The sequence below is a fragment of the Helianthus annuus genome, chromosome 4 (genome assembly GCF_002127325.2).
Source record: "Helianthus annuus cultivar XRQ/B chromosome 4, HanXRQr2.0-SUNRISE, whole genome shotgun sequence".
Taxonomy (NCBI): domain Eukaryota; kingdom Viridiplantae; phylum Streptophyta; class Magnoliopsida; order Asterales; family Asteraceae; genus Helianthus; species Helianthus annuus.
In genome coordinates, this window is record NC_035436.2 from 5075000 (window position 1) to 5219178 (window position 144179).

General features: G+C 35.6%; 6 protein-coding genes, 2 long non-coding RNA genes and 1 other non-coding gene across 12 annotated transcripts; 5 read left to right on the forward strand and 4 right to left on the reverse strand.

Moving 5' to 3' along the window:
- Nucleotides 1-8570: 8570 nt before the first annotated feature.
- On the reverse strand, nt 8571-9032 carry LOC110932784 (transcription factor GTE7). The gene is made up of 2 exons (XM_022176040.1): nt 8817-9032; nt 8571-8744 (listed from the first exon to the last, which is right to left on the reverse strand). The coding sequence occupies exons 1-2, from the start codon at nt 9030-9032 to the stop codon at nt 8571-8573; spliced, it is 390 nt and encodes a 129-aa protein (XP_022031732.1).
- A 26416-nt stretch (nt 9033-35448) lies between these two features.
- LOC110935595 lies at nt 35449-39854 on the reverse strand. 2 transcript variants are annotated; one of them, XR_004891946.1, is made up of 3 exons: nt 39620-39854; nt 36324-37654; nt 35449-35811 (listed from the first exon to the last, which is right to left on the reverse strand). It is a non-coding gene; the product is annotated as an uncharacterized LOC110935595 (long non-coding RNA). The 2 variants fall into 2 exon arrangements; XR_002589219.2 differs by having other exon boundaries at nt 35449-35821.
- A 2488-nt stretch (nt 39855-42342) lies between these two features.
- On the forward strand, nt 42343-55696 carry LOC110935594 (peroxisome biogenesis protein 2). The gene is made up of 8 exons (XM_022177965.2): nt 42343-42700; nt 45284-45397; nt 49708-49861; nt 50446-50582; nt 51625-51725; nt 52426-52543; nt 53680-53846; nt 55405-55696. Exons 1-8 carry the CDS (start codon nt 42560-42562, stop codon nt 55514-55516), a joined length of 1044 nt encoding a protein of 347 aa, XP_022033657.1. The 5' UTR covers nt 42343-42559; the 3' UTR covers nt 55517-55696.
- A 6270-nt stretch (nt 55697-61966) lies between these two features.
- LOC110932783 (protein NRT1/ PTR FAMILY 1.2) lies at nt 61967-67564 on the forward strand. Its single transcript, XM_022176039.2, has 4 exons — nt 61967-62081; nt 62964-63181; nt 64161-64711; nt 66403-67564. Exons 1-4 carry the CDS (start codon nt 61988-61990, stop codon nt 67280-67282), a joined length of 1743 nt encoding a protein of 580 aa, XP_022031731.1. The 5' UTR covers nt 61967-61987; the 3' UTR covers nt 67283-67564.
- A 7309-nt stretch (nt 67565-74873) lies between these two features.
- Nucleotides 74874-75705, forward strand: LOC110934311. Its single transcript, XR_002588225.2, has 3 exons — nt 74874-74975; nt 75358-75389; nt 75467-75705. It is a non-coding gene; the product is annotated as an uncharacterized LOC110934311 (long non-coding RNA).
- A 5682-nt stretch (nt 75706-81387) lies between these two features.
- On the forward strand, nt 81388-85644 carry LOC110935593 (protein NRT1/ PTR FAMILY 1.2). Its single transcript, XM_022177964.2, has 4 exons — nt 81388-81545; nt 81668-81885; nt 83547-84097; nt 84595-85644. Exons 1-4 carry the CDS (start codon nt 81449-81451, stop codon nt 85478-85480), a joined length of 1752 nt encoding a protein of 583 aa, XP_022033656.1. The 5' UTR covers nt 81388-81448; the 3' UTR covers nt 85481-85644.
- Nucleotides 85645-86016: 372 nt separating this feature from the next.
- On the reverse strand, nt 86017-107284 carry LOC110935592 (golgin candidate 5). 3 transcript variants are annotated; one of them, XM_022177963.2, is made up of 21 exons: nt 106992-107284; nt 105989-106099; nt 105590-105831; nt 103438-104393; nt 102199-102270; nt 101391-101465; nt 100504-100618; nt 100344-100405; nt 100173-100220; nt 98801-99085; nt 97836-97895; nt 97351-97434; nt 97210-97275; nt 95714-95812; nt 95118-95336; nt 94244-94358; nt 92469-92686; nt 91146-91205; nt 87759-87872; nt 86417-86491; nt 86017-86312 (listed from the first exon to the last, which is right to left on the reverse strand). In XM_022177963.2, exons 3-21 carry the CDS (start codon nt 105756-105758, stop codon nt 86277-86279), a joined length of 2928 nt encoding a protein of 975 aa, XP_022033655.1. In that variant the 5' UTR covers nt 105759-105831; nt 105989-106099; nt 106992-107284; the 3' UTR covers nt 86017-86276. The 3 variants fall into 3 exon arrangements, with proteins under 3 accessions (XP_022033655.1, XP_035845575.1, XP_035845576.1); XM_035989682.1 differs by having other exon boundaries at nt 86077-86312; nt 105989-106042; XM_035989683.1 differs by having other exon boundaries at nt 86077-86312; nt 103438-104387.
- Nucleotides 107285-113707: 6423 nt separating this feature from the next.
- LOC110935591 (protein CURVATURE THYLAKOID 1C, chloroplastic) lies at nt 113708-120335 on the reverse strand. Its single transcript, XM_022177962.2, has 7 exons — nt 120235-120335; nt 120040-120155; nt 118280-118380; nt 115562-115648; nt 115395-115457; nt 115258-115295; nt 113708-113939 (listed from the first exon to the last, which is right to left on the reverse strand). The coding sequence occupies exons 1-7, from the start codon at nt 120294-120296 to the stop codon at nt 113885-113887; spliced, it is 522 nt and encodes a 173-aa protein (XP_022033654.1). The 5' UTR covers nt 120297-120335; the 3' UTR covers nt 113708-113884.
- A 1423-nt stretch (nt 120336-121758) lies between these two features.
- On the forward strand, nt 121759-121831 carry TRNAA-UGC. Its single transcript has one exon. It is a non-coding gene; the product is annotated as a tRNA-Ala (tRNA).
- Nucleotides 121832-144179: the final 22348 nt, after the last annotated feature.

Consider the following 144179-nt stretch of genomic DNA (forward strand, 5'->3'; position numbering starts at 1 on the left):
TATTTTCCTACAGTTCGTACCTGTGGCGAGACGAAGGGAAGATCATCAGTGGCGGACCCAGGAATTTTTCCATGGGGGTGCGGAACATTTTTAAAAATTTTAGGCCCCTAGTTATATGAGTAAAAAAATTGGTTCGTATCGGGTCGGGTCCGGTCATGTAAAACAAACGAACATCAAACTAAATTTATATAATAATAAAAAACATGTAAACTTTGTTACAAACATAATTAAAACGTCGACGCCCTACGGGTTTTCATTTTTTGAAATCTATCCAAAATATCACTTAAAACTAAATTTTTAAACAATTCTTTCTCTATATAACATAAGTTCATCGCTCCATAACATAATGTTTCAATTTTAATTTTCAACTATCCAAGCCTAGAAATCATAACGTTAGTTGTAATCACCCTAAAAATATATAAACAACATAATCACTCTAAAAATCATCTAAAAAACCATAAACAACGTCAAAACACACAAAATTTCAAACCTATTTAACAATTTTATTACCTTTTTTCTCCTATAATATCAACCAAAATCATAAAAATACAAAGAAACTTACCCGTGGGTGTTCGGATTCCGGTTAGATTTGGTGTCAAACGACGGTGGTATGGTGGCTGATTACGGTGGTCGCCGGCTGCTGGACTGTTGTCGCTGGGTGGTGTTGTTCGTTGGCAGTGCAGGGACGCAAGAGAGGGAGAGAGCGGGAGAGAATTTCTAAAGGTTTTGGGCTTTAATTATTTTATTATAGTTTGAAATATTGTTGGGTTTAGTTAATGGGCTAAGACTTAGTGGGCTAGTTAGTTAGGAATTATAAGTGGGTAAATATATGAGTATTTTGGTTTAGTTAGTTAGGTATTAAAAGTTATATAATTTAGGTAGTATTTTTTTTTTTAAATAAGAGTTTACCAAAAAATTAAAATATAAATTGATAACACTTTTTACCTAAGGGGTGCGTTCAAGGGTGCGGTCGAAAAATCCAAGGGGTGCGGACGAAAAATTCCAAGGGGTGCGGACGGGATTTTCGACGGAATTTAACACTAATTTTTTTTTCCCTGGGGGTGCGCCCGCCCACCTTGAAGTGGGCTTGGGTCCGCCCCTGAAGATCATATTGAAAGAGAAACTGTAAATCGGATTGGGATAGTGGGAATAACCACTCGATGGAGAAAGGGATTAGGATTAACCATTTAATGGAGAAGAGGCCTGCCCAGCAATGGAGAATGATGTTGGAGAATAACGAACCTAGCTTGCTGCTATCAGAATTGAGAACGAAGATTAGGATTATGAAGTATAAAAATAAAGTGATTTAATGAATTGGTTTCCATCAAAACGACGTAGTTTTGGGTGGTTTCACATATAAGGTTAGATATGAAACAGCCACATATTCACTTTTCCCATTATATTAACCCGAGTTTGTATCTTCATTTTTGAAATGATTATCGTCACATACAATACAAAATGACACTCACGGGTTTGTGAGTTTGGGTTTACTGTAAAAGTGTTTGGGTCAAATCCGTATACAGATTTAGTTAAACGGGTGGGGTTCGGCTTTCTTTTTTTTTAAAGACGTGTTCTATATTGCAAGTCTTAACTTAAAACTGAGATAAAGTATACATTTGCATCTTTTGGTTCTACTTTATAAATTTAAGTGTGCGTATATAAAAACAAAACATAAGTTTTGGGTTAGATTGAATGTGTTTGTATCAACCCGTAAATATGTATATTGTGTTTCGGTTCATGTTAGAGGTTTAACATTATATTAGGGTTGGTCTTGGTCTCTTTAGTCTTTTTGGTCTACGTTGGGTGTGTTTGGTCATGACAGAATCTAGTGAATTTGACCCAATATTTTTTGTTGGCTAGATGATATTTTAAGTGAAGAAATTATTTTAAAGAATATAACGATTATTAGAGAAACTAATCAAAAGTAGAGGTGATTTTTATCTATACTATGCACATGGTTGCAAAAGTCGCTAGGCGCTCCCTAGTCGGTCGACCGGGGAGTTGAGAGTACTCGGCATAGGCGGAGAGTACTCGGGGAGTACTCGGACATGTTAAATTATAAAGAAGTTAGTTTTCGGAACTTAAATATATGTCTAATAACATAAATTTACTAATACTTATAACAAAATACGTGAAAATGATATTCATTATTTAATATGATAGTCATATAATTTATGTTTTATTATTTTTTAAGTCAAAACTGGCCCGAATTGACCTACTAGATCCGATTTTGGCCGAGTTTGACCGCGTTTGATCGATTCCGAGTAATTAGGCGGAGTTAGAGAAAGTCGCCTCGGCAGCCTACCTTGTAGCGACTACTCGGGGAGTACTCGGCCTTGGAACCCTTGTTTTACAAGCACCGATATAGAGAATCCCACATTAAAAGTTAACCTAAACTTAATAAGAAAAAATGAGTTGTTACATTGTAATTCAAAAGTAACATGAACATGCCTTGAAAGTTGAAACCCTATTAAGTTGGCCAGCTAAACTTATCGAGGAATATGTATTGCAAGGAATATACCCTGATGGTTCTGGTCCCTGTGGTTTGGTGAAATTTCACCCATAGTCCTTACCTTTCTAAAATTACACCTATAGTCCTCGTCTTTTGCACACTTGTTTTTCGGATAGTCCCTAACGTGGATGGGGTTAGTTTTGTTAGTTAAGTAGTGAATGACTAATTTCTACAGTTCTACAAATAATTGTGAACTTCCATATAACTTTAGCGGTTCTTAAGTCTCGCCAGATGAAAAAACATATCAAGAATCAGCTTAATTGCATGAGTGGTGAAAAATAGGCCAAATGACATATTTGTTGAATTTCTAGATGTTTTTGTTTGATTTTGAACCCTGGGAATGGGAGTTTTGGTTAAAGAAGAGATGGTGTTGACGGTGGAGAGAGAGAGAAGAGAGTGGTGGTTAAAGGTCGACCATGACGGTGGCATGGTGGAGAGGTGGTATGGTGGAGAGGTGCAACCGTAAACACAGAAAGGGGTGGATTTGATTTTATTTTTTAGGTAAATTATACTTTTTGTCTTTTATGTTTGTATCTGGATGCCCTTTAACTTCATTAATTGAAGCCACAGTTCTTTATATGTAAAACCTATTACACCCTCCGTCCTTTGACACTAACCTAATTAAAATTTCAAATTAAGCCTAGTCATTTGCACCTCATATGAGGGCATTTATGTCTTTTCCCACCTTGTTTCTTCCCCCTTATGAAATCCCCTCTCTCAAACTCTGACTCCCTCAACACTCTCTCTCTCTCTCTCTCTCTCTATATATATATATATATATATATATATATAGGCTAGGAGTTGGCTAGAAAGTCCAAATTTCCTAAAAAGTGTAAAAAGTCATAAAACACCAAATTGTCAACCATAAAACACACCAAAAACCCACAAATAACAAAATGAAGATTAATAAAACATCATATATGTGGGTTGTGTTTTGTGTTTTGGATGATAAGGCTCTGATTATCGAATAACAAATATTATTGTTTTATGTTGATTAGCATGTTGTGTTTTATATTCATAATTCTACGATTGTGTGTTTTAAGTTTTTATGAACTATTATGGTTTGAATATGGTGTTTTAGTAATTTTCACTCTGTTATTTGTGGGTTTTAGGTGTGTTTTATGGCTGAAATTAGAGTGTTTTATGACTTTTTACACTTTTTAGGAAATTTGGACTTTCTAGCCGAACCCCACCCTATATATATATAGGGTAGGGTTCATGCGAGAACCACCTTTATTGCGAGAACCAATGTGAACATGGGGCAATTTTGTAAATATCCAAACAATTATTAAAACACGCACCTGATGTCGGACTTCAATCATATATTCAATTATAATCAATATAGCCTTTCACGTCCAAACTATCCACAGGCTCTACACATTCTCTCAATCTCTCCACTCCATCTATCTGCATTTCATTCTGATTACATACGAATCTCTCAACATTTCACCATCACCAGTTCGTCGATTACAATCGATTCACCGTATCGAAGCATTTGGATTGACATTCTATCGGAGATTTGAGATTTTACAAGCATATATTTCAGATTTTGTCATACAATCGAGGTTAGTTCCCAAAATTTTGAACAAAATTAGTCGTGTAAACTTTGTTACGAACATAATCACAGATCGTACTTGTTTTCTTACATTCATAATTAGGGCAACGGGATTGTAAACACTGTGGATTTATAATCCGTTCGCAATTAGGGCAACATGATTACAATAATAGTCAATATGACAGTATATTAAGGGATAACCATCGGAATCGCAATACAATCGCCGGAATATGTGGTGTATCATTGATAATGTGCATTGTAACATAGATATTGTGCAATGTAACATATATACTTTGTGCATTATAACATTTATATTGTCATCTAAATCGAGCATGTTTGCAAGTTTATACAAATCATTTGTGCTTTTTTTTATATGATATATATTACATCGTTTGCATATTGTTGATACGGAATTCGTGTTGCATTGTGTGATATATTGGTATGCACATGTGCATATGTTGACATCATAAGTTTATCACAGAATATGTTTTTAAGGTAATGTTTGGTATTATATATGCACATGTGCATAAATTGTAATAATAAGTCAATATGCACATGTGCATAGTTTGCATTAACATGTGAATAGTGTATTTTAGTTTTATTTTGATGTAACGTATGGTTATGCACATATGCATTTCATGTTAAATTATGTTAATAAGATGTTGTTGTGTGATATATGCATATATACATATATGCACATGTGCATAGATTTACAAAATATGTTATTATGCACAGGCGCATAATTTGTGATATTATGTTATTGATATATTTAACAGCTATTAAGGTATTTAACATTTTTGAACATGTTAATTGTAGATCATCAATTGAAAAAAAAATCGGATTTTTTTTTTTTTTTTGAAGAAAGTCACATATGTATTAAAATTAAGAGATGAAGGATAGTCAAAAATGCTAGACGCAGACACGGACATAGACGCAGGCGCAATGAAAGAGAATACGAATAATAAACAAAAAGGTTATATTATGTTGATTATTTATAATTCTTATTTGATTGATCAGTAATTAAATATGTTTTTATGCACATGTGCTTCATTGTATTAATGTTTTTTTGCTGATAGTATACTGTGTATAAACATGTTAAGTTTATAAATGAAGATGTGAAAAAAGCGAGGAAGGATGTGCACAAGGACATTAATAGGAGGATTAGCAAACGGAAACAAGAGGAAACAACAAATGAAGGTTTTGTTGAAGTTCGCACGACAAATAATAGAAGGTTATCAACATTAAAAGCCAATAGTGACAAGGATGTCAATAAGGCAGATAGCACTGTTGTTGATGGTATGTGTTATTTAATTTTTTTTTTTAAATAAACTTTAAGATGCACATGTGCATTAGTATGTAAGAACATCTCATAACATGTGTTATTGCATTTGCACATGTGCATAGTGCGTGGATAAACATGTTCAATGAAAGAAGGGATATCATCAAAAAGAGTTAAGAAACTAGCAAAAAGATCAACATCACAAATAGTTGAAACAATCGCATAAAAAACAGAGAGTAAAGAAATTGTTAGAGGGACAGAATGTAAAAAAAATTGTTAGAGCTGTCAACTGGAGATATATACGGACACGTTTGTTGCCACATCAAATGTTGATGGAGTTGGACGCAATGTCTAAAAAACAGAAGGTTGTAGTTAAAACAAATGGGGTTTGGTAGTATTTTGAATTTTAAAACGGTCAGCTTACCATCAAATTTGTCATATTTTGTGGTGGATAAGTTTAGAGGGAAAGAGATGGTCATTAAATTGGATGTTGGTAACATAAAGGTGGACGAGGATGTAATTAGTGGGTTGTTGGGGTTAAAGAACAGTGGGGTTGTTTTGAACTGTCAACGGAAAGAGAAAATGAAAGGAAAAAAAGGACGAAACAAAGAAAGACAAAAAATGTGCATAGTTATGTACATCTGCAAACTTTGACAGAATGGGTTATTAAGGTCATTCATGCTGATGTACATGTGCATAATTATGCAACATGCACATGTGCATAATTTCCAGAATATGTTAATAAGGTCGTTTATGTTGACGCACATGTGCATAATGTATATAGTGATAATAAACTTAAAGTTAATGCACATATTCATTGATAATTTATGTTTATTGATCCTACTTTTTATTTTATTTTATTTTATTTTGTTTATTATTGTAGATCAACAATGGAAAAAAATTGAAGAAAGCATCTTTTTTTGAAACCAAGGGATGAAAGGTCAATTAAAATGCCGGATGAAATGGAATATGATTACACGACGGTTAAACAAAAAGGTAAAAAGGTTGATTAATGTTTGATGATCCAGATGGGAGTTTATGCACATGTGCATCCCTTTATTAAATTCATGTTAAATGATATCACTTATGTAAACACATTAAATATATCGTGCAGGTGCGCGCAGGTGCGCAAGAAGAAACAAACAAAAAAAAAAGGCGGGCAATTAAGCGAACTCGTGATGAAACCCCCAAAAAAGGAGGCTACGTGTTGAAACGTAAAAAAGGGAGGTGACGGAGTGCGTGCGGTAAAGAACAAGAAGTTGGCAAGATCAACGGTAACGGCGACGGTTGATACTGATGACCATATGGTTGTATTCAGATTCAACATAGGGTATCCAATATAGCATGCCATTAGGTGTAGAATGTACAATATTTGTAATTGTTCCTGTAGTGTAGAATGTACAACACTTGTAATTATTTGTAATTGTTCATGTATACATAAAAAGTAAAACATATAACATTCTAATTAATAAGGTATATGGCGTGTGTACGCACGTGTTCAACATTTATTCGGTGATGATTACGGGGCGTTGGTAATGTGATGCACATGTGCATAACGTTATGTACTGATGGTTACAATTTATTTGTGATGATCATGGATTGTTATCAATATAATGCACATGTGCATGATTATGTAATATATGAAAATAAAAGTAATGAATGTAAAAAATAACAGTTATTGTTTAATGTTTATTAGTGATGATTATTGGATGTTAATAATGTGATGCACATGTGCATAATTATGTATTGTTGGTTAACAGTTTATTTTTTTGATGATTACATATGGTTGTCAACATAATGCACATGTGCAGGATTACATGATGTATGAAAATATAAGTAACTTATGTAATAAACCAATTGTTTGTTTAATGTTTAATGATAAAAAAGAAAGAGTTAACTGCCATTTTCGTCCCTGTGGTTTGGTCACTTTGGCCATTTCAGTCCATTTTTCAAAAATGCGCCATTTTCCTCCCCGACGTTCTGGAAAGGTGCCATTTCAGTCCAAAAATCATAACCCAGTTAAGTCGGTTAGTAAACAAGGATTGATTGTGTAAATTTGTAACATAAAGGACTGATTGTGTAAATTTGTAACACCACCAACACTAGCCCTGCCACCACCACCACTCCGCTGCCACCACCGCCACCACCGCCACCACAGCCACTGCCACCACCACCACCACCGCCACCACAGCCACCACCGCCACCACAGCCACTGCCACTTCACCGCTGCACCGTCACCATAACCCACCACCACTTCATCGCTGCACCATCACCATAACCCACCACCACTTCACCGTTGCACCATCACCATAACCCACCACCACTTCACCGCTGCACCATCACCATAACCCACCACCACGTTCCATCGTCTCCTCACCGCTGCACCATCACCATAACCCACCACCACTTCACCGTAAACCACCGTTCACCTCTGTCATCACCTCCGTTCACCGCTGTAAAACCGACAACCTGCAACTCATCTTCATCAATCATCATCACAGTCGGAGAGAGAGAGAGAGAGAGATAACGACGAGAGAGAGAGAGAGAGAGAGAAGGAGTGGTGATGGTGCAGCGGCTGTGGTGGCTGTGGCGGCAGTGGCTGTGGTGGCGGTGGTGGCAGCGGAGTGGTGATGGTGCAGCGGCTGTGGTGGCGGTGGAGGCTGTGGTGGCGGTGGTGGTGGTGGTGGCAGTGGCTGTGGTGGCTGTGGTGGCAGCGGAGTGGTGGTGGTGGCAGGGCTAGTGGTGGTGGTGTTACAAATTTACACAATCAGTCCTTTATGTTACAAATTTACACAATCAGTCCTTATTTACTAACCGACTTAACTGGGTTATGATTTTTGGACTGAAATGGCACCTTTCCAGAACATCGGGGAGGAAAATGGCGCATTTTTGAAAAATGGACTGAAATGGCCAAAGTGACCAAACCACAGGGACGAAAATGGCAGTTAACTCAAAAAGAAAAGGGTTGATAATTAAACATGGATTATGGTGTAAAATTACAAATTAAAGCCTTGAAAAGAAACTTGGAAATCTTAGCTGAAAAAAAAAACAGAAAAAAACGATAGAAAGCAAATTAAAGCAATAGGGGATCATGTATCCATAGATTCATAACATCATTTCTTTCTACAACTCCTCTTTTTATTCTTCATGCCCTTCCCTTTTTTTTGTATTTTACTTCCTGAGTGTTACAACCTGCACTTTGATTTTCGACCACAACTAGATCGTCACCCGTTAGAGCTGCTGCTTGCATTCTCATTTCCATGGCCTGCAGCTTGACCCTGTCCACCACCATCATCTTTCTTAATCTCCACATGTGGGAAGCTGTTCTCCAGCGTCTCATCACCAATATCGACATCTTCTTCCCCTGCTTCCTTCTTGTTTTTCTTAATCCCCTCAACCTGAATTCAACACAACCATTCAAATAAAACAACAAGCAATTCTTCCAGTTTTCCAACAATTGAAAAGCTTACATCATCAATGTCGACCGTTGCGTTGTTTACTAAAAGTGCTTGCCTTTTCGTCTTGCTCACTAGTTTCTTACAGTTGGTGACAAACCGATCGAGCTCCCAGAGCGTTTCTGTGTCCAAAGCCTCTATGTCAAGCTCTATTTCATCACCCACTTGCGCCAACTGATCGTTCCTCTTACGTTCGATCTGCAACAACTGTGGCATCTTCTCTGGTGGCATACTTTGCAGCCATAACCCCAATTTCTGTTTCTATTCCATGTTCATATCCCTCTTGTTCGGATCCTTGGCTCTAGGCTTGGGCAGCTTCGGCACAGTTCCTCGTGTCGCAGTTGATGACGGTTTGATCTGTTCTGGTTCTGGTTCCGCAACCTGCATTGGCGATGGCGTCCGCATAGGCGGCTGAACAACAGGTGGGACGATCGGTTTAGATGTAGTCGAGTGATTTTTCTTGTTTAAAACAGGAGCAACCGGGTCACTAAATTTTGGCTTCTTGGATCTCTCAGGCGTCTGTATATCGTCCCACGAACTTCAATCGAATTCATATACAGCAGAAAACTCATTCACACGCTGATTAGTAGGCAATTTCGCCTGAATCGGTCTAAAAAGCATCTCGAAATAGGACAGCAGCTGATGAGCTATTCCATGAACCTCATCCGTCTTGGGGTTATAAAGCATCGCATTCTCAAACACCAACCGAACATCGGAGGCAAAATCAAGTGGACTAGACTACATATTCTTGGACAAATTCAACTTAACCAAACCCAAGTCCAGTAGTATAGGTTTATCTGTAAAAGTCGACTTATTTTCCGAGTGCCAACCCCACCCATATTGACCCGTCTTCATTCTGGTGTCTCTCAGCAGTGCTAAAAGTTGCATAAACTACACCCATGCCTCCCCGGTTGTCGGCTTGTTCTTCCATTTGCAATCCCACATAGTCAACTCCCCTATTTTTTGTAGTTGTCCGCCACCCAAGACCCTTTGTTTGCTGCCATTCTGTACATAATTGGATAGTTATCCATAAGATTCAATACCACTCGAGGAAGACGACTCGCCACTGCTTGAACTGCTCGATCCGCTAGAGCTGCTGCTTGCATTCTCATTTCCATGACCTGCAGCTTGACCCTGTCCACCACCATCATCTTTCTCAATCTCCACATGTGGGAAGCTGCTCTCCAGCATCTCATCGCCAATATCAACTCCCCTATTTTTCTGTAGTTGTCCGCCACCCAAGACCCTTTGTTTGCTGCAATTCTGTACATAATTGGATAGTTATCCATAAGGCACTTGTTCATAATCCATACATCAACAACATAGTCTAATTTTCAACATAATGCACATGTGCATATAATTTAATACAATATCATTTGCAATCAACATAATGCACATGTGCATATAATTTAATACAACATCATTTACAGTAAATATAATGCACATGTGCATATCATTTAATACAATATCATTTACAAAGTATATACATCATTTACAGTCAACATAATACCTTTTAGTCACAAATCGAATGAATTGCAACTCTTGATGTTATGTATTTATAGGTGTATTGTGTCTGTCAACTGTATTATCGGAAGATGGACCAACAATGTCACCAACAATGTCTGCATCAGATGTATGAGAAGGATTATCAGAGAATGTATGAGGAAGAACATCAGATGTAAATGGTGATGTAGAGGATGCTGTAAACACCGTTTCCGGCTGCCACCACTGTGAAATCCGGTGTGTTACATGATTGCCGTCGTAAACACCGTGCCTAATTTATTTGGCTAAATCCGATGTAAATTAAAGATTTATATATGAACCTTTTACCTGAGAAGATACCACTTGGCTAAAAATTCACCATCACTTCTGACCTGCAACTACCACCAAACACCAAACAAGAATGCCTAATTTATTTGGGATTCGAATAGAATAAAACCTGCTGGAGTATGCTATATGTAAAAATGAATTACTTACAGCAGCCATCGTCCTGTCATTGGAACTTGTTTCGATTCCAGAACAACCAAATAATCTTTCAAAACGAGATTCGAATCAAGGGCAAATCATAAATTGAAATCATAGCATAAACATCTGAATTGGATTCGAAAACTAAAACCTTTAGATGTCGTAGGTTCAACTCCAACACGAGATGAGTCAGACGAAGCCATGTGTAGCCGAAATCAGTATCCCAACGCCGTAATCAGTATCCCAATCGAATCCCCTGTAAGATCGCCGCCGTGAAACTCACCGCCGTAGATCTCCGTCGCCGATTAAGCAAAATCTCCAGCGAAACCCTAGATTGTGAATGAGGATGGTGAACAGGGGCTGAAATAAGAGGAGAGCGTGTTTTTTTATTAAATGTCATTTAATTACAAATTTGCCATGTGTTCACATTGGTTCTCGTGGTTCTCGCAATAATGGGTGGTTCCTAACGGATCTTTATATATATATATATATATATATATATATATATATATATATATATATATATATATATATATATATATATATATATATATATATATATATATATATATATATATATATATATATATATATATATATTCCGGTGTTCCACCACCAACGCCATTATATTGAACAATATGTTTATTTTTGAATAAAACAAAAAAAACTTAAAACCCAAAACATAAAAAAACCCTCTCAACTATCGATTTATACACTAGCACTCCCAACTTTCAACTTATTGACCGAGAACACTCGCAAACTAACTAAACCCTAACCCAGTTAGTTATTGCTGATGTGGCAATTGATGTGACCATTTTTTGTTGACGTGGCATATAACATGGCAGTTGATGTGAAATTTTTTATGACGTGGCAGCTGATGTGGCATTTTTAATGACGTGGTAGCTTATATGGCAACTGACGTGGCATTTTTATGTTGTGGCAGCTGACACTAGGTTAGTGTCTGTTAGTTAGGGAGTGTTATCGGCCAATAAGTTGAAAGTTGGGAGTGCTGGTGTACAAATCGAAAGTTTGAAGTATTATCGGGCAATTGATGAAAGTCGGGGTTATTTACATCCAACATCCCTACAACTTATAATTCAAAAACATTTAAAAAGATTTATAAAAGTATATAAATTAATTAAAAAATAATAAACGAGCTGGACCAAGCCGATCTCGAGTTTAAAAAGCTACTCACGAGCCAAGCTCAATTCACCTGTTTACCCCCCTAAATTCGACCATCCGGCTACTGGCTACTACTGGACGACTTTTGTGTTTTTTCCATTGTGTATTTAAGCAATCATTCTTCACAATTTTACTAACTTCTTTGGAGGTCTAAAAAATATAATACTAATTTTTAAGTGATCTAAAATCTCTATATTGGTCTAAAATGATAATACGTGATCTTTAACTTTCAATCTAATTATAGATGAGAAAAATGAAGACTAAAAAGAAGGTTTAATTCCTTTAAAAAATCCTTTAAAAAAAGAGGTTTAATAAGAAAAAAACTATAGAATGTTATAATATAACAAGAATTAACACAAGATTAGTGCTAAAACTTTAAGAGCTTTAGAAATATTATAAGAGAAAGAAGAAGAGAATTGTATAACTTATGAAAGTGTATACATGAGGTGTGTTTTCTCTTCTACCTTGAGCTAGTATTTATACTACAAAAAGATTAACTATTTGGTAGACAAGGTTAACTATTTGGTAGACAAGATTAACTATTTAGTAGACAAAGCTATCCCTAAGTTTGACAAAGAGTTCATCCACTTGCTTGGTAAATCTAGAGGTAAATATTGATCTTCATGGTAAATCTTTAATAATATTCATAACACTCCCCCTTGGATGACACTTTGCAAACTTCGGGGTCTTTAAGTACTGCCTCATTAAAAACCTTGCTAAAGAAAAACCCAGTGGGAAAAAACCTTAGGTAAGGGAAAAAGAGTGTAGTCTATAGCTCCCCCTCAAGTTTGCAATTTGTAAGGAATCACATTCTCCGTACATGACGCATGCCAATGTCATGAACATGTTTCCTGAAAGTTGTTGTAGGTAGTGCTTTTGTGAAAAGATCGGCTGAATTGTTGCTGGATTGGACATATCTCATCTCGACTTGATTGTCTTTAATAAAGTCCCGAGTATATGCAAAGAATCTTGGTGGTATATGTTTTGTTCAGTCACTTTTGATATATCCTTCTTTCATTTGAGAGACACACCCGGCATTATCTTCATGGATAGGAGTTGGACTTCGATCTTTCTCTAGCCCACAAGAAGTCACTATGTGTTGTGACATAGATCTTAGCCATACACATTCTCGAAAAGGGTAATGCACGGTACCCCTGACCGCGGAAGGGATAACCCCTCCCAGGCCGCCACCCGACAAGCCTGAGCCTGGCAGTAAATACCCTTGCCGAGCCGACCCTTTGAGGGTACTTTGTTCGCCCCAAGGTTCGAACCCGGTACCTCTTGGTAAGAGGTAGGTGTCGGTGGCCAACTGGGCTACCCCAGCTGGTTAGCCATACACATTCTCTTGAAGCTTCATGTAGTGTAATGACTTCAACATGATTTGAGGATGTTGCGACAAGTGTTTGTTTCTGAGAACGCCATGAAATCGCAATTCCTCCGTTCATAAATACATATCCAGTTTGAGATTTTGCATCTGCATAACCAACTAACCCTTCTTTTGAATCGTTGGGATAAAACAAGCCTAAATCCACAGTACCTCGAAGGTATCGAAAAATATGTTTAATCCCATTCCAGTGCCTTTTAGTAGGATCTGAACTAAATCTTGCCAACAAGTTCACTGCAAAAGAAATGTCAGGTCTCGTACAATTCATAAGATACATAAGTGCTCCAATTGCACTGAGGTATGGTACTTCTGGACCAAGAACTTCTTCGTTGTCCTCACAAGGACGAAATGGATCATTTTTTATATTAAGTGATCTAACGACCATTGGAGTGCTTAAAGGATTTGCCTTGCCCATATTGAAACGTTTCAACAGATTTTCGGTATAATTCGTTTGATGCACAAGTATTCCATTGCTCATATGTTCAATTTGTAAACCAAGACAATATTTGGTTTTTCAAGGTCTTTCATTTCAAGTTCTTTCTTTAAAAGAATAATTGCTTCGTGAATTTCTTTTTGCATCCCAATTATATTTATGTCATCAACATATACAACTATGATCACATATCCTGATGTTGTCTTCTTAATAAAGACACATTGACATATAAGTTTATTTGTATAACCTTTACTTGTCAAATAGTCGCTCAAACGATTGTACCACATCCTTCCAGATTGTTTCAACCCATATAAAGATCTTCGTAATTTGATCGAATACATTTCTTTAGGTTTTGAACTTAACGCTTCAGGGAGTTTAAATCCTTCAGGAACTTTCATATAGATGTCACTATCAAGTGATCCATACAAGTAAGCTGTAACGACATCCATAAGACACATTTCTAACTTTTTTAGAAACTGCTAAGCTGATTAAGTATCTAAAGGTTATTGCATCCATAACGGGAGAATATGTTTCTTCATAGTCAATCCCTGGCCTTTGTGAGAAACCTTGAGCTACAAGTCTCGCTTTATATCTTGTAACCTCATTTTTCTCATTTTGTTTTCTTACAAAAACCCATTTATACCCTACATGTTTTACAACCTTAGGTGTAACAACAATAGACCCAAAAACCTTTCGTTTGTTGAGTGAATCTAATTCAGCTTGCATAGCACCTTTCCATTTATCCCAATCATGTCTATTTTGACAATCATTGACAGATTTTGGTTCAAGATCATCATCTTCACCCATGATGTCACTTGCTATAGAATAAGAAAATATCTCATCAATATTTTCCATTTCATATCGGTTCCATATGATATGTGTATGACCATAGTTCATTGATATCTCTTTGTTAGTATCATCAACATCTTCCTCATGAGAGGTTTCGTTATTTACTGTTTTATCAAGATCATTCTCTTTATGGTCTAGCGATTAGCTGTAGACGTTTGATCAATGATTCAGCTAAGCCATTTTGTGTGTGTACATGAGTAATAGGGTGTTCGACAACAATTCCCATAGACATGCAATAATCATTAAAAGCATGTGATGTACATTCACGAGCATTATCAAGTCTCACCCTTTTAACAGTGTAATTAGGGAAATGTGCTTGTAGTTTAATAATTTGAGCAAGAAATTTTGCAAAGGCAATATTACGAGTTGATAATAAAGAGACATGAGACCATCTACTGGATGCGTCTATCAAGACCATGAAATATCTAGATGGTCCACATGGTGGATGAATTGGTCCACATATATCACCTTGAATTCTTTCAAGAAATATTGGTGATTCCTTGTCAACTTTTAAGGACGAAGGCCTTGTAATTAGTTTTCCAAGTGAACAAGAGGTACATAGAGGCATTTTATCTGATTGGGGGATCTTTTGATATTTCAATGGATGTCCATGTGTGTTTTCAATAATTCTTTTCATCATTGTAGATCCTGGATGGCCTAGTCTGTCATGCCATAAGTTAAATGTCTCAGGATCACAAAAACTTTCTTTTACTGCCATATGTGCTTGATGCACATTAATGTGTGTATAATGCAAACCAGAGTGGAGCATTGGCAGTTTTTCCAATATATGATCTTTGCTCATGATGTGTAAATATTTCTTATTATCAACAGTCCTTCACTGAGTATCATATCCGTTATGATATATGTTTTTGAAACTCAACAAGTTCCTCGTTGATTTTGGGGAAAATAAAGCATTCACTATTAAGAGCTTTGTACCATTTGGTAATATTAAATTAGCTTTTCCCACTCCTTCTATCAAGTTTGTAGGACCTGATATTGTATCAACGGTTCCTTTTGTTGGTTTCAACTCATAAAAATATTTCTTAGATTTAAGTATAGTGTGTGTGGCTCCACTATCAGCTATACATATCTCTGCATCATTTGTTTGCTCTTGTGCTCCAGTGGTATTCATTTTGATCTTGAAAATATAAAGAGAAATAATAATAAGTGTATAATAAAGGCATTATGAATTATATTTAATAAGAAGTTTATTTATTAGTTGAAAACGTTACATGAAAAGAAAGACCAATGAAACATAACAAAGATAGTTATAATAAAGGAAATTACATAATTGTTGCATATAATTATTATGGTTTAGCAACATTTGTTTCAGAGTTCCATGTCATTGGTATAGTCGGCGACATTCAGTTCGACGTTGATATCATTAAAATTATCCACATGGTTCACCTCCTTTTCTTTTGAGAGATGCTTGGTAAAGTTCACATAAATGTGAAGGTGTACGACAAGCCTTTGACCAATGGTTTGTACTTCCACATCTGAAACAAGAAGTGCCATTGTTTTCGGACCTACCAGCTTCATTCCTTTTGTTATACTGGTTGGAATTGGTATTTTGTGGAGTGTGGTAATTGGGGGTTCTTTGATTTCGACGACGACCGCGACCACGTCCACGACATGGGAATTACCTCAGAAATTATTATTTCCATTGAAGGAATGGTTGCGACCATTACCTTTACCAAAATGGCCACGACCACGGCCTCGTCCCCATTTTCTTCCAGAGTCTTTAGTATCAACATTAATAACAACATTTGCTTCTGGAATGGCTAATGATCCAGTGGGACGAGCTTGATGATTTTTCATTAGTAGCTCATTGTTTTTCTCTGCTACGAGGAGAAATGAATTTAGATCAGAATATCTTTGAAACCTTTGCAACCGATATTGTTGTTGCAAGTTTATATTTGATGCATGAAATGTGGAGAAAGTTTTTTCCAATATATCTTCCTCCGTAACAGTTTGCCCACAGAATCGGAGCGTTGAGCATATTCTGAACAAAGCAGAGGTGTATTCATTCACCTTTTTAAAATCTTGGAACCTGAGCTTGTTCCATTCATCTCTAGTAGTGGGAAGTAAAATTTCCCTCTGATGATCAAATCTGCTTTTTAAATCTTTCCACAAAACGTATGGATCCTCATAATTTGAATATTCAAATTGCAACATCTCATCAATGTGTTTATGGAGGAAGACATCTGCTTTTGCCTTGTCTTGGTCGCTACAATTATTCGACTCCGTTATTGTTTCCAAAACACCCATTGATTTGAGGTGTCGCTTAACATGTGCCGTCCACGGCATATAATTTTCTTCGGTGATATTAAGGGCCGGGAATTCAATTTTTGTGATGTTTGCCATTTTGTTGCTAAACATAAATAAGATAAATATTAAAATCTAAATACTCATTAAAAATGAGATAACATACATAGGTACAGCTATAAACAAATAAATGAATACAAAAGTACTAAAAGAATGAGGTGGAAGCTCATACATTAAGGTCAGCAACAATATTAATATTATGCCGGCCAATATTAAAACCGGGTGAATCATCTTCGAATTTTTTTTTCTTGAATAGCCTTGAGAAGAAAAACTGTTTGTTGCAGAAAAAATGAGATTGATAATTGGTAATTTATAGTGGTAAATTATAACCGTTTTGCAACGATTATATTACCGTTTTATAGCCGTTATATAACGGTTATATATATATATATATATATATGTATATGTATATATGTATTTATAATAAATGATGTATTACAGAAATGTTATTTTATAAGATATAAAATTAGGATGCATAATAAAAAGAATAAAAATGTTAGTATACATAAATAAACGTAAACTCTAAATGAAATGTGAGCGTGTGTGTATAAATAAAAGTTAGTTGCGATAAAAGTAACAGTTAGATGCATAATTAAATGTTAGATTGTTAGTAGTCCCGTAGTTACGACGATAAAAGTAAAGTTAGATGCATAATTAAATGTTAGATTGTTAGTAGTCCCATAGTTATGAAATATGTATATTAAAATGTTCTTTTGTACTTAATTTTTTCAAAGTAAATTATAAAGTTAATGAAGTGCTTACATTGCTTATGATGGATATCTTTGGCTTAAGGTCTTCTTTGATTAGGATATAAATGACTCGTGCTGATAACGTGTTATAATATAACAAGAATTAACACAAGATTAGTGCTAAAACTTTAAGAGCTTTAGAAATATTATAAGAGAAAGAAGAAGAGAATTGTATAACTTATGAAAGTGTATACATGTGGTGCGTTTTCTCTTCTACATTGAGCTAGTATTTATACTACAAAAAGATTAACTATTTGGTAGACAAGGTTAACTATTTGGTAGACAAGATTAACTATTTAGTAGACAAAGCTATCCCTAAGTTTGACAAAGAGTTCATCCACTTGCTTGGTAAATCTAGAGGTATATATTGATCTTCATGGTAAATCTTTAATAATATTCATAACATAGAAAAGTTTCTTTCATTGTCAGAGTGGAGTGGGTGTTTTGGGTCAACATTTATGAGGCCTTAGAAGCTGATTCATAGCATTTGCACAAAAATAAAAGATATGCACAAAAATAAAAGCTGGTTCATAGCATTTGCCTTAGAAGCTGGTTCATAGCATTTGCACAAAAATAAAAGATATGCACAGCACATGAAGACTTCACAATAGATATTTTGTTCGGCTAAGATTCTTGTTATTACTAATATTTCATAAACATGAGAATTGGTGCATTATTGACTAATATTTCATGTTATTACTAGAATTGGCAGTTTTAATCCATGTACTTGTGAATTTGTAAGATCCAGGTTTGTTTTATCACTAACGGGTTAAATGAGCAAAAATTAAAGATAGCATATAACGAAATGAATTGAAAGTTTCGTAAAGTGAGGTTTTAATGCATAAAACCTCCTAAACTATTTTTATTATATACTATGTAGTTAATATCGCGATATATCACCGATATCGGTCCACTAGTGAGATATCAGTGCAAACCTCCTAAAATATCAGTCCTTGACCGATATTCGATTTTTTACCACATTAATTACTTAGATTATATATATACTATTCTAAGTAAAGAAAAGGAAACATGAAACGTAGAAAATAGTAACTAAGTCGGATCACTAATTAAAGAAAATGATCAAAAGTGTCTAGCCCACACATGTACTTAAATCTGGCACATGTTCATAATTGAATCGATCAAATGTGAATTGATCAAAAGTGTATTATTGCGGTGTATTAATGCGGAGAAGTAAGATCGAAACATGAAACATAGACAATAATAACTAAGTCGATTTAGGACACGCATGTTGCGACGAACCTATCAAACAGGGAAAAGATAGACGACATATAAACGTCCTGTTAACTCGCAAAATTTAGAACAAACATAAAACAAAAATTTTGCGAAATATGAAAAGTATAAGGGACCAAAGTTGAAAGTAAAAAAAATTGTAAGGTTAAATTGGAAAAGATTAAAAACTTTTGGGTTAAAAGTAAAAGATCAAAATAGTTTTGGGTTGAAAGTGTAATATCACTTTTTTTTTTGAAAACCTCCCTAAGCATAGAGTACAACTTCTCTACGCACCAAAGTGTTGCTAATTTATAATAGGTAAATACAAGCGGACACAACAAAGTCCACAATTTCACACGTATTGTTTTTAACTTTTGTAGAGTGACTATATCACAGTTATATCACAATTATTCTCATAGAAGGTCAAATATGTTTAATATCAGGAGTGTGAATGGAAGGAATGGACCTGAAACGTATCTGTAGCAAACCATCAGTCAAGTTAGGGGCCTCAACTGGATTTACCTATAGATAACACATCATAAAGGCAAAACCACGACATTTTAAGCACATGAGAAGCTAATAATACAAAAGATTATGCATCTTAATCGTTACATGAGAAACTGGATTTACCTTAATCGTTACTGAAGAAATGAAAATTTCAAGAAAAAAACAGAATAGAAACATTACAGCAAACAAGATATACTAGGGAAAGGTTTTCTCTACCGAATTGAACCATGCTAAAATAATGAACTTCTCTTCATAAATAACCTTACAAAAATTGTTTGATTCTAAATATTTAGTTTCTCATTCAATAACAATATAAATATAAAAAAGAATATAATACAACATAGAACCTTTGACTCCTTAGCCACCGTTATGCAGTCAGTTTGTGTGAGACAATAAATTGTTCTGCTTTCATCTTCATGTTTGGAGTAGATGAAATCGCTAATTTCCTTCTGACATTTTTTTGATTTGGCATTAACAATAAACCTGCATATGAACGTAATTAGAACTTAAAAGGTTAACACATTGTAGAGTAAGAGTGACAAAATGGGTAGGTGGGGTAAGAGGTCAAGATGGGTAAGTTTAGTATGTTAAAATACCAACCCCACCCCACCCACTAAAACTTTTGTATTCTATAAACATCTAACGCACTAAATCTGACTAAAAAACTACATCAAAGGGAAAAAAATCCATTTCTTTTAATAAACAATTTAGGAGATTCTATGCACTTCAATGTAACAGACCTTTTTTACCCGCTTAACCCATTTGCTCAACTCAGTTGACATGTTTCCTTTTAATTAAATCTTATATTAACCCGTTTTATGTAGGGATGAGCTCGGTACCATCCGGTACCGGTACCGAAAATCCCCAAAGTGGGTACCAGTACCGAATATACCCGGTTCGGTAAATACCGGTACCGGACCGGACCGGTACCGGACCGGAACTGAAAATGCTAAAAGTCGGTATCGAATCGGTACCCAAAAAGTACCCGCTTCGATAAATTCGGTACCGGTTCGGTACCGGTACCAGGAACGATTTGCTCATCCTTAATTTTATGTAAATGGGTTGAAGTACCACCTTAACACCAACTTACCAATAATATATTACCTAGGATTCATACCTTAGGTTTTTGTGGTTAACCTTCTGCTTAAAAATAACACAATTAACCAGACGAAGAACATGGAAAACATCTACGTAAACGGCATCTGTAGCAGTTGCAGTTAAAGCTAGAATCGGTACTTGTGAAAAATTTTCCTTCAATACACCAAGATCCTCTACATAGCAGTAACCCTTAGCTTTTAAAAAAAAAACCTAATATATTTTAAAGTTTGGTGCAATGTGAATACAATAATGCAACTAAAAGCGTTACCCGAAAAGCTGCTCTGAAAGTACGCCCCCATTCGCTCACACAATGTGCTTCATCAATGACAATTTTATCTAATTTTACTTGTTTGAATGCCTTCGGAATGTTTTTTTTTTGTGTCTGTGCTCACAAACAAGTTAATTTGGTAGTTAAAAGTAGATTGTTCGTATTTCTTAAACTTGCTTACAATTGTTAGATTGTTCATATTCGTTATATGATTGTCAATAAGTATAATCGACTTAAAAGTAAAATGGCAGTAATAATAATTTAAAGAATTTGCAGGCATAAAAACCCATGAAAGATTTCAAGCACTCACTGTGTCAGTTTCTCTGGGGTGATGTATAACAGCATGTATTTCATATCTGGAATGTCTTTCATAATGTCATATTTCTTGAGGGTATGCATTCGAACTAAAGTCAACAGCAGGAAATTTTACCTAAATTGTAACCAGAAAGATAACATGGTATCTTTACATTTAGTTCCCAATACATATAATTAGAAAATGTTTACAGGAAGGAAATTCAAATGCATACCCTTTCAAGATGCGTAATTTGATCTTCAATAAGTGAAATAAGTGGTGAGATTACCAATGTTACGCCTTTTCCGATTGAAGCAGGTAGCTGCAATAAAAACAGCATTGTTTAAAACAAAGAATGCAAATTCCAGAAGTAAAAAAGATCAAATCATTATAGAAGCAAAAACTACCTGATAGGTTAGGCTTTTCCACCTCCACTAGGCATTATAGCAAAAACATCACGTCCACTCATTGTTGCATTAATCACCTCTCTTTGGTTTGTCTTAAAGAGTTGGTTATGAAACGTTTCGACGTTTTGACTCTGAGGTGAACCAAGGAACAATCACTCAAAACATAGCTATATGTTCATACAGAAGTGAGTAAAACTCCGAACAAAACATGGTTACTCGGTCTGGGGTAAGGTCCAATTTGGGCCCAACCGACTGTAAACCAAATATTCTTAGATTACGGTTCCATATAGGTGCCACATACCTCCAACTATTTAGTCCATGTAAAATCTCGATGTAACACCCCGTGTTTCGAAAGTCAACGTCAAAGTCAAGATTGAAGTCAAAGGAAGAAAAGATTGCTAATTGCGATCTGTCACTCCTTGCTCAACTCCTATTTTGACTTCTTTGACTTGTAGATAATCTATTTATTTTATCGCATTAGTTGTATTATGTGGAGTACTTGTTAATAATCGAGGTTTAATCGCTATTTGTCGCATGGTTTATTGCTTGTTCGCTTATCGCATCGCAATCGCATTCGCAACCCGAATTATGCGTTCTGGATATTGTCTTACGTGTGTGTGCTATGTATGTGTTACTTGTGCATGTTTACTTATGTTTATATTGTGGTGGTTAATCAAAACGCAATCGAAACTCTATCGTAATCGGATCGCAGCCGCTAAACACAAGTTAATTATAGTGATTGTATGTTAGATATAGTAGTTGGGATTAAATGTGTAACAAATGGATAATTCTATCGCATCACTCGCTCGAAACGCATCGCAAAACTCAACACACGAAACGAAATGTCGAAACTCTAAACGTCGGAGCCACTCGATCAAGTGACAACTCGATCGGATGGCCATCCGATTGGATTGCCACCCGATCGGACAACCACCCAATCGGACAACCACCCGATTGGTGACCCACTCGATCCATGCACACTTTCCTTTTTAGGAAACCCTATAAATACCAACCCGTCACATCATTTGTGATGTGACAGCTCTCACTCGACCCAGCCGCACTCTCAAGCTTCTTTCTCTCGATTTCTCGAGATTCTTGTAAGTTTTCAACCTAAATCTTGTACTTTCATGATCTACACGCACTCCTTCACCTTTCTATCTTTGGAATCTTAACTTTTAACCATGAAAATCACTGGATTTGAGGTGTTCTAGGGTGATGTCATCATGGGGTTCTTATGAACTTCATGTTTTGGCCTCAATCCACCAAGAACAACTTAGATCTGGACGATTTCCACATGAATAAACAAAGATCTTGCGTAGATCTGAACATACTCATGGTGAAAAGGATTGAAAGATGGTTTCTAACTTTCTTTCAACTCTTTTACACTCAATGCACTCAAAACCGATGAAAACCGGAGCTCGTTCTGATCTTCTACTCCTTTTTAGTGTTGTATCGGTTCAAGATCCGTGTTCTATCAACGAGAACACCGATCTCGGGTTAAACACGAACCATCGTCTCGAACAGCTGACCGACCGGACTAGGGTGATTCCTGCCCGATCGGATCACCTGGGTGTTGATGGGGTTTCTGTTGTTTGGCACGATGTCATACCTTCTCGAGAAAACCGCAAAACATTCAAAACAATCAAGTGTCAAGACGATCAGGCCGTCGGGACGGATTGATGTCTGATCGGATTGCCATCTGATCGGATTACCACCCGATCGGACAGCCGTCTGATCGGCTTGCACTTGGTTCCACACCTAAACTATGTTTCAACTTTTCAAAAGTTTTGAACGTCGAACGGATTGCCATCCGATCGGATTACCATCCGATCGAACGACCATCCAACCATGTGATGTTTTGAACTTCAACACTTAAACAATTTTCAACATGTTCAATGCATAGTCAGTTCCAAACGGATTGCCACCTGATCGGATTGCAATTCGATCGAGTGACAAACTGCTGTGAACTTGTTCTCACTAAGTGTCCAACCAATCGGATCGTTACTCGATCAAACGACCGTTCGATCGATCGACCTGAAGGGTAGAGATACTTCTATGTTTTCATAATGCTACAACAAAAACTTCAAAATACAAACCGTCATACACAAACACATCCTCACCAAACGAGATGCCAATCCAATCGAATGGTCATCCGATCGGATGACCATCCGAACGGATTGACATCTGATCGACTGGCCATCCGATCGGATTGCCATCCGATCGGATTACCACCCAACACTTGGTACTATTTCCCCGTTTTACGCGCCGCTTATCGTTTATGCTATCGTTAACTGTTCAGGCTAATCTCTCTCAGCGCTCCCTTCAATCCAAGGCTGTGTTTATTTGTTAAACACAGTCAGTGAGTATACTCGATCCCTTTTTGCTTTATGCACTTTTGGGTGTTACATACGTTACCTATATTCAAATCACATCTATCACACAACGCAATCACTATTTATACGCTAACCGCTATTGCATGTTATACGTGACTCGATGAATGCCTGTTTGTTATGTTTACACATTGATTGTTGTCTTCCTGCCATAGCAACGATAGTACTATAGTTTGGACTCAGCACCTGTCGTGGACAGTGGTTGTTAAGGATATTACTTCACGTGTTCGCAGTGGTGAACATGTGATGCGCACTCGTTACTCGCAGTCAAAACGCAGTCATTGGTCTTGATAGAATCTTTGTCAATAACTTACATGCTTCACATTATACGTTGTACATGCTGGTTATGCGTAAACGATTTCGAACTCTACTATGTTATATCAAACTTGTGTGCTTACCTTTACACTATGTGTATTGACCTTTACTTTAACGTATGTGACAGGTGCTTAGGATGTTTTGCTTCTATGTGGGAATCAAGTTAGGATGGAGTCTTAGAAACAAACAATTCAATGAAACCTGAGTTGTCGGAATGGATAATTTGTCTTTGAGAACAATGTCTGTAATAACTGTTTTTATTTTATATGTTTGTGGTATGGAACATGAACATTTAATATATTATAACTAATAGTTGTTATGGATTCTCCTGGACAATCTGTTTCGCTCAGTGCCATGCCCCGAGATTTCCGCCTTTGGTTGGGGTGTGACACTCGACTACTCCAATCTGAACTTTCAACAATAATGACTTCCTCATGCTTCAAGATGTATGGTACTCCCTCCACATCATTATTACTAGCCGAGGAAAATGATACTAATGGTGAATTCCATCTATTATTTTGGGGTGATCAATAGAATATTATGTTACCATATTACTCTTCCATGTCGGTGGTAGTGGTAGTATAAATATTTCTCATCCCGAAGGTTTTTCTTAAGTTCTTGAATTTGTTTGCTCAGCATTCTACTATGATTAAAGCAATCAAACAAATATCGGGTCTGGTAATCTTGTCAATTTGGATGCAACTAAAGATTTAAGCAAATAAGGAGATGGAGAGATACAAAATCTGTTAAGACTTCAAAAAAACTAGAGGTGACAGGATGCATAGGTTGGGTGAGTATGGTAATGGGTCGAAGTAGGTTCAAGTTTAAAGGGGTCATCTTTAATGGATTGCAGAAAAGAAAAATATTATTACAGCCATACCCAAATTTCAAAATAAAATGATTTAGAAGGTTACAAACTTAGAGTGACTTTCAACCCATTTGAGATCAAACACAATCCAAATCAACCCATTCATAGGTAAATGGGTAAAAAATACCACCTCTAAATTTCTATCAAACGTGTTGTTTATTAATTATTCATACTATGGTACTAAGAATGCCGAATTTCTCATTGATCAGGAATATAAAAACTGAAAATAAGACTTCATCTTCCTTTTCAAACCTCTCTCGTTCAAGCTTTTCTTTATTAATTTCATCCTCGGCGGCACATTCATTGATAGCAGATAATACCGCAATGTGCCTCTCCATCATTCGACTCACATGCGTAGCCGGCGGGTTAGACTGGGTTGTCCACCAAGTGGGCTAGGGGACTGCTGGTTGGGCCTGTTACAGCTCTGTGATGGCCAAGAGGCATTCGAGTTAGGCCGATTAGGCATATACCGATTCAGAGATCCACCCCTCGGTTTGACTGGCCACCCCCATGACCACCGCCACAGGATGGCTAAGAGCGTGATTATTTGATGATTATGGTGGTGAATCAAAAGTAGAAACCATGTCAGTAGGAGAAGCCAAGGATTCTCGAGCATGCTGTCATTGCAATTATGCCTGTAACATATTACATGTGTCCTTCCAAGACGGAAGTTGTTGATTAATGACGGCGGCAGTGGTGTTATACTCAAAAGGCAAATCGCAAACCAGTTGTAGAACAAGGCGTTGTTGAGTAACCGGATGTTCCACATCATTAAGTTGTCTCGCTAGTTATTTTAATCGTTGACAATAGGCATAAAGGGCAGCCGCCCGTAAAACCTTTTTTGTTGTGAAAGATCTCCTTAATCCATGTCCAAGCTTCTAGAGTAGCACAATTAGGTTCAAGGTACTACCAAGTCTTTAGAGAGGCTTCCGTAGATCAATTTTTTCATCAAAAATTTGTAAGATGGATCGGGTTTATTTTCAGCCATGGCGGTGAACAACGGTGAAGAAGCCGGGATTATGAAAGAAGCGAAAAGACATATAGCATTAGCAAATACGCAGTTCGCATCGTCAGTGGTTGATAAGGATTACTAATATAGAGCTGGAGCTAGGGTGTGTTCTAATACCATAAAATTGTTTGACCATGCTCGATTTTCTCATTCAATGACAATATAAATATACAAAAGTATACCACCGAATTAAAATATTCGGGAAAAGAAGATGAATACAAATATCTATCCTAATATATATAGTGTGTGTGAGGTTGATTGGGGAACACTAAAAAGTGAGGAACCGGGGAAAAGTGCATTTAACATGTAAAATATATCTTAAAAATTCAACTTAACATGTTAAAAATCAATACATATAACCAATACTTTCATTGTTCTGCCATCATTCATCTATACATAATATACGTTTTAAATATATATATATAAGTAATTTTAGTTGAGAAAAATGTTATACATCTTCTTTAAAAAAATAAACTTAAAAGAAATAATTATCGATAATCCACAACTTAATTAACTAACTTCAGACCAACCCCCCCCCCCCCATGTAACCACAAGAATTTTAGCCACTAGTCGTTTAAAAGATTGACCTTAACAAAGTTGATATTAGCCACTAATCGCTTAAAAGATTGACCTTAACAAAGTTGATAGGATTATATTAAAATAACTTAAACATGTTCTTACAATCTTAATAATTACAAAACCAAAGAAATAAAGTGGGTAGAATTAGAGTGTATTGTAGAGGGGAAAGAGGAGAATTAAGCAATTAAAAGTGAAAGACAAGCTTTGTATTTATATGCAGATGTTGGTACTGAGGCATGGGGCATGGTCTGCTCTTTGTGGGCCCCAATAGATCTTCAAAAGTCTAAAGGATATTTTTTTTGTCGTTTCTGGGATGAGGCCCAAGGCGTGCCTGGGACACGACCCATGATTGGTCTTTTTCGAAACAATTCTTTGGTTTTTCGTTTGGAATTGCTTTGTTTGTCTATTTCGGGTCTGTTTGGGTCTGTTTGTCCTGATAATAAAAAATAAACTAAATTAAGCCTATTTCAATTATATTTCCAAGAAAACTTTAAAAGGTGGGTTTATTTTTATGCGAAAAAACATGTATATTTTTACGCATGTCATCCTTCGTCATCTTGTTTTTTCCAATGTTTATGTTTGAATGTAGAGTCTATTTCCACAAGAAAACTTTAAAAAGTGGGTTTATTTTTATGCGAAAAAACATGTATATTTTTACGCATATCATACTTCGTCATCTTGTTTTTTCCGATGTTTATGTTTGAATGTAGTCGGGTTTTTTTGGTTATGGGTTGGGTTTTAGGTATGGATGGTGACATTTGTGTTTAGGGATGGGGTTGATATAACACTCACACCAATACCAGTACTGAAAATATCGGTACCGAATCTAAACAAAACTGGGTGTCGAATATCGTACCGAATATATTGGTACAGGATAGTACATGTACTGGTATTTGTACCAGAATTTCGGTATGGTACCCGCTTTAGTACTACTTTGTTTCTTCCTATTTTTTGAGCATTCGTATGAGTACCAAATAGGTAAAAAATCGATACGAGTACCAATACAGTACAAGTGCAAATAGGGAAAACAGGTACGAATACCAATATAGTACAAATACCAAATAGGCTGTAAAGATACCGATACCTAACATACTAACATGGACTAGTGTAACACTATAATGGCCAAGAGAGATTCTTGGTGCATAAGGAATAGCCCGCCTCTTAAATCACCAACGCGTTTTTATGCTTAGTTGGTTGTGGAGCACATCAAAATTCCACAATTAAGCTTGCTCATGTGAGAATAGTATCAGGATGGGTGACTTCCTAGAAAGTCTCCACCGGAGCAACAAAAAACAAATTCGTGAGTTCCTTAATAGGCAATTCATCAGGGTCAAATCAGATAGTATTGGTGGTAAAAGGGGTCAGATGTGACAGTATAGTTTTTGTAAACATAAAACACTAGAGCATTTATAGAAATGATTTAGAAAGACAATAAAGTGTTTACAAGTCAACTTGACCTGACCCTGTTCATCTTGCCACCTCTAGTAAAAACTATAAAAGTTGATCTACTATTATCAAGTAAATTATATCTAAAAACTGTTAAAAACGAACATGAATTGTTTCCTTGTTTAACAATCCTATGGTGTAAACGAGTTTGGCTCGTTTACCTCGTTTTGAGCTCTATATTCAAAGCTTGAGCTCTTTATTATTTATTTAACTATTTTATTACATACATATATTAATCCGTATTTAGAATTTAATTATACGTATAGCATAATATATATTATTTAAATACATGTTATATATTAAATATAATTTATTTATTATAAATATATAAATTATTAGCTCATGTAGGCTCGCAAACGTAGCCAAACTTGGTATCTGAAGCTCGAGCTGGTTTATCATATGAGCTTATTTTTAGTTTCGAGCTTTTAGCGAGCCGATCTTGAGTAGTTTACAAGCGGCTCGGCTCATTTACACCCTGACCTAACATTTTTTTCAACTAGAACATAGTATTTTTCATCCTAACTCGGCCTGTTTTGCCTGATTCGAACATCTTCTCGCATCTATAATTACATAATATGTCCATAATTCTTATTTTTGTTCTTCAATTGTCTTGTTTTGTGCTTGGGTACTATAGCACTCCATCTGCAAAACAAAATGGTATTGCTACTAATTCTAATTTTTTTTCTTTTGTTTGGCAATACAAATAGTGACGTCGACTTTGACATGAAGCCGTTTTCTCAACGAAAAAGAGTTCAACCATCAAAATTGACCGGATGATATAAGGTATGCGAGACGAGTGCCACACCAATCTATGGTGAGGAAGAGGTGCTAGACATGGTGGATATCACGATGCTTTGGTTGTCGGGTGGTGTTGGGTGGTGTTACGGGTTATGTTGATGCCAACAAAGATGGGATCTTGTGTATTGGTGTCGGCTGGTCATCAGATGAAGGTATTAATCTTGTTATGGAGTGTGATTATGGAACCGATGGGAAGCTTAAGGAAGTTCGATCAAAAACCAAAGTTAAGATCAGAAAGTGGTCCTAACACCTAATGACATTTGTTATTTTTGTTAATCTAACGTTCATTACATGTACATATTGTTTTTGACCTTCAATGGGTTGGATCATTTAGTGATGCAATCTAATGATTGATTATTTAACAAAAAATGCTCAAACATTGTGCATATACTATAGCTATTTACACACCTACAAACTCAATTTGGGAAGACGAGTCCTAAAAGTTGGGACATACACCTACAAACTAAGTTTGAGCAAACGCACTAGTAAACTAGAATATGCGCGCACGTACCCACCTACAAACTTGTTGGAGCCAAAGCGTAACAAATAGTTTGTCGATTGCTAAACCATAACACCATCAATTAAAGAACAATTACAACGTGGCGGTGGAGACGGTGTTGTTGCTTTGTAAAAGGTGGAGATGGTTCATTGAGATAGTTATTGTGGTGAATATACATGGTTGCTACTCGAGCAATTAGAACACATGAAAAGGTTGTTGATTTTATGAGAAATGGAAAATCATCACCAACACAAGAAGTAGGGGCATAAAGTGTAAACTAGTGTGCTATCCTCGAACTACTTGAGATCGGCTCCTTTGGTTTTGGAAGGTTCGAAGAGAACCCAATTTCAGGAGTGTCATATGTTATTATGAAAACAAACCCTTTTAGAGCATTTATATCTCACTCTCTGGATAGTATTTATTTTTATATTTTAGATAATAATTTAAAGAAACTTTCGCTCCATCACATTCTTTGTACTAGAGAACAATTTAAAGAAACCAAAAAGAGACCTCTATTTTTAGAGTCTCAAATTTAAGGCTCTATAATTTATGGTAAGTGTATAAAAAACAGAAAAATTAATAAAATAAATTTTCTGAGTAGGGTAAAGACAGAGATTAAGGATGAGATGTGTGAGGTTTTTAAAAAATAATTAAAATTTTGTTTATTAGTCAAATTGTGTAGCTAAAGAAAGAGAATGGGATGTGAATGCTCTTAGACCCCTTAATCTTCTTTATCAGACTTTTTTAACATCAAACTAATCTACTTAATTTTTAAATACTAGGATAGAAGGGATATACCTTACCGCCACACTATATCCCTTAGGCACCATATTCTTTATCCGGTTAATATGTTAATAATATCAAATAGCCATATATATATATACCGACTGCAAATTAGATTATTGTTTTGTTTGTTACATATACAATTTTACAACAAATAAAATAAAACAGTAACAATGTATACTTTGTGTAAATAGTCCTTGTATTGAGTCATGTCTATAGTATATTATAATGCATGTGTAAGACGTATTTTAAGATACCCAAAAAATAAAAACATTTCCCCTCTTTATTTGTAGATAGATCCCTAAAATGAGGTAATTTGGTCTTTTAAACACAATTAATTTTTTAGCCCCTAAACTTATTACACTTAAATTCTTAAGTTTTAACAAAATTATGAATAATTAGTTACACTTTTCTCCCTCCACAACAAACTTATAATTCTTTTACATATTCTTGCCATATCTTATAATCTATAACATTTAAAAACAAAAAATCCAAAGGCACCATGACGACATACTCATTTTTGTCGACGTTTGAGTTGTCTTGTTCAGTATTGAATTGAAATGCAGATTAAAAGGTACTAGATAATGGCTTAGTGTACAACATTAAAGCCCAACAGAATGTCAAGTGATACCGTCAATGTTACAGAATGTTTAGTAGCTAATCAATACTATATTATAATACGCGAGTCAAATACATTTTGAGATATATGATTTTAATTTTATTTTATGTTATTGCAGCTTAGACCATGTGTAGTGGTAGTTGGTTATAATGCCCCCACCATGGGGCATTATCCGACACGTGGCGTCCTAGTCAGCGATGGGACATTATAGCAAAAGTGGCGTAGTGGGGCATTATGCCAATGACCCTCATTCAATCATTTCACAATCATTTCACAATTATTTTTTTTAATTTAAAACATAAAAAACTTCATTAATTTAAAAAAAAATTACATTACTTGAAATAAAAATAAAAAAAACTGAAAAAAAAAACAGAAAATAAAAAAAACAGAAAAAAACCGAAAAAAATAAAATAAAGTTAAAAAAAATAACATGATCTAGAGTCCATATTTTTCTCTAATTTTTTGGCGACGCATTTGCGCAAGGATCAACGCATCGCCTTGTAGGTGGTCGATAGGTTTGGACAAAAACTCAATGTCCTTTTCCATTTGCCTCGCCTCTTGCATCTCGTTAAATTTTTTGGTTTCGGCCACTCGTTCCTTCGTAATCTCATAACGTTGGTGGCCAACGTCGCGAATGTCTTGGAGACGACGGTTCATCTCCTCGAAATCTTCCTTTAACTCGAGATCGGAAGACGACTCGACCGTTTTTTTCCCGGTTCCCTTTCTTCTACCGGTGGGTCGGACCAACTCTTCTTGAATTCCCTCGTCAACGTCCACCGCCTCATTTAAATCAACATTGCGGGCATCCGATGTCGGAGTTGACAGGTCAACGGAGGATGATGTTTTTGACCTTTTAGCCCGACGTCTACTACTAGACGTCATTGGATTAACTACCGCCCACTTTGGACTTTTTCGTAGTAGCTCCCAACACTTATAGTACGTGAAAGGGCATTTTGTCCTCTCGAACTCCTCCAAAGTCTTCGTTAAAACCCCGACGTCACCTTCACCGCTCGGGCGATTATCGTAGTTTCGTTGGAAAACTTCTTGGAACGCATGACACTTGTTGTTGATGTCGGTCCATTTGCTAGAAATGGAATCTTGGTCCCGATGTTCGCCTTGACCCCACGTGCTAAAAAAGAGTGCACGAACCCTATCCCAAAAAACCGGGCCCGTTTGAAAGTTTGCTACAAATTAAAAAAAAATTATAAGTTGTATGTTAAAAAATATAGTAACAAAATAAGTAAAATAATATATATATATATATATAATGGTTACCGGTATCTTCGTCCTCCGAAATGTCGAGCCACGCCCGAGTCAACGTGAATTCCTCTTCCTTCGTCCATTTAATGATATTTTTTGTACGCCGCGGTGCGTCTTTTTCCTTCTTCTTATGCGACCTTTTGCCGCGTTTCGATGTTTCTTGCACCGGTTCGGGTTGCGTCTCCGGCACGACTTCGACATCGGGTTCGGATTCGGGTTGTGACGGTTGAGACCCGCCGGCTTGACCATAGCCGAAAGTGGGAGGCACAAACGGAGTGGCGCCACTCAAGTAAGCCGCCTACGTTAAAAAGCTCGGGTCCATGTCTTGAAGGTTATACGGGTTTTGCGGTTGAGTTGTGTTCGGGTTCGTGGGTCTTGCGGGGACACCAAAAGGGGGTCGAAATGGATGCATGCTTGTATAAAAATGTAGGAGAAAGTGGGTGTTTTTTTTTATAAAAAATAGAGGAAAAGTGGGAGAGAAAGTAGGAGATAAAGTGGGTTTTTTATAAAAAATGTGAGAATGTGGGGTGATATATATATAGTAGGGTAATATTTTAAATTAAAAAAACAAAAAAATTATATAATATGACCGTTGTCAACGGTAAAAAAGTGGGGCCCCTCTCATTTTAAGCGTTTTAATTAAAACGCCGAATCTAATTTTTTTCGAAAATAACGCCCTATAACGCCGGGTGTAGTGGCTTATGGGGCGTTATAGGGCGTTTTATTTGAAATTTTTTTAAAAAAACACGCCCCACTACGGACGGTCTTATAATATATACAAACGTTTAAAGCTTTATGTGTAAGCATTTAAAGCACATCAAATTTGGAAAAAGTCATAAACCCTTCCCTTCAAACACGCACAGTCAGTCTGTCAATGCCCTTTTTAATTATTTTTTTTGAATTTAATCGTATTCTCTATATATACCGGAAATGTCTATCGAGATAAGTGGCGTTTCATAATAAAATTCATGTAGAGTTCTCACATATGGTTTTCAGGTATGTAAAATTATTTTCCATTTGTTTTAATTTGATTGTTTCATGTTTTCTAGATTTAGTGTAGGGTTTTGATATTGACGTTAATTTATAATCTAGCTAATCACCTTAACATTTGGATGACTATGAGCTAATCTGAACCAGTAAAGCTTCTACATGTTATTCTTCTGTGTTTGGGTTGAGGGTTTAGACATTAAAATGATAAAATGGTGTTTTTCGATTCAATATAAGGGTATGCTAATTTGTTAATTGTTGAAGTAACTAGTAAGATTTCCTCGTGTTGCGGCGGACACTTGATCAATTGGTTCGATTCATTACAACATTGGTATGATACTGGCACTCAATATAGCACCTGATACCTGTTTCGATGTTATTCGGTCAGAATCGGTTGGGACGTTGGGTTGGTCACGACATGGTAGGAACGTCGAGAAAACCATAAAAAAGAAAACTGGTACCGGCCCCAATGTTGTTCGAACGGTATTGACCAGGTTCGTCATGGTAAAGAACAAAAGAATCAATTATATTTGACTCATTCGCTTTTGAATAAAACATTTATCGACGTGTAGATAAATATAAGCACGTCATATATATTATTAGAGCATGTGTAATGGGGCTGTATATGACGCCCTTTTCCTTCATAACGCCCCCATAGCGCCCCGAACACCACTACGGGGGGCGTTTTGGGGTAAAAATTTTCTCCTCCCGTTATATATTTTGCGGCGCCATGCTTGTTGTTTCTTTTCTCTCCACTCACACAGACATATATATATACATATATATGTATAGTTTAAGGGTTTATTAATTAATTGGGTAATAATTAGGCGGGGGCTTTATGACTACGGGCTTAAATGCATAAGGCCCCATAACGCCCACACGCGCCCACAAAGGGGCGTTATGACTACGGATGGCCTTACAATAACGTAAGGGTAAACGTGGTCACTTTATTCGGAAAAAAAACCTAATCTGTGAAGCAGCGTTGAGGGCATGTACATTTGTGCTTCTATCATTTGTACGTTATTATCCGTAGATAAAAATAAACATGTCGCAACCGTATAGTGATAATTTTATAAAACATAATGCAAAATTTGATGACGTCATCCATGATTAATGTAAATAAGTTTGATGCATAAATCATCCTGCATCGCAAGTTTGCATAATGCAAAATTTGATGACGTCATCCATTATTATTATTATTATTATTATTATTATTATTATTATTATTATTATTATTATTATTATTATTATTACATCCACACTTTTTTCACTTTTTAATATTTAATATTTAATTAAAAAAGCTAATAATAAATAAAATTAAACATACAAAAGTAAATGATTAATGTAAATAAGTTGGATGCATAAATCATTCTACATCGCAAGTTTGCATTGTTATTGTTATTACATCCACACTTTTTTCACTTTTTAATATGTAATTGAAAAAGCTAATAATAAATAAAATTAGACATACAAAAGTAAATGATTAATGTAAACAAGTTTGATGCATAAATTATCCTGCATCGCAAGTTTGCATAATGCAAAATTTGATGACGTCATCCATGATCCAGCCGTGGATAGTAAAAGAAGAAAGAACAAAGAACTATGAAATTACATAAATAAAGCAAGCATGTGTTATCAATTGATTTATTATAATTTCTTTGAATTTTGAGGAAAGAATGGCCTCTAAAGGTCCAAGGTCTAAACTTGATCACGAGTTAAGGGCCAAACGGAAAAAGGTCAACTTGGCATTGAATTTCGACAGCATGTACAAGCATCCTTGGGCCAAAAACTAGCACCATTTAATGTAAAGATCAGATCGATGTCCATGTTGGTGCTGAACCTAATGTTGGTATGAAGAAACAATTGCTATTTTGTTAGCAATTTACCACTTATAATATTTGTTGGGGACCTCTTACTTGGACAAAGTCCCAATCAAATATTTTGGATGCTGATGGTGACATTTTTGTTGCTTTCAATGAGCGTGCATTTCTGGTTTGTAGACATTGCTATGAGTACGAAAGAAGAGACGGAAATCAAGCTTGCCCACAATGCAAGACTTGATATAATAGGCACAAAGGTTAGCTTATGTTCATCAAGGCTTGTTATGGCTAAAGTCAAAAAGAGTTGGGTGAGTTGGATAACAAGTCAAAACGGGTCGGGTGATGTGAGTAACAAGTCAAAACATGTCAAGTGGTTTGATCCACAACCACTATTTTGTTCTTTCTATAAAATATAAATATAAATGATTACAGTTCAATACTTTTTTTTTGTGAAAACTATATCTTGGTAAGGATAATGTAAACAAATTGTGTTTGTGAGGTAGAGTGCTTATGTGTTAGACAACAATGTAAATGATTGTAAAGTGTAAATGACAATGAACACCGAAATTTATACGAGGAAAAAGCCCTTGATCTTTAGAAGATCTCCGGCACAAAAAACCTCGGGTGATGGAAACTACCAATCACCAACTATATTGAACAAACAATTTGATACAACTTTGGATGATATTGAGCTTGATACAAGTGATTGCTAGTGTACGGGTTTGAGAGCAGTTTGAATATTGCAAGAGAGTTCGAGACCTGAGTGTTGTGTGTATATGCCTAATAAGCTCAATATCCCTTAATTATAATTGGAAATATCTAATAACTAACTAAACGAGAAATGGGGGAGCTCCCATGATCGCCCACAAGAGTTGATTCCTCACTTGCACATGCTTAATTCCAAGCACATTCCACGATATTCCAACTTGACCAAGTCCACCTAGTTACCTATATAAAACTACAACATATCAAAGTCAATTATTAGAAACTGTTATATGAACTAAGGATCCTTGATCGGTTGATCCTTCCATTACCCGCTGCATATTTTAAGGATAACATATCCTGGATACACAAAAGGATCAATGATCCATTAGGATTGAAAATCAGCCCTAAAATTGCCCCCAATATGACGGTTGTGATTGTGGGTCACAGTTGGCATATTCATTTAACTTCAAATTAGTCGTTAAGTGGCAGACGATAGGACTCGCTCAGGCTATGAACCATCATAGCGATTTATATGGAATTATTAACTCCCAATTCTTTTAAAATCCGGAGATCAACATCATAAATCCTCAGGTATAGCTTTCTCCTTCTCTCTTCTCTTTTTGAAAAATTTTTGAATTCCGGCAAAGATGCATACTTGTTCCTCACCGAAATCCGGTTCCAAAAAATCTGATAACTCATCCAAATCACAAAACCTGTTAAAGGACCCATCTCTTAAGATCTGTAAGTTCACAAACCTGAAATCCTGCTTTCCCCCAGAAACTGTTTTCCGACCCTACGATCCATTTGTACGAAGCGACGACGTCTCGGAGGCTTGGATTTGTTTCCCTACACTTCCTTTTCTCTTAGAGAATTCACCATTACAATCAGCATGTTCAAGGTTCAAATTGGAGTAGTCGAGACTTTACATGGACCAAACAATTAGAGGTATATGACACATATATGGAACCGTAATCTGAGAATATTTGGTTTATAGCCGGTTAGACCCAAATTGGACCTTATCCCAAACCGAGTATCCATGTTTTGTTCGGAGTTTCACTCACTTTTGTATGAACATATAACTATGTTTTTTGGTGATAATTGTTCTTTGGTTCACCTTAGAGTCAAAACATCGAAACGTTTCATAACCAATTCTTTAAGACAAACCAAAGAGAGGTGATTAATGCAACAATGAGTGAACGTGATGTTTTTGCTATAATGCCTAGTGGAGGTGGAAAAAACCTGACCTATCAGGTAGTTTTTGCTTCTATAATGATTTAATCTTTTTACTTCTGGAATTTGCATTCTTTGTTTTGAACAATGCTGGTTTTATTGCAGCTACATGCTTCAATCGGAAAAGGCGTAACATTGGTAATCTCACCACTTATTTCACTTATTGAAGATCAAATTACGCATCTCGAAAGGGTACGCATTTGAATTTCCTTCATGTAAACATTTTCTAATTATCTATATTGGGAACTAAATCTTCAAATGCATACCATTCCGAGATGCGTAATTTGATCTTCAATAAGTGAAATAAGTGGGGAGATTACCAATGTTGCACCTTTTCTGATTGAAGCAGGTAGCTGCAATAAAACCAACATTGTTCAAAACAAAGAATGTGAATTCCAGAATTAAAAAGATAAAATCATTATAGAAGCAAAAACTACTTGATAGGTCAGACCTTTTCCACCTCCACTAGGCATTATAGCAAAAACATCACGTCCGCTCATTGTTGCATTAATCATCTCTCTTTGGTTTGTCTTAAAGAATTGGTTATGAAACGTTTCGATGTTTTGACTCTGAGGTGAACCAAGGAACAATTATCACCCAAAAACATAGTTATATGTTCATACAGAAGTGAGTGAAACTCCGAACAAAACATGGATACGCGGTCTGGGGTTCGGTCCAATTTGGGGCCCAACCGGCTATAAACCAAATATTCTCAGATTACGGTTCTATATAGGTGTCACGTACCTCCAACTGTTTTGTCTATGTAAAATCTTTCGACTACTCCAATTTAAACCTTCAACAATAATGACTTCCTCATGCTTCAAGATGTATTGTACTCCCTCCACGTCAGCTTTACCTGAAAAAGATATGTTAATATTATTATTACCAGCTGAGGAATGATACCGATAGGAATGATACCGATGGTGAATTCCATCTATTATTTTGGGGTGATCAATAGAATATTATGTTATCATATTCCTCTTGCATGTAGGTGGTTGTGTTAGTATGAGCATCTTCTCATCCTGAAGGTTTTTCTTAGGCTCTTGAATTCGTTTGCTCAGCGTTTTACTATGATTAAAGCAATCAAACAAATATCAGGTCCGGTAATTTTGTCAATTTGGATGCAGCTAAAGATTTAAGCAAATAAGGAGAAGGAGAGATACAGAATCTATTAAGATGATTTCGATAAAAAGTAAAGGTGACAGGATGCATGGGTTGGGTGAGTAGGGTAATGGGTCGAAGTAGGTTCAAGTTTAAAAGGGTCATCTTTAATGGATTGCAGAAAAGAAAAAAAATTATTACAGCTATACCCAAATTTCAAAATTAAATGATTTAGAAGGTTACAAACTTAATCTGTCAAAAACTTATTTATTAGGATGCTCCATATCATAAGTTAATCTATGGACACAATGGGAAGTATGTTTTACAAGTTCAAGAGAGAGGGTATAGGATGAGCTCGTATCGAATTTCTTCAAAGACAGAACTGCAACAAAGAAACTAAAAGTAAAGTTCCAGACTTGATATCACCAGAAAGAGCGAAATAACAAAAATCCCAACATATGCAATCAATATATTTCAGTAGAGCGTCTTTGGCCAAGCAGAGAGAAAAAAAGGGCATCTTTTCTTTTGGTGAATTCATCCATATCCACCGAAAATGTTTCTCCTTATCAAACCAATATCAAACAATTAAGAACAGTAGAATAGAAAGAATTACAACGAATAAAACAACCTACTTCAAAGTTTAAACATGTTTATTGTCAGTGTCAAAGCCTACGTAGAAATTTAAACGACATATAATGAATCCAATTTTAAAGTACCATTAAAAATGAGCAGTGGCGGATCTAGAAATTCTCGCCAGCAATGGCGAACCCGGATTTTTTTTCTTGGGGGCAGAACTTTTTGGGTCGTTTTCCTATCGGTAAATATCAAAAAACTGATACGGTTCAGGTCAGGCAAGTCGGGTCGAGCAAAAATTGTCGTGTCGGCCAAAACTAATGTTTAATTCAAATAATCTAACAATTAATCTAGCTTAACAGCCTCAGTTAGCTAATTATTCTCATTCCTCAATCAATAATCAACTTCACTAGTTGATTGCAACGAACGATGACAGTAACTATTTAATTTTTGTTTATCATTCTAGGCCATTGTAGGAAAAACATTTTAAGATGCCTATGCCTTAATCAATTGACTACTAACTAAGGTCCTTGTTGAGTGTTTTCAATATACCCTAGCCTACTTATATATAATTAACTAGTTATTTTTTTAACTGCAAGGGACGACGTGTCAACCACCATGACACCGGACGTTGTGGACAAGGTCGACTACTCGACCGCCGCGAGCCCCTTGGCTCTCCCGGATGCGCGAAAACCCGACCTTCACCCGCCCAAAGGCACGACAATGAAATAATCGGTAAAACCTCGTCTCCCATCCAAGACGAACCGGCGCCACCCGTCTTCGGCCTTCACCTGGATGCCGCAGAAAATGACGGAGAAAGTAGGAGTCGAACCTGGGTCACAAGGAACACCAAGTCTTTCCACAACCACTCCACCACTACGTCATTAGCATATAATTAACTAGTTAACTTTGCTCATGCTACACGACCTAAATTCGGTAGGTATAACAAATGTAGTATTTTAATTTTTAAACAATCAACATCTACATCCAAGGTAAGTAGTATTTCAAGAGCCACTTGATAAATAAAAACTTCAAAAATATCTAATATACTTGGTATGAGCAAATGCCGACAACTAGTAACAAAACAGTAAATAAATTGGGATTTTCGGACATTGAGGTGTAATAGGATGAGAGAGAAAGAGCTCACCTTGGCGGCCGGCGGCGGAGCTGGTGGTGTGGACAATGACGATGGTCGGAGCTGTGGAGACCAGTGTGAGATAATTTTGCCCTAACGAAGCCGGAATATGATGAACGACGCCGGAATATGATAAAAGATGGCCGCCGCCCGCCGATGATGAGAGATGGCCGCCGGTGATGATGAAAGTGAGCGGCGACTTGAATTAGGAAATTTAGGGTTTGGACTTTGGTGAGCGTGAACGTGAAGTAAAGTGAAGGAAGGATTTCAAATTTTTGGGTATATCTGACTCCACATGGACCCATGACCCACCCCACATATTTGATATATATATTTTTTAATTTAAAATTTAAAATAATTAACATGTCACTAACGGGTCTTAACAGGTTAACGGGTTTTAACCTGTTTAGGCACGAATTTTAAACAGGTCTTATCGTGTCGACCTGTTTAGACACGAAACCTGTTAACTTCGTGTAAGTTCGTGTCGTGTTATCGTGTCCGTGTCAGAATTGTCAGCCCTAGTTATAGGTTTTGATTAAAATGTATCTTAACCTCAAAAATTTGACAACGTAAAAATATAAAGGTTTGAATTTATCAATTATTTGGTGTTTTAATAATGAATATTGAATTTTAATAATCTTAAATATTCGGCATTGGTCGTTAACAGTCTAAACTTAAAAATAACCACTGATAGTCCCAACTATTGACATTTTGGGCACCAATGGACCCTGACTAACAGAACCTTAACGCAGTTAGTCTCTGATCGCCGGAAAATCGTTTTTGGCTAGAAAAAAATTTCTAAAGGTCTGATCTAATGTTATAAAGAGGTTTGCGACGAAAATGATGAATTTTCCGATCAAAAAGTTGAGTTTTCCAACCAAAAAGAAGTTTTCGGCAAAAAAAAAAGTTTTCCGGCAACTTCAATAATGGGGCTTTTACTAGCAAAAGGTTCCAAAAGGTCCGTAATAAGGTTACAAAGAGGTTTGGGATAAAAATGTTGAGTTTTCCTGCTAAAAACGTTTTTCTGGCAACCGGATACTAACGGCGTTAGGGTTGTGTTAGTCAGGGTCCATTAGAGACTAATATGTTAATAGTTGGGATTGCCAATGGTTATTTTTGAAATTGAGATTGTTGATGGCAAACGACAAATAATTGGGATTATTAAAATCCAATATTCTTTTAAATAAATACCAAAATGCCAATTGGTTATTAAATATAGGGAATATTTTATAGAACACTAAGAAAGTTTTAGAATATTTTATATAGTGGCCAATTGCTAATCTTATAATTTACCTAAATAACAATAATAGGTAAACTATCATATATGTCATTTATTTATTTTTTAAAACAAGTTGAAATAACTAATTAATAAAAGAGAAAATCTACATTAAATATTCAATAAACACATTTCTAGAATGAAAAAATAAAAAACCATTATCGTCTAACCCTACCCTCGTCCAACACACCACTACTCCTACTGTCACCCACGACCACCTCGTCGTCGCATCACACCCTCACCACACCACCGCCAACCGTACCGTTACAACATCATCGCACCACCCCACAACATGCAATCTGTTTTCCGTCGGAATTTCGATCTGATGCGTACGTTATTTGATAACAATAACTTGAATAGTGGAAACATCCCATCATCACTGTCAGTGGTGATGATGAGGGTGTGCGGGGAGGACCACCATACAGGGCTTGTGATTTCTAGGGCACATGTTTTTTTTTTTTTTAAAATTCGATATATCCATGTTAATTTTTATAAATAGTATATCCATACCAACTTCAAGATAGACCAATTTACAAAACACTTTTTATGGTTTAGAAGTTAGCTCATTGGCATTAAATGTAGTGATAAAAGGGTAAATAACCATGTTTTAAAGTGTTTAAGTAGTTGGTTTTAAGTGTTAATTATCATAAAACATGGTTGCTTTGAGTTTGATTTGATTTGCAAGTACTCGGAGCTTAACAGATGGGTTTTGGAGCTTATTGGGAGGTTTTCGGGAAGCATTATGAAGGATTGGAAGCTTACATGCAAGACTGGAGCTTAAAAGCGCAAAAAATAGAAGATGTCAGTGAGGTGCGCAACCTTGCGCCTGTTAGCAGATCAGCATGCGAAAATTCGGGTTTTTACACTATATAAAGATATCTAATGTGTTTGTAAAAACACACTATATTTTGTATAGATTTGTGTCGGTTTTAGTGCTTAATGATGGAAACACTATAATTTTAATATATGATCGAAATTTGTAATTTTTCGGGACAAATAAGAGTGTGGCAGACAGTTGTTTGACACGAATAAAAATTACACCGAGTCAATCAATTAAAACAAAACGCTGTCATGATTTTATAAAAAAACAATGACAAAACTATAAATTTGAACTGATGATAAAATCGTAATTTGGCTGGAAGAAAAAAAAAACCAAAACCAATGGCAAAATTGTAAATTTAAACAATCTGAATGGTTAAATCCTTTAATCTGAATTGATCAGATATTTGTCTCGGTTAAGCAATATACTAGCTCTTAATGGTTCAGACCTCTGGTTCAACACTTAATTATTCAGACTTCTTACTAATTCAACACTTAATCATTCAAAAGTTGACAAATATCCTCTAAGAAATATTCGGCTTACCGTCACATAGCGTAGGTGAAGCATTAAGTAGTACTTATATTAATTAATTCTTTAAAACCAACCATGGTCAACACTTTATGCTAGAATCATCTTTTCCAAAAATCCAACCACTACTATAAATAAAAATAAATTAAATTGAAATAAAATTATCTCGAATGGCTACCTCCCACCATGAAACCATAAACCATCTCCGCCAGTGAACGAAACCAAATCACATAAATATCCCGATAACCGTCTCTAATCTCGCCGGCACCGGCGATTCGTTTATATTATTCATATAAAAATTTAAAATATCCGAACACAAATTCATAAGATGCGAGAAACGCTAGCGTCAACGTCGTCTTCAACATCACCGGCGACGGCGTCCGGTGGTGTTCCGCCGGCTGAATCGGCTTGGATTACTACATGTGAAAGAATATCACCTCGCTGGCAATCATTCGCACTTCCTCCTCAGGTATTGATTATTGTTTAATTTATTAGTTAATTGTTTTTCATGCTGTTTCGCATCGGAAATGATACAATCAGTGTTGCTGTTTGTAATTCGATTTGCAGTTTTGTTAGGTTAAAATTTCATGTGTACTAGCTCAAATTGTAGTTTTAGGTTGTAGTGAGTGAAGTTCGTTTGAAATTGTTGTAATTAGGAAATTATTCAATCTGTTCTGTGACTTTTCGCGTTTGTAATTTGGATTACGGTTCTGTTAGTTTGAGATTTCATGTTTACTTGCTGATGCGGGCCCAAGCGTGGAAGAGCGGGCCATCCGGTACTTGGAGGCCCAGGATCGCGTCACAAAAGGGGCTTCATTGAAATGGCTCTAACTTGGGCTACGGGAGTCCGTTTGGGGCGTGTGACCAGTCAAAACGAACGGGAGAACGAGCTCTATCTTGCTGCAAACGCCTACGGCGGTTTGGGTCATCGTCCGGGCCGAAAAAACGCTTATTTCTATTAGTTTTTTCCATTTTTATGTTTTTCAAGTATTTTGGGCATTTTGTTTTTGGGCTTGTGTTTGGCCCGTTGTCTTTTTTAGGCCCGTTTCGAATTTCTGTCTCTATTTATGTATTGCCCTAATCATTTGATGAATCAGAATTGAATTTTGAGAAAAACAGTTTTTCACTTCAAATTCCGAGCCCTTTGGGTTGAATTTTGGGGTTGGGGAAGAACGACACGGGCATTCACAGAATCAACGTGTTTGATCTTCATTATCGTACTACGCACTACATCACTTGCTCAAATTGTAGTTTTAGGCTATGGAGATCGGAGTTCCTGAATGAACTCGTCAGATTAGCTAATTGTTGTAATTAGGAAATGATATAATAAGTTTTACTGTTCTGTGATTTTCGCATTTGAAATTTGAATTACCGTTCTGTTAGTTTGAGATTTCATGTGTACTTGCTTAAATTGTAGTTAGTTTTAGGCTATGGAGATTCATTGGAGTTCCTAAATGAACTCGCCAGATTAGCAAATTGTTGTAACTAGGAAATGATATAAGACCATGCGTAGTGGTTTTATCAATAATGCCCCCATCATGGGGCATTTTCTGCCATGTGGCAGTCCAGTCAACATGGGGGCATTATTGGGCGTTATTGTAAAAGTGGCTTAGTGGGAATAATGCCCAATAACGCCCCTTCCAATCATTAAACAATTATTTTTTTATAGAGAAAAGGATAAAAAGAAAATAAGAAAATGAAACATACAGTTGGACCACTCCCATTGGCCAGATGCAATTTTCAGTTGGACCACTTCAGCGTTATTTTAAAAACGGCGGAATCAATTTTGTCAAAGAACACGCCGGAAAACGCCCGGGTGTAATGGGTGGGGGGTGTGTTTCGGCGTTTTTTTTTTTAATTTAAAAAAAAAAACGCCCCACTACGGGGGGTCTAATAAGTGTTACTGTTCTGTGACTTTTCGCGTTTGAAATCTGGATTACAGTGCACTAATTCTAACGTTATTTTACTAATTTCGTGAAAATAACGTTAGAAGAGGGGGATGGTTAATCATGCATCATGTGGTGGCGTTGATAGCTGAAAGACAAAAGGGTACATGCACTAATCGGCCTTTGTCCCGATTGTTGAGTGTTATGTGCCTTGTGTCCAAGGCTTGATGCAAAACTACTATCGAGCTGGGGGTCTCACTGGAAGCAGCCTCTCTATTCCTACGGGGTAGAGGTAAGGCTGTCTACATCTTACCCTCCTTAGACCCTACCTTAGCTTTGCTATTGATGGGATTTACTGAGTATGATGATGAATTGATGATGATGATGACGACTGTGGTTTTAGGCTATGGAGATTGGAGTTCCTAAATGAACTTGCCAGATTAGCAAACTGTCTTTTGAAACTGTTGTAAGTAGGAATATTCTGCTGAACTAAATAAGTAGTTATTTGTGTTCACACTGTAGTTTTAGGCTAAGGAGACGGGAGTTTCTAAATGAACTCGCCAGATTGACAAACTGTCATTTGAAAATGTTGTAATTAGGCATCTCCCGTCGAACTAAATAAGTAGTTATATGCTAAGTTACCTACCGGATACAACACGATGTTCAGAAATCAGAACCACTCAACCACATAAAATCCAACATTATAACTCCATCTATCCAGGAGAGAGTTTGCGTTTTCACTTGTAATCGTGTCAGTGCCGAGTTTGGTTGTGCAGTTTCAAAATGATTGTTGCAACTTAAAGTGAGAATCAGATAATCAGCAGATTGAAAGCAAGTTAGTTCAACCTGAAGATAAATTTGTACTTTTTAAACCCACCAGCAGTAATCAGTTTGAAATAAGCCTGATGCAAAGTGCTTAGCGAAAACTTCTTTCAGCCTAAAATAAGCAGATAAGCATAAACACGTTTCTTCATCCAAACACTAACGGTGTACAATGTAAATCTGCTTTTATTGTAAGCAGTCCAATACTATATTCATCATGTTCATTTAATTTATGCTGTCAAATGCTAAGTTGATCATGATTCAGTTATATACGAAAAGAAAGGGGAATCGTTATCCAATGCATAGTATGTAACAACGTATAACATGTTTTAAATTCTTTGCAGGCTGCAATTCCGATTGTGATATCCAGAGTTAACCAGGTGGATGCAGCAAGGCTTGATGTAGAGATGTCAGCCATGTTGAAAGAGCAATTGGTTAAGGTTTTCTCTGTAATGAAGGTATATCACATAATACGGGTTTTGGTTTATGTTATTTAGGGCAAAATGTCACTATAAAATTAACCAAGTTAGACCATTGTTCCTAGGGCTGTAAACGAACCGGACGTTCAATGAACAAACACGAACAAGAAATTTCGTTCGATAAGTTAAACAAACGAACATGAACAGAGGTTGGGTTCGTTCGTTTATGTTCGTGAGCGTTCGGTAATGTGTTCATTTATGTTTGCTTGTTTATGTTCATTTGTGTACGTTCGTTTAGAGGTTTTTCTATGTTATATTTTTATTTAATTGGTTTTAGTTTTTAAAAACTTGAAACCGTAGTTATACTATACTCCTCTGCCAAGATCCCTCATTTGACCATTTCGATAACTTCTTATTTGTGTTACTTATGTTTATGATAATTATGTCGACAATGTTCGGATAGTTATGTTAAGTTCTTATTTATTTTTGGTGGATTCTTCGTAATCTTTCTAATGAAAAATGGTGTTTTTTTAAATGAATATATAACGTTCGTTTGTGTTTATTTACCTTCATGAACATTTGTTTGTGTTTGTTTGCATTCGTTTACGTGTGTTCATGAACATGTTGATTTCCTTAATGAACGAACACGAACACGAACACGGACAAAGACTTATTTGTCTTCGTTCGGTTCGTTTACAGCCCTACGCCCCTACCTATTGTCACGGAGTAACTTCTGACTCACGTGTAGCAACTTAGACTTGATCTAAGTTAAGCTTTTGTGCCCAACGATGATAAGGTTTTGTGGGAATCAAGTGATGATTGCAAGTGTTGCTTACAAAGAAACAACTTAGTATTGATTACAAGATGTTTACAAAGGAGAGTTTACAAGTACAAGTGTGGTAACTTGCTAAGATGTTGGGTGATCTCCAAATGAGATCCCTTCCACCTATTTATACATGCTATCTACTAGTTCTAGAGAATTCCATCTAGATAATTCTACACATAATATCTTGGATATTTATAAGTTGATTTCTAGAGCCTTCTTGCAAAATATCAAGTGTTTTCAAGGTGTTTCTAGAGAATTCTTGGCTGATCTAGAGTCTTCCGATGGTGCCAAGATGTTCCAGCAACTTGTAGGTTGTTCCGGAAACTTCCGGGCAGCCCTAGATGCTTCTTTAGTGTTCCGGAGTCTTCCGGAACTCGCGAAAAAAATTCTGTATTTAGGCGGATCGTGACATTCTCCCCCACCTAAATTCACGACGCCCTCGTCGTGTCGCTTACGTGGTTGTTGCTTTGTTCTCACGATCTGCATGGCGGATAAGGTTTTGCCTTGGTGCCTTGTATCCGTCTCCATGGGTGCCGTGTGAACCTCCTTGTCCTTGATGAGGTACAAGATGTTGAGGAATGCATCGGGGATGGCGTTGGACCTATCGAAGAATGCCAACCCGAGCACAATTTTGTAGTCGTCCATGGGAACGACTGAGAAAGTAATTTTGCCCTTCCATGTCCTGATCTTGGCTTTGGCATCATAGGTTACGCCTTCGATTGACTTAGGTTCCCCGCCAACAGTCTTCATCATTAGTCCTTCTTTGGTAGTGATCCGCAAACCAAGTCTTTTGGCCTCGTCCCGGGTAATGAAATTGTGACTGGCTCCGGTATCGATTAAGGCTTTTGCTTGTTCTCCGTTAATCTCAAGAGTTACGAACCGAAGACCTTTTGGCTCTCCATTTGAATGACTAACCTTGGCTTTTCTTGAGGGGTCATGAACCATTTTTAACGGCTTCCTTTGGGTTAGACTTAAAGCATTGAGGGCTTGAAGTTGCATTGCTCTTAGACTAGCCTCCTCGCTATCTTCGGCTTCATCATCTTCAGTCCTAATAAGGGCTGTTAACTTAGACTTCTTTGGACAATCGCGTGCATCGTGCGACCCTTCGCAAATGAAGCATCTTCTCCTTGCGGGCTGGTTGCTATTATATCTTGGGGGTTTTGGACCTTCCGTCCTTCGAGTGTAACTTGGTTTTGCTCCCCCACCTATGTCGTCATCAGGTTCTTCGACTACGGGTTTAGTTGGACATTTTTCCTTAAGATCGATCAAGCTTTCAGCTACGGCGATGGCAGTAGCTAAATCTTGAACATTGCGACGATCCAATTCTGTTCTAGCCCAATATTGTAACCCGTCGAGGAAGTAGAAAAGGGAATCCTTTTCCGACAGATCAGGGATTTCAAGGACAAGTGTTGTGAATTCTTTGACATAGTCCTTGAGAGTTCCGGTATGCTTGAGCTTTCTCAGTTTGCTCCTAGCTTCATGCTCAGCATTGACCGGGTAGAATTGTTTCTTTAGTTCTTGGACAAATTCAGCCCAAGTGTTAATAGTGCACGTACCTTTGGTGATGTCCGTGTATCGACGTCTCCACCATAGTGCTGCCGTGTCTTTTAGGTACATGCTGGCCGTCTTGATTTTGGTGGCATCGTCCTTGATTTGCACTCCACCCAAGTATTGTTCCATCTCCCATACGAAGTCGTCAACCGCTCGTGCTTCTCTTTTGCCAAGGAACGGAGATGGTTTTGGGATCTCCACCCTAAGAGCGAAGAGATCGGTGTTGGCTGAATGCACAACTACTTGCTTATTTTCCTTTACTTTAGCTTCCAGGTCGAAGAAGCTTCGATGACAATCACGAATACTATTCTCCACCTCGTTTCGTAGCTTCGACATTTCCTCCTTGAACAATGTCGTAAGCTCGTGACGCCAAACTCCCATGAGAGACTTGACGTCGTCTTTGAAAGCTTCAAAATCAGTTTCCAACGTTTGTAATCGTTGGAATGCATGGTCCAGTTGCGCGCCCAATCCGGTGACCGCTTCCTCTGTGTCGCCAATGCGCTTGTCAAATGTTGCATCTCGTTCTTTCGTAGTTGTGCGTCTTTCATCTCCCTTTGTTTCGGTTGCCATCCCGAATGAATCGTCCCGCTCTGATACCACTTGTCACGGAGTAACTTCTGACTCACGTGTAGCAACTTAGACTTGATCTAAGTTAAGCTTTTGTGCCCAACGATGATAAGGTTTTGTGGGAATCAAGTGATGATTGCAAGTGTTGCTTACAAAGAAACAACTTAGTATTGATTACAAGATGTTTACAAAGGAGAGTTTACAAGTACAAGTGTGGTAACTTGCTAAGATGTTGGGTGATCTCCAAATGAGATCCCTTCCACCTATTTATACATGCTATCTACTAGTTCTAGAGAATTCCATCTAGATAATTCTACACATAATATCTTGGATATTTATAAGTTGATTTCTAGAGCCTTCTTGCAAAATATCAAGTGTTTTCAAGGTGTTTCTAGAGAATTCTTGGCTGATCTAGAGTCTTCCGATGGTGCCAAGATGTTCCAGCAACTTGTAGGTTGTTCCGGAAACTTCCGGGCAGCCCTAGATGCTTCTTTAGTGTTCCGGAGTCTTCCGGAACTCGCGAAAAAAATTCTGTATTTAGGCGGATCGTGACACTATGCTAACATGGCTTTGCCAATAGTGTAAATTAGCTGACATGGTGTTTCTGTTGAATAATAATATGGCGGGATGCCACATCATCAGTTTTGTATAATTTGGATGTCTTATCAACTATTTTCCACAATTGGTACACCATGTCAACATATGTAAACCTGGTGATACAGGTTTGCAGGTCAACTTTTGAAAAACAGTCTGAATACTAGAACAAAAATAAAAATAAAGTGGTTAAATTTAGAGTAAAATGCCATTTTTGTCCTTGAGATTTGGCTAGTTTTGCGACTTTTGTCCAAATGTTTGTTTTTTGCACCTGTATCCAAAAAGTTTAGAATATTGCCATTTTCATCCGGCTCATTAACTCCATCCATTTTTCTCTGTTAAGTCAGGGGTGTTTTCGTCTTTTTTGTTAACTTAAAAGGGCAATTTGGTCTTTTTCAATATATGTACAAGCATATAGCATAATATACAATTATCCAAATTACCTTACTAAATAAAAAAGATGAAAATACCCCTGACTTAACGTAGAAAAATGGACAGAGCTAATAAGCTGGATGAAAATGGCAAGATTTCAAACCTTTTGGATCCAGATGCGGAAAAACAAACCTTTGGACGAAAGTCGCACAACTGGCCAAACCTCAGGGACGAATGGTTACGAAAGTGAAACCACAGGGACTGAAATCGCAATTTCTAAACTAATGGACTGAAAGAGTGATTTTTGACAAACCACAGGGACGAAAACAGTAATTAACTCTAAAAAAAGGTTTAAATGACCAAGGTGGAGTAACTATGAAAAGTATATAGTGACATTTGCTCTTTAATCTATCTCCTATTCTTAACTTTTTGGGAATAGCCAGGATTATTATTTCAATACGAAGCTGAACTTGATGCATGCCTTGAGTTTCTTATATGGAGGTTCTCCATATGGGTTGATAAACCTACACCAGGAAATGCTCTCATGAATCTAAGATATAGAGATGAACGGGCCATTGAGATGAGAGAAAAAGGTAAGAGGTCCTATGTTAGTTCAGCTCGAATTTATAACTTAGTTGTTCATATTATAGATTTGTATTTGTAGCCATAATTTTTTGACAGATTGACCTGCAAACATTTTCTTTTTGTCTATTTATGGTTATTTTATAAATACTTAATTCATGAATTAAGATTAGGAAAAGAAGCTTTTCACAAGAATAACATAACAATGATTAATGAGATTCTATGCGTTAAGATATATTTTGGGTGACTTTCAACTCGTTTGACCCGTTCCTCTTTTGGATAATTGTATTAAATTGACCCATTTGAGATGAAACACAAGAAAAATCGACGCATTTGTAAGTAAATGGGTTGAAATTGCCACCTCTACAATACTACTGTTCAGTGATACCTTTATCGGAAGCTCGTGCTCAAAGTTATACGGTTTGATTGGTGCTCTAACTGAATTAAAAGAATATTTTGTATTTGTATAAATAACATATAAGAAGTTAAGAACTATAATATGTGCTTATAATTACCTTATCCAGTTTTTATGAAATTAGGACCAAACATAATTTTATCTTATGTGGCTTACATCTTCATTAATTTCAATATCCAGTTAGAACGGGCTTGGAGGGACCCGGGCTCACTATGGCTCAAAAGATATGGTATTGTATTGCCACAGTTGGTGGCCAATATATATGGACCCGTCTACAATCCTTTTCTGCTTTTCGCAGATGGGGTGATTCTGAACAGGTATACGATATTCCATTTGAACGTTGTCGAACTCTAATCTTAGTACCTCATTTATTTTCAAGGTATTTAAATCTTGTGTTTGGTACCGAACGAACATGAATAGAGGCAAGTTCGTGTTTGTTCATTTAACTTTAACCGAACACGAACACCAACATATAATCGAACACATTTTACTGTTCGTGTTCGTTTATGTTCGTTCGTTTAAAACCTAAACGAATAGTTCACGAACATAAACAAACAAACTTAAACGAACATAGTTTAACAAACAATAAACAAGCTAAGGTAGGGTCTAAGGAGGGTAAGATGTAGGCAGCCTTACCTCTACCCCGAAGGAATAGAGAGGCTGCTTCCAATGAGAACCCCGGCTCCATATTAGTTTTGCATCAAGCCTTGGACATAAGGCGCATAACTCTCGGCAAAAAGGCCTATTAGTGCATGTACCCTCTTGTCTTTCGGCTATCAACGCCACTACATGATGCATGATTAAAAGTCCCCTGCTTTTAACGTTATAATCATGAAAAAAAAACGTTAAAATTAGTGCAATTAATTGAACAAACATAAATGAACACAATTGACTAAACATAAACGAACATAAAGTAATTCTTTTTATATAAACTAGTGATTAATTAACGATAAATTATGTTGGAAAACCCCTTTTGTTAATAGAAAGCTCAATTACCGATTAGTTATATTTATCTAAGTAGTTAGAAAGTTCCTTTTAGTTTTAATATTAATATATAACTACTTATGTATTTAAATTGGAAACGAACATAAACAAATGTAAATAAACGAACATAAATGAACGAACACTAATGGACGTTCACGAACATAAATGAACAAACAAAACGTGTATTTATGTTCGTTTGTTCGTTTAATTAAATGAACGAAAAATTGTGTTCATGTACTTCCCGCCGAACAAGTTCTCGAACAATTCATGAACTTTGGTTCGTTTACAGGCCTATGCTGGAATCAGAATTGAATTTTCATATTTCATATTTCCTACCTCTATTATGTTCTCTCACCCATTTGTTTTCATGGACAGAGGTCTGTGGCTAATAGAGCTTGGTATATAATACAACGCATTGAAGGGTTTTATAAAGCTGCATCTTTCACCAATTTGCTTATATTTCTATACACCGGGAGGTATGCTATAAGCTCTCCGAGCTATTCTTATTTGGATAAGAGTAAATGCCATTTTCGTCCCTGAGGTTTGGTCAGTTTTGCGACTTTTGTCCAAAGGTTTGTTTTTCCGCATCTGGATCCAAAAGGTTTGAAATCTTGCCATTTTTATCCGACTCGTTAACTCTATCCATTTTTCTCCGTTAAGTCAGGGGTATTTTCGTCTTTTTTATTTAGTAAGGGTATTTTGAATACTTGGACATTAGGCTAAATGATTGTACATAAAGTGAAAAAGACCAAATTGCCCTTTAAATTAACAAAAAAGACGAAAATACCCTGACTTAACGGAGAAAAATGGATGAAGTTAATGAGCTGTATGAAAATGGCAAGATTTCAAACCTTTTGGATCCAGATGCGGAAAACTAAACCTTTGGACTAAAGTCGCCAAACTAGCCAAACCTCAGGAGTCAGGAACGAAAATGACATTTTACTCTTTGGATAATTATGCTGATTTATTATTTTTAGTTACTACAAACTGAAAACTACCATTAAATCGAATTAAGGTTCTTGTTATAGTGTGGGAGTTTTTCATTGTTCTTACGAATAATAACCGACACCTTTTTTGACCCTTTTGCATACATTGATCGAAGCACCAGTTTCAATCAGTTCAAAATATTTGAATCTAGATATTAACAGTTGGTTATTATTTTAATTATAATCACAGATATAGGAATCTGATTGAGAGAGCTCTACGAGCCAGACTTGTTTACGGGAGCCCTCATATGAACCGCGCTGTTAGCTTCGAGTACATGAATCGTCAGTTAGTTTGGAATGAATTTTCGGTAATATTTACTCTCATTTGACTTTTATATGAATAAATTTGACTCTCTTGCATTCACATTAACTCTTTGGATGAATGTGTCAAATTGATTGTGTTGTTTTTTTAATCATTTTGACACATTAAATTTTTAAATCTATTTCTTTATAAAAGTTAAAAGTGTTAGTGAAATGATATAACCTTTGTAAATTATATTTGACACTGATTTTTTTAAAAGAGTAAAGTACACGCATGGTCCCTGTGGTTGACCAAAATTTTGGATTTGGTCCCTAACGTACACGGATGGTCTCAATGGTTTGCATTTTGTAACGAATTTAGTCCTCAACCTTTGACAAACGTACATGGATGGTCCCTTTGGTTTGTACTTTGTAACGCATTTAGTCCCTAACTTGGACCAGCTGAAACCTTTAGATTTGTTAGTTGGGGACTAAACGGGTTACAAAGTGCAAACCTTAGGGACCATCCGTGTACTTTTGAAAAGCTAGAGACCAAATCCAAAATTTTGGTTAACCACAGGGACCATCCGTGTACTTTATTCGTTTAAAAATAGAGTGAATTTCAAGGATTGTCCTTTTTCTTTATACCCATTTTCAGGCGCTGTCCTTTATGTTCAAAATTGACGAGTTTTGTCCTTTATGTTTTCATATCATACACGTTTTGTCCTTTAGGCCTAACCCAGTTAGTTTTTTCAGTTAAATTTGGTCGTATGTTAAATCTGCCGTTGAACTTACCTTTGAATTGACAAAAATGCCCTCATGTGCAAAGCATATGACCAAATTTAACTGAAAAAACTAACTGGGTTAGGCCTAAAGGACAAAACGTGTATGATATGAAAACATAAAGGACAAAACTCGTCAATTTTGAACATAAAGGAAAGCGCCTGAAAATGAGTATAAAGATAAAGGACAATCCTTGAAATTCACTCTTTAAAAATAAAAACCAAAAAATATAGGATGAAAGTGTTCAAGATCAACCCAACCCTCCCATTTTTTCATATCTAGTAAAGTGGATCATCGAATTCTATTCATCATGTTTTGTTGTTCCATGAAAATGCATGGGGTAGAATGGTAAATATCACAAGGCTGACTGTGTTCGATATGAGCTCTAATTTCGCGTAGTTGATCATTTTGACTTTTACAGGAAATGTTGCTGTTACTGCTTCCTATTCTTAATTCGGCTTCAATTAAAAGTATTTTTCGTCCGTTTTCAAAGGATAAATCTTCAGGTTCCACCGGGGATGAAACCCAATGCCCCATTTGTCACATTAATCCGACCATCGGATATGTAGCTCTTCCATGTCAGCACAGGTAAATATTCGTCAAATTACAGCAATTTAATATGTATATCATTTTTAATTTCATAATATCATATTGAGTAAAATGCGATTTTCGTCCTTGAGGTTTGGCGAGTTTTGCGATTTTCGTCCAAAGGTTTGTTCTTCCACATCTGGATCCAAAAGGTTTGAAATCTTGCCATTTTCATCCGGCTCGTTAAATCCATCCATTGTCTCCATTAAATTAGGGGTATTTTCGTCTTTTTTGTTAACTTAAAGGGCAATTCAGTCTTTTGAATACTTGTACATTATGCTAAATGCTTGTACATAAAGGGAGAAAGACCGAATTGCCCTTTAAAAAGGATAGGTGCACGGTATCCTTAGCCGCGGAGGGGATCTCTCCTCCCGGTTCACTACCCGACAAAGATCCCTGGCGGTAAATATCCTCTTGTCATACTCGAGTGGGATCGAACCCAAGACCTCTCCGTGTGAGGGTCCCCGAGAGAGTTAGCGAGGATGTCGGTGGCCACTGGGCCAAGACCCAGTGGTTCGAATTGCCCTTTAAGTTAACAAAAAAGACGGAAATACCTCTGACTTAACGGAGAAAAACGGATGGAGTTAACGAACAGGATGAAAATGACAAGATTTCAAACCTTTTTTATTCAGATGCGGAAAACCAAACCTTTGGACGAAAATCACAAAACTGACCAAACCTCAGGGTCGAAAATGGCATTTTACTCATCTTTTTTGAAAGGAAAATATTATATTTACTAACATAGTAAATAAATAAAATCTAAGATGATTAACAGTAACACCATTTTTTCCTATTGCTGTATTCCTTGGAATAGATTGTTCTAAGTAACTAATTTATTTAATTATGTTTAATATTGAACGAGTAAACAACGATATACGATACTTTTGATGTTTTCATAGGGTGAATATGATAACTGACAAATAAACAAATCGACCCGTTATAAGTGAGTCTGCCGAAATTGACATTGCTTGTATAAAACATAAGAAAGGGACAAAAGTGGTTACGGGTCAACGAGACCCGAACCAATAAAATAGTCCATTTCAACCAAAACCCATTTACTCTCATACCCATCCGACCATACGAAAGATGAATTACCACTTTGAAAGTTACGTCAAATGTCGATTAAAGCCTTAATTGATACCTAAAACAATTTTCAAGAAAGAGTTAATTACTGTTTTCGTCCCCGTGGTTTGTCAAAAATCACTATTTCAGTCCATTAGTTTAAAAATTGCAATTTCAGTCCCTATGGTTTCACTTTCATAACTATTTCAGTCCCTGTGGTTTCACTTTTGTAACCATTTCAATCCATTATTCTGTTAAATACAGGGACTGAAATGGTTACGAGGTGGACTGAAATGGTTACGAAAGCGAAACTACAGGGACTGAAATCGCAAATCTTAAATTAATGGACTGAAATAGTGATTTTTGACAAACCACAGGGACAAAAACAGTAATTAACTCTTCAAGAAATTTGTATATTTTAAGGTTAAAATTTGTTTTATATTTTAAGGTTAAAATTTGTTTTATTCATATTTTATTTTTGTTTTTATTTTGTCAGGTATTGTTACTATTGTCTTAGAACACGGTGTGCTGCAACAACATCATTTCGGTGCTCGAGATGTAGTGAACCAGTTGTTGCGATGCAACGACATGGTTCCATCAACACATAGTAAGTAAATCAAGTATATGCTACAGCAAAAAAAATATTGAAGGGCTAGTACAAATACAACTACATATTTGTTGGAAAAAACATTTGAAAAAAAAAATTTGTTTTTGATTTTTTTAGCAATAGAAAATTCTTCCATGGAGTCTGTTTGGAAATTTAAAAGCGATTATTTGTGTTATTGTAATTTCAAGTAGCAGATCGTTTTTGAATTTGCATGATATATATTTATCATGTTTACCAAAAAAAAATGAATATTAACATTAAATTATGGTTTTAAAATTTGTAACGTTTATACCCTTTTTTTTCCATAATAAGCGTCATTGGGTCTCACTGATTAGGCTGGAGGGTGTGGTTGGAGCCCCCTAGGGGCCTTTATCAGGCCACGTAAGCGCCACATAGGATCCACCTCAGCCATGGAGCCCACTTTAATTTGCATGGTGTGGATGAAGCCCCTAATTAAACAAAATTAAAAAAAAAGATTTCATTAGTTTAAATCAAGTGGGCCCCACCTGATAAAGCCCTTCTCCCTTGTTACCATGATGGAGCCCCAACCCTGGGCTTATAGCTTAGTGGTTATGGAAATGAGGGAAGACTTTTGACTGAAAGGTCTCAAGTTCGATTCCTGATCCACCCGGGTTTTACCAGCTCTGCATTGTCGTGCCCTCGGGCGGGTGCAGGGTCGGGTTTTCCCCGGAACTGGTGGCATGGTGGGCTAGGGGCTCCGTGCGTGCAGGTTGGGCTGCCGCGGGCTACCTTTCGGCCAATGGGTGCCGCGTACGGAGTACCCGGCGATTCTTATGTTGGACGTTCAAAAAAAAACCATGATGGAGCCCCTCCTATAGCCCCCCCCCCCATCCGAGGGCGTAGAGGTATAGCGCCCCGGGGCGCTATAGATGATGAGTTGGCGGAGGGTGGCGCCTCCACACCCTTCGGCCTTACTGTTACCGTTTTGGGTTTGAAGGGTTTTATTATGCACCCTCACTTTACACTAAGCTACGCCTCTTTTGTTAACCCATTAACTATGTTAATGGGAATGATGGTGGGGCCCATGGATAACCAATCACATGTCACCTTTTTTTTTCTAACCCACAACACATAGTTAACGGGTATTTAGTTAATGGTCAAGTTCTTATGTGACAATGACATGACAGTGATGTGGTAATTAGTTTAGTTAACCCACAACACATAATCTCAGACAGGCACTATGTGCAGCACTCTCGACCAGCTATTTTGTTCTGCTTGTTGATGTGGGTCATTGGTTTTGTTTTATCATGGACTCATGATGAGAGGGTCATTGATGTGGCCTCAACTCTTGACGAGTGGTATGCCTGTTACAGAGCATTCTTTAAAGTGAGCCTTTCTCATATGAGAACCTAAAGCGTTTCAACACAAATGAGTATACGCGATCTTCAAGCATTTGACCAATCACATTCTATCACCATCAAGGACCGATAAAATCTAGCATGCAGCAACCTCTTTGATCACCTCCCGGATTATTCCATATCGATCCTTGTCCATTACTCATTCTTGCTTTATAAAATATACAAAATAGCAAGTAAATATTATATTGGCTTGAAGCATAACTTGCAATTAAATAAAACGAATGAATGACTCGAAGAATGGCTTTATTATAATATGATTGGTCTGTATAGAGGTTTTAACTCTTCTCATAATTGCTATTTACTAACTATAAGAAGTAGACAACTCACAACTATAATAGACGGGTTTTAACCCGAACAAAAATACTACCCATTTCATTATTTCAACTTTAACTTGTTTCAAGTCATTGCCGTTACCAACAGCTATCTAGAAAATATAGGAATATTAGATTTTAATAATCCCAACTATTTGCCGTTGACCGCCAACAGTTTTAGCTTCAAAAATAACCATTGACAATCCCAACTATTAACATATTTGTCTACAATGGACCCTGACTAACAGAACTCTAACGTCTTTAGTCTCCAGTCGTCGGAAAAAAAAAACGTTTTTGGCTGGACTAAAGGCCCAATCTAGGTTACAAAGAGGTTTAGGACGAAAATGTAGAGTTTTCCGGCAAAAAGAAGTTTCCCGGCGAAAAAGAGTTTTCTGGCGACCTCAATAATTGGGGCTTTTACTAAAAAAAGTTCTTAAAGATCTGTAATAAGGTTACAAAGAGGTTTGGGATGAAAATGTTGAGTTTTCTGGCCACAAACATTTTTCCGATGACTGGAGACTAACGATGTTAGGTTCTGTTAGTCAGTGTCCGTTCAAGGCCCATACGTTAATAGTTAGGCAATATTTTCCAATAAATATGTAATTGCAAATGGTTCCTATTTCTTTTTTTAAAATTTGCGTTTTTAGATTTTGGACTCCCAAACATCTAAGCATATTAAATAGTGAAAACTAAAAAGGTTGTCTGGTTATTTATATGTCTTGTCTTTTATTGTAGTTGACTCAACATATAAAAATCTTTAAAAATAATATCTTATAGCTAGTTTACAATTTGATTGGGTATGAAGCTGTTTTGGTAATCACAATCTAATCATACCTGATTACAAAATTGTTTTAAATATCTATCGAGTAATCATTACTCATTCATTCTCCATCGGGTTTGTGGGTATACATGTGGATATTGAGTATACCCCGTGTATGGTTTTATGTGGTTAGTAGTTACCCGTTGGGATGCCTAATATAGGAAATTGATCTTATACTCACATAAAATAGCAAACGAGCCAAACTCAAATATAAAATATTCGACTATACTTCTAATATGATTATATAATTTTAACAAAGTTGTACATTGCGTTTGGGAAGAATGAATCACCCCCGAAAACATATCTACTGATTCTCTCCAATTGGTTGGACCGTAGGGTGTGATAATTTACTTTACAATTAGCAATCAAGGGCAAGGTCTTTGGTTCAAGTCCAAGATGACCCACCTGTGTTAGGGAAAAGAATCGTAGAAGCAATTATATTGTTTAAATTATATAATGAGTTATAGGCGAATTGGAAATAAATAATCTCACCTAACTCAATTTAGCCGTAATAATCCCAACTCAGTTATTGGCCGATAATAATCCAAACTGGTCAATTGTTTTTGTAAAATAGTCCGCCGTTAAAATAGCTTAACGGAGTTAAGTTTTTTTCCAAATTACAAACCGATGTTTGAGGGCTTATGATCAGAACGAGGATACGAGTCGCTTGATGTAAAACTTATCTCGAAATTGTGCTCAAAATGGCTTGATTTTTGTTAATTGGAAGTTTAAACACCTGAATTGAAGCACCGTTTTCGTGGGTTGGGGCAGTATTTCGAGGTAAGTTTTACATCAATCGACTCGTATCCTCGTTCTGATCAAAAGCCCTAAAACATCAGTTTGTAACTCGGAAAAAAAACTTAACTCCGTTAAGCTATTTTAACAACGGACTATTTTACAAAAATAAAATATGACTAGTTCGGATTATTATCGGCCAATAATTGACTTGGGATTATTATCGGCCAAATTGAGTTAGGTGAGATTATTTATTTCCAATTTGCCTATAATATATTAATATATTTAGGTAAGATACATCAATCGGGTACCACCTAATACCATATTCGTCTCATACCTACGATTTATTAAAACTAATTACAATTAGCTGGGTGGTAAAAAGACCAGGGTTCAAGGATTCAAGGTTCAGCATGAGATATGTTAGGATTTATTTGATGTAACTTAGAAGTAGCTTATTGCAACGTTTGCCGTTAAAAAAAATACAAACCCTTCCCAAACCCACCGAAATTTTCAATCCTAATCTCATACCCATCCCAAATGTTTCAGATTTCAGTTTCCTAGTCGAGTTTATGCTTTGCCATCCAGTTTGATACGATTTTTTAGATTTTCCCAGGTTACAACATTGGCTCATAGGTAACAAAAACAAGAGCAACCCAACAAAAACGATTATTACAACGGCTTTCTTTTGTCACATGCATGCTCATATACCTATCATTTAGCATATTCTATATTCTTGCCACTCATTTCAATCATCGACCAAGTCTGATGGTGTAGCTTTCCATATGATTTATTAAATAAACTTTCATTAAATCGTCACTTACCGTTAGTATGTATGAACTTAGGCCGTTTGAGCCGCTTAAACATTGATACGAATATACGATGCACATTTTATATAAACAACCATCAGAATTACATAATTATTTGACCATTAGTCTATATACATAAGGAGATTATGTAACTGTATAATTATAATTGTCAATTGTTCTATCTCACTATCTAATCAGTATTACATACATATACTTGTACCGGGTCCATTCTTCTTTGTTTGAAAATTAGTATACATTAGTTTGTAATCGTATTGAAAAATGAATAGTATTATAATAAAAAAAATACTATCTTGGTTGATTGGTATACATATGGAAATTTAAGTCACAACTATTAACTAACTAGCATTTAAAACAGTGACGAAGCTTAACCAAAAGTTTCGAGGGGGTGGAAAGTCATCAGACCCAATTTATATATTGTATAAATATTTAGGCAAAATAATTGTGGGATAATCCTATATAATTTTAAAATTTTCGAAAAAAGTAGAAAATGGGGGGGGGGGTTGCACCCGTGAAACCAATGTTTTAAAAATCGGTATTTTAATCGTACCGGGTTAGACTCAGAAATGGTTCACCCGGTTGAACCGGATTGTATCGGGCGGTTCAACCGGGTTGACTAATTAACTCTATAAATCCATAAAATATAATTTCAACTCAAAAAATAATCTAAAACTACATCATTCCATAGTAAAAAAAAATATTTCAAAAGTTAATCCATAATAAAAAATAATCTAAAAGTTCATGATTAAATACCCATTATATAGCAATTAGCAAACACTATAACCTGAATGATCGGTTGAAGAACTTAATTTAAAAACCCAATGATTTTCTATCTTTGAGTTAGGAAGAAGTTTGATCGATGTAGATTGTCAATTGTGGGCGCTAAGTTTTACGCTTTAGCTAAGAAGGTAAATAGTCACATTTTTTATGCACTTAAAAATTAAAAGTTCAAAATTTGGACATTTCGCCCGGTATAAACCGGTACCGGTATACCGGTTTAAACCGTTATAACCCAATTTACCGGCGGTACAACTTCTTTGTCATTTCCTTAGTTTATCGGTATGATTCGCGCCGGCCAAGCATCCGGCATCCGGTTTAACCGGTTCAACCGACAGGTTTAAACCGGTTTTTAAAACATTGCGTGAAACTAATAGTTCATTGGATGGACTCAAAAGCTTACCACCCGTGAAAACTATTTTAGGTTCTTCGTATTATATTATATAATAACATACGTATTTTTCAAGTCATAAACCATGATCATACTCCTTTCCCCTTGTTCCATGATCAAAGGCCAAGAAATGTTACATATATTCAATACCAAAGGGTTTGTATCCTTTCGTTATTAAGGTGTAAATAAAATATAAAATTGTCAAAATACCATTTTCATCCAAAAGCAAAATCTAATTAGATTTTTCAATTAACATCCAATTTTTTTGTCTTTTTCCTCTCTTTTAATGAAGGGCAAAATGGTTAAATTTTTTTTAATTCGTTATAATAAAACGTTAAAAAACCATTTTGCCCTTCACTAAAAGGGAGGAAAAAGACAAAAAAGTTAGATGTTAATTGAAAAATCTTAACAAATTTTTATTTTGAATGAAAATGACAACAAAATTGAAACCACAAGGACCACGATTCAAAAGGTTTGAGTTTTGGACTAAAGTGACAAATATAATCAAACATCGGGAACCATTTTGACAGTTTACTCTGTAAATAAATCTCATTCCTTCACATGAGGTTAAGGGTTCAAATCCCAATAGAGACACAAGTATTAATTCAGAAGTAAGATTACAACAAATAAAATTATATATAAAAAACATTTTAGGCTAAGAAGTTATAAAAGCTAATATTAATAATTTGTTTTTTTTGGAACAATAACTCTCTTTTGGTGTTTGGTCACCACACTTTTCAAATTGGTGGTCTTACTCCGGCCCAACTATGTTGTCTTAATCAGACCCACGCTGACTTCAGAGTTTGGCTTTGGCGTTCCCCCGGAAAACCATACTACCAGTTGCCACTTGACAGTTGTTGTGCCACCCCAAAGCAGAATTCTCTGACGTAACACACTGACGTAACACACGATGGGACGAAAATCCGGGTGTACTTGCTAGTGGGATTTTTTAAATTTACGTTTGTAACGTCACACGCTCTCACTTTGTGTATGGGGGTGTTTGGGGTTCCTTCTATTTCAACTTATTGACTTATTTGAGGCAAAAAGGACTTTTCAAAATGTTTGGATTTCCTTTGTGTGTGAGTGAATAAGTCAATAAGTCAGGAAATCCTGACTTATTACTTCTTAAATAAGTTGAAAAGTCATTTTCAAAAGGAAAGCCAAACATGCACTATATATATGTCGTGTTTTCTTGTTCATGTTGTGCTTAAAACAGAAGAGAGAGAGAGAGACACATGGAGGATCCTTCTACAGAAAAAGGTGAAATGAAACAAGCAAACTCATCAGGAATTCGAAAGGGCGGTCTAAGAACCATGCCATTCATCTTAGGTATTCATGGATGGATCATATTTTGTTTTTTGTTTTTTTTTAATACTAAATAGGTGTTCATGTCCAATTTAGTTGGTTTTGACGAAAATTTTTGGTCGAACTGCTAACTACTGTTTCGTGTGCCGATATAAACAAAACCAACGGGGTTGAGTTGGTTGGTCGGTCGGATTGTATGGTTTTACCGGTTTGATGGTTTAACCATTTGGTTTTGACGGTTTGAATCATCTTTTTTTTTCAAAGTCATTAGTTTGTATTAATATTTCCTGAATTATAAAGATGAGAAAACGAGCCTCGACAAACAGCATGTGTTTATACTATTTACTTTGATATTTTTGGTTTCCTTGCGCCGGAGATGAGACTGTGGAGTTACTTAGCCGAGTCCAACGGGTTATGCACAACAATGTTATGACCTCAAGATCTATGAATGTAATTTTTTAAAGACTTAGTTCTGTTATCCAAAAAAGAGGTTAACGGCGCAGCTTGTTGCCCATTTGCCTTCTGTTTTAATGTAATTTCCTATTGGGTTGATTATAATACAAATACATAACTACATATTCCAAACATAAACTAAATATACAAAAAAAAAAAAAAAAAACAAGGGTCAAACGTCTAATTCCAGGTTTCAAACCATACCAAAATATTAAATCATCAAACCATGAAAACCAAATTATTTGGATCTCAAATCGGCCAACTTGATTCGGTTTGATCGGTTTTAAACACATTAGCATAGTCTATGTGAGGACATATGACATATTTATGATTATATTCTTTTAAATTTATATTGAAATGTTAAAGTAGCATATCCTATGTGATTACATATGACATATTTATGATTTTATTCTTTTAAATTTATATTGAAATGTTAAACTTATATGGAAACAGCAAATGAATCATTTGAAAAAGTGGCAAGTTTTGGACTATCTCCAAACATGATAAAATACCTCATGGTTGATTACCATATGAGTTACGCTAGGGGCACAAATGTCGTTTTAAACTGGACGGCGGCGACCAATTTCTTACCGTTCTTCGGAGCTTTTCTCTCCGATTCATATATCGGCCGGTTCCTCACCATTTTTCTTGGTTCCATCTTTAGTCTCATGGTATGATTTCATTCTCTATACAAATATTTGTAACAATATTATATATACACTACAAACTATGAATCGTGGGTCGGTTATGGTTATCAAGATTTTCATCCCCGGCGTTGCAGTGTAAAGTCGTAAAAGTAATTTAGACAGTGGTGTAAAGTCGTAAAAGTAATTTAGATACTAATGTGGTCAGACATAGATAAAAAAATGTATAATAGTGTGTCGCACGTTGCGAGGTAAAGCAGTAAAAGTAATTTAAACAAAAGGAGGTGTCAAGTTATTAAGTAGAAAAAGTTGGAGGGTCAAGGTTGTTAATTATCAAAAGTTAGAAGTGAAGAGGGTCGTAAAAGTAATTTAAACATAAAGGAGGTGTAAGTTATTAAGTAGAAAATATTAGAGGGTGAAAGTTGTCAATTATCAAAAGTTAGAAGTGAATGTGTAACTTACTTAAAGATGAGGGTTAATAGTGTTTCATGTCAAATGTTCGAGGGTTAATAGTGAATATTGTCAAAAGTTTGAGGGTTAATGAATGTTGTTGAAAGTTGAGGATTAATATGTGAATGTTGTCATAAGTTAAGGGTTAAAAGAGACATGCAGTCAATAATTGAGGGTTAATACGTGAATGTTATCAAAAGTTGAGTGTTAAAAGAGAAATGTTCACCGAACTTTCTCTTTAAGATATAGTAAATAAATAGGGATCTGTATGTATATTTTACGTTTAATTTGTATTAGTTGTGTTTTATCCCAAATTATAAAAGAACAATAAACATGGTTTTATAGTTTAGATGTAATTGTTTTATATACACTTATATTTTGGTAGCAAATTATAAATATTAGAGTAGTAATATGCAAATAGAATATAAATAAGTTTTTCGGGTTGTGTCCCTATCGACCCGCAAACACAACCCATTTAGCATCACTAAATTTACTATATGCTTCACGTTGTTCGAAGCTAGTTTTGACTTAAACCATTTCTGTGATGTATGTGTAGGGCATGATCCTTCTATGGTCAACAACAATGTTCCCTAACACAAAACCACCCCCTTGTGACATTCGGCTGCCTCATTCGTGTAAATCGCCAACATTCAGTCAAAATACTCTCCTTTTTTGGGCTTTTGCTTTTATGTCCATTGGAGCTGGTGGGGTCCGCCCATGTTCTTTGGCATTTGGGGCGGACCAAATCGACTCCAAGGATAATGCAAAGCGAGGGAGGCTGTTGGAGAGCTTCTTTGGATGGTTTTATGCCACATCTATTATGGCTGTCATGATTGCACTTACGGGCATTGTTTATATTCAAGAACATTATGGATGGAGAATTGGGTTTGGAGTCCCGGTTATTCTCATGTTCTTCTCTACTTTTATCTTTGTCGTCGCGTATCCTCTTTACTATAATATGAAGGTCGAAAAAAGCTTATTTACTAGCTTGTGTCAAGTGATATCGGTGGCTTGGAAAAATAGAAAGCTTGAGTTACCCAACTCGGTTGATGCCTCGTGGTACAACAAAACTGATGCAAACGTCACTAAGCCGACCGATAAGTTAAGGTACTCTATCTATACATGACATTGCTTTCTAGTAGGGGTTGGCTCAATGGGTGTTTCTAACGGGTTGGGTAACACGTAAAAATATCAATGTTTGTGTGCATGGCGATATGGATGTGGTACATCTAACTCGGTTTTATAAGCTAATTAGAGCATCATCTATGGTTAAGAAGAATATTTATTTCACCAATAAACTAATTTTTGAATAAAAATAATGTATTATGTATTAAAAATTCATTTTAAAGGAAGTTTAATCCGTTTAGACTCATATATATGGCATGTTTCCTTTACGCTTATTTCGACAAAGAAATCTCGTTTGACTTATCAAAGAGAACATAAGGGAAAATCCTGAAAATGACCATTAACAATCCGTATTTCTAAAATGGCCACCTCCCAAGTCTTGGGAGAGAAGTTTCACGCATCCATGTGCCTAGGGAGCGTCATTTTAAGAATAATTATCAAGTAGTGCCATTCAATACAAACATGACATGCGTCTGTTTTTTTATCTTGATACATCTCCCAGACCCCAGACGTCAGACAGACGCCTCCCAAACGTCTCCTAGACGTCTCAAGATAAAAAACAGCCATATGTCATGTTTGTATTAGATGACGCTACAAGTTGATAATTATTCTTAAAATAACGCTTCCCATACACATAGATCCATGAAACGTCTCTTCTAAAACTTGAGAGGTGGCGCTTTTAAAAATGGGAATTGTTCAATGAAATTTTAGATATTTTCCCAAGACATAATCCAAAGTGATCCATTATCCCAGGGGCGGCCCTGGAGGTGGCGGGGAGGACCACCGGCCAGGGCCCGAGATTCCGAAGGGCACGTTTTAAAAAAAAATTATATATGTTATAATTCTTGTTTAAGAGTATATCAATATAATTAGATGAATGGCTTAGTGGTTAAGTTCCCTGCTTCCAAACTTGAAATACCGGGTTCGAGTCATGCTTGCTTTTATATTTTTTTGAAGGGTTCCATTTTATATTTTATTTTTTGAAGGGTTTTTTTTTTAATCTAAAATAGATGATATTAGTTTTGATCTGTGAATTGATTTTGGTGTGGATTGTGCTGACAAAAGTAAACCACATTTAGAAAAATAGGAAATGTGTTTGCTACTTTCATTTTTTCTTACTGTATCGTGTTTTTTATTATGTGATAAACCTTATTTGGCCCGAAACGTTGAACCGACCAGAAACCCAAAACACATGGCCGTAGTATCTCTGTTTGATCTGAGTGAATACTATGATTTCGTGAACAGTTATATAAAAAACTAGTTTACATTTATATATTTCGTTAAAGCCGAAGAGCACATTTTTTCGAGCTTGAACAGGGCACACGAATTCTTAGGGTCGGCCCTGCATTATCCAACTAACAAAATGGATCAGGTTGACGAATCACACTTTTGTCCACTTAAAATTTCTTAAAAACAGCTAAAGTATTGAAAGATTACAAATATAATATATTAGAATAGAATAATCTATTTTTTTTAACAAAATGTCCAAGGTGGTTGTATGCACTAAAGGTCCAAGGTACATTTGGTTGTTTATCCACCCGTATGGATTGTTAGAGAATAGAGATATAACATAACCAAAATCAACTCATTTATAAGTAAATGAATCAAAAGTGGCATATGTATCATCTAGTTATAATAACTTTTACATCATTTATGGATCATTTTCCCTATAGGTTCTTGAACAAGGCTTGCATTCTTAGCAAATCCGAAGGTATGACCTTTGAAGATCCTTGGACCATATGCACGGTTGATCAAGTCGAAGAGCTAAAGGCACTCGTTAAAGTGATCCCATTATGGTCTTCATGTATAATGTTATCAGTCCTCATGAGCCAAATCACATTTCCTGTCGTCCAAGCTTCAACCATGGACCGACACATCACATCAACACTTGAAATCCCCGCTGCCTCATTCGGCTTTTTCACAATCGTAACGATATTGGTTTGGGTTGTACTATATGACCGCGCTATCATCCCTTTATTATCGAAAATTCAAGGGAAGCCCGCTTATATAAATGTAAAACTAAGAATAGGGGCGGGCCTCGTGATCTCAATAATCGCGACAGTCATTGTAGGGCTTGTAGAGCACATAAGAAGAAATAAAGCTATTGAAGAAGGGCTTTTGAATAATCCTCAAGGGGTTGTAAAAATGTCCGCGATGTGGCTTATTCCACATCATGTCCTATACGGGTTGGCGGATGGTTTGAACATAATTGGTCAAATAGAGTTCTACTATCATGAATTCCCGAAGAGTATGACAAGTATCGCGTCCGCTCTTTATATGCTCGGCTCGGGGTTTGGACACTTGTTTGCTAGTGTTATTCTAAGCATTGTGGATGGTTTAACAAAAGGGGATGGAAAAGAGAGTTGGGTTGCTACTAATATTAATCAGGGTCATTATGATAAGTATTATTGGCTCCTTGGTATTATGAGTTGCATAAATATTTTGTATTTTGTTATTTGTAGTCGGGCTTACGGACCGCGTGCAGATAAAATGGTAGTCGAGGCTGATCATAAAACTAGTGACTCCAGCGACGAACGTGGGTCGAGAAACTAGGATTATAAGTTTGAACGGTTTATATGTTTCGAGCTCTACATTTGCAGATGCATTTGTAGTTTATTAAAGTTAATGTTACGTGTCTAAGTGTTTATGTGGTTTTCACAGTTCTGTTTTGAATTTACCATTATATATGTGTATTTTTTTTATTTATTTTTTTGAGCTTTACATCTGTAGAGGCACATTGATTGCAAAACCAAAAGTAAGTTGAGTATTTGCAAGATTTGTGCGAACAACTGTACCATACACTTTATAAAGGATGTCACAGAAATATTCATATTATTTTGAATTCTTTCCCTTCATGCAAACCCTTGTATTTATATTATATGTATTTTCATTATAGCATATATATGTATAGTTGTCAATTCACCTTGTACAAACCCTTGCATTTAAATATCTTATTATCAATGTAATGAATGCTATTCCAACTCATACCATCAGAGCTTTTCTGAACGTTACTCACTTGTTCTTCTTTCTTAAAAAAACCCTACAACTATTTCCATGGCAGACATGAGACACCAATGATCAACCTTTAACCATCAATTTTGTTGGATTAGCATGTTCGTTTACAGGGGAGGCTTAGATGGTGTGCGGGGAGGACTTCCGCACAAGGCCCGTGATTTCGCAGGGCATATGTTTTTAAAAAATCCGATATATATATGTTAATTTTTTTAAAATAGTAAATTCATACCAATTTCAAGTAAGGCTTATTTACAAATCATTTTTTATGGCTTAGACTTTAGAATTTAGCCCACTAGGTTTATTGAGCCCATTACTAATTGAAAACGAAGTCTTAGATAATATAAATTGTGAAGAGTTGATCCACCAATTTGCTATGAAAAATACAAGAATGGTTGCACGAATCAGTGGTTAGCTATTAGTTTATTAGTTATTACGGTATGTAATGTAACTCATTTGTATACTATAATTTTCTCATTTTCGTAATTGCATTGTTTATTGTTAAGGTATCGTTAAGGTATAAGGGCACATTTTTCGAGTTCGAACAGGGTACATGAATTCTCAGAGACGCCACTGTTCGTTTATGATAAATTAATACTATTAATAATATGGTATGATCTAAAAAGTCACACTTTGATCAACGAATGAAAAGGAATACTTGATGGATTAAATGTTCTAACACGAGAGTGGCGCGATTTGAAAAGAGATTACTAGTTGAATAATTCATCTAAGTTAAGAGGTTTGTTTGTAATTAAATACACTATGGGGTTATGGGTCAGGATTTAGAGAAGACGGTGAAAAGTATGAGAACGCTGAGAACGCTTATGGATCGTGAGATCAAAACAATCTATGGACTAGATTGGCGCGGTGGAGTTTTTGTAAATAACATCAATTTTACACTTGAACGTGCTTCATTAAGGGTAAAAATGTCTTTTTACTGATCAAATTCAAAACGCGAAACTAATGAGCAAGACGCCATTCAAAACGACTAAAACACCATTAATACAAATATTGTTTGATAGAGTTTATAGTCTTAGGATCATGTAAAAAAAAAAACATTTTTCGTGAGAAGTGTGAGAAGGCATAAAAATTCATATGTAGACATCATGTTTTGGATTTGTGCATAATGTTTTGGGAAGTTTTGGTAAGAAAAACACTAAACATAACAATTTAAGACACAATTCATTGAATTCTAGGCTTAAAACACCATGCCAAGAATCTTAAGTAGTGTGTTTTAAATTTCACATCCATAATATGTTGGATTGTGTTTTAAATTGTTATATTTGATATTTTTTTTTGTCAAAACAACCCAAAATATCATGTCTAAGTTCAAAACATGATGTCTATATGTCAATTTCTATGCGTTCTCACATTTCTCACGAAAAATGTCCTTTTTACAGTAACCTCACCCAGAGTTTATATATTCATAAATATAAAAAAACATGTGTGGTAAATTAAAAAATTATATGGTTGAATGGCTCAAATGGGTTGAAAGACGTACAAAGTCTTTTGAGGATAAAACCACTAAATAGTTATTGTTTGAATATGTAGATTATTGTTTAAATATAAAGCGTTGGCTGTTTTTTTTTTACTTTTAAGAAATGGACAAAATATAGTTCGCCTTTTTTTTACTTTTAAGAAATGGACAAAATATAGTTCGCCCTAAACAAATCGTTCAAACATGTACTAAAATTGATATGGTTAAGTCTAAACCTATATTTACTTGTTACCCATTACGTTCTTCTAGAACCTCTGTTGTTTATGCTCAAAAAGTCTGCCCACCAAAATTGCTCAAATTTTCAAATATCTTTATTTAAAAACATGATTATTTGGGTTTATGATTAGGGGGTGATGTTAGTTATTCTAATCATAAAGGGATTAAAGGGTATGGGCGTATTGTATTGGGTCAAAGGCAGTGGTGGAGGCAAAGAACACAGCTTATAAGAATATGTATGAACGCCTGGAGACGAAGGAAAGGGAACATGCCATGTTCAGGATTGCCAAAGCTAGGGAGCATAGAAAGCAAGATTTAGGGGTAGTGAAATTTATAAAAGGAGAGGATGGGCATGTCCTAGTAAAAGAACCAGACATTAAGTTGAGATGGCAAACCTACTTTTCTAATCTTTTTAATGGGGGGGGAGGGAAGTCCAACAAGAAAGCGACAACAACAACACTCAAGGACGACAACGAAATAACTGCTATTGTCGGAGTATTACAATGGGAGAAATAAGGACAGCACTCAAGAAGATGGGAAGAGCTAAGGCAGTTGGTCCTGACAACATACCGATAGAAGTGTGGAAGTGTTTGGGAGAGGATGGAGTTCGATGGCTAGCTACTTTGTTTAATCTTATTTTCAAATCTGGAAAAATCCCGGAGCAGTGGAGGAGTAGTGGCGTGGTGCCCTTGTATAAGAATAAAGGAGATGCTCAGTGTTGTGGGAACTACAGAGGGATTAAACTATTAAGCCACACTATGAAACTATGGGAGCGGGTAATTGAGACTAGGATTAGAAAAGAAACTCAGGTTACGGTAAACCAGTTTGGTTTCATGCCAGGGCGCTCAACCACGGAAGCAATTCATATTCTACGGAGATTAATGGAAAAGTATAGGGAGAAAAAGCGAGATCTACATATGGTATTCATTGACCTTGAAAAGGCATATGACAGGGTGCCACGTAGACTGATCTGGGAAAGCTTGGAGGGTAGGGGAGTTCCTGGGAAGTATATAGACTTAATTAGGGATATGTATGATAGGACTGTGACTAGGGTTCGGGTGCCTGTAGGAGATACAGAGTCTTTCCCGTGGAAGTAGGACTCCACCAGGGGTCCGCGTTAAGTCCGTTTCTTTTTGCGGTTGTTTTGGATGAGCTGTCCAAGTCTATTCAAGAGACAGTTCCGTGGTGCATGCTTTTTGCGGATGATATAGTGTTAGTTGCTGAAACTAGACAAACCCTAAATGTCAGGCTAGAGGAATGGAGAGCAGCCTTAGAAGGAAATGGGTTAAGGATTAGTCGGTCTAAGACTGAATACCTTTATTGTAATTTCAGCGGTGCAGGTGACAACGAGGACACCCAGGTTACCATTGAGGGTCAAGTGGTCCCACAAACGACTAAGTTCAAATACTTAGGATCGTTTGTGCAAAGGGACGGGGAGATAGATAGTGACGTATCTCATCGCATCCAGGTTGGCTGGTGTAGGTGGAGAGCAGCCACTGGGATTTTGTGTGACAGGAGGTTCCCAACAAAAGTAAAGGGAAAATTTTATAGGGTAGCAGTTAGACCGGCTATGTTATATGGGACAGATTGTTGGGCCATCAAGAAAACACAAGCGCGCAAGATGGAGGTAGCGGAGATGAGGATGCTTAGGTGGATGTGTGGCCACATGATGTTAGACCGAATAAGAAGTGAGGTTTTTAGGGATTGGTTAGGAGTAGCTAGTATATCAGACAAGTTAAAAGAGGGAAGGTTGAGATGGTTTGGGCATGTGAAGAGGAGGCAGTTGACATAACCGGTTAGAGCAGTGGAAACCATGATAGTGGAAGGAAGGAGGAGTAAAGGCAGACCCAAGTTGACTTGGGATGAAAGACTTAGGCAAGATTTGGTAGAATTGCACCTCTCTGAGGACATGGTTCATGATAGGAGTGCGTGGAGACATAGGATTAAGGTTAAGGACTTGTAGGTGAGGGTATAGACGTGTCCTACCTTTTCCTTGGGAGAGGGGGGGGGGGGTTAGATTTCTTTTACACTGTAGGTAGACCAACATATGATGTTTTCCTTGTTTATATGCATATATGTTGCTTACTGATGATTTATCTGCCTACTGCTACGCGATTTATTTGCCCGTTTTTCGTCTATCTGTCTGTTGGTTGCACTACTACAAAAAGAGGCAATTGCTATGAACTTTCGCTATGGGAAAAATTCGGTCACGAATTTTGCTACGAATTAGCTACGGATTAGCTACAAACACATTTTGCTACCATTTTGCTACAGATATTCCGTTGCAAATGATATTCGTAGCAAAATCCATAGCAAATCCGTGGCAAAACTCAGAAAATAAATATAAAAGAAAATATTGTAGCAAAATCCGTAGCAAAACAATGAAAATAAATATTTAGAAATCAGCTATAAAATGTTAAATAAAAACCATAGCCAAATCTGTAGTAAAATAGAGAATATACCTATTTAAATAATAATTAAATAAAATTCGTAGCAAAATTCGTAGCAAAATCTAGAAAAAAAAATATATCTAAAACCAAAGGTAGAAAAACTTGTAGAAACATTCGTAGCAAAACAGAGTAAATAAATATAACAAAAATAATGTAGCAAAATCGGTAGCAAAAGCATGAAAATAAATATTTAGAAATTAATTAAAAAAAGTTAAAAAAATCTATAGCAAGCAAATTTGAGCACATAAGTATTTTAAAAAATAATAACAAAATCTAGAAAACTAATATGTATTTAAATTAAAAAATTCTTTGCAAGAACGAGAAATATATTTAAAAACAATAAAACATCTATAGCAAAATATGTAGCAAATTTGACAAGATAAAATATTCAAAAGATAATGAGTTAAATGCCATTTTAGTCCCTATGGTTTGGGTCATTTTGCCAGTTTAGTCCAAATTGTCCTTCTAGTTAACATAATTACATACAAAATGACTGAATTGAGGGTAATTAGGTCATTTTATATGGCCGAATTGTCCTTCTAGTTAACATAATTACATACAAAATGACTGAATTGCACTTCTCGTTAATAGAAAAATGGATGAAGTTAACCTAGTGGACTGAAATGGCAACGGTGAAACCTTTTTGGACCCACATGAGAAAAATGAAACCTTTGGACTAAACTAGCGAAATTACCTAAACCACAAGGACTAAAATGGCATTGAACTCAAAGATAATTCTAGAAAACTCATAATAAAAACCATAGGAAAAATCAAGAAAATGAGTATTGAAAAATAATTTAGATGTTATTAATTTGCAACATATTTGTGCTTGTCCTGTTTGTACCTCACATATTAGTGTGCATCTCAGGTTTGTAAAGTTGGCTTTGTGAATTGTTTTCTTTAATGTATATTTAAGTTCTTGGTTTAGTGTGTTTCGACTTACTCGGAAGTGTTCAGTCTCTCTCCCTCTATGCGATCTACTAACGTCCGCCACTTCTTTGACGGCGTACGCATGCGATGGCCGGAATCGCTCCGAACATTGGCCTCCAAGATGTTAACAATTAGATTCTTCTTTTTGTTGTCTTCATTTTACGTTTTTTACGTGTTTTGATGTCCTTAGAAGCTACGTATTGGATCCGCCTGTGGATCCATTACAGTCCATTTGTGATACTGTGATATTACTATAATTCGGTTATAATGTGATTCATTTTCTTTTGCTTCCGTTGTGCATTTTAAAATTTGTGTTGTTTGACTATAATGATATCAACTACGTCACGATACTCCCCACTGGGCCCACCGGTAATACGTGGAAATAACGGGGTGTGACGGATACAGTTTGGTACCAGTCGGTACTGGTATGACACCGGTATTTGAGGGTAAAAACCAGTGAATATCGGTGCAAACTGGTACCAAAACTGTCAAAAGTCGGTACCGATTCTGTACCGGTACCGGTACCCCATACCATTTGCCCATCCCTTTGTGATGTTACTATTCATTGGGTTTTATTTTTAATATATAGGGAAGGTGTCGCAACCCCCGGCCCCTATTCATTTGGGAACGGGCGGCCGCGAGCACAGATTCAATGGTATCGGTGTTTATTAGTTTGGCAGCGGAATTTACATCAGGACCGTAGTTAGGAAATATTTTATCAGAGTAAAATACCACATTTTTATAATATTAAATACATTGGAAATTCCCAAGTTTCCATTACAAACATGTTTATAGGGATACACCCCATTTTATTGAAATAAGACATCTTCTTTATTTAGGTAACTTTTATAGCCACTTTTCCAAACCTTCAGTGCTGTCCAACTGGCTTCTATTTAGCTTTCACATTTTGTTACCTGAAACGCGTTTATAAACATTTTGTCAGTGGGAAATACTGGTGAGTGAATCCCAATTTAATCAAACATGTTTTATCATTGTACAACATTGAGGGCAATCCAACAATTACATTTGTTTATATCTACTTTAATTACCACCCACGGTATTGTCAATCCTGGCTGGTGGTAATCCTTACCTGGACGGGTTTATACATACTCACATACTTACATTGTTTACAAAGGTTTATACATACTCACTTACACATGAACTCGCTCAACTTTTGTTGATTTTTCAAACTACATGTATTTCAGGAAACTAAGGGATCTGGCAAGTGTCTGCATTAGTGTTAAGATGCGTTGAATAAAGATGTCATCCAGGGTAGTTGGTTTAGGAGGTGTAATCCTTACCTGGACGGGTTACATGTCTTTAAACCACGTGTATTTAAAGTCTTTTGTTGTGTCTTCTGAACACGTTTTAAACAAGTATGGTTTGTAACTTATCTTAAGTGTCGATATTTTCAAACAATGATGTTGTGGTATTATTAAACTTAATGAATGGATGAACATCTTGTGTTTTATTTTCATATAGCATTGTTATGATTGTTACTATGGTATTAAGAAGTCACACCAAAATAATCCACGCTTCTGCAAAAGCCAGGGTGTGACAGTCGCGCCCCGCGAGCTAGGGGTGTAGGCCCTAGCCTTGCTGAGTCGGTCCCATAGCTTCGACATGCTACTCGACACGTGGCAGCAGGGGGTGAGGGCGGGTGGCCAGGCGCTCGCGCCCCGCGACGGCCTTCAATGGCTCTGTCGCGCCCCGCCAGAGACCAATAATTTTTGTTTTTATTTTATTTTTTTTGCAAAAATAAAGGTATTTAGGGTCATTTTACGTATACGGGGTGTATTTTAGGACGTATAGAGGTGTTCTAAATATTTTAGGAAGGGTTGTTATGAAAGGTAATTTTTAATATATAGGTAATTATTTAAGCTGTTATTTAACTTTGTATAATTTTTATTTGTCAAATATATTAAACATAAACTCTGTTCCCGCCTATCCCAAAACCACCTTTCCCCCAATTTTTTGGATTTCCCTCCCACTAACACACTTGATCCCTCTTCCCGCCAATAGGCTTCTTACTTATATCAAATTGACACATTCCCATATTACTTCATACTCTCGCTCTCTCAACCGTCAATCATCTTCTCTACTGAATATCCATGAGTCAGTGGTGCTACCTTGAAAACAGGTTGATAGTTTTTTTTTTTACATGTTAATTCAGTTGAGTTATTTATTGTGATTGGTTTTGAGTTTCGTGACTTAAAATTCGAAATTAAAGCATGATTATCCGAAATTCAAAAAGGATGTTTTGATTTCAATTCCAAAATTTCAGTAGTATTAAATTATATATATAGTATATTGATAATTGTGATTACCTCATGTTTGCTCGCTCCTTGTAGATTATCCATCATGAATTCATGATAATGTTCTTATACTATTTATTTTGTTATGGTTTATGGACCACAAAGCATATCTCATCATCGGTGTATAAGTTATTACTGAAACCTAAATAAAAAAACATTTTTAACCGTTTGCACATTGGTGTTTAACATTTGCATTTGTTTGTGCAGGAACATGGAAATGGAAGTTAATCTTATTAGAGGTAAAATGTTTGAGGCACAAGTTTAGTTAAATTATCAACTTACAATTAATCTTATATTTTTTACTTGGTATTTGTAGACATCATTCCATGACAAATCCTCTATGAAAATGGGAAGCATCATTCACGGAAACATGAAAGCTGCACTTTAGTTCTTTTTCTTTATTAATTTATTTTTCCATCATGTCTATAGTAAACCTTGTTGGGACATGTAGTGTGAATTTGTAAATTTATATAGGTCAAAATTCTCTTGTTCGATGTGAATTTGAATATGTATTGTCTACATTAGTTATATAAATAGAGAAAATTTGAATATGTATTCTATAGCAAATACCTAGTAGCAAAAATGTAGCAAAATGCCAAGCATTTTTTTTTCTAAATCCATATCAAAGAACCAAAGCCAAACCTGTAGCAAATATTGCCTAGCAAACTTCGTAGCTAAAAATTTGTAACAAACTTCACAACTAACATTCCGTCGCTAACTAACTTGTAGCTAAAACCGTGGCAAAATTGGTAGCTAAAATTAGTAGCAAAAATGATAACAAAAACATAGCAAATGTTAGTATCTAACATTCGTAGCAAAAACTACTTCGTAGCTAAAAATCAGTTGCAAAAGTTCGTAGCTAAAAATCTCCGTAGCTAAAAATTTCATAGCTAAAAACCTCCGTAGCTAAAAAACCATAGCAAAATTTCATAGCAACCTTTTCCGTAGCAAATCTGTGGCTAAAAATAGCGACGCCTTTTTTGTAGCAAAAGTCGTCGCGAATATGACGTTCGTAGCTAAAGTTGGTAGCAAATAAATTAGCGACGAGACTTGTAGCTACGGACCAAATCTGTAGCAATTCCGTAGTAAAATGGGTGTTTGCAACGAATTTGCTACGAATTTGGCCGTAGCAAATGCCTATTTCTGTAGTAGTGTTGTTTTGGAGCCGGGGGTCTCTCAGGAAGCAGCCTCTCTATTCTCGAATAGAGGAAAGGTTTGCCTATATCCCACCTCCCCCAGACCCTACCCATAGTTCTGCTATTTGTGGGATTTACTGGGTATGATTGTTGTTGTTGTTGTTGTATGGGTAGTACTCGATAAACTTGTGTTGGGCTAGATTGTAATTAGAAGTCCATTAGGTTTGGGTTAAGTGTGATGCCTAGTTTTGAATCATACGCTAAAGAATTTGTAAAGATGTGAATATAAGAGTGATGGATCAGATTTAGAAGACTGACTGATGATTGGAAGGTTTGCTGAGTTAATGGTTGTTGAAGGTTTTTGGACAACAAGATAAAGACATTGCCAATATAAACTTTAGGGGAAGATTGTTAGGATCTGAAAATTGATGTTGCAACAGTTAGATAGGTAGATCATGTATTTTGGATTTTGTATTTGCATAAGTCTAAAATAGACGTTTTAAACTGTGAAGCGCATACTATAGCAACAACTCCCAAAGTACATGCTTCAATGCTTTTGAAGCACATACCAATCTGAAGCGCATACTTTGGGTGTTGGCTCTATAATTAGGTTGTGAGCCTATGTGAAACCCAGACTTGAACATTGTTCTTGAGTGCACGCTTCACAGTTTGTCCTTATCAATCCAAATCCGTTTATTTACCAGTGTGTTCATTCAGTTATTGATTTCTTAGTGTATAACTAGGGTCGACCCTGAGAATTCAGGTGCCCTGGACGAGTTTGAAAAAATGTGCCCTTTAGGCCTTAAAGAAATATAACGCCAAATAACACCTAATTAATTGACAATTAATGCTAAATAACATGTAACTAATCATACCTGGTCACTGCCGCGAAGCCTTGCGAGTTGCGAGTCACCGAGTCAGAGTTGCGTTGAGAGCAAGAAGATGACAGTGAGACGTGGGTTGATTGCAAATTCTACGATAGACAAAACAGTGCCGCCCCTACCTTTGCATCCGTGTGGCTAGAGAAGCCAAAGAACTGCCAAAGTTTCAATTAGAAAGGACGAACTAGGTGTTTCCGTGGTTGGCTATTGGCTTGTCGTTCAAGGATTTGCGAGTGTGCGTCGTTTCAATCTCAATGTGTTTGCCAATTGTCGCACAAACAAAAGGATATTGTTTTATTATTATTATTATATTATTATTATTATTATTATTATTATTATTTTAAATCAAATGGGTATTGGGTTAAACCTAATGGGCTAACTTATAAAATTCAAGATAGATTTGTAAATAGGCCTATCAACGACTTGGTGTTTTGTATGGGTACACTATTTTTTTTAAACTAGTAATAAGGCCCGCGGGTATCCTAAGGCCCGCGTGCGTTGTGGTGCAAGTACATTGCAAACATCGAATGGATTTGTTCAAGTGTTAGGTGATGCGCTAACCATATGAAAACGCGTGTTTTGACATATCTCTGATTGAACTCATGTGACCTATATAAGTATTGTGATTGGATTATAACTTAAAGTAATTGAATCTATCTCGTATACTCATAACTTATTCTATAGGATTAATTAAAGCTTTGAAAAAAAAACCACAATTGGACTCCACTCTGTTCGGAACAAAATTTATGAAAACGTATATAAAATAAGTAAGAAAAGGTATTATACTAAAAAAAAAGTATATCCAAATGTAGACCAACTCGTATTGATACAGACACATACATAAAAATATGCACGTAAAAATGGTTTTTTTGAACAAAAATGTGTTATATTTGACCTAATTAGTTTAAAAAAAAAGGTTTATGTCGAAACATAGACACGCTTAAATTTATACGGATACGTACATAAAAATATGCACGTAAAAATAGTTTTTTTAAGTAAAAAAATGATATGGGTAAATAAAAGAAATTAACGAACGAATGTTGTTGACGGAAATTTAAATTAGTAAAAAGCTAGGGGCTAACAAAGTCAATTGTCAAAGTAGAAGAATAGTAAAGTTAGATAAGAGACTAAAATTAATTACTCCAAAAGTTGAGGGGCCGTAGCAAAGCCGAGGGGTTTAAGACAAAAGTGAGTGTGATAAATTAAAAAGCATATGAGAAAGAGGGGGGGGGGGGGGGGGTCAAGAATCGAACTCCTACCCTCTTGTTGAGTTGGAGCACTACAACAGCATTACATTTAGAAGATTGTTACGCAACCAAACATTATATACAAACAAAAGACGGTGGTAAGATTTGAGAGCCATCGACTTTCTCTTTTAAGATAGTATAAATGTAACATTTATATATAGCTGATTTTTTTTTTAAATGTGCCCTCAGAAAATACAGGTCCTAGCAGGTGGTCCTCTCTGCGCACCCCAGGCCACCCCTGCGTATAACAGTGGGATTCCCTATGCTCTATATACGTTTTTGTTCGTGAATTGTTACAGTTTAGCATCTTGGTGACAACGAAAGATACCGAAATAGCTTCCAGAATCCAGATCTTTTAATATTTGGGCCACAAATGAAATCAAGATGTTAAACGTTTGTTTTTTCTTGGTCAGCCCAAAACATTTAATATTTGGGCCACAAATGAAATCAAGATGCTAGACTTTTGTTTTTTCTTGGTCGGCCCAAAACATTTAATATTTGTGTCACAAATGAAATCAAGATGTTAGCCTTTTGTTTTCGAGTTAAATGCCATTTTGGTGCAAAAACGTGTATGACCTGACACGCTAACCGGCCCACACCAGGCCGCCTCAGGCCCATCGTGTGAGAGGTAAATCAGCCTCACTCAGCGGCAAGGCGATTGGCGCTTAGGATCGGAATCGAACCCGCGACCTCTAGCTTTTGGTGCAAATCTGACGCCCCCTTAACCAACTGAGCTACACGGCGGGGGCCCATTTTAGTTCCTATGGTTTGGGCTCTTTTATTAGTTTAGTTCAAATGTTTCATTTTTTGCCTGTAGGTCCAGAAAGATTTCATCGTTGCTATTTTAGTCCACTGAGTTAACTTTATCTATTTTTTCTGTTAATAAGAAGAACAATTCGGTCATTTTATATTGTCTTTTTGGGTCGGCACAAAGCAAAGGGTAGATGGCGGCTGGAATATACCTTCTTGGAAAGTCAACGATAACTTCTTGAAGTGATTACCTAGATGGAACAAAACAAAACAAAAAACGAAATAAAAAATCCTTTTGCTTGTAACAAGAACAAGAACAAGCCAACAAAAATAATACGATTATTACAACCCTTTCATTTGTCGCACAACCCGAATTTCAATCATCAACATATATTATATTTTGCCGTCCTCAATCACCTACCGTATCAATTTAAAAGATTTAAAAAATTTAAACAACTTATTATTTTTAAACATACATTACTAGTTTTCTATAAATGAATTTTCAAGAATTAATATAATAATGCATATAATTGACCATTGTTCTCTCTCACACTTAGGGTTGTAAGCGAACTGAACGTTCAGAGAACAGTTCGTGAACCGTTCGGCGGAAAGTTTGTTTATATTCGTTCGTTCAAAAAATGAATGAACACGAACAAGAAATTACGTTTGTTAAGTTAAACGGACGAACATGAACAGAGGTCGTGTTCGTTCGTTTACGTTTGTGAACGTTCAGTAATGCGTTCATTTATGTTCGCTTGGTTTTTAATAATTTGAAACCCTAATTATACTTTAGAAACTCACATGCAAGTTTCCCTGTCTTTTTTAAACGTCAATAACTTTTTATACGTAAATGTTTTTTAAAAAAAATACACCATAATAACGAGTGTTTTTTATCTTTAATACGAGTACCATATTGCTATACTTATATGGAGAAAAAAATTACGTTTCGATCGGATATTTTAGTACATGGTGTTTTGTCTATGTTCTTACAATAATATTTTAAGTGTATTGTGATTCAAGGCGTGATGTGTTAAACATATGGAAACATTGTATTGTGATTCAAGTTATGGTGTTTTAACATCTGGAATAATTGTATTGCTAATCAAGTCATTGTGTTTCAAGATCTGGAATAGCAATACAATCATCCCCAGATGGTGTTAAAACACCATGACTTGAATAGCAATACAATATATCATTTCAGATGTTAAAACATCATGACGATATTACGATTTAAGTCGTGGTGTTTTATACCTGCAACATAACTCCTAAAGTAGTTACAAACATTCTAGAAATTTTATCTTCTAAAATAATTCTTAAAGTGGTTACAATCTATTTTATAATTAATTTGGTTTTTTGAAGTTATTTACTTTATTACCCTTAATCCATAAAATTAAATAATGACACGTGACATCTCTATAATATTTCTCACACTTCTCACAAACATCACCCTTTTTACAGAAACCTGAACCTCTCAGCAACATGGACAGTTCAATATGCTCATCGGCGCCTGACCCTGCGATGTGGATCATCCGAGGCAGGGAGAGAGAAGGAGAAATAAAAGTCACAAATGTTAAACAACTAGCACTTAACAAACTACTTTTTTTGTAACCTTAAAAAACTTAGTTGGAAAACACACGGGACCTATTAATGTCTTGTTAGGCAATTTTTCACTTTATCAAATAACAAGAAGTGTTAATACATTCTATAATTATATATAACACTTTTCATGTTATGATATAAAAAACCATGTAGTTAAAGTACCCTTCATATATATGCTTAGCGCACTTCTTATGAGAAAAAAATCGAGAGATGATACGATTGATTTAATAAGATGATGGTACGTTGAATAAAATCGATAAGAAATGGGTACTTTTAGCACCATGGGCGAAGCATTGAAGGGGCCGGGAGGGGCACCCGACCCCCCGAACTTTTTGCTCAGTAGTGTTAAGTATGTACGTTTCGTATACATTTTTTAGGTATATACGTTTTCGACCCCCCAATTTTATACAAAAAATAAAATTTAGGTATATACTTTTAGGTCCGGTGACTTCCGACCCCCCGGGAGAAATTTTCAAGCTTCGCCACTGTTTAGCACAACCCTGTCCCAACCTATGATGTTTTTTCTCTTCATAAATTTCATCATTCTTCTCCACGTGTAATACTTTTAGCAATACGTCACACACTCTTTTATATATATATGTATGTGTGTTTGAATTCTTGTTCATATTATACATAAAAAAGAAAAGAGTGTGTGTGTGTGAGAGAGAGAGAGAGAGAGAGAGAGATGGAGATTCATTCTATAGAAGAAGAAAGTGAGATGACACAAGAAAAGTCATCAAGAATTAGAAAGGGTGGTTTCAGAACCTTGCCATTCATCTTAGGTATACATGGATGAATGTAAATATATATTTTTTTATTTAACTTTTATATTTCTTGTTCCTTTTTTATGGCTATAATTTTTAAATTGTATTTTGAAGTATCAAGTTTATATTGAAATTAACAGCAAATGAATCATTTGAAAAAGTGGCAAGTTATGGACTACTTCCAAACATGATTATATACCTCTTGGTGGATTACCATATGAGTTTCACTAAGGGCACAAACATCATTTTAATTTGGTCCGCGGCCACCAATTTCCTACCGATCGTCGGAGCTTTTCTCGCGGATTCATTTCTCGGCCGATTCCTCACCATTTTTCTTGGCTCTATCATTAGTCTCATGGTATGTATCGCATACTCTACCCATGAGTCCATGACGTAGTAATTTAGTGGTTTGATATTTGTCCACCATAAAAGTATAGTGTGTTTAAATCCTTACAAGTGTAGCTTAAGTGATATTTGTGTCTAAAATAATTGCTTGTAAAAAAATGTTTGATATTCTCTTTATATACATGTATATGGTTAGGTGATATTTATGTCTAAAATAATTGCTCGTAAAAAATGTATGGTATTAATCTATGTTTATTTCATAACTTTTATATTTGGATAATAAATAAATAAGTAAAATAAATTTTCATAACTACAACTTTTCGTAATCCAACTAGATTGATTTCCGGTGGGACTTCTTGGGTGTACTAATTAATGTATCTTTTTCATTGGTGACAATTTTCGGTATTGTATTCATATGTCTATCAAGAGCGGATTTCTCTAGGTATAGGGAAACAAAAATATTTTATGTTTTTGGGTGCAAGGGTTTTTTATGTATATAATTTTTTTAACGGTAAATTTGGATCGACAGACCACAAGAGTATCATCATGTCATCAACGGAACTATCCGATCATATCCATCTTTACTAAACATAATGTCTATACACAAATTTAGGAGAAAACCCAATAAATACGGAAAAACTCTCCTTTGTGGAATCGAACCCAAGACCAATTGGTCTCAAAGTCAAAGCCTTATCCCACCCTCAAGATTCGTATGTAATTTTTTTATACACCGATTTTAGGTTAATTTAGATGACTTGATTTGGTTCATATGATCGAGTTTTTTAACGTGTATTGTACATCTCATGTTTTCTCACAGGATTGCCTTTTCAAGTCATGTTATTTTTATAGGGATATTCGATTTAAATAACCGCAATTTTCACTAACTGACCGATATCATTCTCAACTTTTGATTTGTCTACACCACTCCCAACTTTCAACTTATTGGCCGATAGCACTCCAACACTAACCCAACACTAACCCAATTAGTTTTTTGCTGATGTGGCACTTGTGTGGTGACGTGGCATCTGACATGGAATCTTTTTGATGACATGGTAGCTGATGTGGCGTCTAACTTGGCTTTTCTGATGACGTGGCAGCTAACGTGGCACTAGTTTGGTGACGTGGTAGCTGATGTCAGCAAACTAGGTTAGTGTTGGGTTAGGCTGAGTGTGCTATCGGCCAATAAGTTGAAAGTTGAGAGTGGTGTGGTGTGGTACAAATCGAAAGTTATGAGTGCTATCGGCCAATTGGTAAAAGTTGGAATTATTTAAATCCAATATCCATTTTTTATGTACTTTAAAAGAATAAGAAGAATAATTCAAACTCAAAACTCTACAATATTTTAGACAATTATAAGTCATACTTACATTTGTCATACTACAAACCACTAATTTGTAACTGGTTTAGATTGTTCTAGTTTTCGGATAGGTTTGTATGCATTTTATCGTCTGGTTTTGTTACACTAAGAATGAGTTTAGTAAAAGTTTGTTAATTAGTATTGTAGAGGGACTAAATTGTAACAATTGTATAAGTTGTTAACCGACATTTAAAGAGTTAGTTAATTAGAATTAACCATTTCAGAAAAAAAGTTAATTAGTATTAACGCGCTAATAACAAGATATTAGATTTGATACCTACTTCTTCTAAGTTAACATGTTTGATCCGGTTTTGTAGGGTATGATCCTTCTATGGTTAACAACAATGATCCGTGATGTAAAACCGCCCCTATGTGATCCTCGGAATCCTTCAACGTGTAAATCACCAACACCCATTCAGTATACTCTTCTTTATTCAGCTTTTGCTTTTATGTCCATTGGAGCTGGTGGGGTCCGCCCATGTTCTTTGGCATTTGGGGCGGACCAAATCGACACAAAGGACGTTACAAAGCGAGAGAGACGGTTGGAGAGCTTCTTTGGATGGTATTATTCCATGGCTATTATGGGGGTCATGATTGCAATTACGGCTATCGTTTATATTCAAGATCATCATGGATGGAGAGTCGGGTTTGGGATCCCGGTTATTCTCATGTTTATCTCTACTCTTTCGTTTGTTGTCGCTTATCCTCTTTACTATAAGATGAAGGTTGAAAAAAGCTTGTTTACTAGCTTGTGTCAAGTGATATATGTGGCCTGGAAAAATAGAAGGATTGAGCTGCCCAACTCAGTTGATGGCTCGTGGTATAACAAAAATGATGCAAACGTTACTAAGCCGACGGATAACTTAAGGTACTCTATCTATACATGCCTTTTCTTTCTAGTAGAGGCGACCAGAATGGGTGGGTCTAGCAGGTTGGGTAACACTTAAAAGTGTCTATGTTTGTGCGCACGAGTCAAAAGCGGATATAGTCCACTAAAGATACTTTTTTCCGAATTTAATAAATAATTAGAGTGCCAAATATGATTAAAAATGTATATTTGTTTTAGCATTAACTCAATTTAGAGTGCCAAATTGATTAGGTTTTATGCCTTAAATCCAATTCCAAGGACTTTCAACCCATTTGGCTCATGTAACACGTTTGTGTAAAAATGGTTACAAACATTATATTATTATAGTAATGATCCGATTCTTTTAACAAAATACTAAAATACACTTGGTAGGCTTTCGACCTGTTTGACTATTGTTCCTTTATTTTACTCGCTTGGCCTGTTAGAGATAAAAACTAATTCGTATCAATCTAGTTATGATAACTATTACATCATTTACGGTTTTATTTTCCCTCTAGGTTCTTAAATAAAGCTTGCACTCTTAGCATAGCCCACAATACGACCGATGCAATTGCTAAAGATCAATGGATCGTGTGCACGGTAGATCAAGTCGAAGAGCTAAAGGCACTCATTAAAGTGATCCCATTATGGTCGTCGTGTATAATGTTATCGGTCGCCAATAGTCAAACCACATTTCCAGTCCTTCAAGCTCGAGCCATGGATAGACACATCACGTCGGGATTTGAAATCCCCGCAGCCTCATTCAGCTTTTTCACAATCGTATCTATAATGGTTTGGGTTATACTATATGACCGGGCTATCCTCCCTTTATTATCTGAAATACAAGGGAAGCCCGTTTATATAAGTGTAAAGTTAAGAATGGGGGCGGGTCTCGTGTGCTCAATAGTAGCGCTGGTGATTTCAGCGATTGTAGAACACGTAAGGAAAAATAAAGCGATTGAAAACGGGTTTTTGAATAATCCTCAAGGGGTTATAAGTATGTCTGCATTGTGGCTTATTCCACAACATGTTCTAAGCGGGTTGGCAGATGCGTTGAACATAATTGGTCAAAACGAGTTCTATTATACCGAATTCCCTAAGAGTATGTCTAGTGTCGCCATGGCACTTTATATGCTCGGTGCGGCCTTTGCAAGCTTATTGGCTAGTCTTTTGCTAAGCACTGTGAATGATTTAACAAAAGGGCATGGAAAAGACAGTTGGGTTTCGACTAATATCAACAAGGCTCAATATGAGAAGTATTATTGGCTCCTTGGTGTTATGAGTTGTATAAATTTATTGTATTATGTTGTATGTAGTTGGCGTTACAGGTCGTCTGTAGGTAAAACAGTAGTAGAGGGCAATAAAACTAGTGATCCGGGCGTTGAACTTGGGTCGACAAGCTAGAAATTAGGATCATAGGTTTGAAGTTTGAACAATGTATATGTTTCAAGCTCTACATCTATTGATGCATTTGTAGTTTCTTAAAGCGTCTATCGCTCAAATGTATACCGTCATATGTCATTTCAAATGCATTGTTTGGAATGAATCGGTCTGAAAACTTGTGATAAGACCCGTCTCGAAGATGGAACAAAACTGAAAGGAAAACCAAGACATTTTGTTGTATGTAGTTGGGACCGCCACCACCGTCGCCAGTCATCTCAACCCGTACCCAATAGCCGCCAAAAAATAGCGGGTGAACTTATTTTGATACTTTATTTCTACGACGACCAATTTCAACTTGAGCCCATTTTGGTTAGGAACTTAGAACTCATTTAGCCCTGAACTAAATTGATAGTTTTTTTTTTCAGATGAACCGCTTTAACACGAACCCATTTTACTCGTAACAAACTTTGACCCTAACCAATTTGACCCGCCACCAGACCTACCCATTTTATAAGGTGTTTTATATCAAACTGAAGTTGCAAATTAACAAATAATGAGGTGTTTGAAGCAAACGTTGATATGAATCTTACAAATGATCGGCTATGCATCAAACTCGGTAAAAAAATCTAGCTATAACCCTCATCAAAAAACAAAAGACATGTTATACAACAAATGCAAACACGGAACACAAATTAATTCCGGAAAAACAATGAAATGTGGAAACGACAAAAACGAGTATAAATACAGAAACTTGATGTTATGATGTATTACCGTATATATTACAACATGTACCATCATCACGAACTGTAGCTGGAACCTAGGCAGAGGTAATCGATGAACTTAACACTTGGATCTGCAGATACAAACATTTAATGTTTATGTTGTTCAGACTTAACTTACTAAATATTAAGATTTGTAATAATATTTAGACTATTTATTTAGAATGTAATTAGTTACCTTATTTACAAGCATGTTTACTTGTTCTCGGTACATCTCCTTCAAGTCCACAATATCAGCACGAAGCTCCTCAAGCTACAAGAAAGCAGAATTACACGATATGCATAAGCAGTGGCGGACCCAAGATTTTTTTCCATTGGGGTCCATTTTTTTGTGTTAGAATTTTTCACAACCAAACATTAAAATTTTCGGGCCGGTCGTCGTAGTCGGGTCGGGTCAGGGCTAGGAAATAATGTAGAAGCATTTAGTGGACATGAAAGCACTACATTATTAAGAACCATTTTTAAGAATCAAGTTATCAAATCGTGGTGGTTAATAAGTTGCTTGAAACCAATAGCTACCTAAACAACACAACTACTTTACATAACTTCAAAATTTTGTTTAAGCTTTTCTTTTTTGAACGGCACTATATAATAAACTGAAAAACAAGAGATGTAAGACTTGAACTTGAGACCTATTTATTGAAACACAAGGGGATTTACCACCATACCATCTTTGCTTTTAATACAATGGGGTCCAACTAATTTATTTTATGGGGTCCTTGAAAATTTTAACATACTGGTTCTACTATTTTTTTTAAAAACATTGGGGTCCATGGACCCCGACCCGCACCGTGTGGGTCCGCCCCTGTGCATAAGGTTTCTTACTATTAGTTGTCTTCTTGTTTTATGAATGTCACACTGTTTACAACTTCTTAAATAGCTTTATTAATGAAAATGAATCATAAATAAAAAGTAGTGTTTGTATCATATTTGGAATATTAAATATAAACAAAATTGAAAAAAAAAAAAAAGCATGGAGAAAGTGTTAATTAGTCGGCCCGACCCATTTTGACCTGTTATCCAACCCACTTATAATTTATACTAGAGGTGGAAAAATGGGCAGATTGGGTAACGGGTTCAGGTTGGAACGGCTTAAATTTTAGCCCTTTTTTATAAAGAGTAAAATGCCATTTTCGTCCCTGAGGTATGGCTAGTTTTACGGCTTTTGTCCAAGGGTTTGTTTCTGGATCCAAAAGGTTTGAAATCTTGCCATTTTCATCCAGCTAGTTAACTCCATCCATTTTTCTCCGTTAAGTCAGGGGTATTTCCATCTTTTTTGTTAACTTAAAGGGCAATTCGGTCTTTTTCACTTTATGTCAAAAGACCGAAAACAAACCTTTGGACGAAAGTCCCAAAACTGGCCAAACCTCAGGGACGAAAACGACATTTTGCTCTTTTATAAATAATTAATGTGTTGCTTATGGTTTAAAAAAAACAATATCACTGTGATAATTGTCTAAACCTATGAATAAAAACGATTTTGGAGTTGGTATGAAACACAACTCAAAGACAATATGTACCTCTTCATCTCGTTCACCCATTAACTCAAGTGCAGCAGAGTGCCTGCGTCTTAATGCTTCTATGTCTGCTTTCAAGCCAGGCAATTGAGACACTTCTGACCGCAATTTCTCACACTACACAAAAATACAGATCAAAGGTTAATTATATTTAGAGTTTAATCTATAAGGTTGATTATAGTAACGCACTAAAAAAATTATCCTACATAGAAACATACTTCAATTTCACACAACTCAAAGCAACCATTTGGTAAATTATGTTGCTAATATATAAATAAGTATGTCGCTAATTACAAAAAAATTATATTAAAATTATTGTTAATCACCAATGGCCTCTTGGCCTAGTGGCATCAAGTGTTTATCTAAACAAAAGTGGTGTGGGTTCGAGTCCCACACAAAGTAGGTATACGGTGGATTTTAGGAGTAGATTTTAACGATTGTGTGTTTGCCATTAAAAAATAGGGTTTAATCTTTAGGGTTATTTGCTTAATATAGCACGATACATTGTTTATTTAATTGATTATGGTAATGTACTTTGGCTTTATACAAATAATAACATAATTTCCTTCTTTTACCAATCAAAGCAACCAAAAGGTAAACTATGTTGCTATTATTGGAAACACACACACACGTATGTTGCATGATCAATAAAAAAATGAAAATACATTGCTACGGTCTGTTGAAAAATGAAAGTAGGTTGCCATCGGTGGCGGGTCCAGGAATTTTTCCCAGGGGGTTCCTTTTGGTATATTCTCACTAATTTTTTCGAAATCATAGTTATCAAAGGCGCTAGGCGCACTCAAGGCGCATAGGCCTCGCCTGGGGCCTAGGCGCAAAGTGCAAAAAAAGCAAGAGCCTGAGAAAAATAAAGCGCATAATAAAAAAAATTAAAGTGCAAAAAAAGCAAGAGCCTGAGAAAAATAAAGCGCATAATAAAAAAAATTAATAAATATATTATGTATTAGAAAAAGAATACTATTCTTTAAATAAAATAAACAAAATTTATTATATAACACTTTATATCATTTATTTAGTACCAAAAGTTCTAAAATATTAGCGCATTAGGGTAGAAAAGTAGTTTTCCTTAGATAAAAGTACGGATCTGGCTAGAATCCTGCTCGGAATTTAGAAAATTTGGCCGGAAACTCTCAGAATCCAGAACTCTCGCCAGAATGTGCACTTGAACCATCATCTGGAGAATTAAAGTGCAATTTCCTCGACTTAAGGCGCAACTGCCTCGCCTCGCCTGAAACATGGGCCTAGGCGCAAGAGGCGATGGCTTTTAACAACTATGTTCGAAATCATTCAAGGTTTCCACCAACTTTTTCCATTTTTTTTTTCAAACCAAGGGGGTTCCTGGGAACCCAAAAACCCCCTGGATCCGCCACTGGTTGTCGTGATCGGTAATGAAAAGCAGGTACATTACTCCCTCTGTTTGACTATTGTTGTCTACATTTCTATCTTGATTGTCCCAAAATAATTGTCCATTTTATATAGTTAGATTAACATTTACTAATTTTCCCATTTTACCATTAATGACCCTTATCATTAAATCTCACAAGCGGTTCTAGTCAACTGGGTCTTAAATGCATCAAGGGTAACACTGGCATTTTGCTAATTAAAATATGCATAATTTTGTTTTTCTGTTTGTAAAACAGTAATGTTGGAATGTAGAAAAGTACTGTTACATGTTTCATAATGTCATTATAATCAGAAAAACAGGTGGGCACTGAATCCTCATCTTTATCCTACTTTCTTTGTAATTTTGTTAGGAATACAATGACATTAGCGAATAATTAAGATGAAATAATTTTTCTAGTTAGTGTTCCTGATTTTTTGGGGTTGTTACTGCTTAATTTGTGGAGGAGTAACTACAAATGTTTTCTATTTAAAAGAATAGTTTTATACTTGTAAACAAAGCAGTTAATGCGGTAAAATATCATATATTTGTCAAGGAACAATATTTAAGATATAGTTTATCTCGGTGGGATATCAGCATAGTTATCAAAAGCGAGCGCCTTGTGCGCCTAGGCGCAATTTTCAGGCGAGGCGCAATTATTGCGCTTGTTTAGACGCGATTCCCAGATTCTGACGGCTTCCGACCACTTTCTGTAAATTCCGGCAAGATTCTGAAATAAACTCAGGCTTAGGCAGCCGCGTTTAGCGTAGAGGAGGAGAGATGGAGTAAAATGGGTCAAAGACAGCAGCTGCTCGTGGTGTTCTGGTGGCCGGAGACCAGAGTTTAAGGTGACAGGAGATCGGAGTTGCAGGGTAGTGAGAGAGAAGGAAGAAGAAACGTTGAGGGGGTAAAGGACAGGAAAGGGGAGAGAGAGACATACAAAAAGAAATAAAAGCAAACCTTTTAAGTGGGTTACTGTTTAAAAGACTGTTAAAAGTGACTGAACATATATGTGCAGAGACTGAAATAATAAAGAGTGAACATATGTGTAAAGTGTAAACGACAGTGACTAATTACTAGCATAGGGCTAGGGCTAGGCTAGTCTTACAAAGCATATTATATATTTTTTATTTTCTTTATATGTGCGCTTTTTTTTTCTCGGTACCCACCGAAACCCCCATCGGGGACCCCTCTTGCCGAGCGGGATGGCACCGCCGTTAAATCGGTGAGGTAGAGAGAGGGAGGAAACCGGTGGGGAGCTACCGAAGAGAGGGGGAGGAGAGAGGGAGGAGAGAGGGATGAGGGACCAATCAAAAGTTTCCTTTTTTTTTTTTAAAAAAAAAAAAAAAAACCAATTCACCTAAGAGGGGAGTGCCGCCATCAATTTAGGGTGTTAGGGGAGTTTAAGAGGGGAGTTGACGTGGCACACGAGGATTGGTTGGGCGTAAGAGAGGGGACTCACCTCTTAGGTGAGCACCCGTTACACCCTAAACGACAGTGACTAATTACTAGCATAGGGCTAGGGCTAGGAAGGTTCAGATGAAAACCACTAGTTATTGTGAAAACTCGAAAACTAATTAAAAAAAGCCAAAAAAACATACAATTTTTTTTTTTTTTTTTTTTTGCAAACCAAATTTCGCAGGTTTTTTTATATAAAAAAAATTTTCAAAAAAAAAAAAAAATTTTTGTGTAGTGCACATGTGTAATACTACACATGTGTATTATTACACAAGTGCACTACAAATTTTTTTTTTTTTTTTTTTTTGAAAAAAGTTTTTTTTATATATAAAACCAGCGATTTTTATAAAAAAAAAAATGGAAAAAAAAATTTGTGTGTTTTTTAGGCTTTTTTTAGTTAGTTTTCGAGTTTTCACAATAAAAGTGGTTTTCATTTGAACCATCCCCATACACAGAATTAATTCAAATTAAACAAAAAAATCATCAAAGAGATATAAGATGGTAAGAATGGGAAGAAAGAAAAGAAAGCATACCTCCTCAGTCATCTTAACCAGCTCCTCAGCTAGAGAGTCACGAATGGATTCCATAGATGCCTAAAGTTCACGTTGAACAATAAATCGCACGATATTAAACAACGGGACAACAGTGAACAAAACAAAATAAATAATTTAGAGGTGGCCATTTTGACCCACTTATATCAGTTATTATCAAATGGGTTAAACTAAAAAAACTGAGTGAATAGGAGAATGCGCAGGACATGTTTATTAAAAGATTTTGACTCTTATGGCAATAACATTGTTTTACGTAATCATAGTGAATACATTAAATATTTATAAATAATTTAATAATAGACAAGAGTGTTTGTAGATTAACCCAATTCCGACTAGAACCTGTTTTGACCCGTACTTTAACAGAAACCACGTCTAAGAAATTAGTAACAGAAAAAAATTTTAGTTTATGATGGGCATGGGTTCGTAAACCCAACCCGCTTGAATAATCTTGTCAAAAAGATGAACCCTAACCAATACACCGAGACACGTCTAATTTACGACCCGTTTGTATGACTAGTGCCATTGATATCACTAACTCAACTACAAAAGACAAAGGAAAGTAATATAAGATCATAACCAACTACAAAAAGACGCAGAAAACTAATATAAGATTAAAAAGCCAAAGGAAACTAGTAGAAACAGACAAAACTAATAAATATAAGATTCAAACAGGTGCCTGGCTGCAAACGAACCGAACAAACACGAACAAAGCCTTGTTCGTGTTCATTCGTTAAGGAAATTATGTGTTTACGAACTGTTCATGAACACTTACCGAACAAGATTTTCTGTCCGTGTTCGATCGTTAAGTTTAGGTAACGAACGTTCATGGACACAAACGAATGTTCATGAACATAAATGAGCCAAAAGAATGTTCATAAACACAAATGAACACAACAAAAAAAGAACATGCATGTCGAATGAAATTTATATCTTTCATCACAAATATTACGTAGATCCACCCATAGTATACTAACCTAATATTTATTCAATATTTTATTAGTGGCAATTTTGAAGTATTTAAATATAAAATATACAATTAAAACCCCAATGAACTATCAAAACCAAAGCAAACATATACGAACACGTTATGGAACGTTCACGAACATAAACGAACGAGCGCGAACTCTGTTCATGTCCGTTCATTTAACTAAACGTTCATTTATTAAACAAACGAACACAAACGAACTTCCCGCCAAACGGTTCTGAACGTTCGGTTCATTTGCAGCCCTATGGAAGAGTAGTTATTATACATATATAATCAACTTCATCAATAATAGAGAATATAATATAATAATGTGTTCATACCAATCTAGACATATAAGACGCAAGTTCACCCTCCTTTTGTCTCAAGGCCGCTTCAAAAGCATTTGGGGTCATACTTTTCAGATAATATGAGCTCATGATCGGTTCTCCATTATTTCTCCTTTCAGATAAAGTATCAGAAGAGTCCAACGATGCTTGCAAGTAAAAACTTTCCTCCATGCTACCTAAACTGCTTGCATTTGATAGTCTGCGAGCCAAGCCTGCAAATTGCGGTTCATATATTTAAAAAAACAAATATAACAGAAAACACGGATCATGAATAGAGAACAATAAACAGATTCTATTTGCTAGGTGTTGCAATACATAATCAGTGTGCCGAATATGGTTATAAATATTATATTATTTCAAATTTTCAATAACATGTGATTTTGTTAAGTGTTCTGGCACATAATACATAACGTACTTTCACATTTGTCTGGTTTGTCATTCTACTTTTTACTAAAGGTGGCAAAATGAGTGGACCTAATAACGGGTCAAAACAGGTCAAATTTGTGACGGTGGATCACTGGGTCTGGTTGGGCTGACCAAACATTTTTTTGTCCAAAGTCATGCAATGCTTATAAAGTAAAAAACAAGAGTAAGAGTAAAGTAACACGGATGGTCCCAGTGGTTTACCAAAATTTTGGATTTGGTCCTTAGCTTTCCAAAAGTACACGGATGGGCCATGTGGTTTGCACTTTGTAACGCATTTTGTCCCCAGCTAGCAAATCGTTTCAGCATGTTCAAGTTAAGGACTAAATGCGTTACAAAGTGCAAACCATAGGGACCATCCATGTGACTTTTGATAAAGTTGGGGATTAAATGTGTTACTAAGTTAAACCACTGGGACCATATGTGTACTTTTGAAAAGCTAGGGACCAAATCCAAAATTTTGGTAAACCACAGGGAAATTCATAGATTTTAGCTGGGGGCAAAAGCATAATTTTATTTTGAACTGAGGGCAAATACGTAATTTTAAACTGTGGTGTACTTTACTCTAAAAACAAGTAGTGTGTTAAATATGAATACATATAGATATTTTATTTCAGCATAAAATACAAGTTTTATGCATTAAAATACACTATGGGTGACTTTAAACCTGTTTCCTTTCAAGATCCTCTACTAGAGCCAAGCATTATGAGCTGGTTGAATAAAGTCAAATCATGTAAATTTTGGTATGTATTGAGTTGACCTAAAAGTCAAAAACAGTTTTTGTCAAAACAAAATTACATTTTATGATACACAATTAGTGTCGAACATGATCACAAATATTATATTGTTTCAGTAATACCAAGCCTTTGACTAAAATGGTCTAAGGGTTTTAACAGATTATAGATACAGTTCGGGTGACTTTCGACCCATTCCACTTTCCGCTAATATTTTAATTTGACCCTTTATAGATAAAACATAACTCAAATAAACTGTACGGGTAGGGATACTGTACATTAATTCAAAAGTGTGAGAAGTGTATTATAACACTATATATAACAAATATATTGTTCACCGTATAACAATATGTAACATCATATAACACCATATAACACTATGTAACACTATATAACAAATATAACACTATAGTTTGTCTGATAGCATGTTTATGATAGATGTATAGTGTTACATAGTGTTATATGGTGTTACATAGTGTTATATGGTGTTACATATTGTTATACGATGTTTATATGGTGTTATATAGTGTTATATATAGTGTTATAATACACTTCTCACACTTCTGGATTAATGTACAGGATCCTCTACCTAAACTGTACTATACTATTTACCATTTTCATAGGCAGACTTGGTTCTTGCTAGCGGACTTTGTTCGGGAATAATAGAATTCTGAAGGCGAGTCGTTGTTTCCAGTTCCAAACGGGCAGCTTTCTCACGTTCTATATCCTGTAATTATCATAAGCATACTTTATACAAACTGAAGTATTTTCATAAACTAAGAAAAGTAACATTTAATACACTTTGAAACAGACAAGTTTAAATACTTTGGAAATTTAAACAGCAAGAGAAGCTTAAGCTATAGGAGAAAGCATTAAAATAATCATAAGATGTGTCTATAAAAATTAGTGGTAGCAATTTCGACCCATTTACTTATGAATGAGTCGCTTCAGATTGTCTTATCTCTAACGGGTAAAAGTTAAAGGAAACTATATTGAAAGGGAACAGGTTAAAAAACTTATAAAGTGTCACAAAATAGCATACTTTTGGTGGTGGTCTAGTTTGGTAACTATAACTTTTTTCGACCCATTTTGGTAATATTAGTTTCTAAACGACCTAGACAAAAATATAAATCATAATCCCTAAAGATGATATCCATGTTTTCTGGAATATTTGCGTGGTTTCTTTTAATCCTAAAGTGGGTAAATAAAGTTTTTATCGTCCCTATTTAGTAAGTAAATAAGTTTCATACTTATCTGATAATTTTGTACCTTTTTACCCTAAAATTACCAAAGTGGGCCTTAAAAAGCTTGTAATTACTGAAATGGATTGAAAGTTGTAATTACCGAAAAAAGGATCATCACTGAAAGAATATTGCTACTCTTACGATATGTTTACATAACTTTTATTAAAAGAAACTGGACTATTATTGAAATTATATTTTTGCGATCATACATCACATGCTAAATAAATAACTATAAATGCTACCTGCTGGAGGAGTTCCCTATGAGTCAATGCTTCTTGCAAATCTTGCTTATGCTTTCTCTTAAGTTCCCTTATTTCTTCTTCAAGTTGATTCACACGATCTTTATGAGTATCTGCTTCTTCTTTTAGGGCTAAATATTCCTGTCGGTTTTCTGCTGCCTTTTGTCTTTCTTTTTCAAGGGACTTAGCAAGCTGTGTTTGCTCGCCTCTTAAAATTGATATCTGTAACACATTACAAATTTTTAACAATGATTGGTATATGGCTGGAAGACATGACAATCTCAATCCGTTTACTTTTAATGTGTTGATTTGGGTTTTTTTTTTTCTCAAACGAGCCAAATGAGTTGAACAGCAATAGGTTTTAATGTGTTACAAAGTGCAAACCACAGGGACCATCCGTGTACTTTTGGAAAGCTAGGGATCAAATCCAAAATTATGGTAAACCACAGGGACCATCCGTGTAGTTGAATAGGTTAAAAGTTGTCGGCAGTGTATTTTTGACATGCTATCTGACATTCTGACCCACCTATTTTGGCACCTCTAAATCTCTAATTGATACACAGTTGAAACAAAGCCAGCCAATTAATGAGCATGCGCACCTGAGCTTCAAGAACATTTATTCGAGACAATGTTTGGGATAGACGTTCATTTACGGATCGCTCTCTTTCCTCTGCAGCTGCAGCTTTGGCCTCCGCTTCCTTCATATTAAAAAATTAAGAAGCTATATAGAATCAATAAAAGAAATTGTCAAAGAAAAACAATATAAACTTTCTTTGTATTATCACATAAATCCCTGGACTTTATCTTTGCTCGACTAACTCACTAGAATTAAAACTTAATGAAAAAGTCCTAATCTACTTTTGGACCTCTCAATACAAAAGAGAAAGACCTTTAAGTTAAATCTGAAAAAGCTCAAGGATTTAACATGCAAAAGGGACTTCTGTATTAATCATGCAAAAAATAAAAGTCCATGGACCTATGTGCGGATTAAGCAAAAGTCCATAGGGTTTCTTTTTTACGATTTCCCAGTGTATATCTATATCTATGCTATATAATAAAAGAAAACAAGCAGGGACACGTGTCATTCATCGGAGCCATTTACTTTTTGGTTTTCCCGTTTTCCCGCCTTTCTCTCCTACGTAACTATGGATACTTATTTTTTAATTAAAAATAGTTATAATATCATTAACCAAATGAATTTAATATGAAATTAATTATTAAATTTTTAAATAAACTTATCTTTTTCACTTAAAAGCTTCACCAAGTTAAAATATTAAGAAACAAGGAACAACTATGATAATTGTTTTTATGAGTGATTTCTAAAATTTTCAAATATTTAATGTGGTTGGATGATAAGAATGGTAAAAATACAGTATGTTAAATAATAATAAAAAATAGATGGTATTGAAAAACCAAAGTTAAAACCCAGTTGAAAGAAATAATGTTCTAAAAATTAACTTAACAAAATTTATAATTGTCACGTCAACGTTCATTTTATAAATACATATCTTGATGACTGTATATGTTAACAATTTACATCACTTTTTAAAGTTTTTATAATATTAGTATTAATACATGGGTTTATTCAACCGTGCAGATCACATGTTTTTTAAACGTAACTTTTTATTACTAATAATTATATAACATTACATTTATCAACCCGTGTATTACACGGGATTCTAACCTAGTAGAGAGCATAGTTGTCAATAGCGAACGTAGCGATCGCTATAGCGTGCTACGTAGTGTATAGGTCTAGGCTCGCTAATAGGGTTGTAGCGATAATAGCGACAATTTATTCTTTTTTTTGTTTTTTTAATATAAATAGCTATAAAATGGCTGGATTTTAGGTTTTTGTTAAATATACATGTAAAATAGCATATACACCAGGGTATTTTGATATAATATACATATAAAAAAAAATTTAATTTTTTTTTTCTAGTGTATCGCTATTTATAAACTAGCCGCCCGCTATTTATCGCCAATTCGTTATGCAGCATATAGGTACCTTATCACTATTCGTCTCTATTCGCCATTAACAACTATGGTAGAGAGTAATAATTTAATCAATTATGTAAACATGTTTTTGTAAAATTACCTGAAGCCGTGAGTTTAGTGATCTCTCTACAGCAGTCCAAGCTTCTGCTCTTCTAGCATTTGTTTCCTATCACATAAAGACAAATTAGCAAAAAAAAAAAAGAATGGTGAAAATCAGGGGAAAGAAGAAAGGGAAGCAAACCTGCATAGCTTCAATCTGTCTCAGAAGAGGTCTAGTAGAATCAGGAACTTGCATGACCAACTCTTCACATCTACGCTCACTTTCCTGAAAAGAATGATACATTATGAGGGGGTATATGTAACTTTTGAAAGTGATTATGTGATACTTAATAATCAGAATAAGATGAACTGATGAACTTTAAAAAACTGGGTTGCAAAAGATAGTTTTTGCCTGTGCTTCTACTATTTGAAGTTGTAAATGTAATAATCAGATAATAAGATTTTTTTGCGTTCGTCAGATTCTGTTTTTATGGAACTAATACATAAATTAACCAAAATAGCATTTTTGTGAAAAGATGAGACGTTTTGTGAACTAAATAAATATTTAACTTGAATAGTTTAGAAGGAATGAAGCCAAGAGGTAATGAATAATGATGACTAGTGAATGATTCGATATAGAAAAATATTAGATTCACTTGGTAAAAAAATTAAGGAAGTTGACTGTACTTGATAACGCTTTTGAAGGTCTTCAACGTCTCTCCTAAGCATATCTTCTCTAAAAACTGCCTGCAGAAATAAGGTTTAATAAATTCGATAAATCTACTAGAGCTGGGTATTTTGACCCATTTACATGCACGCGGGTCGATTCTGATTATATTTATCTCCTCAGGTCAAATGAATTGATTCAAAAAAATAGGTTAGAAGAGAACAGGCTGAAAGTCGACCAAAGTGTGTTTTCAATGCATAAATGATAAAACCTCCTAAATCATTTGGTCAAAACAAAAAAAAGATTATTAACCAAATAATATAGTTTTTGCAACCATATTATAAAAACATTAAAAAATACGAAAAAAAAAGTGTTTGGGGTCAACCTGACCCGTAGCAAAAATTATCTGTTTTCTTGAAAAAAAAAGATTATTATTAGAATAATATAGTTGCTGCAGTCATATTTGACTTGTTAAATTTCTAAAAAAATGGACAAGAAATGTTTCGGGTCAACGGCACCAACTTTGACCATGTTTAATAAGTAACCCATTTTAAGTTTTGACTTGTTACCCAACCAACCAAATTCCACCTTTAATATTTTACAAAGCAATGCTTACAAACAATTTTAAACCCTGCTACGCTCAGAGTTCATTTTATTCAAAAATAAATAAATAAATAAATAAATAGTAACTGAAATAATATAGTTGCTGTGCATATTCAACATGCTAAATTTCTAAAATATTGAACAAAACTTCTGACCTGTTTAGACCCATACCATAAATAAACTGTTTTAACCCAAACCCATTACATAATCCCACCCATTTAGCCCCCAAAATCATTCTTTTTAAATAATAATATTATTACTGAAACGATATAGTTATTGTAAATTGTAATCATGTATAGACCTGTTACCCGACCCATCCATTTTACCACCTCTAACTTCTCTATCAAGCAATGCATGTAATATAATTGTTTCAAACTGAAACCTGCTGCTCAGTTCTGCTTAGGGTTTGTCTCAACTCTTCTAGGGTTTGAACTAGCATGACTTCACGCTCCTCAGCCTCTTTTAGGCGGCTTTCAACTTCAGTTTTGGCTTCACTGTTTGCCCGGGCCTCGGCTAATGCTTCAGCTTCCTTAGCTGCATTCAATGCGTTTGTATAATATTCTTTTTGTGTAGCAAGTTCAGCCTGATTTTTCTCTATTGTTAATTGCAGCAGTTTCTCTGTAGCTGCTTTATCCCTCTTTATACTCTCTACTTTACTCTCTTCAACCTGGAAAGTAACTAAAACAGTTAATGTTTAACCTGGAAAGTAACTAGAAAGGTTAACATTAACAATAGTAGAGGGGAAAAAGAATAACAGTGTGCAAGAAAAGTGGAAATGGAGAACAGGTATGTTTGACAAAAGTAGATGTAGATGTAGCTGAAAAATGTAACATTACACGGCACAAAAGGACATATAAATATTTATTAGGTATGTTATTATTGTGAAAGGGTATATGAGTATTTTTTTTTCTCTGAAAAACCACTTAGGCATGTAGAGCCTGTAATTATGTTCGTGTCCTTTATACGAAAAAAAAAAAAAAAAAAAAAAAAAAAAAAAAAACCTAACGCTCAAAAAAGTAGTTGAACATGTATATGTACATGTGGCAATGTTGAACCATTTACGTATAGATGGGTCAATCCGGGTTAATTTTCTCTAAAAGGTCAAACTGGTAAAATGTAAAAAAGATAGCTACAAGGGAAAAGGGTCAAACTGGTCGAAAGTGGTCCGAAGTGTAATTTGAATGCATAAAACCTACTGAATCATTTATTTATAAAACTACATTAAAAAAAAATCCTTGCCGTTCAAAAAAAAAATAATAATAATAATAAAAACAATAATGATAATAATAATAATAATTCAAACAATTTAGATTGAACAGATATAAATAATGCATTAATGACACTCTAATGGTTTATAAAAGTTCTTTGGGACAAAAAAAAAATGTTGCGGGGGTCAACCTGTTTCGAACCATATATAAAATTACACGTTTTGACCCATTACCCAACCTGCCCATTTTGCCACATCATCATCATCATCATCATACTCAGTAAATCCCACCAATAGCAAAGCTAAGGTAGGGTCTGAGGAGGGTAAGATGTAGACCGCCTTACCTCTACCCCGTAGGAATAGAGGCTACTTCCAATGAGACCCCCGGCTCGTTAGTAGTTTTGCATCAAGCCTTGGACATAAGACACATAACACTCAGCAATTAAGACAAAGGCCAATTAGTGCATGTACTCCCTTGTCTTTCGGCTATCAGCGCCACCACATGATGCATGATTAACCATTTTGCCACATATAATATATAAATTACCTGTAGTTTGGCCATCAGTCCTTTCTTCTCTTCTTCAAGCTCCCTAATCTAGCTTTCACACACATAAATTCTTAATGATATCTAGAGTAACAAGTTCATATATTAAATAGAAAAAAAAGAAGTGTCTATATTTTGTTTTAAGAACGACACGGTAGTATCTGTATTGCATACCTGCGCCCGCAATTTCCTAATCTGAGATTCTTGAACAGCTTGTTTCTTTGAAAGCCCTTCACCTATTTATATTTTTTAAAGGATAATCACCATCATTTATATTATCCAATCATGGAAAGCTATTCTGTCAAAAGTACAGTTATTTAACTTATTTTCTTACCTTCTGCCATAATTTGAGTGATTATTTCATCTTTTTCTTTCAGAAGAGCAGCAGCATCACTTTTTTTATTTTGCTCTCTACGTAAGGTATCCCTTTCCTTTGTGAGAGCATAAACCTGTAGTGAAATTAAGAGTTATAATACATCAAGCAAAATAAGTAGATTAGCAGCACTAACTTTATATTAGACTATACTATAGTGGGCCCACGGGCTCAGATAGGTTACAATATATAGAGATTACAAGTAACCCTAGCAACCTAACTGAGCCCGTGGGCCCACAATAATATAGTCTTAATACTTTATGCTCCCAATAACTGAAGTTATAATGTTATATGCACCCTATGATTGCATAAAACCTTGTGAGGGTGTTTAAGATTGCTTTTTTGACTATGTATCTACTTATTGCGCTTTTTAAAGCAGATATGCACTTAGAGTGTTTGGATAAAGAAATGTGCTTATGCTTACCTGCTTATATTAGGATGAAATAAGTTGTTACAATAAGAAGATTGAGATTGCTTACGTTAAAGTGATCATTCTTGGTGGATTTAAAATTACAAGTTTATGACAAATATTACTCAAAGGAATAGATCATTACTTAATTTGTGATCATAAGATGCTAAATTGCTAGTTATTAAGAAACAATAAAAATCTTGACAAATTTCAGACAGCCCGCGAGCCAACATGCACCAAAAAATTACCAATTTTGACCCTTTTTCCACCTTTAAAGTTTAAAAAAATCCTTAACTAAACAAAATTTAAAGAATAAGAACTATCTAGCAAGATGCTAAGGACTTTTTTGGCATGTTTTAAAGATTTTTCCTAACATGACAATCCTATACACAAAAATCCAGGATATTAAACAAAATTTTAAAATATAGAAACTGTTTACCTTTCTTTCGAGAGTTGATACCCTTTGATGATACTCTTCTCGTAGAGACTCGATATCTGCTTCACTTGGTTTTCTCTGTTTAGTAATGTAAAAAAAATCAGATGGAAGACGAATTACATTAAAAATTTATTAAAAGAGAAGCTTGATTGGTTAGAATTCAGTCAGCTGCTGCAGCAAAGTTAGAGGTGCATTTTGACCCGTTTTTGGGTGTATGAGTAAATAGAGCACCTCAAATATACCTTGTCTCTAACAGACCAAAAGGGCTAAATTTAAAAAAAAAAAAAAAACTTAGATAATATGGAAACAGGTTGAATGGGTTAAAACTCAAAAGTCACCCAATGACCAAAGTGTAATCAAAATGCTAAAGCATCCTAAACTGTTCTATTTTAAAATAAGATTAGCATTGTAATAATATAGACCATAATATAATGACGTTTGTGCCCTAGCGAAACTCAAATGCAAATTCCCAAATCATCTCTTCTGACCCACTCAATTTGAAGTACCTAACTAAGTAATGTTATTTCTGGCATGACATCTGATAGATGAATAAGTGTTATTTACTTGACTCATGAAATAGGTATAAAGTGTTATTTACTTGACTCGTGAAATAGGTATAACCGTATAAGTTCTACAACCAACAGGAAGAAACAATCAGAAAAGATTAAATAGAGCAAGTTAAAATATAGTAGCATTTAAATTCAATTAGTTTTGAAAGTAACCAATCACATGCATAGCTGTATGCGACTTTGAGAATTTATAAATGGTACTCATACATTTTTGGCAATAATTTACTGAACCTTCAACCTACCCTTTGATCCTCGACTATAGACTTCAGTTGCTCATTCTCTTGCATCAGCTTTGCAATTTCATCAGCTTTTGCCTGTTAACAGATGATAATGATAATAGATGAAAAAATGTTGCAAAGAAAATTTATTCACCAAGATATAACTAAACATATCAACATTTTAGCGAATAAAAAAAAATTAGAAAAACTTCAAGGTGTTAATTTCAACAAATAAAATACAATATAAGAGCATAACCATGATGACAAAAAGATTGACTTCACGGTGTTGGTTTAAATTATAATTTAAATAACTTCTCATAAGTTTAACACTCATAACAAACAATAAATGGCACATACTTCTCATTTAATGAAACAATCATATGATTTATGAAAATTTCAGTAAAAAAAAAAAAAAAAAAAACCGGAATTATCATATCATCAGCTCTAAGTAACTTTCCCATGCTCTTATGTTATACAAACTGCAGACAAGCAAATTTATACATAAAGTAGTTGTGGTCCAACTTTTATTTCAGGTAACCAACATTTTTTTACCCCAGAAAAGGCCATCAAAGTTTCAAAAATTATGCAAGTTACTTAAGTAACCAGTCTCATGGTGTCACTTCCGAAAAAAGTCAACACAGTCAAAGTAACTAACACATCAGCTGACACACCGTCATGTTAAAATAACTTCCATCTCTAAGACTTCCAATTTTCTTTATTCAGGGCTATGCAGTTAATATCGGTGAATCGGTGATATATCACAGATATATCGGTTTTCGGTCCCATGTAAAATATCGGTGTCAAATATTGGTCAGAATATTATCGTGATATTATCAGGATATTGACCGATATATCACCGATTTTCCCGATATCAGTACATTTCTTCTTAGTTCTACCATTCGTCTTTCTACTTATTGCTGATATTAGTGTTTTAAGTCTTAATTGTTAGTGTTAAATGTTGGTGTTTTAAGTCGTAATCAATTCCTACTTGTTACAACTATTAGTGTTTTGCAAGTTGCAAAAGGTTAATTTGTTAATGGTAGGAGAGTATACTGAATTGTTAGTGTTAGATTGCTATATATACAAATTCTACACGATATTAAAATTACCGATATCCCACAATGATAACCGATATCTCAGATATCGATCCTTGACCGATATCCGATTTTTACCGCATTAACTGCTTAGATTCAGGGTTGACCTAGTAAAGGCATTCATCCAGAATACCAATTTTTATGAACCAATAATTCAAAATTACAATACCTGAGCTTGTCGAGCAGCCCCTAAAAGTGCAGCCTCCATCATTTTCATCTCACGGGTTACCTTCTCCAGTTCAGCCATCGAATTTGAATCGTCTTTTTTCGATAGCGCTTCAGAGATAATGACAGACACATCATCTGGATTTTGTGATAAATGCAGTTGACCTTCTTCAGCAACTTTAATTTCCTCAAGTGTGACAGATTGACCTTCATTAATCTCAGACAAACTTCCAGTTTCACCATCTACCGACGGTTTCTCTACTTCAACCGCAGAAACAGATTCTTCATGTGAAGCCTCTTCTGACTTCAAATCAGGAGTAGGGTGAACTTCATTTAGCTCAGAAGCAGCCACAACTTGGTCAACGCCATCAGTTGACTCGTCTACTATTGATTCAGACTTGCCCACAAACTCTGACAGCTCAACACGATCCACATTTAATTCCGCTTGTGAATCAACTTCAGCAGCGGTCGTAGTAGCCTCGTCAGATATTGCAATATTTGATTGTTCAGCAACATTTTCTACATTGTCGGAAGATACAACATTCTCTGCGTTATCAGAGGATGCAACATCGTCTGCATTATCAGAGGATGCAACTTTGTCTGCACTATCGGAAGATGCAATGTTTTCTGCATTATCGGAAGATGCAACATTTTCTGCATTATCGAAAGATGCAACATTGTCTGCATTATCGGAAGATGCAACGCCATCTGAATTCTCACTTTTAATAATATTTATTTCCTGAGGGTTTTCGGAAATATCTATTTCTGAAGGATGACTTTCATGTTCTTCACGCTCTAAATTTTCTTCAGGCAAATTATCGGGTACGGGCACTTCTTTTTCTTTAACAGAAGATGAAGATTGAGGACCTGAAGATTCAACTTTTTCTATGGATTCAGCAGTGCTATCCTCTTTTTTTTGTCCCATAAAAGCCATTATGTCAGTGGGCCATGACCCTGAAGCTAGTAGCAATTAAAAATAACCTTAGTAGCGTAAAAGTAGGAGAAACATTGCCATCACCTCACTTGACATGATTAATTTATCAACAGTTCAGCATTATAATTAATAAAATGTTTGCATGAGAACAGATATTCACATGTCATTTTTTGGGGGATGTATGTGGAGGCCACCAAAGTATTCTACATTTTTTCCTTAAAGCCACCAACATACTGGAACTAGTTTATACGACGTCCCATAATGTATCCTTTTTCGTTTATACCAATTCCGGCAGATGTATACCAATTCAGGCAAATTGTTCTGTTAATACGTGGGTGCCTGGAGACATATTTTTGCCATTTGTGACTCAATTACGCTTGAAGATATAAAAAATATTATGCAAAACGAATTTTGCAATTTTGCATCAAAACGAACTATATATTTTTTTTCTTGTCGTTTAGATGGTGGTATTCTACACATATCATTTTTTGATGGTGGTATATCGGTTTAAGATGTTAAGGATTTATGCTCCCGCCTCCCTCCACCCATGAACTTGTAATTACTTCTTTTTACGAGACTGCCCATTAATTTTGCAAAGTTCCCTTGTTTGGAAACTATCAAAATTAAAAATAGACATTCGCCCATAATAAGAAACAAATAGTGACTGATTGGGTCCACAAACTTCACTTATGTTGTCATTATTGAAGGTTCTTTTAGAAATTCGACTGATAATCGAGCATTCTCCTTTTCAACATTGCAGTGATTGTAGGTTAGGGCAAGGGAAAGTTTAATCTAAAAACTTCCTAATGTTGCCTTAACTGTTGGTACTTCTTTTGTAGTTTAATGCCATGCAATCTGCACATCCAACATTAAATGTTGGTAACATTTGGATTCAACTATTTGTTTCAGTTCAAAGTGCTCCAGACTCGATATGATTATTTCATTTGACGTAAAGATAGGCAATCCAATAATATCAACAACCAGTCCAGAGCTGATTGAGACCATTTGTTACAACAAACACACAATCAGATTAAACAATTAGACATAGCACACTGCAATCCCATAAACAAATGGCTCTAATGGTTATATTCCATTTGTTTTACTGACTTACTATATAACATTCCAGATATGTCTATGCAGTAAAACAATTGCATTGAAAATAAAATAACTAGATTCAATTACAACAGCAAAACATATCAAACAAAGGCGATTAGGTGAGTACCTTCATTAGTAGAAGTAGTAGTAGAAGTAGTACCACCAGCCTTGTCTTCAAATCCAAGAGCACTGTCAAAGTTCTTCTCGATATTCTTCACACTCTCACTGAACTTATTAACTGCTCCGGCTATATCCGCAAAGTTCCCTAACGTAACCTTCCCACTAAACCAGGCCATCTCCTAATCTATAACCTGAGTCTTCCAAATCCTCAGACTACACCGGATCAATTCATAACCAAACTCTGCAAACCTAGATTGATCAATAATCACTAATCAGCATAATATTCCACAATTAAACCTAATTTTAAGCATCAGGATTTAAGCCACAACAGATCTGCAATTTCATTGATTCAACTTGTGAACTGTGACTCTGTGAGTCTGAATAAGTTATGAATACGAATACATACCGTTGTTTATCGTCGTCAATGAATCTCTGCAGATTTGTGTTGCTAGCTTGTTAACTGCTATCAATCGTGAACAAAGCCTTAACTAATTCGACGATACTGATTGTAATTAACCTAGATAACAATTATATGTAGATTGAAACTCAGATTGGTGCAATGATCACTAATCAGCATTAAATTGCACAACTAAACCTAATTTTAAGCATAAGGATTTAGGTCACAATAGATCTACAATTTTGTTGATTCAAATTGTGAACTGCGAGTCTATACATGTTATGAATACGTATACATACTTGTTAACTGCTATTGATCGTGAAGAAAAACTTAACGAATTCGATGATCAGCTGATTGTAATCAACCTAAATAACAATTATATAAAAGTTGAAACTCAGATTGATGTAATAATCACTAATCAGCACTAAATTGCACAACTAAACTCAATTTTAAGCATCAGGATTTAGGCCATAACAGATCTACAATTTTGTTGATTCAAATTGTGAACTGTGAGTCTGAATATGTTATCAACAAGAACACATACTTGTTAATTGCTATTGATCGTGCAGAAAACCTTAACTAATTCAATGATATGCTGATTGTATACAGGTTGACACTCAGATTAATGTAACAATAACTAATCGGCATCAAATTGCATAATTAAACCTAATTTTAAGAATTAGGATTTAGGTCACAACAGATCTACAATTTCACTGATTCAAATTGCGAACTGCGAGTCTATACATGTTACGAATATGTATACATACTTGTTAACTGCTATTGATCATGAAGAAAACCTTAACTAATTCAACGATAAGCTGATTATAATTATCCTAAATAACAATAATATGCAGATTGAAACTCATATTGGAGTAATAATCACTAATCCGCACTAAATTGCACAATTAAACCTAATTTTGGGCATTAGGATTTAGGTCACAGCAGATCTACAATTTCGTTGATTCGAATTGCGAACTGTGAGTATAAATATGTTGTGACAACGAATGCATACCTTTGTGTATGTGTTGCTAGCTTGTTAACTGCTATTGATCGTGAAGAAAACAAGTAATTTGATGATCTGCTGATTGTGATTAACCTGGATAGCAGTTATGTATAGGTTGAAGTTCAGATTGAGTAGAAATCGAATGCAAAAAGTTGTGATCGACGGTGATGAACTGAAATCCAGATAGCACGAATGGCCGCTCCGATTCGGTTGTGCCGGTGATTGACAACTGACTGCAAGTACATCTCGTTGAAATCATAAACACGGATGTCGATAAACGGGTGTGGGGCCAGTAGTAAACCCGAATAACCCAAATCGGATAGTATCAGAATGAACCTAAATGGCCAAACACACTATATTTGGCGCGTCGAGTCACCAGCGTCGTCTACGTCTTGCGTGGGTGAGTTTATCTGGGTAGGCCAATGTTTTAAAAACCGGTTTTTAAATCAAACCGGATTAGGCTAAAAAATGGTTCAACCGGTTGAACCAGGTTGTAGCGAGTGGTTCAACCGGGTTGACTACCTAACTCTATAATTTCATAAATTACAACATCAACTCAAAAGTTAATTCAAAAATGCATGATTACATATTAAAATATGATCCAAAATAAAATCCATAATAAAAGTTATCCAAGAGATAATCGAAAATTATTCAATTTTCCAACAAGCTCTTTTAAATGAAAGTGTACGATATATTCAAGTCATTTGAGTGTTGAATACATCAAGTTCACGATCGCATAAAAGATAAAATTCACTATTATCGCCATCCTCATCAACAAGAGGATAACCATTTTCGTTTCATACAATATTAAATAAGAACTTTTAGTTACGAATAATCATAATATATAAAAATTACGTAAGATAAGTACCATATATAATAAAAATAAGTAACAACCCGAATTAAAAATAACCCTGTGCCGGTACCGGTATTACGTTTCAAACCGGTATACCGGATTTTACTGCCGATACAAACCTTATGCCGTTTCACTTATGGACCGGCGTGTTTCGTACCGGATTTACACCTGGAAACGGTAATACCGGTATAACCGGCCGGTATTTACTGGTTTTTAAAACATTGGGGTAGGCTTTTATTAGTTGTTCAAAAAAAGGGTGTGTAAAATTTTCCCTATGTTAATTACCAGAAATTTTTCTCCCTCACACAATTACTATTCATTTTTACTTTAATTTAATTTAATGGTAAATTACACTTTTCGTCCTTGATGTTTGTATCATATTGCAACGGGTGACTTTTAACTTCAATAATTACAGTCACAATCCTTTATTTCTAAAACCCATTACACCGTAGGTCCTTTAACACTAACCTGATTCAAAATTTTAGTTAAGTTTTGTCATATAAGGATAGTTTAGTCCTTTTATATAATAATTTAAAGTTTTTAATAAAAAAAATAAATTTTAAAAATTATAAAAACAATTATAAATTACGCCCCCCCCCCCCCCCCCCCTCTTCTTGCAGATCACCACCACCATTTCCATCTTTCTTTGTCCATCACCACTTCCATTCTCTGTCCATCACCATAGTCACCATAAACATACATTTCCCCCCTTTTCGTGATAAACCCTACAATCACACAATGTCTCAAATTCCTTAACAATTTCCCAAAATCAAACATGGATCCTCATCTTCTAGCAATCTCCCTCTCATTCTTCTTCGTCATAGCACAATCACCACTAGCCACCACCTCTATTACTGTCGTCTGACTTAACCACCATCAACGCCTAACCTAAACACCACCACTGCCGCCACACTGCCTTTAAATTCCCAACCCAAATCACCACCATCGCCGCTTAGGTTTTCAATCTGTGAAGAACCACCCCTGTTGCTGAAGATAATGAGCATAGGAAACCATCACGCACCTGAATGTCTCTCCCTTTATCTCTCTCTCACCAGAAAACATATATATGAAATTGAATGAGCGTAGGAAACCATCACACACTTGTTTTCAGCACTAATCCGTAAAGCAAATAACATATTCGCACTCTTAAAGAAGGATTTGCGAATTTGGAGTTAAATATACAATCCCCATTCAAGGATTTACCAGTTTGACAGTGAATTCTGGTTTAGAACATGCTTCTATAGTCACCAGTTCAAAATTATCGAAGGAAGTTACCAGTTACGTGAAGTTGGAAGTCTACAATGGCAATAACTAATTAATGGGGATTTATGTGATGTGAAAATATATACTAGTGAAGTCGATGTACAAACATATACAATAGAGAAACAAAGTGAAGATTTAGGGTGTGTTCCCGAGTTAAAAATCCCTCCCCATCCCTCCCCTCCCCTCCATGTCTTTCCAAATTGGAAAGACTATTATCAGGCAAAAAAAGCCCCATTTTCCCTCCCCTCCCCTCCCCTCCCCCTGTTAAGTGGATCTCTGGAACACAGCATTAGGCTCGAGGGTACGGCGATGGTCCTTCAAGGGAGGATGATCCGCCACGTAGGCGCCACGTCATAGTCCTCCCAAGATGGTCCATCCCACAAAACTAGAGGGTATGGGAGGATAGTCCTAGATGATCCTACCCCACAAAACTATGTACAAGTATTAATGCCTAATGTACAAATCCCATTCACAAACAACCAAACAAACAAAGCTGGGCCCACCTTTGGATCGTCCTAAACGTCGATATTCCGACGGAGAGGACGGGGACGGGATGAAGACGGTGCGGGCGGGATGGGGGACGGGCGTCGCCAAGGGAGGACGGATGGGCGACGGTAACCATACCGTCTAGCCTTATGTGATGTGAAAATGGATAAAAGTGGAATAGGGGTTATTAATCCATCTGAAAAGTGGTTATAGTGAATGTAGTTTGGTAATGGTGGTGTTGCGGTAGCTAGAGGCGGCAGTAGAAGTTAAACAAATTCATATTCAGGTCCATCAAATGAAATGGTTGATAATTGATTCAGGTCCATTAATATGTAGTTAGTATGTTTAAATTAAAGAGTAAATTACGTTTTTGGCCCCTGTGGTTATATCACTTTTACTATATTAGCCCAAAATAAGAATTTTTAACACATCTGCCCCCATAGTCCCTCTATCTAACCATTTTGGCCCCTAAGTCTAACCAAACCCCAACTCTGGTTAATTTCTTGGTCACATGTGCTGCACATGATGTCTAAAAAGGTCATTTCACCTACCCCTAATATGTTTGTATAAATAAAACCTTAAATCATTTTTTTCACTTCATCTTCTTCCTTAATTCATCTTCTTCGAGCTTTCATTCAAAACCCTAATTTCAGAGCAGGCAAAGATGGTGATATGCCGATGTGGGTCACCTTCTGTCCTTCGAACCTCCCATACTCAAGCTAATCCTGGAAGCCGATTCCACTGCTGCCCGATTAGGGTAATTTTTCATTTTTTTTCTTTTCCTTTCCATCATACCAGATGTCCATGTTGTTCAGAAGACGATTGTACTTGAAATTTCAGGGTAGTCGAGGCTGTGGTTTTGTTGCTTGGACTGACCCCCCCCCCCCTGTCCAAACTGTTCAGAAGTGTCAGCAGAGCTAGAGAGGACTATACGTATGAAAGAAGATGCAGGAAAGACTATTGCTGAAATAAGAGATTGAAAGTAGTAATCTTGATGAGTTGGATGTTGTTTGTTATATATGTCTGCCCCTTGCTTTCTTTCTTTCTTTCTTTTTCTGTTCTGCTTAATAGTTAAATTAAGAGCATTTCCACCCTCATCTTCACTACCACTTTCAAAATCATCTAAATCAAAATCAACATCAAAGTCCTCATCTACAAACTGGTCTTTGCCAACATTGTAATTGAATGAATCCATCTTAACTTGTATCTCCACAACAATGTTATCAACATCCTCTATCCTATCATCTTCTACTTCATCAGCATTTGCATGATCATCCATCCTGTTGGTATCAACATTAGCTGATGAATGATCATCATTCCTACTGGTTTCATCATGCCTACTGGTTTCATCATGCCTACTGATATCATCTTCATTACCCATCCTGGTTGTATCAGCGTTAACAGTTGAATTCTCAAATTGTGGAAAATACTCTAGGCATAGTTGTCTTCTTCTAGGGTGGGATGGCTTAGACATAAATGGTTGTGGATCCTCATTTTCTAACTCCTCAATGACTACACTAGATGTCTTAACTGGAGATGTAAAATTGTACTCAACACCCAACCTAGACGACCATTGTTCAGTAAACACATCTATAACTTTAAACTTAGAAACATGCTCAACCAACAAAAGCACATCTTGACCATTGCCTAATGGTCTTAACCCATCACTAATTTGTGTTTCTGGAACTAAGAAATGATAGAACATAATCTGTTCCATGGGATAACCTATTTCCCAAATCATGTGATTTAGCTCAATCACAAAAAATGCATCATAATCCACCATATCTACATGGTCGATCGTTCCATCAACATACCTTTTCACAGGGGAATTCACAAAGACACCACCATTGTTGATTCTTAAAGTGAATATATTAGGAGTATCCCCTGTAATGAAGAAATTACCATTTAACAATCAGTGATAAAGTATAAGATTTTAAGCACATTACTGGGATAATCTTAAATCAATGATTTTTTTTATGTTAAAAACACATACCGTATACTTCGTAGGGGTCAAACTTCTCCTTTTTCTCACGCACCCCCATAGGATTAGAACCATTGTCGTACTGTTTGATCATCGTCCTTATTCTCCTGGTTTGATTATTGGAATTTCAATGGAGGTTTGGGGGTTTCTTAGAGAAGATGATACGAATTCAAGGGTTTGAAAAGGTGTAAATGAACATTGATTTGTTTTTATTATGTGTCAGTATGGGGTATTGTAAAGGGGCAGGTGAAATGACCTTTTTAGACATCATGTGCAGTACATGTGTCCAAGAAATTAACCAGAGTTGGGGTTTGGTTAGACTTAGGGGCCAAAATGGTTAGATATAGGGACCATGGGGGCAGATCTGTTAAAAATTCTTATTTTAGGCTAATATAATAAAAGTGATATAACCAAAGGGGCCAAAAACGTAATTTACTCTAAATTAAATATGTGTATTTTGTATTTAAGGTTATAATTGTAAGGGTAGTTTGATCATTTCATAGAAAATGACAAAATTTAACTGAAAATTTTATCCATGTTAGTGTTAAATGACCTACCATGTTATGAATTTTACTAATAAAGGATTGCGATGTAATTATTGAAGTTAAAGGTCATCTGTTGCAACCCAATACAAACATAAAGGACGATAATTTACCCTTTTTGTTACACAAAATAAATCTTAGATATTTAAAATTATTAACACGATGGACCATCCATGAGAAATCTTTTTGTTAATAAAGTATATGATATGTTATTGTTTTCTTATAGTTTGATCCTCTAAGTTATATAAAACTAATTAATTTTCTAGTTTAACAAATAAGTGTGTAGAGTTTGTATATTATGGGGTTACATAGACTCTTTTCAAATATAATAATAGTTTATACTAAATAAAATAGTACAAGTATATTAATTTAGTTAATATCAAGTATGAGTAAAGTATAAACTCTGACTTGGAAACTAACAAAATATGAAGAAATTCAAGAACTCAGGTTGTCATCCTCATAAGAATTTTTAGTAACAAAATATGTTATTGTTTAATAACCGTGTGTATGTACAAACTTGTGTGTGCGCCTATATAAAAGATCAATCCTTTATCTTGAAGTGCAAAAAACAAAAGCCTCAACCGTAGACGTCATACGTTACACGGCAAGTCCCTACGGTGGCTGTGGAAGGAGATGGGTGGTGGAGAACTGTAGTGATCCAGTGGACGCTTCAAGTTGTTCAATGGTTTGAAACCTCATCGGAAGTCGTTGTTGAAGAGTCAAAGGAGGGTGATAGGATTTTAGGACATTGCGGCTAGCCTTCAAACCTCGTTGACACCGCTTCTCAGGCATTAGGATGTATTACCGAACCACCATCCCATATTTGCCGTCGGCTACCACATCTTCGTCGGAAAGAGGCAATCGATAGAGGAAGCCATTGCCTCTAAATTTCTCACAAGAGTTCACCTGAATTTAACCGCAAGTTGCATATTCGTCGGTTTAACAAAAATCAACCGATCAGACATCATTGACTGCGGATCTAACTGAAAAGTAACATGCAGGGGAAAGAAACTTACCGGATCTTCGCCATAACCCTAGCCTTTGCCGTAATATGTTTCTATTTTTGCTGGCGTCTGGTTCTTCGTCACAACTAACGTCGGAACCCTAGGGGTTCGTCAGAGTTTGAAGTTTTTTAGAGAGAGAACGGAAACGCTGTTGTTGATGGTTTTAGTGTTGTGTTGTGTCGGTGATTGAAGAGGGGTAGGAAAAGGACACCAACGGAAATGCAAGAAACCTTAGGGGGGTGAAGGGGATGTAATGTGTAACATGCACCGACTTTGTGCTTTAAGATGTAGTAGAATAGAATGAAATGATATTTATTATTGAACAAGACTTCTTATTTTTTATTTTTTTATAATTTTTTAGTTTTTTCTTTGACTTTCTTGAAATAATAAAATTAAAGAGTTAATTACATAAATATGAACTTATGTAATCTTTTAGAATAATTACAAGGATATCCTAAAAACAGAGACGATTACAGACAAATGGCAGGTAGACGAGCAACAAGTTGCGCCGCTACCCTCTTCTTATTTTGAGTTAGAAAAATGATTTGTGGACATAATAGATACACATCTAAATAATAAAATCAAGGAAACAAATAAAAAGAGATAAGAACTTGAGACTTATTAACAATAAACACAAATCACTTCATTGTCATTACAAAAACAACACATCATGACCCAGAGTTAAAACTTGTTACTTTTACAAGTTTCTTGTGTTTAAGGTCGATCGCCACAACCAAATCAAAAATTTACATCACTTGTTTATCAACTCTTACTTATTGGCCGATAATATCAGCTAACGACTTCTTGATGATCTCAGCCAACTCTTTCCTGTAAACCAATAACACGTAATTAAAGTTAATCAACACTCTCTTGATAGAGGTGCACAGGCCCGGTTGCAAAAGAGCCTGGTCATGAAACCGGATCCTAGAGAAGACCCGGTTGAGCATGATCATTCACTTTGAAAAGGGCTATTATTTCAGACAATGGTTCCGACTCGGCCTAGTCCTAAAGGTGCACAAATCGGGTTTTTGGCCCAAACCGGTTCAGGCTAAAACCGGGTTGGGTTGGGTCAAAGAAAGTTAAGCCCGGTTTTTGGTGAAACCAAACCGGGTTCCAACTGGATTTTTGAGAGGAATTGATCGGATTTTAGCGGGTTGAGGCCAGGTTTTAACCATTTCGGTTAGGGTTTCACCAGTTTTAAAGTATAGGGTTACATTACATACCGACTTGGTTCGAGCGTTGTTTCTAGAATGCTCGAGCTCGGCTGGCTCATTAATTATTTATTAATTAATTTATATTAATTATGCTTAATATTTTACATGTAGTTTAGTTATTTTTATTAATTAATTTATATTAATATTATTTTATATATAATTTAGTTATTTATTCATACTCATAATTTTATACATAGTCATTATTATTATTTAATTATATATTTAGGGTACATGCACTAATAGGACAAAGGTCTTTGTCCTGATTGCTGAGTGTTATGTGTCTTATAAGTTATATCTAAGGCTTGATGCAAAACTACTATCGAGCTGGGGGTCTCACCGGAAGCAGCCTCTCTATTCCTACGTGGTAGAGGTAAGGCTGTCTACATCTTACCCTCCTTAGACCCTACATTTGCTTTGCTATTGGTGGGATTTACTGAGTATGATGATGATGATGATTTAAATATATATTTAATAAAATAATTAAAATTTATGTAAATAGTGGGCTCGTTTAGGCTTGCGAGCCAGCCCGATAAGCAAAGCTCGGGCTCGTTTACTAAAGGAGCTTGTTTTTTTTAGGTTGGGCTCGAACTCGTTTAAGCTTGGCTCGTTTTGAGCTTTTTTCGACCCGAACTCGAGTAGTTCACGAGTGGCTCGGCTCATTTACACCCCTAATTATAACTAAAAGATGTCATATGTTGAAACAAGATATTACAAATTAAAAAAAAAAAAAAACTTTAACCATTTAATCTATGAAGAATTTTTTTGTTTTCTAAAGATGTATCAAATTAGTTTTAGAAGCATAAAATTATACTGCATTATATGTAAAAAGCACTGGTCTCAGAAATATTAACTAAAAATGAAAAATAATATATTTTACACTAGGTGAAATTCACATAAACTATTAGCAATCCTACTGAAGATAGAACAGTTACCTGTCGGGTTTGAACAAGAGGTAGCGATATACGAACCACTGGAATTAAAAGAAATAAGTGTTAATTTAAAAAAAAAAAAAAAGTAAAAAAATGCCAATGATGCATATGATATAAGCATGCAGCATAACATTACTTACTGTCGAGAACAAAATGCCAATGAGTTCGAATAAGCCCGGGAGAACAGGAAGCTTGTCGATAGCCTACTCACATGAGACATACAGTCAAAATATTCATCGACGTTAGCTGATATGCATATAATTATATAAATTAAGCCCTAAACAAGATTAGAAGAGTAAGCGTTTACCGCGGTTACGCTAAGTGAAGCCCAAAAGGCAACAACAAATGCAAATCCGACTCCCAAAAGAGCAACTAGATCTTCCGGTTTATCCCACTGTTCAAACAAAATCGATTATGGTCAAAATCGGTCAAAGTCGGTGAAAATCGGTCAAGGTCGGAGAAAATCGGACTAATCGGTCTCATGGTTTTTGACCTAATAAACCCAAATTTTGAAGCCTAGCCCATGGTTTAAAGCCCAAAATTTAATTATAACCTATTTTAACATTTAAGTTTAGGTATTTTAACATTTAATCCCCTCTATCTTTCACTAGTTTACATATGGTTCCTAAACTTTTAAATTATTAATAAAAAGTATAAAGTTATCTCCTAAACTTGTAAATTTATTAATAAAAAGTATAAAGTTATCTCCTAAACTTGTAAATTTATTAATAAAAAGTATAAAGTTATCTCCTAAACTTGTAAATTTATTAATAAAAGGAAAATTGGTTTTTAATAAACCAACCTTTGTCCCATTGGTAAATAATAATCTTACCTACGTAATTGGTATACAATAATCGTACCTATCAACATGTTGGTTCTTAATGAACTTCCGTTAATTATTTTTAACTGAAGTTAGTTTTTAAGTTTTATTTATTACACAAACAGTCCCTGTAGTTGTAATTTACTAGTTTTAACTATTTTGTAAAACAAAAAAAACGTTGACAACTTAAAACTAGTAATTGTTCTTGAGGTTTTTTTGTTTTATAAAATAGATAAAACTAGTAAATTACAACTACAGGGACTGTTTGTGTAATAAATAAAACTTAAAAACTAACTTCAGTTAAAAAAAATTAACGAAAGTTCATTGAGTACCAACATGTTGATAGGTAGGATTATTGTATACCAATTACGTAGGTAAGATTATTATTTACCAACGGCACAAAGGTTGGTTTATTAAAAACCAATTTTCCTTAATAAAAAGTATAAAGTTATCTATATATTTATAAAAATTTGTAAAATTATACTTAAAAAGTCCAATCCGATTAATCCCTATTAATCCCTAGGCGGTACCTCACCGCCCGACTAGCGCCTAACGCCTTCTACAACATTGGAAAAAATCGTGGTGAATACGTAAACAACAAACCAAATGTTGGAGAACATTTTTCAAATAGAACTATTACACGCAACTAAAGGTGACATTTTCGGTCTACTTACTTATGAATGTGTCGATTCGGATTATGTTTAATGAGATGATGTATAAGATGGTCACTTAACTTTTTTCCATTGACCACTAAACTACGTAAACTAAACCACCACAAGTGGCCTAGTGGTGGAGTGACTTGGGTTCTCCAATGGAGACCCAAGTTCAATTCCCATTAGTCTCACTTTGGTGGCCACCGACACCCGCTTTAAAGCCGGACTGAGGACACTCGAGGTCTCGGGTTTGAAACATGTTTCTTACCCCTCTTTGATGGCTATGGGTATTTGCTGCCAGGGATCCTTATCGGGTGGTGAACTGGGAAGGGAGATCCCTTCCGCGGTCAGGGGTACCGTGCAACTACCCTTTTTTTTTTAAAACTACGTAAACTAGTTTAAATGCCACCAAAATACGTAATTGGTTTCCTTTATAACAAATTCGGCAAAAAACAGGATGGATCGCGAATATAACCTTTACCTATTTGAAAAAAAAAAAAACAAAGAACATTGGTTATGTTTTCCAATTTATACATTTAAATGTTACCCGGTGGTTGCAAAATTTAAGGAAACTTTTTTCATTTAGCATGTTTTTTCTCATATTTGATTCAAACTATGCAGTTACAGCGGTCCAAAATCAAATAGCTGGATTTATAGGTTTTTGTTAAATATACATGTAAAATAGCATATATACAAGGATATTTTGATGTAATATACATATAAAAATTTTCAAAATTATATTTCTAGTGTAATCGCTATTTATAAAATAGCCGTTGCTATTTGTCGCTATTCGCTACGTAGCCTATAGGTGCCTTGTCGCTGTTTGTCGCTATTCGCTATCGACAACTATGATATTAATAGTAATATCAAAAGTCAAAAGTTAAAAGTCAAAACTCAAAAGTGTCAATATTTGAAACATGAACTAATCGTAAGCCATGAACTCTTCCTCTGAGTCCACATCAACCAAGGCATCTAAAATAACGGTCAATATCAGTCAAATAGCGGTCAATAGCGCCGATAATAGCGGTTCCGCTATTTTGGAAGGCCCAATAACCAGTATCCCACCGCTATTGACGGCTTAGGATTCAAACGAAACTTGATACCTACTTAGAGGGTCATAAAATACTAATAGACAATAGTTAGGGGATCTTAATGGAAAATGTTGAATAGTTAGGTGGCCTCCTTATAAATTACTCACATTTTATAACTAGTGGGTCAAAGGGTAAAACCTAAAACCGGAAAGTTTAGCTAAAAAAGAAACTTGCCAAATGGATCGAGCGGTTAAACGTCGCCTAAAGTGTATTTGTAATGTATAAAACATACTAAATCATTTAAACATAAAAATCAAATTATTATCAAAGTTTACACTTCTCATAATGATAAAGCGGAAGTTATTATAAAAAATTTGAACAAGAAGTGTTTGGGACTTTGTGGTCAACACGATCGAACCCGTACCAAAAAAGTCACATGTTTTGGCATGTGCCCGTTTGACCCACTACCCAACCCGCATTGCAACCTCTACATGCGATAGACATTCTCATGGATGACTTACAATACTTTGATCGGATTCAACAGTGCTTAATGAAGTAGAAGACTTGGAGCTTCCACTTGTAGCCTTTGCAATAAAAGCAACACGACCTTGACCTTGTGTTCCTGCAGTTAAATGATGTTAACTATGAAAACTAAACACTTAGAGCATGGCACGATCGTAATTTTTTTGACTATTTAATCATACAATTCAACAAAGCATAAGATCGACGGTGCCTCATGTTTCATACTTTCATATGTAACTTTTAAAGCAAAATGAAACATATAATTGTAGAGTCAATGTGGCTCTTATAGCGCCTGGCAAATTTCGTTTAGGGGAATTTACGAAAATGGCCAAGAATCATGTTGACTTACCAAATTGGCCATCTCATGCGTCGGACGAGCAGCGCATCACCGATTACGAGACACCTTTTGCGTCAGCAGGGCTCATTCATGCGTCCTTAAATACAGAAGTGACACGTGTCTCAATGACATCCATGCTACCGCATGAGATGGCCAATTCTCGTAATCTTTTGCTACCGCTGCCTCCGTTTGACTTTTGTAGAGTCAAACGAAGTCCTTTTTGTTATTAGAATTGAAAAGAATGTGTTGTTCATTTGTATTGAAAATTTTGAAAAACTCGGTTAAACATATGATAAGAATTAGATTAAAGACATCTTGGAGATAACTGACTAACTAGCCGATGCTGATTTTGAAAAAGAAAGATGAAAATTTTGAATCTTTAAAGTCAAAAGTTGAATGTTGAGTGCATCTTGAGTGAATACTGCAGTTGTGAGTGTTTGGTTAAAGGTATGCATGGTTATAATGGCAAACGAACCCTAACCCGGCCGGCAAAACCGAAACATTCGGGTATCCGGACATGGAATTCGTTTTAAAAAATTTCATGGGTATGGGACGGGTATGGTATTAGGTGACCCCGGCCTGATTACCCGAAACATGCATACCCATTTACCTGAATCATACTCGTAAACATTTTTTTTTTCATTCCTCACCAGGTAATACGATAATCTACTAATTCACTAATTTTTTTTATATATTTCTAATTTCTTTGGTAATTAAATTATAAATAATTAAAATAGTAACATAATGTATTTCGAATTCCCAACAGGTAACTTTTAACAAAATAACAGTTATACCCGATACTCTACGGGTATGGGACAAACTTTTACGATCGGGTATGGGACTGGAGTTACCAATACACGTCCCAAACCCATCCCTTTGCCATTAGAGGGGGAGCATTTCATGGGCACCGGGCTAGCCGAAAAAGGGAGGAACCGACCCGGAGCGGACCGCGACCCGCACGATAGTACTCTAGGCGGTTCAGTCTCGGGCTTCAAAACTAAAAAAACCCGACCCGACCCATTATGATACCTGGACCCGACCCATTATGATACCTAGACCGAGTCGACCCGTTATGATACCCCGGACCTTCATACCCTACAAAAACCGAACCGGCCCATCAGCATTCGGTCCAGTTCTCGGTCCTCAAATTCTCGAAAACTCGGTCCGGTCCGGTTTTGACCCATTACTCGGCCCTAATTGTCATTCCTTATGAGTAACTAGTAACTACCATCAAAAACTTTTAGCTAACTCTAAAAAAAAAAAAAAAAAAAAAAAAAAAAAAAAAAAAAAACTAAACTTAAATCCCAAATTCACTACAAAATTATAACATCAATGAAACCCCCATGAACATGTAATCAATCCACACTAATAAATCAAACAAAAACCCATCACACATATGATAAAAATGGAGTTGAAATGTACCTCCAATGGTGGAAAAAGCGTGTTTGTGAACCGGTGAACAAAAGGGTCGGTTTTCACAGGCGAACAGTGGAGAAAATGGTAAATTGGCGATCAAATTAGCCATAGTATACCTGAAACTATGAACACAAAAAGCAAATTTAGGTGTTTGAACTCAAAATCAAGCAAATTTTATTAGAAAATTGGGAGTTGAAGTACCAAGTACGAGTTTGCAGTACAAGTTGATTCGAATGGCAACCAGAAATTTGAGAGCTTATCATCACCACAAATTATGTGGTGGATTTCTGTAATATTTATTAGAGTTAATTACACAAATGGGTCATGTGGTTTATACATAATTTCGCATTTGGGTACTAACTTTATTTTTTAACAGATTTAGGTTCTATGGTTTCAATTTTGTAACACCTTTGGGTACTAACACCAAAATTAGTTAATTAATGACTAAAATACCCTTGCATTTTTTTTAAGTTTATCAATGTAACACACTTGGGTACTAACACCTAATTTTATTTAAGTTTAAATCAATTTTACAAAATCTATTTATTTTTTTATTTTCATCTTTTTATTATATCTCTTAATTAACATAAAGTCTATTTATTTTTTTTATTTTCATATTTTTATTAAATTTCTTATTTAACATAAAATCTATTTGTTACACCAGTATTTTTTTAAATAGATTTTTTAAATAAAATCTACTAACTATATAGTTTTATGTAAATTAAATTTCTTACTAGTTTTAAATAATGTAAACCTTACTCGTTTTCAATTTTGGATATACATGATTGATAATAATAATAATAATAATAATAATAATAATAATAATAATAATAACAAATATCTTTCATGTCAAAAAAATTGAGCCATTTTTAACTTGTTTTTTTTGTTCATTTACATTTTACTATTTTAGAAAGATATTTAATTTACATAAAATCTACTAGTTGCACCAGTAAAATCTACTAGCTATATAGTTTTATGTAAATTAAATATCTTTTTTTACAAAAAAACGAGTTAAAAAAAGGCTTAAATTTTTTTAGTTTTATCTAAAATATCTAGCTATATAGTTTTATCTAAAATACTTAGCTATATAGTTTTATGTAAATTAAATATCTTTCTAAAATAGTAAAATGTAAATGAAAAAAAAAACGAGTTAAAAAAAGGCTTAAATTTTTTTACATGAAAAATATTTATTATTATCAATCATTTCAATCCAAAATTGAAAACGAGTAAGGTTTACATTATTTAAAACGAGTAAGAAATTTAATTTAGATAAAACTATATAGCTAGTAGATTTTATTTAAAATGTCTATTTAAAAAAATACTGGTGTAACAAATAGATTTTATGTTAAACAAGAAATTTAATAAAAATATGAAAATAAAAAAAATAAATAGAGTTTATGTTAATTAAGAGATATAAAAAAAAGATGAAAATAAAAAAAAATAAATAGATTTTTTAAAGTTGATTTAAACTTAAATAAAATTAGGTGTTAGTACCCAAATGTGTTAAATTGATAAACTTAAAATGCAAGGGTATTTTAGTCATTAATTAACTAATTTTTGTGTTAGTACCCAAACGTGTTACAAAATTGAAACCATAGAACCTAAACCTGTTAAAAAATAAAGTTAGTACCCAAAGGCGAAATTAGGTATAAACCACAGGACCCATTTGTGTAATTAACTCTATTTATTATTTTTATATTTTGTTATATTCAAAAGGAAAATAACGGGGATGTAGCTCAAATGGTAGAGCGCTCGCTTTGCATGCGAGAGGCACGGGGTTCGATCCCCCGCATCTCCACTTTTTTTCCTCATTCTAAGTTTAACTGTTTTCAGGTCATAACCTGGTTAACCGAAAAAACCGAACCAAATCATAAACTGGTGGCTGAGTTAATTTTTTTTAAACGAAAAGTAGTGGGCCGGTTATGGTTAACAATGATTCCATACCCAGGGGCGGAACCAGAGGGGGTCAAGAGGGTCCACTGACTCTCCGGTCACCGGAACTTTTTGAATTTTTATTTATAAATTTTGAGATTTTGAATAACAAACTTAGAGATGAACCTCCTAATTTGAACCAGTATAGAATATAATCTTATGATGACCCCCTAACTAAATCATTCTGGTTCCGCTACTGTCCATACCCACAATAACCGAAGCAAGCCAACATGTAGTAAAATCTTTGTCGGATTTGTTATATATTTATTAGTTATATCATATCGTTTTGGTTGAATTTTGTTTGAACTTACTATTTATATCATATCTTTCTGTTTGAATATTCGGCAATAATTGGTCTTAATACTATAGATTATAGTTTTTCTAATAGTATGTAATACATTAATATATACAAAAGTTTAATAATAATTTATTTAATGGTCAAAAAAATTGAGTTATTTTTAGCTAGACGTAAATTCACGGTTAACCGACTCATAACCGATCGTTATAATCATCAAAACCGATTAACCATATCCACAATAATCGATTGGTTATGGTTATGATTATCCATTAACTGACATCACGGTTATGGTTATGGTTTTTGGGCAAAACCGACTCAAACCGACCCATGTACACTCCTACTTTCTGGTTTAGGAAAGCAAAACTCTGATTGAAGCAAACAACAATCATAGATCCTACAAGGATAGCCTACATTGATTTATTGAGTTGAAAGGTTACATAGATACACTACATTCGTTTTAAATCTTTATAATAATAAGAAAGTTAATTTCCAGTGTAAATGCTTAAACATGTGTTACCATAAGCATGAGATACTCCAAGATGATAAGGTCGCTAGAGTCAAAGTGACAGGCGAAGGTGGATTGAAATGTGTAACCTGAATACGACCTATATTATTATTCGCAGAGCCGGCCCTGAAGAAGGGCGGGGAGGACAACCGAACAGGGCCCGTGATTTCGTAGGGTATTTTTTAAAAAAAATCCGATATTATATATGTAAAAAAAAAATTTAATAGGGTATAATAAAAAAAATATTAACATAGGCCCACTTAAAAAAAATCATATTGTTTAAACTATTTAGCCCATTAGGTTAATGAGCTCAATACCCAAATATTTTCTAAAAACTAATAAAAAACAATTTTGGGCGGCCCTAAGGGCACGTTTTTTCGAGCTCGAACAGGGTACATGAATTCTCAGGGCCGGCCCTGATTATTCGTGTCAAAGATTTCAACCCTAACCCATACACATAAATTCGGTTTACCCCGAACACGACCTGTTTAACCCATTTTTAAATGAGTCAAACATGTTAACGAGTTGTAAGCAGATTATCGGTAACGTGTTTAATAAACAAGTATGAGTGTGCGGATAAATAGATGATGGCTGGCCTAGAAAATATACTAGTCTTAGATCCACATCGAGGTATTTTCCAATTGTAAAGAACCTAGTAAAATGGAGAACTAAAAAAAAGGTTATGACACTATTAAATGTTGAAGCTGAATTTAGAGGTATTGCAAAAGGAATAACTGAGCTCCTATAGAGAATAAAAAGTTATTGGCGTAGATTTCCACTAATTAAAGTATATAAACTATTTTGTGATAATACAATTGCAATCAGAATTTTCCAAAATCTTGTTCAACATGAAAAAACAAAACACGGTAGACCGATATTTAATAAAAGAGAAACTTGATGATAGGATTATTATACTCATGTTATTTCGACCTAAAGATCAGTTGGGCGATGTATTAACCAAAGCGGTATGCCAAAAGATATTTCACAATAGTATTAGTAAGATATGTTTGTGGTATCCCACTACCATATTGAGGGGGGGGGGTTGTTAAAAAAGCAACGACTCTAACCATAAGATTGATGAATTGAGAAGCAAATTATGAAAATCAATTTGCAATTATTATTGGAATTAGCTTTATTTAGACCGTCCCCAAACTTGTATAAATAGTGCTTGAATCATTTGTTTGTTAAATGATACACACAAATCAATCTTTTTCTCTTAATCCTTACTTTTAAGAAAGGAACCTCTTGCAAAAATGCAAAGAAAGAATGCATACAACAAGATCAAGTTGATCTAACAGTCACCAAGCGAGTAGGGCATTGAGGGTAAGTACCCATGCCAACACACCGTCGCCACCCTTAAGGGTAGGTTGGGCAGGTTCTCTTGGCTAGCACAGGTACCTGCTTCATATTTGTCTTCTTTGATGCTTTTTTTAACCTTTAAACCCATTTGACCACATTTATTTAAATTAAAATATTAAGTTTGTGGTATGGGTAGGCGCCGTCACCACTTACTAGTTAATGGGTACTTGATATACTTTTTGAGTTGGCGAATGATGGTTGGTCAGGGCTAGGGTACTTACCGGCCTAGACACTAGAGTGCGCTTTCCTCCGTTAGAAAGATGGATATGATTTTATTTTAATTTCTTTAAGCTAGAGATATGATGTTAATGTAAACTCTTTTTTTTTTTTTTTTTCTAAAAGTTCATCTTCTTGTTTATGTCAATTTGAAGGAATGCATGTGGAATGATGAGGAACGACATTAGAATGAAATTGATGGGGGATGGCTCTAAAATGAAACATAATTGATTTTTAATGGCCAGTTTGTGGTGGTATATTTGTAATATATATTTATGCTTCTAAAGATTTAGTTTTATTATTTAAAAAGGGTAGCACCGTAATTTGACGCAACTTGTCGTATATTCGCCTTCTATTTCGATGTATTAGATTGCTATTTATCTAAAAAAATATTCGGTTTCAATGAACGGTTAGGAATTTTAAATTAATAACTGTAATTCGCCTTACCGTCTAAATCAAAACAAACATAGAAATCAGTTTTGTTAAGGTTTTATTTTTTTGTTTAGTAATTTGTAGCAATGTGAATGAGTTATCTAACCTCAGATTGTTTAACTAAAAGAGTTCAAGCGCGATTCATTTCAATCTAGAGTTCGAAAGCTCAAGTTTGACTACTATGTAATTTTTAAAGTTTGATTTTAGCTCTTCAGTTATTTATTTATTTTCGTTACCTGAAAAAATATGAGAAACAATCAAGGCTTTTAATCAAATTATTCAGTGAGATTAACACCGTGACATTTTTTTGTATATATGTACATATAAACTGTGAGAGAAAAGAAAAAAAAAAAAGAGAAATAACCATGAATTTCTTTTAGTTTTAGGTCACGCTCAAAGCAGACGACGAAGGGTATTTTCAGAAAATTGAAAAAAAGAAACACATTTCTAGAACAAGTCTTACAAGAAGTTTTTGATAAATGCTATAAAGAAACGGGTTTACCTAGAGCTTCGTGATAAAAAAAAATTCCAGATGTAGCCAAGAGCTATTGCTAACGTTTTATTAAAATTCACAAATAATTTTGGCAATCGAGCCGGGTCTCATTGGAGCCTGAGTGTCATGTGCCTTATGTCCAAGGCTTGATGCAAAACTTCAATCGAGCCGGGGTCTCACTGGAAGCAGCCTCTCTATTCCTATGGGATAGAGGTAAGGCCGTCTACATCTCACCCTACTCAGACCTTACCTTAGCTTTGCTATTGGTGGGATATACTGGGTATGATGATGATGAAATAATTTTGTCAATGCATGTAGGTGGAATTTAACAATATTTTTTTTTCTGCTGATTTTGGTAAACAAATATTTGGCAAACTCATTGGAGTTAAAGTGAAGCTCCAATCGAAAGTAAGGGTTTGAGTCATGAAAGAAACATCGCCCTTAAAAAAAACACGAAAATATAAAAATGTTTCAACCTCGTTGTCCCTTCCCTTCCCTAATGGACTTTTATTGTAAATGTGGGCCAAATGATAAAGGCAGATGATGACGGGGTACATTAGTACTCACCGATCGAATATTTAAGCCCAATATAAGAATGTTGGGTCCATAACCCCAAACAGACCCACAATGGAAAAGCTCACTAAGACTTCACTCACACCGTAAAGCATTATCATCATACTCAATAAATCTTATCAATAGCAAAACAAACGTAGGGTCTAAGAAGGGTAAGATATAGACAGCCTTACCTCTACCCCGTAGGAATAAAGATGTTGCTTCTAGTGAGACCCACGGCTCAATGGTAGTTTTGCATCAAGCCTTGGACATAAGGCGCATAACACTCAACAATCGGGACAAAGACCGATTAGTGCATGTACCTTTTTATCTTTCAGCTATCAACGGCACCACATGATGCATGATTAATCGTCCTCAGCTTTTAACGTTATTTTCAAAAAATTAGTAAAATAACGTTAAAATTAGTGCACTTTCACTTTTGCCACCGATGGCCCACACATATATATACATTATATGAGCATACTGTAAGCGGGGCGTATACTCACACCATAAAGCATAATACCTAAATTTTTGTACAAAATTAGAGTCATTATTTTGACAAAACAAGATTATGAATAACCAACTAAAAGTTGATACAAGATACTCCGATTCAATTGATAAACAATAGAAACAACTAGACATACGTAACCAAATTACAGTAGTATGGGTGCACCAAAGTATGAGCCAAAGAGCTTGATCAACCGACTAATCTAGAAGCACATCTATAATCAACTGCAAACTCACATTCCAAACACTTAAAGATCATCTTGTACTGCAACTTGTAACCACACTCACTACACTCGCCATCGCTCTTACGCCCTTGAGCAAAGGCCAAGCGATGTGAGTGACCTTTGACCTCAAGCGTTCCTCCAAATTTTACATTGAGAAACTCATAAACACATTTGCGATTCTCCTTGTATGTAGCTTGCTCACATTGAACTTGAAGTATCAAGGGCATACAAGCAGCGTGCATAGATTGAGCACATGTTGTACAATGATAAAACCACTCCCAAGGGTCAAATTCATCCTCACATATTTCACAAAAGTATTCGCTAATATGGTCCTGCGCTGGTTCGTATCTTAAGCTCAAAGGATGTTTATCACACTTGTTCTCAATCACTTTAGGCAATAACAGAGCACATTCTACATGAATGTTGAAATCACAAGTTGGACAATGAAATCCAAGCGTACAATAGTCCATCCAATATTTGCACGCGTTGCAACTCAATTACGATTGCTCTTTAATAGGATTTACTATTGAGAGAAGATGATCTGGATGAGCGTCATGTGTAATTTCCTTGGGTATGAATGCACAACTGATATCAACATAAAATTCACAAGTTGTACATCCATACGCAAAACCATTGGATGGTAATTTGCATATGGGACAATGAAACACACCAAAGAACTTACTAGAGACTTTCGGGATGAGAGAAAGAGTATGCTCATGCTCGGGATGCCCTACGTAGTCATGTATTTGAGATGGTAGCTTCGCGCACCACTCATGAAGAATATAACTGTTGGTTCAGTTTTGTTTATACATGAAGGAAAAAATGAGAACATACCTTTGATTGCATCAGTACAGGCTAGCAGAGAATCCAGATGTAGTCGCAACATTAGTGTTTGACATAGTTGTCAATTTGGTCTGGTTCCTCCTTAGGGTGCTGACTGATGATGGTGGCTAAGAAACCGAATAGGGGATTCGGTTATGGAGATGGAGGTCGATTGATGTTATGTGTTATTAGGATTGTGTCTAATGTGTAACTGAGTAACCCTAAAACCTCCACATAATTCTCCTTATATAAGCACCTAGGAGGAAACCCTAATTAGTTAATAAGGGTAATTGGTCCATCAACAATTACCAACTAATTATTTAATAGGATTGTTATATATTTTGATCCATATAATGTAAATGATTATAATGGCTACTAGATTAAATATTAAATCATAATATATTTAATCTTACATTCTCCCACTTAGCCGAGTAATCATTTACTATGAGTGTTAGATAAGCCTGATCAGGAGTTAACACTCATTTTAGCCTTAAACAAGTACTATAGCAGAAAAATACAGCCGTTGAATCATTATGCGACTCAGGACCCCCATTAATCATACTATAGCCTTAATTTAAAACCTAATCGTCATGATCAAAATACGCGTAAGCCCTTTGTTTGATTTGTAACTATATTTGTCTATATGCCATTATGCTAGCTTGACATATTCTTAGAGACATACAAAATCAAACTGATGAGGAAAATTATCTAATACTTAGTCATTCATAGTACGATATGCAATTGCGCACGACTATTAATTAATACCCGTCTATGAGCTCTCTTAATAAGACTTATGGGTAATAGCCCTTCAGTTATAGGATCCTTAAGCATATCATGAATGTATTCGATACAAAACGTAGTTTCCTCAATTCGTTTATAAACGAATAATTAATTGCGTATCGAAACTTAATGCAACACCTCTTGAACTGTTACTGTTCAAGGAGTTATGGTAGCTGAATTTATCACACTAATTCTTCAAAACATTAATTATATGGAGTTAATAAACTTATGAGTCCACTGATAATTTCCAGCAACATTTAGTGACTATATTATGTCGTTATAACTTAGGTTGTTAATATCAGTGCATTATGACTCCTCCATGAGATAGTTTTGTCTGCTGACATAAAGATATACCCGAAATTACATTTTATAATCTTTGAATATCTCAAAGTTAGAGTAATAAACCGGTTTTAATTCTCACTTCTTCTTTAAATTGTAGTCTCTCGTTTCTTTTAAAGATATTGTAATACTCCATTAGATGCTTCACATTAATCTAGACATATCTAGTGTGTTGCAATGTGAGTAATATCTAAACGAGTATAGACTTAAACTTACATAAGGCTTCCAATTAATGAAGCGTAAATAAATAATCTCATTTATCCTATTATCCTCTAAAGGAAAGCAATATTGTCTGTTACATACGTAAGGACCCATTTAATGTTAAACTAATGGAACAGAACTAATATCCCATTGGGTCTATCTCAGTATGTTATGATATCAATCACGTAAGAGATATCTCTGAGATTTATTATATCAAAGTTTGTGTTAACAATGCTTTGACTTATGTAACATATACTTGTCAAAAGAATATCATCTATATAGACAAGTTTATCTTAGTTGCTCCCACTCATTTTGAGGTAGGTACATTAATCCACTTGATTCTAGATGAAAATAATTACGTTACATTTGCATTAACCCATACATGGATATTATTGGCTTACAAATAAAGTGTTCTTTAACCTTCAGTTTGAAACTTTAGGTTGTTATCTAATGAACATGTAAATGTGTCAGCCATTTGTTAGGGAAAATTGTTTATAATGTTCATCTAATGTAGCTTTAAACTATTATAAGCTACTAGAACAGTGATGATCCTCAAAGAAATCTTTTTGTAAGATAGGTAAGAAAGACTCTTTGATAATTCATCTCTTTCTGAGTGTAACCTTTGACAATCAATCATGCTCCTTTGTGTCTTAACGTTTATATTAGGATTTGGTTTAGTTATGAACACTCTTAGGTAATTCAATCAAATCCCAAACGTTATAAGAACACATAAAATCAGTTTTACTAGAAAACAGTTTTATTCCATTCAGAAGATTGACTGACGCTAATGGCTTAATTAGAAGAGATTGGACCAGTAAACTTTTCCAAAATCCATCCATTTCAACTTCAGTTAGGGAGGTTATGTAATCATCAAAGTTAGTAGGCTTTTAAACCTAGATGACCTCCTGAGTTGATTATTGGGTTCATTAGAAGTTTCAGTTTTATGGATTAGCTCTTGGTTAGGTTACTATCATTTTCAGGATTCTAAGTTTGTAAGAGTTGGTGCAGTATGGTGTACAAGAGGTGTAATCAGAGTTAAATTTGGAGTGAAATTTAATGACATTCTTCCCCCCGCCTCTTGTATTCCTTGCAAATCATAATAAGGACTTTGATTGCTCCCACTAACCTTAGAAATCTTTAGGAACTCAGCATGCTCAGGGTCAATATTTAACGACCAACAAATTCTAATAGAGAAAACAAATTAATGACGTTAGTCGTTGTGATTTCTCTTGTTGAGGATTATGTTAGTTTAGGCAAGAAATCTAAATGTGCCCACAATTAAGCAATAATGAAACTTTTGTAAGAGTAGCATTAGATTTTAAGGAGACAAGTATTGATGATAGAACAGTGTCATGATGGAGCGGTGTCTTGTACAAGAGGTGTAAATTGAAGTAATGTAAAATATTCACTCCCCCACCTCTTGCAACTATTGCAAGTTATTATTAAGACACTTAATGCTCCCACTGATCTTTAATATCTTTAGAATGCTACAAGAGAAGTTTCAATAAGTTACGTGACGTGGGAACCTATCATATATACGTTAGACTTTATTTGATTTCTTTAATGTCCAGATATCATAAGAAACTTTAGGGACATTTTAATAGAAATTTTAGTAAGTATATATATGAATAGATTTCTTCTAAGACCGTGGGCCATATCCGACAAAATTTAGATACAAGTTGATAGTCTTTTAAATGATAAATGAATTATGTCTGAATATTCCATTTTGAATAAGTTCCACTAATGTCAATGAATGACTTATGATGGACCCATACTTATTCCTTAAGCCGAATAATATTTAGGGCTATAACGTCATGATTTATTCATCACTTAGAATGAGATTGGATAAAAAATCATCCTCATTGACCATGTTATGATTTCTCATGAACTTTGGTTCTAATGGATGAAATTTATAAGTCTCATTGTCCTTTTGTCAAATTCTCATTTGCATGATGACAAAAGTTGTGAAAAAATAAGGTATCATCTAGTTTCATCTTAGTAATGTTTCTATCCAGATATTTAGAACAAATAAGAGGAGAGTTTAAGATAAGTGTGACTTTATGTTGACTATGCAAATCTCACAACCTTCATAATATTGCTTAATTATGATACTGTATTCTGATTAATCTTCAGAATATATAAGGTATCGAAAAGCGTTGTTGGAAGACTGTTCATTATGGTTCTTATAGTCTTAACATTTAATTTTGTCACTAACTCTCATGTTAGTTATTTATCGAGTTCTGGTAAGGAAACGTATGGAACTAGAGTCAACTAATCATGTGTTAATTGGAATATTAAAATTATCAGACTTAAATATCATTAGTAAGTGACTATCTAATTAATTTATCCAACTGTTCTTTAGAATAATGGATAGTCTCGTTGCTTATGCCTAGTCTAATGACATAATTATGCATTGAGATTTTCCCTTGAAGAACCTTAGAGTTGGAATTAGCACTTGTAATTTGTCTATGGACCTTAGAACAATCCTCTTTTAAACTATTAGTGGTTGTAAGGTGAATAACATCTTATTTTCCAGCTTTAAACATTTATTTCTATGTACATATGTTGCTTATCAACACACTCGTTATACTTTGGTACTTTTGAGTGTTATAGCTGATTTATAATGCATCAAATTGTACAAATGAAAACTTAGTATGTAATGTACTGGAAAATGTACTTATTTCCATGCGTAAGCCCTTAACTTTATGGGTCATGGTATTGTACATTATTATGTATTCACATATACCACTTAGCTTTATAATTTATAATTTAAATGAAGACATGCATCTTAGGAGTTCTAGTGATTATTCCACAATAATAGATTAGTCTTAGGAAAGACTTAATCTGGAATAACCTTTTAGTGACAACACTTATGTTACAGAGTTCTTGATTATCATAAGAGACATGATGTTTGATTTGTCCTATTCATCATGCTCTACCTTTCTTCTGTAGTGCTTTATTAGAAGAGAGCAATAGGATCATCGTGTCTTAAGAGATAATCAAGGATTTAATTTAAGAGCTAATTCTTATAGAAACTTTAAGCAAAACATATTAGATTTAGGAATTAGAGTGGATGAGACATAAATTTATAGAAGAAAATTATAGTGAGTAAAAAATATGGGTACTAAGAATAAGGCAGACAAAATGATCACAAAAATTAATTGAGGATCATTAATATAAGGATCATTATGTGAAGAGGTTGTGATATGTCTATTACTAACATCAAAATAATAGACTACTTAAAGTTCTACTTAAACGAAGACAAAACAGCTTTGGCCAGAAGTGTAATCATTTAAGCATATGTACAAAGTGGTTGTAACAAATCAGCTTTGGCCAGAAATTGAGACAATCACTTTAGTTATGCACTTGTTAAGTATGCCATCTATGAAGGAATTAAATCAGCTTTGGCCAGATATTAAGACATTCATGTTTATGATGCACACTTAACATGGCTTTCGTAATACTTGAACGATAAGTAGATGCATCAAATCAGCTTTGGCCAGAAGTGATACATCAGAAGCTCATTAAAGTTAAGCCATTTTGGTTTTGTAAAACATTATTTGATCCTCATTAATTAACTAAATAATTACAAAAACCAATTGTTTACAAAAATTTTTTTAGGTCACATTAAACAACTTAAAAAATAATGAGGTTTCGAGTTTTGTGCGATCAGTAATGCCCAAATCTTGTGCGATCAATAAGGCCCAAGTCTTGTGCGATTAATAAGGCCCAAGTCTTGTGCGATTAATAATGACTTGTGCGATCCGGAGGACTTGTGCGATCAATGAGGCCCAAATCTTGTGCATTTAGTCAGGCCCAAGGTTTGTGCGATCCATAAGTTGTTGTACGATTTCCCTTGTGTGATTGTCTTGTGCGATCAGATCATATCTGATCTGATCTTGCGCGACTAAAGGGACTTGTACGATTATGATGATAATTTCGAAACCACTCTTTAAGGCTGTTTATTGTGATAACAACTAAAAAAATTCGAAAATTAAGAATTGTGATATAGTTTCCAATTATTAACATTGATCTATTTTTATCACTAAATTTCGAAATCATAATCTGTTTATCATTTAACAGATTTCGAAAAAACTTAATGGACAAAATTAGATCAAAATTAGGGAAACATCTAACAATTCAAATCACATTCCAAATCATAAAGGAAAATTTCGAATTTCTCATAAGAACATAAGAACATAAGATGAACCCTAAAAAATTAAAACATAATTCTGGAAACCCGAAACCTGAATTTTAATGGTTTTGTAATGGATTTCGTGACAATAAGTTTAACCCTTTATGATTTCGAGTCAATTTATCAAACATATTTTCCGAAACCGGGGATTTCGGCTCATGAAACTCGAAAACAGTTTTGATTTTGATGAACTTTTTAAGCCTTTAAAACTTTCTGTTTTCCAGATTTCTATCCCAGAATTGATGGATACGAAAACAGAACCGACTAATCAACATATGCTCTGATACCACATGTCACGGCTCCCCGACCCACCCTGGATGGAGTCGGAGGCCGCGAGGCAGTTCCCGTGGTACCCGTGGTATTTATTTAATGCGACAACGGAAGTCTTTGATTAACAGGATCTTTTCACCAGAAAATACTTGTTTAGTATATTACACAAAGTTTAAGGAATAAATCCCAAATTTACAATAAGTTGATTTCACACAGAAATCTTTATTTTTCCAAAACATGTTTTATTTATTTACAATGAGCCACTTCCCTGAGCTTGATAGTGCTTTACTGCACTTTTCCTGGATCACACAGGTCACCTGAAACATGTTTGAAAAAGGTTTTGTCAGCGGGGAAATACTGAGTGAATCATTCAGTTTACTAAAACGACCCGTTAGTTATAATTTACAGTATTAAGAGCGATTACAATGTTTCTATCAACCAATTATCAAGAATGGGTATTTGTCACTCGACCGGATCTGTGACTGTGGCCATACCACTATTGGGTCCCGTTGCCCTAATAGTGACGGTTTACTCACACAGAGTAATAATCACTCACATAGAGTAATACTCACTCACATAGAGTGATAAAAATAGTAATGTGCACAATACCCCACATACCAGCTGTAATTTGGTGATTACAAAGACTTAATCCCTGTAATTATAATCTTGAAAATAATTTGAGGTATTGTAATACTTACTTACAAACTGTGAGAAAACAATTTAAAAAGGAGAATGACTCACATTTGTAGATTAACGAGCAAATAGATAATGCCTACTGATTAGCCTTAATTACACCTAGTTTAACACAATGCACACACAGGCAGGTTAGTAACTAATACAGCAGTTACGTCAATTCACGAGATTAAACCCTCGCAACGATTAATCAGTGCAATACTCGATAATTCAATCGGATCCACAACGAATAACAGAGCATAGTCCGAATTCGAACAACACTCTAATATTCAAGTCGAAATCGCGACGAATAATCAAAGTATAACCTCAATTGAGCAGCACCTGGACTTATCGTTGGATAGTTATAATCGATCGGACGTTTGAATCGTAATAGCGATCGAGTTATTACCCTGATTGCGGCAGCACCTCGTGATCGTGTGTGTTTAATTGTGGTATAATAGTGATATCTCAACGTACAGACAGTATTTGATCGAAGTTTTAGCACCCCTGTTCAAGTGCCAATGTCTGCTATTTATAGTCGAAATTTCGACATGCTTACGGACCGTATGGCCCAACTCTTACGGTCCGTAAAGGGACCGGTTTGCTTACGGTCCGTAAGGACCAAGCCTTACGGTCCGTAAAGGTGCAACCTATTTTTCCTAGCCTAGCTGAGTTTGGTTGTAGCCTAGATGAATCAACAATTTTAACAAATCAGAATTTTACATCGTTTAAATTAAGATAATTATCAACTAGGGTTTGCCCCCCTCGAGTTTTAGGGGCCCTGATCCTGATTCTGATTGTTCCGGAAATTTCAGGGTTTATGCCAAATTACTTGGGTGTCTCAATTAAGATTTTCTTATTGGATAATTACTATCCTAATTACTGGTTTTATTGACAGTTGTTACATCCTCCCCACCTTTAAGAAAATCTCGTCCTCGAGATTTACTGAAATAGATGAGGATATTTTTGCTTCATTTCTGATTCCAGCTCCCAAGTGTATTCTGGCCCTCTCTTTGAATTCCACTTGACTTTGACTAACACCAGTCTTTTATGCTTGAGGAATTTGACTTTTCGATCTTCGATCGCTAATGGTTTCTCTACGAATTTCAACTTTTCATTTACCTCTATATCTTGAAGAGGTACTACCAGGGATTCATCTGCTAAACATTTCTTGAGATTGGAGACATGAAATACATCATGTACTCCAGCCAATTCTTCTGGTAGTTGTAAACGATAAGCAACTGGTCCGATTCGTTGAATCACTGGGAATGGTCCAACGTACCTCGGGCTTAGTTTTCCTTTCTTACCGAATCATACTACTCCTTTCCAAGGAGATACTTTTAAAAGTACTTTATCACCGACTTGAAATTCTAAAGGTTTGCGACGATTATCTGCATAGCTCTTCTGACGATCTCGAGCTGTTTTCAGTCTTTCCTGGATCTGGGTTATCTTGTCAGTAGTCTCTTGTACTATTTCAGGACCTGATAATTGACTTTCTCCGATTTCTGCCCAGCATACTGGAGTTCTGCATTTGCGTCCATACAGTGCTTCGAATGGTGCAGCTTCGATGCTTGAATGATAACTATTGTTATAGGAGAATTCTATTAATGGCAAATGGCTATCCCAATTACCACCAAAGTCAATTACACATGCGCGAAGCATGTCTTCTAACGTTTGGATTGTCCTTTCACTCTGTCCGTCTGTTTGTGGATGATATGCAGTACTTAGATTCAGTCGAGTTCCCATTGCTTTCTGAAAACTTTTCCAGAAATGAGAAGTAAATCGACTATCTCTATCCGATACGATGGAGAGTGGGACTCCATGTAGGGATACTACTTCGTCTACGTATAGTTGAGCTAATCTTTCCATACTAAAGGTTTCTTTCATTGGTAAGAAATGAGCTGACTTGGTTAATCGGTCTACAATTACCCAAATCGCATCATTACCTCTTTTGGTTTTGGGTAACTTAGTAACAAAATCCATTGTTATGAGTTCCCATTTCCATACAGGCATTTCTAATTGTTGGAGTAGTCCTGAAGGTTTCTGGTGCTCAGCCTTAACTTGTGAACAAGTTAAACACTTGGATACGTATTCGGCTATATCCTTTTTCATTCCTACCCACCAGAAATGATTTCTTAAATCTTGGTACATCTTATTGTTTCCTGGGTGCATGGTATATCTAGATTTATGAGCTTCTTCTAAAATCTTATTTCTTAACTCTCCTTGCTTAGGTACCCAAATTCGCTTCTTATGGAATCTCCAAATTCCATCTTTTCCTTGTTTTAGTTCTTTTAAGTAACCTTTCATTCCTTCAGCATCATCTTTGATTGCTGTTTTCTGAACTTCCTTGATTTGTGCCATTAAATCTACTTGGAGATTTAATCTCAGAGCACGGACTCGTTTCTGTTTCTCATGGTACTTACGACTTAAAGCATCTGCAACTACATTCGCTTTTCCTTCGTGATATTGGATATCACAGTCGTAATCACTTAGCATCTCCATCCATCTTCTTTGCCTCATGTTTAACTCTTTTTGCCCAAATATATATCTTAAACTCTTATGATCTGTATAAACAGTAAACTTACTTCCATACAGATAATGTCTCCATATCTTAAGAGCAAAAATTATGGCTCCTAGTTCTAGATCATGAGTCGTATAATTCTCTTCGTGCTTTTTCAATTGTCTAGAAGCATACGCAATTACCTTCTTACGTTGCATCAACACACATCCATAGCCTAATTTTGAAGCATCACAATATACTTCAAAGTCTTCTGTTCCTTCGGGTAAAGCTAAGATTGGTGCATTCGTCAACCTATGCTTTAAAATCTTAAAAGCTTCTTCTTGTCTAGGTCCCCATTCAAACTTAGCAGTTTTACAGGTTAACTTAGTTAAAGGAACGGCTATCTTAGAAAAATCTTTGATAAATCGTCTATAGTATCCAGCTAAGCCTAGAAAACTTCTTATCTCCATTGCTGTTTGTGGAACTTTCCACTTCGTAATTGCTTCTATCTTAGAAGGATCTACATGGATACCTTCGTGATTTACCACATGTCCTAAAAATTGTACTTCTTGCAGCCAAAATTCACACTTTGAGAATTTGGCATAAAGCCTTTCTTTTCTTAACAAAGTTAAGAGAACGTGTAAATGCTCACAATGTTCTTTTTGGCTTTTGGAGTAAATAAGTATATCGTCGATGAAAACGATTACAAATTTATCCAAGTATGGTTTACAAATCCGATTCATCATGTCCATGAATGCTGCTGGGGCATTCGTTAACCCAAAGGGCATGACTGTAAACTCATAATGACCATACCTAGTTCTGAAAGCAGTTTTAGGTATATCTTCTTCTTGTACTTTCAACTGATGGTATCCGGATCTTAAATCTATCTTAGAGAAATACCTAGCTCCTTGTAATTGATCGAAAAGATCATCAATCCTAGGTAATGGGTATCGATTCTTAATTGTAACCTTATTCAGTTCCCTATAATCGATACACATTCTCATCGATCCATCTTTCTTTTTCACAAACAACACTGGTGCACCCCAAGGGGATGAACTAGGTTGTATGAATCCTTTGCTTAATAATTCTTCTAATTGCTTTTTCAATTCTAACATTTCAGTAGGTGCTAATCTATATGGTGCTTTAGCTATTGGTGCAGTACCTGGAATTAAATGAATTCTAAACTCTACTTCTCTATCAGGTGGTAATCCAGGTAATTCTTCTGAAAAAACGTCTGGGTATTCTGACACTACCGGGATGTCCTGAAGTTCCTTATCTTTAGTGTTAATGATTACTGAAATCATGTACACCATTTCCTGCTTTCTCGAATAACTAGCCAATTTCATTACTGAGATGAATTTTAGTGGCTTTCGAGGTCTATCTCCAGTAATTAAAATTACTTCTCCTGTAAGTGTTTGAATTTCTACAGCATTTTTGTCACATAGGATTCGTGCATGGTTGGCTATTAGCCAATCCATTCCTAATACTACATCGAATCCTGCTAAATTCATTGGTAACAAATTTGCAGAAAACTTATGGCCTAATAATTCTATTTTTCCTTCTTGCCAGACTTTATCTATTTTCACAGAATTTCCTTCTGCGGTTTCTACTGTGAAGATTTGCCTAAGAGTGGTTAAAGGTAACTTAAGATCTTGGCAAAATGAAGTATTAATAAAACTTTGGTTCGCACCAGAGTCAAATAATACTTTTGCAAATACGTCGTGAACTAAGAACGTACCGGCTATCACATCTGGAATGAGTTCGGCTTCTTGAGTGGTCAGCTGGAATGCCCGCGCATTTCTCTTTGTTGTTCCTTCAGCTGGTTTGGCTTGGTTAACTACAGGTTTAGCTATCTTAGGACATTCAAATTGAAAGTGTCCCCTTTCTCTGTAATTATAACAAACTCTTGTTTTCTTCCTGCAGTCTTCTTCCCGATGTCCTTTCATTTTGCAAAAATTGCAAACCATGTTGCATTGTCCATAATGCTTCTTTTTGCAAATTTTGCAGAATGGAGATGATGAGGATTGCCCGGTTCCTCTTTTCTTGGTATTACCCACACGAAATCCTTGGGTAATCTTTTGAGCTAATTCCTTCTTGCGATCTTCCTCTCTTGTGCGTACCAATTCATCTGTTAGGGTATTAGCTAATTCTACAGCATCGTCAATAGTACGAGGTCTCGCAGCTTTAACAATGTTTCGGATCTCACTAATTAACCCCCAGATGTAACGAGAAATAAGTACCGGTTCTGGCGAAGCCAGTGATGGCACTATCCTTGCGTATTCAAAGAATGTCGAAGTATCGCCCCGACAATCTACACCTAGCATACGATGACTCAGGAACTTGTTTGCCATTTGTTCCTTCTCGTATTCGGGACAGAATTTTCTTTCTACAAGATTCTTAAATTCTTCCCAACTTATGGCATAGGCAATCCTTCTTCCTTTTGCCTGGAGGACCGTATTCTACCATTCTAGTGCTCCTTCCTTGAACAGATTTGATGCATACATCACCTGATCTTTGTCAGCACATTTGCTTATTGCAATTACTGCTTCGGTTTTCTCTAACCAACGCAGTGTTGCAGTTGCCCCTTCGTTACCTGCAAATTCAGCGGGTTTGCAAGCAAGAAATTCTTTGTATGTGCAACCAGGCGTTGCAGCTTTTATTCTTTTAGGGAGTGGGGCCTGTTGCGGATCATGATTGTCATGATTGCCGCCTCCATTTATGCTGTTACTGCCGTTATCCTCCAGAGTACGTTTACTAGGATTTAATTGTTGTGGTTCGGCAGGTTTTTGAACAGCAGCCACAATTTCTGGAATAGCATGAGCTATCCCTTGGGCGATAAAGTGCTCGATATCTTGTCGAGTTATATATTGATCTTCCTGTTCTTGCTCAGATTGATTTACATCATTAATTGGTTCATTGTTAGCGTTTTCCATCTGCTAATTGGTAAAAATTATTAGTGTCTAACTTATCAATGACATAATTCACATAGATAAAAACATAGATTATCACAACATACAAGTATAACCAAAATTGTCGATTTCTCGACTTTGACTTTGTTATGGTATATTGTATATGCATCCATACACACCGTATTTTACAGAGTTTTATTGCCCATTTTACAGAATTTTAAGTTGCTATTATACAATACGGCTTTCTGTGGTTTAACTGACTGTTCTAGTAACGATGCTCCCTCTCATCGTACTTCCAAGTTAGATGCTCTCCTATTTCCTTGATCCTATTACCTGTACCTATCAGTACTTCACCGAACTGACGGAGTTCAGCTAGGTTTTCATTACTCATGGGAGGATTTGGGAGCGGTTCTGGGTCAAATTGTGGAAGAAAACTATAGGGACTGTTGACTATGTTTTGGAATTGCCAGTCGTTTGTCCACCATTCTTCCAGTTCCCCTAGTGGTTGGGTATGGATTAAAGGTTCGGGAATAGCCGGTGCTACGGTTAAAGGAAATTGGACTGTAGCCGGGTAAGGATACAGATTAGTGCGGATTGGGCTTATGACCTCATAGTTTCCTAATAGACGGTCTATTTCATCTTGGAACGTAAGTTCTTCTGGCTGTTTAGAACTTTCGCCAATCTCTATTCCCTTTTGTTTCAGATCTATTCCTATTTCCTTTTCGAGTGGTTTCGAACTTTCTCCAGTTTCTATTTCCTTTCCCTTGCTCACGATCACAGGATTTTCTATTTTAGGGAGTCTCCTAGTGGCAGGTTTCCTACGGCGTACTTTCCTTCAACCTATGTATCTTCTCTTCTTTTTAGGTTTGGCTTTTTCCAGCGGTGGAGCTTTGAATTCCACAGGTTCTTCTATGTCAGCAATGTAACCAGTAAAGTCGTGAGAGACTTCGATAGGCACTGGATATAAGTTGAGATTCTGGAATGCTTCCGACATCTCATTCATGCTGCATAGCATATATGCAAAAATGCAATGTTAAAACTTTGGAACAAAGTTTAACAAACAAACACTGAAGTTTTATTGCATATTACTTTTGTACAGAAATAACGGAAATAAACACACTGGGATTTTATTTATTTACTGGGTGGTGATTTCCCTTACTAGACCCCACTTATAGGATATTTAGAGGTTGGCATTTTCTGCTACAGTAGCTAGCATATAGAGATTTGCCCATTTCTTGTCTATTTTATCTTCCCAAGGTGTACTATTACCCAACTCTTGGACTTCTGGGTTAAACCTAACTCTCTTGGTTCGGGGTTTCTTTTTCTCCTGACTCTTTTTAAGTATCGAATCCCTTTTCTCTGAGGAAAGAGGATTCTCATAGTTCGCCTTACGGACAAAGATTCCTTCTTCTAGGTTTACTGGGTTTTTAGAAGAAGATGCAACATCTAGTTTGTGGTAGATAGCAGACAGCTTTTGCTTACCCATACTGTAACTAACAAATAATCAGTTAATAAAACATATAATCACAAAATAACGACTAGTAAATTTAAGTATTCTGTCAAATACTTAATTTAGTATTAGGCTTAATCAGCGGCTCGATCAGTGGCTCAATATCTATTAATTCTTAGCTCTGATACCACCTTCAACTGTCACGGCTCCCCGACCCACCCTGGACGGAGTCGGAGGCCGCGAGGCAGTTCCCGTGGTACCCGTGGTATTTATTTAATGCGACAGCGGAAGTCTTTGATTAACAGGATCTTTTCACCGGAAAATACTTGTTTAGTATATTACACAAAGTTTAAGGAATAAATCCCAAATTTACAATAAGTTGATTTCACACAGAAATCTTTATTTTTCCAAAACATGTTTTATTTATTTACAATGAGCCACTTCCCTGAGCTTGATAGTGCTTTACTGCACTTTTCCTGGATCACACAGGTCACCTGAAACATGTTTGAAAAAGGTTTTGTCAGCGGGGAAATACTGAGTGAATCATTCAGTTTACTAAAACGACCCGTTAGTTATAATTTACAGTATTAAGAGCGATTACAATGTTTCTATCAACCAATTATCAAGAATGGGTATTTGTCACTCGACCGGATCTGTGACTGTGGTCATACCACTATTGGGTCCCGTTGCCCTAATAGTGACGGTTTACTCACACAGAGTAATAATCACTCGCATAGAGTAATACTCACTCACATAGAGTGATAAAAATAGTAATGTGCACAATACCCCACATACCAGCTGTAATTTGGTGATTACAAAGACTTAATCCCTGTAATTATAATCTTGAAAATAATTTGAGGTATTGTAATACTTACTCACAAACTGTGAGAAAACAATTTAAAAAGGAGAATGACTCACATTTGTAGATTAACGAGCAAATAGATAATGCCTACTGATTAGCCTTAATTACACCTAGTTTAATACAATGCACACACAGGCAGGTTAGTAACTAATACAGCAGTTACGTCAATTCACGAGATTAAACCCTCGCAACGATTAATCAGTGCAATACTCGATAATTTAATCGGATTCACAACGAATAACAGAGCATAGTCCGAATTCGAACATCACTCTAATATTCAAGTCGAAATCGCGACGAATAATCAAAGTATAACCTCAATTGAGCAGCACCTGGACTTATCGTTGGATAGTTATAATCGATCGGACGTTTGAATCGTAATAGCGATCGAGTTATTACCCTGATTGCGGCAGCACCTCGTGATCGTGTGTGTTTAATTGTGGTATAATAGTGATATCTCAACGTACAGACAGTATTTGATCGAAGTTTTAGCACCCCTGTTCAAGTGCCAATATCTGCTATTTATAGTCGAAATTTCGACACGCTTACGGACCGTATGGCCCAACTCTTACGGTTCGTAAAGGGACCGGTTTGCTTACGGTCCGTAAGGACCAAGCCTTACGGTCCGTAAAGGTGCAACCTATTTTTCCTAGCCTAGCTGAGTTCGGTTGTAGCCTAGATGAATCAACAATTTTAACAAATCAGAATTTTACATCGTTTAAATTAAGATAATTATCAACTAGGGTTTGCCCCCCTCGAGTTTTAGGGGCCCTGATCCTGATTCTGATTGTTCTGGAAATTTCAGGGTTTATGCCAAATTACTTGGGTGTCTCAATTAAGATTTTCTTATTGGATAATTACTATCCTAATTACTGGTTTTATTGACAGTTGTTACACCACATGTTGGTTCAGTTCTGTTTATACATGAAGGAAAAAATGAGAACATACCTTTGATTGCATCAGTACAGGCTAGCAGAGAATCCAGATGTAGTCGCAGCATTAGTGTTTGACATAGTTGTCAATTTGGTCTGGTTCCTCCTTAGGGTGCTGACTGATGATGGTGGCTAAGAAACCGAATAGGGGATTCGGTTATGGAGATGGAGGTCGATTAATGTTATGTGTTATTAGGATTGTGTCTAATGTGTAACTGAGTAACCCTAAAACCTCCACATAATTCTCCTTATATAAGCACCCAGGAGGAAACCTTAATTAGTTAATAAGGGTAATTGGTCCATCAACAATTACCAACTAATTTTTTAATAGGATTGTTATATATTTTGATCCATATAATGTAAATGATTATAATGGCTACTAGATTAAATATTAAATCATAATATATTTAATCTTACAATAACAACATTGTCCATCAACAAATTCGCGGAACACATGTAAAACGGTATTGTCGTGACTGGTTTCACACATCCATCACATAACAGTTGAATTCTTTTCATGGGATCGTGAAGAAAAAGTGTTTGTTTATCAACCGATGTTTGGTTGTTGAAAAGGATGAGTGGGTGTTGATGAATAAAATGGTTAAGCATTTTATCATCATGTTTACCAATCAACTCTTTTTTATTAGACATATGAAACTTCACAAGGTTGTCACCTTCATCTTGAAATGGACAGTGGAGCAGATTCGGATGCTCATCTTCTTTAAAATTTTTAGAAGTTTTGCCAAGGCCTGATGAATGATATACTTCAAATTAGACAAAGATAATCGTCACACAAACTAATAGAATACAAAAAGAAGAGGAGATTGCTCACCTGGTTGCCGAATGATGGACATAAATGGCTCTCGCTTTGAAGCGGCACAATGAAAATGCACGTAATATCGGCATTTATCGCATTTGTAAATCCATGTACAAGAAGAAAAGTCATTGCCACATACTCTACATATGGGATAGAATTTATCTATAATTTCAGAGGGTAGAAAGGAATAGGTAAGGGTAAGCGGATGCGGATGAGTGAAAGTCCCATCGGTATGCTTTTGTATAAGTAACCTGGTAGGCAGTAAAGCACAATCCAGATTTATCCGAAACCAAGGACAAGTGGTACACTGAAAGAAGACCCCTTCATGTTTATAACCACACGCTACACAAAGCAAGACGTTTTTTTGTCCGTACATTCGCTCCGGTTGGTGATCGTGACTAGGGTGGTTTATCTTATGTTCCGACATGGAAACACAAATTATGTCAATAAAATAGTCACAAACTCGACAATAATAACGATAGAACATTTTTCCCTTAAGGTTGCAGATTATACACCTACTATACATATATCGATAACCTAAAACCATTGTATGGTTAGGGTGTAGTGGGTGGTTTGTAAGGGTCTTGGGTAATTCTGCACAAAATTTGTGCAATGAGTAGTCACAAGACTTGCAAGAGTAGTAGCACAAATGAAATGACCAGATCTGTTCCTTACACAGATTGCATTGACGGTCTTCTTCCACAAAATCAACTTCACCTTCAACTTCATCCTCATCGTCATCGTCCGCATTTTCATTTTTAAGATTCAGTTGTTGCAGATGCACAAGGCTGAGTGAATGATGATGTCTATTGTGAACATTCGAGTCCAAAGCAACTACATCCATAATATATTTATGTTACAGTTAATCATTTTTCGAACAAT

Bases quoted from the DNA above. Each gene is read 5' to 3' on its own strand.
- LOC110935592 (XM_022177963.2), bottom strand. From the start codon at position 105,758: ATGGCCTGGTTTAGTGGGAAGGTTACGTTAGGGAACTTTGCGGATATA. The intron at 86,492-87,758 runs GTACATATTGTC...GCTTTCTTGTAG, and splicing joins TGGGTGAACGAGATGAAGAG to CTTGAGGAGCTTCGTGCTGA. The intron at 86,313-86,416 runs GTAACTAATTAC...TTGTATCTGCAG, and splicing joins TAAACATGCTTGTAAATAAG to ATCCAAGTGTTAAGTTCATC.
- LOC110932784 (XM_022176040.1), bottom strand. From the start codon at position 9,032: ATGCCACCAGAGAAGATGCCACAGTTGTTGCAGATCGAACGTAAGAGG. The intron at 8,745-8,816 runs GTAAGCTTTTCA...TGTTGAATTCAG, and splicing joins CAACGGTCGACATTGATGAT to GTTGAGGGGATTAAGAAAAA.
- LOC110935593 (XM_022177964.2), top strand. From the start codon at position 81,449: ATGGAGATTCATTCTATAGAAGAAGAAAGTGAGATGACACAAGAAAAG. The intron at 81,546-81,667 runs GTATACATGGAT...TGAAATTAACAG, and splicing joins AACCTTGCCATTCATCTTAG to CAAATGAATCATTTGAAAAA. The intron at 84,098-84,594 runs GTACTCTATCTA...TTTTCCCTCTAG, and splicing joins AAGCCGACGGATAACTTAAG to GTTCTTAAATAAAGCTTGCA.
- LOC110935591 (XM_022177962.2), bottom strand. From the start codon at position 120,296: ATGATAAGCTCTCAAATTTCTGGTTGCCATTCGAATCAACTTGTACTG. The intron at 120,156-120,234 runs GTACTTCAACTC...TTGTGTTCATAG, and splicing joins GTACTGCAAACTCGTACTTG to TTTCAGGTATACTATGGCTA. The intron at 115,458-115,561 runs GTAAACGCTTAC...TCATGTGAGTAG, and splicing joins CTTCACTTAGCGTAACCGCG to GCTATCGACAAGCTTCCTGT.
- LOC110932783 (XM_022176039.2), top strand. From the start codon at position 61,988: ATGGAGGATCCTTCTACAGAAAAAGGTGAAATGAAACAAGCAAACTCA. The intron at 62,082-62,963 runs GTATTCATGGAT...ATATGGAAACAG, and splicing joins AACCATGCCATTCATCTTAG to CAAATGAATCATTTGAAAAA. The intron at 64,712-66,402 runs GTACTCTATCTA...TTTTCCCTATAG, and splicing joins AAGCCGACCGATAAGTTAAG to GTTCTTGAACAAGGCTTGCA.
- LOC110935594 (XM_022177965.2), top strand. From the start codon at position 42,560: ATGCGAGAAACGCTAGCGTCAACGTCGTCTTCAACATCACCGGCGACG. The intron at 42,701-45,283 runs GTATTGATTATT...AATTCTTTGCAG, and splicing joins CATTCGCACTTCCTCCTCAG to GCTGCAATTCCGATTGTGAT. The intron at 45,398-49,707 runs GTATATCACATA...TTTTGGGAATAG, and splicing joins AGGTTTTCTCTGTAATGAAG to CCAGGATTATTATTTCAATA.